Here is a 140,270-nt window from a genome sequence, read left to right on the forward strand (position 1 = left end):
CTTTACCAAGGGGGGGGGGGGGGGGCTAACGGAATCAACACGCTTAGGGCACGCGGCACGCTTTGTACAGAATCAATGCCTGGCGCGCTGGAATCCTCACACCATCCCTGCCTGGCAGGCTCCTCGCCTCCGTTTCTTCAAGAGGAAACTGAGTCTCGAGAGGCCCAGAGCCTCCCGAGGGCCAAGCACGAGGGAGGGCAGAGCACAAACTGGACCCCAGGGGGCCTGACCCCAGGCCACGCCCACCACACCAAGCACTGAAGACTGGAATTAAATAGATTAAACAAAAAGGGGGATTCAAAAATGCACTGTTTCCTGCTCACACGCGGAAAAGGCACCGTTAGTCCGGAAGCAGCTTCCGGGGAAGAGCGTGTGCGTGAGTCACAGGAAAAGCACTGAAGCCGCTGAGGACATGGCGGCTTTGCCGGCCGCGCTCCATCCCCGAGGAAGGCAGTCCCCCTCCTCAGCCTCAGCAGGAAACAGCATTGTTTCTGAGGCTTAAAACATCTCAAAAAAAACGTGTGGAGTCCTTTATTATTCAGTGCTTGTGAGATGGGGAAGCAGACAGCAGCATTTTTTATAGATTTACTAGGTTGGAGACGGCTGTGCCAAACGCAAGGTTTATTGTCAAATAAAACAGTTCTGCTTTTTGATTGCCGGCTTTAAAGTGTTGCTTGTGTTCTATAATTGCGTGCACAAAATTATTTAATTTGTTTTGTTTGGATCTTATTCTGGACACTTTCCCAGCCGGGAAGATGTAAAAATTAAAACATCTATTATGGCTTTTATATTCTGAGGTGGGTGATAAAGCGGAAAAAAGGAATTATTCAAAAGACTGGGAGATTTCCATTTTTAAAATGTCTCCTTGCTTTTCAGACCCTGCAGTGCCTGCGCCAGCCACACGCCCTCTTGACTTCCCCGCCACAGGAGCGCAGGCCTCCGCCTCCAACAGAGGCCACAATGTCTCGTTACTACTGCAAGGACGCCCTGGCCGGGCAGCTCAGTTGATTTGAGCTTCGTCCCCGTACACCAAGGTTTGGGGTTCAGTCCCCAGTTTGGGCACATACAAGAATCAAGCAATGAATGCATAAATAAGTGGGAAAACAAATCGGTCTCTCTCTCTCTGATTTTTTTAAAATTAAAAATACTGTGCAAGGAACCACAGCGAGCCACTTCCACAGCCACGTCAGTGTTGGGGTGAACCACTGAGCTTGGCACTCCCGTTGGTGGCCTGGAGGGTGTTGACAGAAGTGGGAAGGGGAGGAGCCGGAGAGCCTGGGGCTGAGCCCTCTATAAAGTTAAACATGGGCCCTCCTAGCGGCTTCCATTCAAAACTCAAGTGGCCACTGAAGCAAGCACCTGGCTGCCTCTACATGACGCGAGTTTCCTGGAGGCTCTGGGAGAGCTTCCAAAGGCGGAGCAGCTCAAGTTCAGCCCCTCGCTGTCCCCTGTGGAGCGCCCCGACCTGGCAGGAGCAGTCCTCCGAGACAATGAACTGATCAGGATGGAGAGCCAGTCGGGAGCGTCAGCTCGTGAACAAATGTGGACAGTTTCCTTCTCCTCCGAACCCCAGGCTGTGAGTGGCGTGCGCTGCCAGCACAGGGATGGAGGGCGTGGTGCCAGCCGGGAGGAGCCAGGCAGCTGGGGCTGGGTCACCTTCACGGAGGTGCAGGGAGTCCCAGGCCAGTGACTCCCACCCTGGGTGCTGAAGGAGCGAGAGCCGTCAGCTCTCCCTTCGGAGACTCCAGGAGAGCCGTGTGAACGTGGGAGGATGGCGAACAGGGCCCCTTTTAGGAGAGTGGAGACGGGGGTCGGGGGGGACGACAATGTGAGGATCTGAGGGACCGACAGGCCCCCTTTGGGAAATGTCCTGGGCGCCCCCTCACTCACTTCCTGTACTCCTCCTCCGTCATCCGCAGGCAGAAGGTCTCCAGGACCCGCCGAAGCTCCTTGGGCTGCATCCGGCCCGTCCTGTTCACGTCGATGAGGTGGAGGGCGCGGACCACGGCTTTAATGTTTGTATAAATCTGCGTATAAAAGCCAATTAGGAAACGTCAGAAGATCCAGTGCTGACAACCAAAATGGTAACGAGAAATGGGAACGCTGCTAAACGCTTCTTGTAAAAGAACACGTTTCAGAGACGCGCAGTGATTGGTGCTGCAGAACGACATGTGAACGGGAGGAAGAACACTTTGCATTTCTCGAATGTTTTAAGGCAATTTCCTCTGTAAATGGTCTCAGTAAGTGTTTTTTGTTTTTTTTTTAACCCTCTTTCTGATGTGAAGCAGTCAGTCTCATGCACAATCCACCCCCTTGTAGGCCACAGGAAGCAGCGTCTCTGGTGCCCGACACCGGTAGACACAGTTCTGCCGCGCCTCACATTACCGCTCTATTCCTCACAGCCACGTGCAAACTCTCTTACCAGGAGCGGAATGAAAACCAGGACTGAACTTCCACCCCTCTGGTTTTTCAAAGACACCACAGCAAGGCCTTACAGAGGCCTTGAGTTCAGCAAGTGCGTGCTTACGTCACACACGTGAAGGGCATCGCAGGCCCGCGGAGACGCGGAGGCCGAGCTGAGCACCTGCCCTTCAGCCACGTGTATTTAGAGGAAAGAGACACCCTTGGGCTCCGTGTGCCCAGCGCAGAGCCACGTGGCGGACTCGTGGGAGGTGAAGGACCGGTTTCCCTGTCAGGTAAGACAGGTTCAGGGAAGCCATGGGAGCCACCTGACAGCCCTGGCTAGTCGCTGACGATGCTGGGATTCGAACCCGTCGATGTAACCACCCGCCCCGCAGAGGAGAGAAGGCACATCAAGCTGCCAGGGGAACAAGAACCTGCCTCAAGGCGTCTGCAGGTTCTGTTCCTTGGCCTGGAACCTTCTGCCCAGGGAGCCTCCGGCTGCTCTCCACTGCACTTGGGTCTCGGCCCAAATGTCTTATCAAAATGGCCTCCCCTGGGCACGTGCATAAGATAGGAAGGACCCCACCCAACTTCCTCAAAGCACTTCTCGCCAACGAACACTGTGCTAGTCGCACTGTGTCTCCCCTGGAATGTCTGCTCCGAGAGCAGGCTCCGCTCATGGCTCCCGCCCCTGCTTGGCGACGGCCTCCCGGGAGCCTGGTCCCCTGCCTGCACCGCTCTGCAGGGCCCTCCCGCGTGCAACCGCGTCACTGCACCACCGTCACCGGAATGGCGGTTACGTGGCAAGTCCTGTGCGGGGTTCCACACACATCTCCGCTTCTAAGCACCAGAGAGACTGGCTGATAGGATCAAACACCCGAAACTGGGGACGCCAAGCCAGGAGGAGGGGGCCCATGGCTGGGGGGGTCCCCTCGGCTGCAGCACCTGGTCAGAAAGCACAGACCCAGCCCGGCCACATAAACGCTCCGCGCCTGGTCTGCGCCAGATCCCGCTCCCCTCTCCGGCGGAACGGAGGGCACGAGGAGATGTGCTTTTTAAAACCCAAAGCAACCCATATGGCTCTGCAGCGCGGAGCGCGGGGAGCAGCCAGGCTGGCACCGAGCCCCACCCACCCGGCGACGTCTCCAAGTCTCTTATCATTTGTCAGACGGGAGTTTGGCAGGATCTGCACTGAGCTGCAGATGGCGAGGCTTAGCAAAGGCGCCGGTGAGGCCACGCTGTCAAGATTGGTCCCGCGCAGGGTGGGAGGGAAGCAAGGGGTGGAGGGGGCCAGCATGGGGGGTCACAGTGGCCATGCCCCGGCCCCACTTCCCCACTGCCCCGGAGAGGGAGGAGGGCGGCGGGGGACGGTGAAGAGAGAATGAGGGTGGCGTGGGCAGCACTCCTTTCCAGGCCACTGGACATCAGCGTCCGGGTGTAACTGGGACAAGTCTGCAGCGAGAGCCAACTGTCTCGGAGCCTCCTGCATATATGCCCCCTCCGGGCCCCTCCCACCACAGCCCGGTTCTCTGTCTGCCGGCAGCCCCACGCGTTGATGGTGCAGAGCGACTGGGGCCGGAGCCAGCAGCGGGTGAGAGTGGGGCCGGTGCTGTCAGCGGGAGCGAGCACCAGCTGCTGCCCTGATCACCCCTCAGGAGCAGGGGGAGGTGGAGAAGCCCTCAGGGGTGATCAGGGGTGGCAGCCGCTGCTAGCACCCGCTGATGGAGCCGAGCGATTGGGCCCAGCGCCGGGCACCAGCAGTGGGTGCGAGCGGGGCTGGCGCCAGCTGCGGGTGCAAACACCAGGCAGGACTGCGGCACACAGGAGCAAAGAATTTTCAGTAACCGCCAGAGTCTCACCCCGATGACAGGTACCGGTGCCCTGCCTTGGTCTGGCACCCCTGTTCGCCTGCTCACCATCCCACAGCGGCCATCCCACCATGTTCTGCACACACCCCCTGGTGGTCAGTGTACGTCATAGCAACTGGTTGGTCTGGTTCTTTCATCATTCAGTCTATTTGCATATTAGCCTTTTATTATATGGGAAGGATTGCCTCTGGCTGCTTCCCCTGCACAGGCAAAGTTGAGTAAGTGGACAGAGCAGGCTGTCTGGTCTGTGAAATTAAAAATATTTACTATCTTTCCAAACAATATTCATGACCCATCCCATGCTCTCCCCTGCGCCCCCGCTCATATCTGAGCGGTGTCAGGGCTTTCTGTGCACAAACACAAGGAGAAGCGCTGAGGATTTACAAAGAAAACCAAACAACAGTTATGGGGACTTCAAAGACCCAGGAAATGGGCCCAAGGCTCTGCAGAAGCCGCCCAACTGGCCAGCAATTTCTCAACCAACCGCCTTCCCTCTGAGCCAGACCTGTCTCAGCCCATCCAGCAGCCGGGACCAGCCAGGAGCTGCTTCCCACTCCCGGGGCAGAACCAGCCCTGAAATGAGACTTGAATGCTCTGCACTGTTGCTCAGGTGACAATGGAACAGCGGCCTCGCCTTCCGTTTCCTCGTCTGTGAAGAGGGGCTGCACTGGGAGCTGTATCGCGTGGGGGGAGCAATGTGGGGGGAGCAATGAGCGCGGGTGCAGTGCCCCAGGGAACACGCTCAGTAAACGCGCTGATGGACCTGCTGATGGACCAGAGGCTGCGGGCAGGGCAGGCAGGTTGGCCAGCGCCTGCGGAGAACAGTGCGCAGCAGAAGCCTCACAGGTGCACCCACTGAGTGCAATGGCTTGACAAACTCCTCACGGTGGATGTGGTTATTACTCCATAGCTCTCTGTCTACAATTTATTTTACAGCACTTAGACCTCCAAGAAGGAAAGCTGTGAACCCAAGTTACTATGAGCACCCCGATATTAAAGGAGGTGAGAGGAGGCCTCACTAATGTGTCCGCCCTGAGGCCCGAAGGCCCACTCGGCTGCAGGCTCTCTGGCCGGCCCTTCCCCAGGGGGCACGGTTCTCCGTGTCAGACGGGACCCTGTGCTTAACTTCAACCTTCACAGCCGTGTCCTCCCTGCTCCTGCTCCGCTGACTTCTGTCCGGCTCCGCACCGCAGCCACCGCGTCCGCCCTGGTTTCGGCCGTGGGGGGAGGGAGGCATCCCACGCCGCCTGGCCTGAGCCAAGGGCCTCCCCGCAGAGCACCTCCCCGCAGAGCACCGTCTCGGCGTCCCCTGCTCACCGCGCACCTGGCACCGCGGCTACCTTCATTTTAAACTTAAGGAGACATTTTTTAAATGAAACCATGAAAAAGGAGTTCTCTCACAATAAACACATCAGTGCTCATTTTCCTTATTATTCTACTTTTGGCTATTTCGTATAAAATCTTTAATTAAAGTTTTTCTTTGAAATTGTCATTATCAACCAGAAGAAAGGACGGGGGATGAAGGAAGCACAGCTGTGCAGACAGGAAGCCCATTCGGGACTAAATGGACCGGAACGGGGCGAGCGGCCTGCCTGCTACGCTCTGAGTCTGGCTCCGTATTCTCCCAGCACCGTCTAACTTGTCACTTTATATCAGTTCCATCTGTTTACGCTCTGCAGAGTATTGGCTTCCTACCGTGAACATTTCCTATTTACCAGCTGGTAGCGATGAGCCAAACCAGATAGGAAAAAATTAGAGCACATTCAGAACCTCATCAACACAAGCTCTCCATGTGGGGGCCGGTGGGCGGAGCGGCCGGCGGCGCCACCTCCGCCTGGTGACACTGGCTCTCCCACCCTGGGGCTCCCTCACACACGCCCAGGACAGCACACACTCCCTGCACGCGAGCATCACTGCCTCGACCGAGGCTGCACACGCTCACAGAGACCTCACACGAGACCGGTGAACACGGAGAAAAGGGGGCCGACCACAAGGTCAAGGCAACCTCAACATCAGAGCTGCTATCACGGAGCAAAAACCCAAAACTCCGGAGTGGGGTTTCCTTGCAGCCACAGTGGAAAGATCAACTGCTGTTCTCTGAGCACAGGCCACGCAAACCTCCCGCACGTTTGATTCATTGTTAAAATGCGCCCCTGCCACGTGCAGCTTAAGGACTTCTAGGAGAATCCCACCCACCATGCACCCCGACAGCCAGGAAAACAAGCCGGAGGCTGCATACCAATAGCTGGGCTTTGGAGCAGCCAGATCTAGAAGGAAATTTCCCGTCCCTCTTATCTTGCTCAGCCAGCCCACACCCACAGGCCGGCCACCCCGTCACCCGCCTCCAGCTCACGCCAGGGCAGAGCTGCACGCAGGGAAGGGCAAGCCACACCCCTCCCAAGACTCCAGGTCTCCGCGCCCCAGCGGTGCTCAGATGTGGCTGATGATGAGGTCCCGTCTGCGTCTGGTCTGGGTGCCCTGCCTCCGCTGCCTTCCCATTGGATGTACCCGCTGCACTGCTGGCAGCACCTCCTAACACCTCCTGCCCATGCCACTCCCACCCGAAACCTTCAATGAACCACCCCACCCCACGCCTTGTCCGACATCAGGGTAAATGCCCGGCCTCGGATCCTTCCATCCTCCTCTTCAGCCTGTCTCTCCGGGGTGACCGGCCCGGCCTGCCTCTCCGGGGTGACCAGCCCGGCCTGCCTCTCCGGGGTGACCGGCCCGGCCTGCCTCTCCGGGGTGACCGGCCCGGCCTGCCTCTCCGGGGTGACCGGCCCGGCCTGCCTAAAGAGACAGAGCTCCCCACAGGGCAGACACAGGGCCCTGCCACACACGGCCACGGCCCCACTGCCAGGGTCCCCCTCTCCCCAGACTCAGTCCTGAAAGCTACCCCGCAGGCCCCTCACCGTCCTCCACACCGAAACGCCCTCTCCCCACAGCCCACCTGGAGCTCCCACCTCCGCTCTCCCGGAGTTTCCCGCTGCCCAGCCCGGCCCGGAGATCGGCCCTGCAGAGCTGGGCTTTCAACCAGGAAACAGCCCGAGCTCACATCGGGCACCAGGACCCGCCCACGGCACTGAAGCTCAGCTTGCGCCGGACAGAGAAGGTGCCCCTCCCAGGAAATCCCAGAATGGCCTGGGTGTTAAAGAAATGCACAACTATAGCTCGGGCGGTGCGGCTCAGTGGTTAAGTGTCGACCTATGAACCAAGAAGTGACAGTTCGAGTCCTGGTCAGGGCACATGCCCAGGCTGTGGGCTCAATCCCCAGTGGGGGGGGTGCAGGAGGCAGCTGATCAATGATTCTCTCATCGTTGATGTTTCTCTCTCTCTCTCTCCCTTCCTCTCTGAAATCGGGATATTAAGTATATAAACTACTTTATATCTATAAAGTAACACACAATTTAGTGAAGTCAGGAAACACCTCCCCGGGAACTCTTGGCGCCCGCTGTGAGCCCACACCCAACCACGTGGCGTCTCCCCAGGACCCGCTCAGAGCCCCAGAGACAGACTGAATGTGGGTGCCATCGGCATCCGGCCTCCTTACCCTCCCGCTCTGTGGCTTTAAACCATAAATGGCCACCATTTAACTGTCTGCATGAGAACTCGTGTCTCATCTCCTCCAAACGCAAATTCCTGTTTTTTTGAGTAACTTCCGGCGTTCTGGTGAGTTCATTTTATAGTGACTCACACAGAATCTCAGCAAGGCCTTGTGATGCTGTCCCCGCTCTCACAGCCCAGGAAACAGTGGCAGCGACGCATGTGCGCAGGCCGCTCAGGTGAGAGCCGCTCAGCCGCACACCCCGCGAGGCAGGTCCGAGGGTTCCCACCTGCTCCCCGGCCCCGCACCGCTTTAAACACTCACCCTATAAGTGTATCTGTGCATGGATTTGCCACACACAGGAAAACCTTATTTTTAAGAAAATAAAAAGATAAACTTAGTCTGAAATAATTCTGATATAACGGAATCCTTGCTTTCACCTCCCGGGGAGCCTTTGGTGAGTTAGGACTAGAGCAGCGGTTCTCAACCTGTGGGTCGCGACCCCTTTGGGGGTCGAACGACCCTTTCACAGGGGTCGCCTAAGACCATCGGAAAACACATATATAATTACATATTGTTTTTGTGATTAATCACTGCTTTAATGATGTTCAATTTGTCACAATGAAAATACATCCTGCATATCAGATATTTACATGATGATTCATAACAGTAGCAACATTACAGTTATGAAGTAGCAACGAGAATAATTTTATGGTTGGGGGTCCCCACAACATGAGGAACTGTATGAAAGGGCCGCGGCGTTAGGAAGGTTGAGAACCACTGTCCTAGAGCAGCCACAGAGGTCCTGGAGGAGGAGTGTTTGCGGCATAATTTTCACAGTGGGAGTGCCTGGGAGGTGACATTCTCTGGATCACACGTGAGCGCCGTCTCCATGCGGAGGGCGCAGGCGCACTTGGAGCTGTGACACTTGTGATTGACAGGCTTCTCCTCGGGAGGACAGCGCCGCTGAGCAATCTGTCCCAACAGCTCTGCGATATGCTAATTCCCTTCAGGTGAGCCAGGAGATGTGTTCAAATATCTGCCGCAGAGCAGCCCACACCGGCAGCGCCGGCCGAGCAGGCGGGGATCGGGATCGGGATCGGGATCGGGAGAGGCCGTGAGGCACCGGAGCCTGCGCCCGGCTAAGGCCTCGCTCGGGGCGGCCGGGCGGCACTCAGGCGATGCGCTGCGATCATGGCGAGGCACGTGTACAAAGTGGCTGTGATTCACTGTTTCTTTATTCCTCAAGCCGTAATTTTTAAATGTCTTTTTAGGAAAATACACCATTTTCAGAAAGTGAACCTACCATCACTTGTCTTTTCCTTCTGGGGAATCACGGACCAAGCAAGCAGCGCAGCGCCTCTGCTTCCCTCCTGACGCTTCTGAGACGCCTGAGGCGGCCAGGGTGCCCACGAACACGCGGCTAGACCACGGGCTGGAGCCCGACAGACACACTGGTCACGCGGCCGGTAGACCAGATGTTCGGACATCATGGCACCGGGCTAGGAACAGCTCTCTGATCAGGGGTTACGCGGCACAGAGCACAGAGCCTGGGCCTTTCTCTCCTATGTGTTAACTGAGTTCGACGCTCTTGAACTCTGGTCCTCGCTCCAGAACAGTTTTGCCTTTGTGTTTTTTTGGGGGGGGGTTTTTTTGGGGGGGAAGCGCTGGGCTCCTCTGCAGGCCTGGGAGCGCCGTCTCTGACGTGGTTACCACGAGCGCATCCAAGGAGCCGCCAGACGAGCTGCTCTTTCTTCGCCAGCCTCTCCTCGCTTCCACCTTCCCCTCAAGCGGGGGGTTGACCAAAGGTAAACAGAGAAAGACCAAAAGGTGGTTCGCCTGGCAACACACGGACGCTTGCCCTTCGTCCTTTCCGTCCTGAAGAAGGCAAAGCCCCGAGTCTGGGCCTCGGGCGGGGCCCCGCTCAGGGATGGAGCTGGGCCCCGGCAGGCGGGGGCCCGGGAGACTGAGGAGCTGGGAAGAGTGTGAGGGCTTGGTGCCCGGGCCCGAGAGGAAAGGAAGGAAGACTCCCGAAGGCCCACTCTGAGCTGGGGGCAAAAACCCCGCCCAGTGTGTGGACCACTCGCTGGACCGGCCTCAGCTCCAGGGGCGCTGCTCCCAGCGAAGGGCGAGGAGCAGGTTTGCGTTCTCTGCCCTTGGGGGTCGGGGCGGGGGCGCAGTGCTGCCCTAAAAACGGCAGCTGCGCGGTCCAAGCCCCCAGGTGCTCGCTGCGGGTACTCACGCCACGCCACACCACATGGCAGCACCTCAGGTGGGTGTGACTGTCCCACTGACAATGAGGAAATGATGACGAGGACTTGCCCAGGCCTCAGCTGAAGTGGCAGATACCTGCCTGGTCCCACGCCCCCTGCCTGCCCAGGGCTGGGATCAAGGAAGAATCTGGGCCAGCAGTTCGAGCTGCCAAAGGCATGACAGACCCCGAGCTGCCCGGATGCAGGCTGAGCTCCTCCCCGCTCCTCCCCTCTGAATGTCGCCTTTCTGTTCTCACCGCAAGAAGCTGATGAAAGCTGCAGGGGTTTAAACCGACTCAGCCCATGGGTGGGCCTCTCCCACTGCGGGGCACCGGGCAGGGCTGGGATTAGAACAGGACGGGGGCGAAGGACGGTCAGTGGGGAGTCCCCCTCAGCTCTCCATCATCCTCAGTAGCTTACACCCCTCACGCCCACACCCTCCATGCTAACGCCGCGGCGCGGTCCAGATCCACGGTGTCATTATGTTGATACGAGTGTCATAAACAGTCAACTTTCCTGGGAGAATTTCATGATTAACACTGTTTATAAAGACATGATTTAAAAAAGTAACCCACCAATAACATCGATCACATGACATGTTTCTTACAGAAGAACAAAGGGACCGCCACGGAGGAAGCCAATGCATATAGCAGGCGCCCGCCTCCCTGGAGCCCAGGGAGCTGGGTGTGAGGAGCAGACGATGTCCCACACGATCACGCGCAGATGCGCGGCCTGGCGCTCACGGCATCCGCCAGGAACATTCAGACACACATTTTGTGGATTTCTGGCTATTTTTGATATTCAAATGTATGAAAATCTCAGAAGACTTCAAAAAAGAAAGAAAATTTGTCACATTTCAAACCAACATATTGAATCAAATAAATTAAGCCATGATTCTCAAACTGCTCGTGCAACTGACAGGTTCAAATGCATTTTAAAAAGGGGTCCGATTCCAAGCCCCAAATGCCATGAACAGGCCCCCCTATCCCCGCCCCCCCACAAGCTGGGTGCCGTGACACCCACCGCAATCAGCAAACGGGGCAAAGCTACCGGCTCCTTCTCTAAGCGCAAGGCCGCTTCTGTGACTGACGCCCCCTTTGTGTATCTCCCTGAGTCCCCTGGTTGTTGGTAATGTGCACACATGATTGGCACTTACTGCTAAAAAGCGGTAGTTTTCTCTCTTTAAAGAAAACCCTGCTTCTGTCTGAGACAAAAACAGAAAGGGCGGCCCCACTAAAGGGCTTCTCGCGGGCGGGCGGGCCGCTGTAAGATCTGTTTAGCCAACGGCTTTGACCTGGGAACGCAGACAAGCCCGTGGCTCAGGCTGCACGTCTCCCGCTGCTCACAGTGGCTGCTCTTAGGGGGGGTGAGGGGTGGGGGGGAGCATCTGACAAGCTCTCCATTACCTTCTCTCCTACGAGGGTTTCCAGCTCTTTCAGGGTCCGGCCGCCACTCACTTCGCCTCCACTGCACCTGAGGGACAAAAAGAAAAGCTTGTTGTTAAAATGTAGCAAGTCAATGTTGACGTAGGGCATGCAGAGATCAAAATGAGAAGGGTTGCTTAACTATGCGTTTTAATTTTTTATATTTTTATTGATTTCAGAGAGGAAGGGAGAGGGAGAGAGAGAGAAGCATTGATCGGCTGCCTCCTGCATGCCCCACACTGAGGATCAAGCCCGTAACCCAGGCATGTGCCCTTGACCGAAATAGAACCTGGGCCTCTTCAGTCCACAGGCCGACATTCTATCCACTGAGCCACACCAGCCAGGGCTGCCCTGTGCACTTTTTTTTAAATATATTTTATTGATTTTTACAGAGAGGAAGGGAGAGCGAGAGAGAGAAGCATCAATGATGGGAGAGCAGCATCCATCGGCTGCCTCCTGCATGCCCCACACTGGGGATCAAGCCCACAGCCCAGGCCTGTGCCCTGACTGGAATCGAACTGTGACCTTCTGGTTCCTAGGTCCATGCGCAACCACTGAGCCACGCCGGCTGGGCATTAAATTCAATAGGGTCAAGTTCTACCAACACGTCTTCCAAATATATCTGTTGACATGATCAGTTCTAAGGACCCTGTCTTATCTCTTATCATTTTAAATTTCACATTTTCATATGAAGAACATTAAAAAAAACACCACTTACCGCTTTATAAGATTTACATTTAGGTCCATCCCGCCAAACCTGGACAGGAACTGGAGGTACGGAACAGCGCCCGTGCTGGTGAGGTGGATCTGCATTCAAACAGGAAGGAGGACAGCCTGTTAGAGGACTCGGACCCAAGCCGGGGCAGCGCCGGCGGAGGCGGGATGTGGGTGGGACACAGCTGCTCAGACCAGGGGCTGGGTGACCCTCCTGCTCAGCAAGCCAGGTGCAAACAACACGAATGCCAGTCTGCGCTAATTAAATGTCAGCACGCTGTCTACATCATCATCTAAATCTAGATCTACCTAGCAAAAATATATTCTATTATGTTTATAGACGTGTGCTAATAAACATTACATATGTGTAATTAGAAATATGAAGGACTTGGTTCCCAAGGGGCTGAGGATCAGCACAGTGTTACCCCCTGAGTGCCAGCTAAACGCTGTGTACATCATACGCTCGTAAGGTAGAAAACATCATTCTTTTTTATATATATATATCTTTTTATATATATTTTATTGATTTTTTTTACAGAGAGGAAGGGAGAGGAATAGAGAGCTAGAAACATCAATGAGAGAGAAACATCGATCAGCTGCCTCCTGCACATCTCCTACTGGGGATGTGCCCGCAACCCAGGTACATGCCCTTGGCCGGAATTGAACCTGGGACCTTTCAGTCTGCAGGCCAACGCTCTATCCACTGAGCCAAACCGGTTTCGGCAAAACGTCATTCTTAAATTCAAAATTCTAGCAAAGACATTACTGGGTCAAGTGTGTCAACACTGTATGTTAATTTATCCCTCCATGTTTAATTTACTGCTGTTGATAACTGTACTATGATTATGTAAGAGAATAGTTCTTTGTCTACACACTGAAGTATTTAGAAAGAAAAAACCAAAAACGTAAGCAACTTCTCAAATGGCTCAGAAAAAGAACATTATGTCTATTGTTGTGTGTGTCATGTACAGTACTGTTTACACACACACAAGGAAAGGTCACAGGAGAAGCAGGTGAGGTCACATGTTCACACTGGCACGTGGGGGGAGAGGGTACGGGCGCTGTTAGTGCCATAGGGGCCCACCCACCCTCTCCCTCTTCTGACAAACGCTCTGGAGTTTGAAAGTACTTCTAAGGAAAAAGGCCAATTTTTTAAAAAGTGAAAATAATTTTTCTCCCGGCCCCCAAAAGAATTATAAAACTAAAATGAAGATAAACACAATCATTATAAACGTTTTTATTCACGTACACACAGTACGCAGAGCACACTTGCCCAGCGGCGACAGCTGCGGGTCTGCTCATGTGGCTTCGCATCCCCTCAGCTCTCAGGCGCCGCTGGAGCCCTGCACGGCCTGCTGGTCTCCCCAGCGGACACCTCCCTCCATTTCAGCATGTGCCCCGAGAGGGCGTGGAGGGAGGGTCCCTTGTGCAGCTCTTCCCGGGAGGACCCGTGGCTTCTCACCTGATGGGCCTCTGAGTTGACCTAACTTGGGGTGGACACCTGTCGTACAGAAGGTGAGGACAGGGTCCCCACGCAGCTCCCCGGGGGCGCCTCGCGGCTGGTGGGGAGGGAGTGGATGAAGCGGGAAGGACGCCAGTGGAGCTCACACTCCCCAGCAGCTCGGGTGCCAGGCCCGGTGCCCATGGGAGTCCCCAGGCAGCCCGGGTGACCTCCTGCGGGGCTGACCTTGTGCAGCCTCCCCTCATGGCACTGCCATCAAGGGCCAGACAGCCCTGTGCTTCAGAGCCAGGCTCATCACACTAACCACCCGCCGGGGAAGCAGCCAGGCCATGGGTCTCTGAGGCTTCTGGCACATTCCACGCTGTTCTGGCAGCCTACGGCAGAGATGTCTGTGATGGCCAGCCCCGCGTCGAGACCTCAGACCCCACGGCACTGTCCACAGGAGAGGCTCCGCTCGGAACTCGCCTTCCAATATTCGTGATTCCGGCAAAAATGTTCATGGATGAAAACCGTCCACCGGCCAGGGGCTGAGAGCAGTCTTGGATGGGCCGGGGTCGGCGGCTGGGAAATCAGTATCCCTGCTGCCAAGGGCTTCAGAGGCACCGCTCCCACCTGGCGAGCTGCTTCCATTCTCTGGAATCCATTTCCCAAGCCAACTTCTTCCAAAACTGCTACATGAACACTCAGGGACCGAGGCTGTATTCTTCCATTCGTATTCCTGTCAACAGAACCTCAGGTGTGGGCCTGATCACAACACCCGAAATCAAACATGTTCAACATGGTTCTTAACATTAAAAATTGAATCTCAAGGCCTGGCTGCTGTGGCTCAGTGGATAGAGCATCGGCCTGCCGACTGAAGGGTCCCAGGTTCGAATCCAGTCAAGGGCACATGCCCAGGTTGTGGGCTCGATCCCCAGGAGGGGGTGTGCAGGAGGCAGCCGATCAATGATTCTCTCTCATCTTTGAAGATTCTATCTCTCCTCCCTTCCTCTCTGAAATCACTTTATTGATAAATATATATATTTATTAAAACATATATTTTAAATTGAAGCTCAAGTAAATTCACTCTAACTGGGAAGTTCTTTCCTCATTTGAAGGGGGACGTTCCCATGAAATGTTTTACCAGTTGCACGCGTTTCCCGTTAGGCTGGCATTAGGTGTAGGAGAACGGGTGTCCCACCACATGGACTCGTCAATAAAGATCGGGAAAAGCCTCACGCTCCCTGGACTGCGGGGCTGGGAAGAGAAGCCGCGCCCGTCACTCCGGTGACTCCAGCCGCCCCGATTCACACGCGTCACAGGAGCTCGTGGCTCTAGAAAAACACGCTTATCATTGAGGATAGACGGTTAGGACCTGTGTTGTTTGGGGTTTTTTTTTTTAATCTTTGAAATTCAACATTTCTCAGTAACTTCTTTTAAAGACAGACGTAGCTTTTAAAAACAGATACACATTTCACATCTTCTGTGCTTTTCCTCTTCCTGCATAGCTGATTCGCACGGGAAGGTTGTCAAAATTTTAAATTAACATCAGATCATGAATATAGGAAACATGAACAGGAAATAATGTTTTTATTCTCCATTTGGTATAAAGTGTCAGTTCAGTCAAGCCTATGAGAAAACAGATTTTCTGTTTGCAAGGACAAACGCTCTTTAAAAGTAAAAGAACATCATTAGCGTATGACACAGCAATTCCACTGCCAGGTGTGTCCCCAAGAGGAGGGAAGACCCGTGTCCACACAGACACCTGTACATGAGCCGTCACAGCAGCACTGTTCACACAGGCCAAAGAGTGGAAGCAACGCCAAGGCCCATCGGCTGAAGACAGAAGGTGGCCTGTTCCTACAGTGGAACATTATTCGGCCATAAAAACAGGAAGTACTGATTCATGCGACAACACGGAGGAACCCTGAAAACATGTGAAATGAAGGAAGCCAGACACAGAATATCATATAATGTCCCATTCCATTCATAGGGAATGTCCAGAATAAGCAAATCTGTTGTGACAGAGTAGGCTAATGGTTGCCAGGGAGCGGGGACGGGAGTGAGGAGAGGCTGCTAAGGAATACGGAGTTTCTCTCTGAGGTGGTGGGATGTCCAGGAATTAGGGAGTAGTTGCACAACTCTGTGGTTATATTAAAAACCACTAACTTGTATATTTTCAAATGGTGAATTTGATAATATGTAAATTCTATCTTAATAAAGCCTTTGTTTAACATGTAGGTACATATTAATTGACCATAAAGGTGTGGGTTCGTTTCTGGGCTCTCTCTTCTGTTCCACTGATCTCTATGCCTGTGTTTATGCCAGTGCCATGCTGTTTTGATTATTATGCCCTGGAAGTATAGTTTGACGTCAGGTAGCATAATTCCTTCAACTCTGTTGTTCTTTCTCAAGACTGCTGTGGCTCTTCAGGGTCTTTTGTGGCTCCATATAAATTTCTGTGGTATTTTCCCTAGTTCTGTGAAATATGCCAATGGCATCTTGCTAGGAATTGCATTGAATCGATAGATTGCTTTGGGCAGTATGACTATTTAAAGAGGTTAACTCTTCCTGTTCATGAACGAGGCACTAGTATATGCTCCCACTTACTTGTATCTTCTTTCATTTCTTCCTTCTGTGACTTAGAATTTTCTGAGTACAGGTCTTTTACATCCTTGGTTAAGTTTATTCTTAGATATTTTCCCTAAGAATTTAGGTATTCTTGGGTGTTTCCCCTCAAGTTAAATACCCCCTCCTCCTGAAAGCCCTCCTGGACTGCCACACCTCACTGTTAGGTAGTGTCCCCTCCTCTAACTCCCAACCACCCTGTAACTGCCTCCGTCTGGGGGCAACTATCAGCCCTTTCATAGCTCCCTCGCTGGACAGGGATCCCCTCAAGGGTGGCCCACGTCTGGCTGCTCTGCACTGGGCCTAGCATATAGTAGATACTCAGTAACCCTGGGATGCAGGAACAAATGCCGAAATACCGACAGCCCCGACTTACGATGGTTTGTTTGACTTATGACTTTAGAGCTGTATGATGGTGCGAAAGCAATACACATTGAGCAGAAGCTGTACTTTGAATTTTGCTCTTTTCCAGGGCCAGTGGCACTCTGGTGATGCTGGGCGGTGGCCGCAGCTCCCAGGCAGCCACGCGCTCACCAGGGTCAACAATCAACGCCGTTGGGTGTACTCACTGTGCCGGCTGTGAGTGCCCGGAGCACGCTGCGCGGGCGGCTAGGCTGCCATGCTCCTCGGCGAGGTGTGTTAAATGCATTTTCTCCGGACATTTCCCACTGACCACGGGTTTATCAGGAGGCACACCCCTCGTAAGTCAAGGAGCATCTGTACTAAGTTCCAAAATGCAAGTTGAGCCCGGCCGGCGTGGCTCAGTGGTTGAGCGTCAACCTATGAACCAGGAGACGGTGGTTCCATTCCTGGTCAGGGCACGTACCCATGTGTGGGCTCAATCCCCCGTGCAGGGCGTGCAGGAGGCAGCCGATCAATGATTCTCTCTCACCATTGATGTTTCTCTCTCTCTTTCCCTCTCCCTTCCTCTCTGAAATCAATAAAAATATATTCTTAAAAATGCAAGTTGACCAAATGCTTTATACATTGGAAGCTTTACAAAACAAGGCAAGACAAACAAAAAACTAAAAGAAATTACTGTAACAGTGCCACGTGCGACATACAACCAAAGTTCATCCCAACTCTGCCCCAACGTGAGGATGCGACGTGAAGAAAGAGCGCACGGCTCCCTCGGGCCGCCGCTGCCGCCATCGCCCTGGCCGCCGGGGTGACGCGACCCTACCTCGGCCAGCACGTCCTGGAACTGCTCCCGGGTGAGAGCCAGCAGGAAGGAGCTGATGACCCTCCGCAGCTCGCTCCGGGACACTGTCATGCTGCAGCTGGGGTCCAGCAGCAAGAAGGCTTTCACCAGCTCGTCTCCTTTATCAGTAATTTTTTTAAACAAAATCCGTTTAACATCTAAGAAGGACAGTATCGGATTTGCAACGGTTGTGGCTGTAAAAGAGAAACGGCTATTTATTAAACATGCTTAGAGCTAAGCGACCAAAACCCTCCCCGCTGTGGCCTGGGGCCAAGCCGCCTGAGACCTGTCTCTGTGGAATGACAGTGATAAGGACAAAAACGCCCTGCGAAGAGCGTGGGTCATTACAGGTGGAAACAGGGTGTGGGAATGAAGCTTAGGAGTCAATTCCTTTTAAATCAATTGCTAAACTACACTGAGTTTTCAACCTCTGGCTCATTTTCGAGGGTAAAACGTGTATTCTTACATCTAGATCACATCCCCGTCCGAGACAAGGAGGAACTGAGAACAGGCACACCGAGGGGGGAGAGGGCTGAGCTCGAACGTGCTTTGGGGCCTGGCCTGACGGAGGGGCGTCCTGGCTGCAGTGCGTCAGGTCCCTGGGTCCAGAGTCACAGAGGAGAGAGGATACCGCACGGCCCTGCCTTTCCTCTGCCTACGATGGAAACTGCTGTAGTAACTGGTTGAAGTGACAAGTAAATACACTAACTACAAATCAACTCACGGTGCCAACCAGCATCAGCTGGAAGATGTGACTATTCTATTTTCTAGTTTATGACCGACTGGGGAAGAGGAAGCTAAGAATCGCTGCAGTTTGCAAAACCTCTCTATTTACGAGGTTGCACAGGCTTGGTGACCGCAGTTAGTAACTGTGTCTTACGTGGTTAAACGTTTGTAGCATTGCCTGGTCACCCTCGTAAGATACCGCACCGGCTGCCATGCTGTGTGGAGTCACAAAGCCGCAGGTGGGTGCTCCGGGCATTTGCTCCCCTGGGAGGAGAGGACCGGCTGAGAGCCTGAGGGAGGGGAAGGGCTTAACCCTCCCACAGAGATGCTCACGGTGCAGTGTCGCCACGCGTGGACTTCCAGTCTCCACGGACTCACGTGGCACAGCTCGCAATTCCCTGTGGGCCCACACACACTGCTCTCCCTCGGCCCGCCCAGCCTGGAGTGCCAGCTGCACCCAGTGTCACAGAGGGACCCTCCTGGCCATTTACATCTCCGTCCTGAAATCTTTCTTTCAGACTTTCATGGACATTTTTAGTTGCTTTCTGAGAAACCCATCTTTTCTGTCTTTTCTTTTTTTAATTTATTATTTTTTAAAATCTTTATTATTGAAAGTACTACATATGCCCCTTTTTTTCTCCCATTGACCCCCTTCACCTGGGCCCCAGGTCTTCGCCGCCTTAGTGTCTGTGTTCGTGGGTTATGCATATATATATGCATACAAGTTCTTTGGTCGATCACTTCCCACCCGCACACCTTCCCTCCAAAATTCCACACTCTGTCCCATGCTTCCATGTCTCGGGATCCACTTCGTTCATCTTTTATTTTGTGAATCAGATTCCACATCTGAGTGAGATAATGTGATACCTGTCTTTCTTGGACTGGCTTATTTCACTCAGCATGATACTCTCCAGGTCCCTCCATGATGTCTCAAAGGGTAAGAGATCCTCCTTTTTTACTGCTGCATAGTATTCCATGGTGTAAATGTACCACAGCTTTTTTATCCACTTGTGTACTGATGGGCACTTGGGCTGTTTCCAGATCTTAGCTATTGTAAATTGTGTTGCTATGAACATAGGGGTGCATGCATGCTTTCTAATTGGTGTTTCTGGAAACCCATCTTTTCAATCAATAATTCTAATTTAAAATTATTAGGAAAAAATAATTACTAGAATTATCAGAAAATATTAATTTGAAACCATGTGAAATTACTTAAAGGGAAACCTTTCATTTCACGTGCCCCTGCAACTTCTGAGATTTAAAATGAAAGCACTAACCAAACTTTGCATGACCTGCTAGTGAGAATGCAAATTAATTTCACCTTTCTGCATGGCAATTTGACAGAATTGTTTACATCTATCCAGAATAAAGTCACAACAGACTGTCCCTCTTCCTTCTAACATTGAGGAAAAAATGAGATAAGCCAAAAAAGATGGCTTTAAAAGCCCATCAGAGAACGAAGGATGGAAAGAGATTAAATTCAGAAAGGATGGGCACTCGCAGAGACAGAAGACCCAGGACCCTCTCCCCCTGTGGAGCCCCAGGAAGAAAAGCCAAGCCGCGCTGAGCTGTGTGGTGCCCAGGGCACACAGGGCCTTCCGCTGGCGCAGGGCAGCGGCTGACCCCCACGGAGGACAGAGCAGAGAGCTGAGGCAGTCCCTCCAGAGCCAGCGGGCCTTCACTGAGTGGACCTCGCAGCCCATTGCAGACCTCGGGCAGGGTGGCCAGTGGCTGGGCCGGGGCAGAGAACACCCAGAACACTTCTGAAACTGGCAGCTGGGCTGAAAGCGCAGAGCTCCCCAGTGGGTCAAGCTGGCAGCTGGGCTGTGGGACAGGTCTCTGGAGTCTCCCCAGGGTTCAGATGTCAAGAGCTGTTGAAGGGGGACATCTGAAACCAGGGGTCCCCCAAATCTAACTGAAACCGCAACCAGTCCAGCTCGACTGAGAGATTACACAGAGCAGCCATCTCACCAAAAGCCAGGAGAGGAGGCGCATTCCTTTAGCTGGTGGTGAATATTAGTTACTTCCATATCTACTGTTTTTCACACAAATGTCTGGTCTTAAATCTTTTTTAAATTGCAAGACAAGTGAAATAAGGAAGGTGTCCTAATGAAGAGCAAAAACAGTCATGAGAAGACCCACATAGTGAACAGATATAGCCATGATCAGGTGTTTAAACTAAGAATGGTAAATGTGTTAGAGACTAGAGGCCCAGTGCATGAAATTTGTGCACTTGGGGGGGGGGGGTCCCTCAGCCCAGCTTGAGCCTTCTTGCAGTCCAGGAGCCCTCAGGGGCCTAAGCTGGCAGTCGGACATCCTTAGCGCTGCCATGGAGGCGGGAGAGGCTCCCGCCACCGCTGCTGCACTTGCCAACCATGAACCCAGCTTCGGGCTGAGCAGCGCTCCCCATGTGGGAGCACACTGACCACCAAGGGGGCAGCTCCTGCATTGAGCGTCTGGCCCCTGGTGGTCAGTGCGCATCATAGCGACCGGTTGTTCCACCGTTTGGTCAATTTGTGTATTAGCCTTTTTATTATATAGGATAACAGAAAAGTTGACACCATGTCTTCACAGTGGGGTTTCAGCAGAGAAATGGAAACTTTTTAAGAAGTATATGAAAAAGCTAGAAAATAAAAATACAACATCAGAAGTGCAGAACTCATTTGATTTGCCTAATAGCAAACTGTACGTAGTAGAAGAAAGGACTAGTGAATATAGAATCAGGTCAGTAGAAATTGTTCAAATTGAAACAAACAAAAGGCACAAAACATTCATGAAAGAACCAGGGTGTCTAGTATCTGTGGCTGCCAGGTTCACGTTTACCCCATGAATTCTGCTTATTTAATATACAAGTTAAACAAGTAATATCTACATATACATGTGCACACATGAAATCAAAGCCAGCCAAACAAGTAATAGTGACCACTCCTGGAGAGGAAAATGCTGTCAGGATGCACCAAATAATATCTATATGAACATACAAATATATATATAATTTTTATTTAAGAAAAAAAATTAAAAATGCCATCACTAAAAATTAAAGGCAAATGACCAATGAAAAAAGACACTGATGGCACATCAGGAGGATGAAGGATTAATATCTTCATTACAGAGACAGCTCATAAAAATCACTAAAACCACGTACTCATAGTGGGTAAGTGAGCAAAGGCATGGAAAGGCAGGTTACAAAGGAAAACACAAGCCAGATGAACTCGAGATCAAAGCTGACCTCTACTATTAGAGACATGCCAACCAAATCACCATGGAGCACCGCATCTGGACTTGCAAGGACAAGAGGTAAAGGGTGATATTCTGTCAGGATGCTTAGAATAAGCACCTTTAAACATTACCTGTGGGCGAACGGGTACAAGCGTCCTAAGGGCAATCCAGGAGCCTGAGCGCGGGAATGCCCTTTGACCCAGTGACCCCTTTGACCCAGTGACCCGCTCACTGCAGCCTTCCTGTACCATCAGCGCGTTAGGGAAACCAAGCCACACCCAAAGGGCATTGCAGGCCTGGCGCTATTGGACTGGAACAGGCTCATTACTGATGAGACATTTCTGTGCTGGAAATTGCTAGTCAACCCTCGCTTCCCACTCTGCCGGGAGCTGGTCCATCCTTGCTGTTTCAAGGGACCTGGCATATATGGCATACTGTTCTTAATATGTTTGCTCACCTTCTTGGCACTATGTGTTTTAACCAAGGTCTCCTCTCTGAGAAAGGTTGTTTCCCCAGGTAGGGATTTTCCCCTGAAGTTAGGGAGGGAATAAAACCCCTTAACTAAGTGCCAGGCGGGTAATTAATCACTTTAACTACGAACAATCATGCTTAAGCTACATAATCTTTACTCCCTGGAATGGAGATAACTCCTTTTCCCCTAGAAACAGGAACCCTGAGATGTGGGCAGGCACGTGGCTGTCTGGCATAAAGTCTGTATTTCCCAGGCTCCCTAGTGGATGCATGTGACCATGTGATTAAAGTCTCGCTAACTGTGAGCGCACACAGGTGCCCACTGTGACTTCTGACTGCCTTTCTCCCACTCATGAGGCAAAATCAATCCCCCCCATCATGTCCCCTCCGAGTCCTGCTCCTGGGCCGTGCGCTCACCGCTGCGTCCGTACGTCTGTCCCAGCACGTGTTCCTCACTACTGGAACGCCCCGTTTTCCTCCCTGGACTCCCTCCAGGCGGGTCCTCCCTAGACCCACCTCCTTCTCCTTAGAACCTGGGACGGTTCTTGTCACACAGTAGGGCTCATAAAGTGTGTGAGAAGGGAGGAAGGGAGGGCTCATGCCACCACCCTGCCACTTACAAACTGTGTAGCTGTGGGGAAGTGTCTCGGGTCCCCGTAAAGAGAAGAGGGACAATAACAGAACCCACTCCCTCGCTCTGCTGTGGGGACCCAGGCCCTGAAGCCCTCGGACAGAGTCCGGCACGCACCACACACAGTGACAGCGACTGTCAGTAGCATTTGCTCGCGAATACTCACTTGAGGAAGATCTGGACGTATTTTGGAAACCATTTCTTGAACAGACTCTAAATGATGACGTACAGGGTCTTACATTTTTGAATTTTTGAACGTGAGGACACAGAGTATGCCAAACTGGTATGGTAGCCATTTTGGACGTTAAATCCCTGTGACAGAAGAGAAAACAGAACATGTTACCTTCCAGCACACATTACAGATGCGCCAACCTCCCCTCTGGTCCTCTCCTGGCAGGACAGCGCAGGCTGTGAACACAGCCAGTCTGACCTTCGCGCCCACGTCGCGAAGACTATTCTTTTTTTTTTTTTTTAAATATATTTTATTGATTTTTACAGAGAGGAAGGGAGAGAGATAGAGAGCTAGAAACATCGACGAGAGAAACATCGACCAGCTGCCTCCTGCACATCTCCTACTGGGGATGTGCCCGCAACCCAGGCACATGCCCCCGACCGGAACCGAACCTGGGACCTCCCAGTCCACAGACCGACGCTCTATCCACTGAGCCAAACCGGCTTCGACACGAAGACTATTCTTAAAGTGAACACAAAACTGCGGTGTGGCTCTCCGTTTTTAGCAGATCCAATCATCTTCAAAAATGGAAAAAGCTGTTTGGACACGAACTCCCACCTGCATCCTGACTGGTGTGCGCCACCTTGTTCACGTAAAAAAGCACTCAGACCTGGAAGAGTTTTTGTGAGTTTATTTGAGCCAAACTGTCGACAATTGCCAAGAAGCAGAATCTCCACGATGGGCTAATGCTCGGGAAATGGCAGCTTCTCACTGTTTGACACGTGACAGTCAAAGGAGGAGACGTAGGTGGGTGACGTGAAATCCACTGGTCATGGATTGGGGGGGAGCCAAGCGGGGAAGCCTCTGAGATTGGATGACGAGTAAAACGTTAGACACACACTTCGTTCCCTAGTGGGTGCAGGACAGTTATCAGTCACCAATAACACGGTAATAACAATGAAGGAATTTGCGGTCTGTCCTGGCGCCCAGGGCATGTCAGGAAAGATACCCGCCTAGGACGTGACTACTCACCATAACTGCTTCTAATTAAAGTTTTAATGTCAGACCATCCTTTGTGGTTACCTGGTGTCTTTGAGTTTGCAAGATCGCCTTCCCTGAACTTGTCAGGTTAGCGTGTGGCTCCTTTTTCATCCACAACTGCTTTGGTGGCCATGAGGATGGAAAGTCTGGACTCTGAGCTTCTTTTTATTAAATGTATTGGTTGATATGATCACATAGGTTTCGGGTGTGGGTTCCTATGTTACCAGATCTGCATCTTGCCCTGTGTGCCACCGCCCTTGGACTGAGCTTCCTAAGCGCCTCACTGTGCACCCAGCACACAGTGAGGCAGAGCTGGCCTCTGAAAGCCTCCCCCCCCCCCCCCCCCCCCCCGTGAAACAGCGGGAAGCGGCCAAAACGCCACAGCGAACTGTTTCAAAACTCTGCAGTTAACCAAGGTTCGCAGCAATCTAGGGAGCATAGGTTCACGAAATCCGGCAGGATCTCTGTATGAACACAAGTTTGGGGCATTTTAACTTTCTCTGTTCCCATCTCCCGGCTCCCTTGAAATCAAGCGCCTGATCTCAGTGGAAACCCGGCAGCCAACAGCCACCGGCAGGAGCAGAGGGCTGGACCCCGTCAAGGCCCCATTACCAGAACATTCTCATTACCTGACACACTGTGGTTCCAGGAAGACTCCACTCACAGTGCTCTATGTTAACCAATTCAGAGTTCACCCAGGGAGAACAGGCTATTGTGAAAAGGTTTGTTGAAAAAAACCAAAGATAATTATGTTTAAAACCTAAGCTGCCTGAGTAGGTGGGTAACAGGTGGAGTAAACAATAGACTAAAAGCTTAAAGCAATGGTTCTCAACCTTGGCTGCACATTAGAATCACCTGGGAATCTTTTTAAAATCCTGATTTCTGGGCCTCATCCTCCAGAAATTCTGTTTCTTTGTTACTAATGTTGTGGCCCCACCCCATAACAAAGAAACAGAATTTCCGGAGGATGAGGCCCAGAAATCAGGATTTTAAAAAGATCCCCAGGTTGATAACCACTGGCTTAAAGGCAAGAGCTAGGGAATGGGATGGCGTAGGGGCTCTGAAAAGCATCCCCATATTCCTGGGAATCTAATGGCACTCTCTTATGTAGGGGTTGTGAGCCGGTCCAGGATAACGTGTTTACTCAGGGAAGACCGGGGAAGGCCCTAAACCAGGGGTGGGCAAACTTTTTGACTCGAGGACCACAATGGGTTCTTAAACTGGACAGGAGGGCCGGAACAAAAGCATGGATGGAGTGTTTGTGTGAACTAATATAAATTCAAAGTAAACATCATTACATAAAAGGGTACGGTCTTTTTTTTTTTAGTTTTATTCATTTCAAACGGGCCAGATCCGGCCCGCGGGCCGTAGTTTGCCCACGGCTGCCCTAAACTCTCACCTCTGGCTGACCTTGAGGCTCTAGCCAAGGTCACAAGCAGGAAGTGAGGCTCAGGCTGAAGGCATGCCCCAGCACACACACACGAGAGCCCCTTGCAAAGGTCGGAAGACTACTGTGTCCAGTTATTTGAAATAAAGACTTTATCATACAAACAAAAATTGAGGGAATTTGTCACCAGCAGACCTACTTGCAAGAAATCTTGTTAAAATAAAGTCTTCAAAAAGAAGGAAAAGTCCAAAGGGTCAGAAACTCAGATCTACAGAAAGAAAGGAAGAATATTAGAGAAAGAATAAATGAAGTAAAATAAACATCTATGCACCTAATAACAGAGCCGCACTACACGTGAAGTAAAAACTTATAACAGGGAAAGGAGAAATATACACTTTAACACTAATAGTGGAGACTTCAGCACCCACTTTTGATGATGGACAGGCCAACTAGAGAAGAGCAACAAGGAAACAGAAGACTTGAACAACGCGTCAACCAATTAGACGAAGAGACATGGAAAGAACAGTCACCCAACAGCAGCAGAACACGCATTCCTCCCGAGCACACATGGAGCACCCTCCGGGACAGGACGTAAAACAAGGCTCAATAAACTTAAAAGGATTGAAATAATCAATAGATGTTCTCCAACTACACTGAAATGAAAACAGAAATCAATAACAGAAAGAAATTAGATAACTAATAAACATGTAGAAATCAAATAATACACTCCTAATCAATGGGTCAAAAAAATAATCACAAGATAAATTAACAAATACTTTTACATGACTGATAATGAAGGCACAACATACAATATTTATGGGATGCAGATAAAGCAGTGCTTAGGGGTAAATTTACAGATATTAATGTCTACATTAAAGAAAAGAAAATCTCAATTGATGACCTAAACATCTTCCTTTAAAAGCTAGAAAAATAATATTAAATTAAACCCAAGTAGATTGAAGGGACTAATAAAGATTAGAGCAGAAATAAATAAAATTGAGAATAGAAAATAAAATAAAAAGCTGGTTCTTTGAAAAGATTGGCAAAACTCAAATTATTTAAATCATAAATGAAAGAGAGGGCATTACTACTGACCTTCCAAAAACAAAAAGGATTATAAGGAAATGTAAGTTGTATGCTAACAAAGTAGATAACGTCCATGAAATGGAAAAATTCTTAGAAAGACACAAACCACTGAAACTGACTAAAGAAATAAAATATCTGAATCGCTCTATAACAAGCAAAGAGACTGAATTAGTAATCAAAAAACTTATTGTGAAAATCCTAGGACCAGATAGGTTCACTGATAAATTCTATCAAACACTTAAAGAAGAATTAAAAACAATCCTTCACAAACTCTTCCAAAAAACGAAAGAGGAGGGAACACTTCCCAACACACTGTATGAGGTCAGTATTACCCTGATACCAAACCAAAGACATCAAGAGAAAAAAAGCTAAGGACCAATTTTCCTTAGGAATATAGGAAAAATCTTCATCCAACATACTAACAAACTAATCCAGCAATATACAAAAAGAATGAAACAGCATGACTAAGTGGGATTTATCAAAGGAATGCAAGGATGTTTGCTCCATTTGTTATAAAAATTAATCAATGCAACATTAATAGAATCAAGGGGGGAAAATCATCTCAATGGGTGCAGAAAAGGCATTTCACAAAATCCTACATCCTTTCATGATAAAAACACTAGGAACAAACTAGGAACAGAAGGGAACTTCTTTGACCTGACAAAAGGCATTAATAAAAAAAAGAAATAGCTAACATCATACTTAATGGTAAAAATATATACTTTTTTTTTTTACCCTAAGATCAGAAACAAAATGAGGATGTCTGCTCTCACCACTTTTATTCAACACTAGTGGCCCAGTGCACGGATTTGTGCACATTGAAAGGAAATTAATTAGAAGGTGGCTGATGGGGCAGGACTCGATGAGACAGGCCAGACACACCCTGGAGCCACGCCTGCAGACTCTCCCTGGCTGGCCACACCTGGGGTGGTGCTGCGGCTTGAACATGGCGTCTGCGGAGTGAGCGGGGTCCCTCCAGCAGGTGGGATCCCTCAGCCGGGCCTGCAGGGATCGAGCTGAAACTGGCTCTCCGACATCCCCCGAGGGGTCCTGGAGTGCGAGAGGGCGCTCTGCGAAGTTGCTGTTGTACAGGGTGTGGGATGCAAACGCAAGTGTGCAGTAACCAGATTCGGGGCTGACAGCGCCCCAGCAACAACATAACCCACGGCCGAACGTGGAATCGCACAGCTCCCTCCTCTCTGGTTCCAGGGTGCATCACCCGAGAACTGCTGCTGCCAAGTCACTGCAGCTCGGCAGCTCCTGCATTGAGCATCAGCTCCCTGCTGGTCAGTGCGCGTACCTACTGGCCGGTCGGACAGTCGCTTAGACTTTTATATATACAGATTGTGCTAAAGGTTCTAGCCAGAGCAATTAGGCAAGAAAATGAAATACAAAGGTACCAGGTTGGAGACTAATAAAAACTATCTCTATTTGCTAATAACATAATTTTGTACAATAAAAAACCCTACAGAAGACACACACGCCAAAAAAATACTATTAGAATAAACAACTTCAGTAAGGTTATAGGATATAGGATCAATATACAAAAATCTATTGATTTTCTATATACCTGCAATAAACAATCTGAAAATAAAGTTAAGAGTACAATTCCATGCCCTAACCGGTTTGGCTCAATGGATAGAGCATTGGCCTACGGACTCAAGGGTCCCAGGTTCGATTCCGGTCAAGGGCATGTACCTTGGTTGCGGGCACATCCCCAGTGGGGAGGATGCAGGAGGCAGGTGGTTGATGTTTCTCTCTCATCAATGTTTCTAATTCTCTATCCCTCTCCCTTCTTCTCTGTAAAAAATCAGTAAAATATATTTGTTTAAAAAAGAATACAATTCCATTTGAAGTAGGAAGCTGGGTCAGCAGCAGAAAGGATGGAGAGGTGGCTCAGGATTAACCCTTTCAGTGCCAACCAATATCCTAGGAACTATGCTAAAATTGCCAAGGCATTTTGAGTTAAGGTTTTTAAATTTTTTTTCCCACATAAAGAGTGAACTACTGCCGAAACCGGTTTGGCTCAGTGGATAGAGCGTCGGCCTGTGGACTGAAGGATCCCAGGTTCGATTCCGGTCAAGGGCATGTACCTGGGTTGCGGGCACATCCCTAGTGGGGGATGTGCAGGAGGCGGCTGATTGATGTTTCTCTCTCATCGATGTTTCTGACTATCTCTCTCCCTTCCTCTCTGTAAAAAATCAATAAAATGTATTTGAAAAAAAAAAAAAGAGTGAACTACTAGCATCTAATAGTGACACTGCAGGAGGAGCGCAATAGCGCTCCCGGCACTTTTGGCGAAAGACAGGAAGAACGCAATTGCACTCCCCAGCACTCTAGGGCAGGGGTCCTCAAACTTTTTAAACAGGGGGCCAGTTCACTGTCCCTCAGACCGTTGGAGGGCCGGACTATAGTTTAAAAAAAAACTATGAACAAATTCCTATGCACACTGCACATATCTTATTTTGAAGTAAAAAAACAAAACGGAAACAAATACAATATTTGTATTTGCATGTGGCCCGCGGGCCGTAGTTTGAGAACCCCTGCTGTAGGGGTTAAGGAAAGAGGATAGAGGACGAAATGGTTGTCTGGAGGAGCAGGCAAGCAGGAGAGTGGAGAGTGGGAGTTTGAAGAGCCCACCTGAGGTCTGTAGACATGAACCTCAGCCAGGACCAGTAGTGGAGAGTCGGGATAACCTGGGACAGGGTTCTGAAAGGCAAGTGTACTGCAGCAAGGTGGGCGTGTGCAGGGGAGGTGACAGCGTGGGCAGGTGCTGCTCAAGAAGGAACACCGAGAATGCTGGGAATAATGGGCGTCACTGAGACCTCTGGCCAAGACTGAAGAGGTTAAGAGACAAGAAACTCAAGCTTAGGAAGAATTTTGAGGAGGAAAAAAAGTTATTCGAATTCCATTAGCATTTACTGGGGACTTACTTTGAGCCAGGAAAGGTGCCTAAGGTTTGTGAAAAGCTGTCATTTAACCCTCCCCACGCCCAATCCCTTTTCACGCCTCCCATCTCAAGGTGAGGAAGCTGATGCTCGGAGCAGCACGCCATTCACCCAGGATTGCACGCCTGCTATGCCCAGAGCCGGGCGGACGAGCGCTTTCCCTGCACCAGGTGCGTGGTCGGCAGTGGCCAAGGCTTTCTTTCCTCTTGCTTTCTGCAACATTAATGAGCACCTCCTCGAAGGCGGCGAGAAGTCTGGCTGCCCACGCTGCACGCCCGGCCAGGAGCGCTCGCGGGGAGGACCTGCTGTAACTGCGTTCCTTATTGCACTTACTGCTCATGCAAATAACCGCTTTATTTTACCCATAAATTCACTGCCTAATAACAACAGGCGTGCCAGGGCTTTGGCCTCCTGCCTATTACACCACCTGAGGAGCGAGATAATCACCCAGAAACGTGCTGCCTGTTGTGCATTTTATTACTTGAATACAAAGTCACTCAATCCAAGAAACAGTTAGTGGAAGACAGCGTGGAAAAAATCATCACCATGCAAGAAGTCATTCCCCCGGGGCTGCTGAGCGCACTGCGGGCGGGGCCCCTTCCGGCGGGAGGACGGGCCGGGTGACCTGTGGGGTCCGTCCCATGAGAATCCTACCAACAGCAGGACCAGAGAAGCTGCCGCGGCTTCCGTTACAGCGCGAACCCCAGGAGCCAAGCCTGCGCAGCTGGGAAAATGGAGCCTGTGTCTGTGTCCGACCCAGACATCCTCGGTGCAGCACTTCCCGAACAACTAGGCTCCCAGGGGCTCGCTCTCCAGCAAACCCTGCAGGCCCCCGGGGAGCGTGGCGGTGCAGGAAGAGAGGCGTGGCCCTCCCGGCCCTCCACAGCTCAGCATCCGACTCAGGATTTGAAGAATGGCAGCGTTTTCAAAACCAAGGAGAAGGGATCCCACGCTCGCCAGTTCCACGGATGCCGGTGCAGCAGCTCAGCGCCCCGCCGCCCCAGAGCTGCGGAAAGCGAACCGAATCCCCCATCCGGGGGTCAGATTGAGGACCTTCCCAAGGGACGCCATCACCAGTGCCTCTCCCGGGGGCAGAGCTATCCACCTGTAGATTCCTCAAGCAGAAATAATGTGTTCTTATTGCTCTTACTACCATTATTTTTAAATGCGTTATTTTCCATTTTTACAAATTAGTTTTAAAAGGCTGTTGAGGCCGACAAGGAGCTTTAAAACAGTGGCTCTCAAATGTGGCCCCTGAACCAGCAGCATCAGAAATGCAAACCCTTAGGCCCCATCCAGACCAACCAGAGCCCCTGGGGTGGGCCCAGCCCTCCGGTTTTACAAGCTGAGCCACTGCAGAAGAGCCGGAAGCTGGTCTGTAGTACCGGCACGTAGTTTTTGATGGAGGCTCCTGTGTAAACTTCCCTGCTTACTATCGCAGTGACATAGACAGACCAGCAAGCCCAGCTGGCGCGGCTCAGTGGTTGAGCGCCAACCCATGCACCAAGAGGTCGCAGGTTCAATTCCCAGTCAGGGCACATGCACCGGGTGTGGGTTCCATGCCTGGTGGGGGCCGTGCAGGTGGCAGCCGATGACTGTTTGTCTCTCACTGATGTTTCTATCTCTCTTTCCCTCTCCCTTCCTCTCTCTCTAAAATCAATAAAAAAAACTTTAAAAAAAAAAATCCTAGCGAATGTTACATTTAAGTGAGCCTGCTAGAGTCACCTTGCAATTACGAGCACCTGCTCTGGGACAACCTTGAGTTGGGTACTGTAACCACATTTTCAGAAGCAGAGGAATTAAACTCCAGAGAGAAAAGGTAAATTTATGCATAAGGCCAAGACCAAAACTCTCCTAAATTGAATCCCAGGCTCTCTGCTCAGTTGTGCTAGGAGTGTCATGTGCGTGTGTGTGTGTCCACGTGATTTGTGTGCATTCTCATATAAACACATCACTAACAATGAAGTTCACATAGATTGGTAGAGTAATAAAATCTGTCTATCAATCCTCAAAAATGGACACCTTGCATTTGCCAGTCTAACAATTCTGCAACCTACTCAAAGGACACGTAGAAAATGAAAAGTCATCTACAGAGACATCTCACCCAGCACTAGGACGCCAGGGTTCGTGCCCCCAGCTGGAAGCCCAACCCAGCCTCCCCACCCAGCCTCATACTTCTCCATGTCTCCAGGTTGGCTGGCAACCTGGTCTACGTTCTAAACATAGGAGTTAGAAGCATGCAAGCTGATTTACAAAGATCTTTCAAATGACAGGGTATCATAAAAACACTATAGCCAGTCATCTGAATTCAACTGAGCAGAAAAACCCGTGGTTGTAAGCTGACCTTATGCGGCACGAGGCTTATAAACATGGCCATCCCACGAGTCTGCATCCCAGCCGTCCTCACCGAGGGCCTCCCCTGCATCAGGGCTCCTCTACTCCCCACCCAGGCTGTCATCTTGCTCCCAAAGGTCATCTTAACAAACACTTTATCTGGCAGAGTAAATTTCAAGCCTATGCACATACACTACAGGACACACACACACTGCGACACACACACACACACACACACACACACATACACTGCAAGACTCACACACACACACACACACTGCAAGACTCACACACACACACACACACACACTGCAAGACACACACACACACACACTGCAAGACTCACACACACACATACACTGCAACACACACACACACACACACACACTGCAAGCTCACACACACAGACTCAGAAATCAAACTCAGAACACAACGCGGACCTCAAAGTCAATACGCTTTCATGGAGTAACATCTCCTGTTGTAAGTGGTAACTACACAGGCTGTGCTGAAACACAAGAACATGTTTAGGACAATGTTGAAAGGAAGAGGACAGGAAACACTATGAATACAATAATATAAGAATGTCTTTTCACTGATGGACAGGGTCTAGAAGATGTGACAAGAACAGCCATGTTGGGATGGTGGGGGCATCGGTATTTTTTTTTAATCCTCACCCGAGGATATTTTTCCAATGATTTTTAGAGAGAGTGGAAGAGAGAGGGAAAGAGAGAGAGAAACATCGATGTGAGAGAAACACATCAATTGGTTGCCTCCTGCACGCGGCTCACCAGAGCCCGGAACAGGGTGGAGCCTGCAACTGAGGTATGTGCCCTTGACTGGAATTGAACCCAGGACTCTTGAGTCCGCAAGCTGACGCTCTATCCACTGCGCAACACTGGCCAGGGCAGTTTTTTTTATTTAAAATGCTCTTTAAGGAGTGTATCTCAGCGTGTTCACTGCAATATGCTCACAGGCAGCACCTGACTGAAGGGCTCCTGCCTCCTCTCCCTCCCCACCTGTCACTCTCCCACAGCCCCGGGCCCTCCGCCTGGGTCCTGCCCGCCCCCTCCCGACTCCTCTCCCCTTCGCTCCAGGTGTGAACTCACCTCCTTAGAAAGGCCTCCCTGGCCCCCTTGTCCCCACCCCCCTGTGGAGCTAGCACAGCCCGTCCTCCCCTGCCCTGCACGTGCCACACTGGAAACTATACTTCTCATCTGGGAAATCAGAGACTTGATCATAGGCTCCATGAAATAAAATGGTGTTTTTACACCCGGTCCCCCCGGCCGGGAGTACCCAGCTCATCACTGGCACTCCAAACGCATTCATCAAACTAATGAGTGAAGGATTTTCACAGCCCTGTCATTCAAACAGCGCTCCTCTCCCAACACGCACACGCACACACACACCCCCTAGATATTGTTCATGGCCATCACTCTCGCCATCTAAGGCAGAGTTTCAGTGTCACCCATGATTCTCTCTTGTCCCTACACTGAGCACACGTGGCCGGCGCCAGAAAGGGCCTCTTAGCACACATGACCTCAGGGTTGTTTGCTGGCGGCCTCCCTATCACACCACTGATGCTGCGAGAGCAGGGACCTCACCTGAGGATGATGGTCTACCAGGGGTCAGCAAACTGCGGCTCGGCAGACCGAAGCTCGAGAGCCACATGCGGCTCTTTGGCCCCATGGGCCGCAAAGTTTCAATCGCACTGTACATGCGTGCCCGCACGTGGTATTTTGTGGAAGAGCCACACTCAAGGGGCCAAAGAGCCGCATGTGGCTCGCGAGCCGCGGTTTGCCAACCACGGGAACGGATGGGATGCGAGTTTTGAGGGTTGAGTGTTGTGCTCATTTTCTCAGCCTGAATGCCTGCGGCCCCAGAATCCAGATCCTAAAGCAAAGCTTCCGTGGCTGTTTGTAATGTGCTCCCTCGCGTGCAGAAAGGGCCTCGGAAATCACTCCCACCTCCTGTGCTGACAGATACGGCATCGGGCCACGGGAAACTAGTCATGTCAGGGAACGGGCCGCGCTTGGCGGCTGGCAGTCCCTCGTGCCCGCCGCAGAAACAGTTTGACTGGCAGCCTTCTGCGATGGCAGGGCTGGAAACCATCCCCTTCTGCCAGCTCCGGAGCCACAGGAGCGACAGGAGCCGGTAGCACATCCTATTTATAGCTCGCCAGGTGGCAGTCGCTCGGGCGGGGGAGGGAGGCTGGGGTTGCAGCCCGCAGAGCGGGAGGCTGCTGCCCCCTAGAGCAGCCCCGACGTCCCGCGGAGGAACCACAGCTGCCCGAGGCCCGCAGCACGGCCACCGCAGCACTCTCTGAACTCCCCGTGGCTAATGTCTGCAGGCCTGTTGGGCACCAAATTAAGGAATTCAGTCTTCAAACCTATCAGCCGTTGCTTCCTGATACGATAAATACTAGTCTGTCAGTCCCCAGACAACCTTGGCACAAAAGCCAGCATTCAGCGCGCTGGCTGCGTGGCGGACTCGAGCCGGGAGTGACAACGGCATCTGATCACCGGCAGCACTTCCTTCCCGAGGCCCGACACCCGGCACAGCACACACATCGGCGGCGGCACGACCCTGAGCCGCCAGCGGACACAGGTGCAGGACAAGCGGGGTCTCACCTGGCCTTGGTACTGCCTGGCTTGGTGCTGTTGACGTTAGTTTTCATGCCATTTCGTTTCATTTCCTTCCAGATAAACTATTTCTGAACTTGTGTATCCTGAAAAATAAGAGAGCAACGGGGTTAGCACAGAATGGCAGACAGGTGTCCTTCAGCTTCTCGGGCCACAAGGCCAGAGCCTTTGGGTCTGCAAGGAAATGCAGTGATACCGCCGCCTACTAAAGGGGGTCGAGCCCCCAGGCAGATCCTCCACGTGCCCTTCACTCCAGATGTCAGCTTCCCCAGGCGGGGAGCTGATGTCAGAGCTCCTCTTCCCATATCGCCATCACACACACACACACACACACACACACACACACCACATACACACACACATGCCACATACACATACTACACACACACATGCCACGTACACAAACCCTGCATACACACCCCACGCACATCACACATACACAACCACACACACACCCCTACTGCGGTCCCCTCTATTTTCCTCACATCAGCCAGAATAATCATTTTAAAATGCTGATCTTGTGCCCAGCTGGCATGGCTCAGTGGTTGAGCATTGACCTATGACTCAAGAGGTCACAGTTCAATTCCTGGTCAGGGCACATGCCCAGGTTGTGGGCTCGATCCCCAGTGCGGGGCGTGCAGGAGGCAGCCAATCAATGATTCTCTCTGGTCATTGATGTTTCTCTCTCTCTCTCTCTCTCTCTCTCTCTCTCTCTCTCTCTCTCCCCCCCCCCCCTTTCTTTCTCTGAAATCAATAAAAACACATATTTTTAAAAAACACAAAACTTGGTTCAATGAATGGTGCATCTTGTGGAAGGTACTGAATTTAGAGGAAAAAAATGCTGATCTCGTGTTACTTCCTCGCTTTACAAATTCCAATTGCTTCCTGTGGCCCTTAGAATAAAGACCAGAGTCCTTCATGGTGTCACAAGGCCTATGGGCGGGCTGGGCCTGCCTCTCCGGCTCTGTCCCTCTCCTGGGTTCTCCGTGCGGCGACCGCACCGGTGCCTTGCAGTCCCTCCGATGAGGCCTCCCACGGGAAAGCTTTCTTCCTTTCCTATGCAGCAGCCCCCTGCCCAGACCACTCCTCCTCCTTCCCTCTGCCTCTGGGTCCTTCCTCCTCCCAGAGATCCGCAGGATCTCCTGGAGGGCTCGTTAGACACCCACGGCTGCCCCTCCACCAGGTCCTGGGTGGGGGTGGGGCCCGAGAATCTCCTCGCTGACAGCTCCCAGGTCATGCTGGTGCTGAGAACCCGGCCACGTGTCTGGGTGCAGTCACTTCCTCAGGAGCCGTGACACCCCCACGCTAGGTGGGCCCCACGACACCCCCACGAGGACCGCCCTGGTCCCTGGGAGCCCTCAGCCAGTTGCAGTGACGTGTCTACCTGTGAGTATTCAACCAATGCTTGTCTCTGGCGCGGGTCCCAGGCACGGCCTCGCGTTCAGAGGCATTCACCTCCCCCCCCCAGGGAAGGAACGCGTTTGCTTCCACCCCTGCCCCTGGGCCGGTTAGAGCAGCAGTTCCTGCCTCCGGCCTCCCGCCCTCTAAGCAATCAGCACGCAACGTCAATTTTACCAGGAAAACACCTCGCCAACGGACTCTCTGCCCCTCCACCCCATGTCACTGCTCTGAACCTCACTGGTCTGGATTAAGAAATAGCCCTTAAGTTCCTTCCAGGCCTCCACTCCCCCTCCCATCCTCCTCCGCTGCCAGGCTTCATCTCGCTAAAGCACAGACACAGTTACGTTACTCCTTGGCTTGAGGGCACGCAATGCAAAACACACGTGTTACATTTTCAGAGAACTATGCACAAAGGAGACCATGAGAGCCTGTCCACGCTGGGCTGCGGCTTTGACCCCGGTTGTGCTCACTGCACGTTGGCTGTTCTGTGAGATGGTACCACTGAGGGGAAGGGAGGACACACTGGGCCTCCCTGCACTAATTCTGCAACATTTTTGTGGGTCTATATTTTTTTAAGTTAAAAAAAAATACTCCACACTCTCCAGGGCAGAAGATCATCACATCATTAACAACCTGGCCCCAGGAGACCCCCCAGGCACCCCAGTGCCGCACACACCGCACTACTGCAGTCCTCCCAACGTGCCCCGTGGCCCCTCACCTCCCAACAAGCCCCGTGGCGCCTCACCTTCTCACCTCCCAACGTGCCCGTGGCCCCTCACCTTCTCACCCCCCAACACGCCCTGTGGCCCCTCACCTTCTCACCTCCCAACACGCCCCGTGGCCCCTCACCTTCTCACCTCCCAACACGCCCCGTGGCCCCTCACCTTCTCACCTCCCAACACGCCCCGTGGCCCCTCACCTTCTCACCTCCCAACACACTCTGTGGCCCCTCACCTTCTCACCTCCCAACACGCCCCGTGGCCCCTCACCTTCTCACCTCCCAACACACTCTGTGGCTCCTCACCTTCTCACCTCCCAACACGCCCCGTGGCCCCTCACCTTCTGACCTCCCAACACACTCTGTGGCCCCTCACCTTCTCACCTCCCAACACGCCCGTGGGCCCTCACCTTCTCACCTCCCAACACACCCGTGGCCCCTCACCTTCTCACCTCCCAACACGCCCGTGGCCCCTCACCTTCTCACCTCCCAACACGCCCGTGGCCCCTCACCTTCTCACCTCCCAACGCGCCTGGTGACCCCTCACCTTCTCACCTCCCAACGCGCCCGTAGGCCCCTCACCTTCTCACCTCCCAACACACCCGGTGGCTGCCGGGAACCGGTCCATCCTTGCTGTTTCAAGGGACCTGGCATATATGGCATACGGTTCTTAATATGTTTGCTCACCTTCTCGGCGCTGTGTTTTAACCAAGGTCTCCTCTCTGAGAAAGGTTGTTTCCCCAGGTAGGGATTCTCCCCTGAAGTTAGGGAGGGAATAAAACCTCTTAACTAAGTGCCAGGCGGGTAATTAATCACTTTAACTACGAACAATCATGCTTAAGCTACATAATCTTTCCTCCCTGGAATGGAGATAAGAAACGCCCTAACCTTTGGAATAGAGATTGATAGGATTGAATCAACTGGTATAAATACAGATGTAACAAGACAGAGAGAGACAGAAATTGGCACAGAACCTACACAGAACGTTCTCTAGAGACAGAAGAACTTCGCTGGAGAGAATATGGCAAAAGATCCTGGACAGAAACTGGCCTCAGAACCTAGAGACAGAACCTAGCGAGAGAACATGGCAAAAGATCCTGGACTGAACCTGACTACAGAAATTGGCAAGAGAACCTGACTAGAACCTGGTGATTGAACCTGGCTGGAGAACCTGGACAGAACCTGGCTGGAGAACCTAGCGAGGGAACATGGCTACAGAACCTGGCTGGAGAACCTGGAGAACCTGGCTGGAGAACCTAGCAAGAGAACATGGACACAGAACCTGGCTGGAGATCCTAAGCAGAACCTCTCTGGAGATCCAGACCAGAACTTGGCTGGAGATCCTGGCTAGGCTGCTGATCAACTGAACCTGGCTGGAGAACCTGGAGAACCTGGCTGGAGAACCTAGCAAGAGACCATGGACACAGAACCTGGCTGGAGATCCTAAACAGAACTTCGCTGGAGATCCAGACCAGAACTTGGCTGGAGATCCTGGCTAGGCTGCTGATCAACTGAACGCTGTCTCCTTGTCATTCCTTTTTCGCCAACTCCGTCCACACCTTTGGGAACCCCTGGACCTGCTGGGGTTGGACCCCGGCATCTGGCGCCCGAACAGGGACCCCTAGGTAAGCGCCCCACACTCGGGACGGATCGGACTCCACCGTAGGAAGAGGGTGGATAGTCTTTGCCGACTCCGTCCACACCTTTGGGAACCCCTGGAACAGGATTCCCATAGGTAAGCCCCCTCCATTGAGAACCCCCACACTCGGGATGGATAGGACTCCACCAGGGTGCTACAGACCCAACTATAGAAGATAAGTAGGGTAAGAAGGTGGATAGTACAGAACTTAGATTGAGAAGATGTGCCATACTGAGTCCAAAGAAAGAAGACTCTGTATTGATCCTTAGACTGAGAAGATGTGCCATACTGAGTCCAAAGAAAGAAGACTCTGTATTGATCTTTAGATTAAGAAGATGTGCCATACTGAGTCTAAAGAAAAAAGACTCTGTATTGATCTTTTAACATATATGCTTGCTAGCAGAGGAATTAAGGTTACTCCCAGTAGGACAGAACGTTTTATATAAGAATTATGTCCATGCTTTTCTGAGGAAGGAAAGGTAAATGTAAAGGCATGGGAGGAGGTAGGCCCAAGGAGCCTTATCCTTAACCCCACTGCAGCCTTTCCACCCCGGGAAAGTGCAGGATTGGCAAGCTCTCCCTGGGGTGATAGATCAGGACTCAGGTAATAGCGGAAAGCGCCAATCCTACTCTTAAAATGGATACAAGAGAGCATTTGGGGTTTTTCTTTTTAATGCCTGCTTTTAAAAAATAAAAAGGGGGAATTTGCCGGGAGCCGGTCCATCCTTGCTGTTTCAAGGGACCTGGCATATATGGCATACTGTTCTTGATATGTTTGCTCACCTTCTTGGCACTATGTGTTTTAACCAAGGTCTCCTCTCTGAGAAAGGTTGTTTCCCCAGGTAGGGATTTTCCCCTGAAGTTAGGGAGGGAATAAAACCTCTTAAGTAAGTGCCAGGCGGGTAATTAATCACTTTAACTACGAACAATCATGCTTAAGCTACATAATCTTTACTCCCTGGAATGGAGATAAGAAACGCCCTAACCTTTGGAATAGAGATTGATAGGATTGGAATCAACTGGTATAAATACAGATGTAACAACACAGAACTTAGAAGACAGAACCAAGGAAGACAGAACCTACACAGAACCTAGAGACAGAAGAACTTCGCTGGAGAGAACATGGCAAAAGATCCTGGACAGAAACTGGCCTCAGAACCTAGAGACAGAACCTAGCGAGAGAACATGGCAAAAGATCCTGGACTGAACCTGACTATAGAACATGGCAAGAGAACCTGACTAGAACCTGGTGACTGAACCTGGCTGGAGAACCTGGAGAGAACCTGGCTGGAGAACCTAGCGAGGGAACATGGCTACAGAACCTGGCTGGAGAATCTGGAGAACCTAGCAAGAGAACAGAACCTGGCTGGAGATCCTAAGCAGAACCTCTCTGGAGATCCAGACCAGAACTTGGCTGGAGATCCTGGCTGGAGGTCCTGGCTAGGCTGCTGATCAACTGAACACTCTCTCCGTGTCCTTCCTTCTTCGCCGACTCCGTCTACGCCTTTGGGAACCCCTGGACCCGCTGGGGTTGGACCCCGGCATCTGGCGCCCAAACAGGGACCCCTAGGTAAGCGCCCGCACTCGGGACGGATCGGACTCCACCGTAGGAAGAGGGTGGATAGTCTTCGCCGACTCCGTCCACACCTTTGGGAACCCCTGGAACAGGATTCCCATAGGTAAGCCCACCCCATTGAGAACCCCCACATTGAGGACGGATAGGACTCCACCAGGGTGCTGCAAACCTCCCTACAGAGGATAAGTAGGGTAAGAAGGTGGATAGTACAGAACTTAGATTGAGAAGATGTGCCATACTGAGTCCAAAGAAAGAAGACTCTGTATTGATCTTTGCATTAAGAAGATGTGCCATACTGAGTCTAAAGAAAAAAGACTCCGTATTGATCTTTTAACACATATGCTTGCTAGCAGAGGAGTTAAGGTTACTCGCAGTCAGATGGAACATTTTATACAAGAAATATGTCCATGCTTTTCTGAGGAAGGAAAGGTGCCGGAAAGGTAAATGTAGAGGCATGGGAGAAGGTAGGCCCAAGGAGCCTTATCCTTAACCCCACTGCAGCCTTTCCACCCCAGGAAAGTGCAGGATTGGCAAGCTCTCCCTGGGGTGATAGATCAGGACTCAGGTAATAGCGGAAAGCGCCAATCCTACTCTTAAAATGGATACAAGAGAGAATTTCGGGTTTTTCTTTTTAATGCCCGCTTTTAAAAAATAAAAAAGGGGGAATTTGCAGGGAGCCGGTCCATCCTTGCTGTTTCAAGGGACCTAGCATATATGGCATACGGTTCTTAATATGTTTGCTCACCTTCTTGGCGCTGTGTTTTAACCAAGGTCTCCTCTCTGAGAAAGGTTGTTTCCCCAGGTAGGGATTCTCCCCTGAAGTTAGGGAGGGAATAAAACCTCTTAACTAAGTGCCAGGCGGGTAATTAATCACTTTAACTACGAACAATCATGCTTAAGCTACATAATCTTTCCTCCCTGGAATGGAGATAAGAAACGCCCTAACCTTTGGAATAGAGATTGATAGGATTGAATCAACTGGTATAAATACAGATGTAACAAGACAGAGAGAGACAGAAATTGGCACAGAACCTACACAGAACATTCTCTAGAGACAGAAGAACTTCGCTGGAGAGAATATGGCAAAAGATCCTGGACAGAAACTGGCCTCAGAACCTAGAGACAGAACCTAGCGAGAGAACATGGCAAAAGATCCTGGACTGAACCTGACTACAGAAATTGGCAAGAGAACCTGACTAGAACCTGGTGATTGAACCTGGCTGGAGAACCTGGACAGAACCTGGCTGGAGAACCTAGCGAGGGAACATGGCTACAGAACCTGGCTGGAGAACCTGGAGAACCTGGCTGGAGAACCTAGCAAGAGAACATGGACACAGAACCTGGCTGGAGATCCTAAGCAGAACCTCTCTGGAGATCCAGACCAGAACTTGGCTGGAGATCCTGGCTAGGCTGCTGATCAACTGAACCTGGCTGGAGAACCTGGAGAACCTGGCTGGAGAACCTAGCAAGAGACCATGGACACAGAACCTGGCTGGAGATCCTAAACAGAACTTCGCTGGAGATCCAGACCAGAACTTGGCTGGAGAGATCCTGGCTAGAGATCCTGGCTAGGCTGCTGATCAACTGAACTCTGTCTCCTTGTCATTCCCTCTTCGCCGACTCCGTCCACACCTTTGGGGACCCCTGGACCTTCTGGGGTTGGACCCCGGCAGGTGGCCCCTCACCTTCTCACCTCCCAACACGCCCGTGGCCCCTCACCTTCTCACCTCCCAACACGCCCGGTGACCCCTCACCTTCTCACCTCCCAACGCGCCCGGTGACCCCTCACCTTCTCACCTCCCAACACGCCCGTGGCCCCTCACCTTCTCACCTCCCAACACGCCCGTGGCCCCTCACCTCCCAACGCGCCCCGTGGCCCCTCACCTTCTCACCTCCCAACGTGCCCCGTGGCCCCTCACCTCCCAACAAGCCCCGTGGCCCCTCACCTTCTCACCTCCCAACGTGCCCGTGGCCCCTCACCTTCTCACCTCCCAACGCGCCCCGTGGCCCCTCACCTTCTCACCTCCCAACACGCCCGGTGGCCCCTCACCTTCTCACCTCCCAACACGCTCCGTGGCCCCTCACCTTCTCACCTCCCAATGCGCCCCGTGGCCCCTCACCTTCTCACCTCCCAACACGCCCCGTGGCCCCTCACCTCCGCGTGTGGTTCACCCTTTTGCTGGAATTCCCTTCTCCTTTTCTGCCTGGCACACTCCCACTCATCTTTCGAGATGGAGAAGGTAGCCCTCCTGCGGAGGCCCTCCCACCCTTGCCTCCTTAAACGAACCAGCCAGGCCTTTCCAGAGAACGTGGCCTTACAGTTTCGTTCTGCACCCGTCACTCCATTACTTTGCTGTGGGGGCGCGGACATATGTGTACGGTATTAGCTCCTCCCAGTCCGTCCCCCAGTTCTGCCGCCATGTTCACTTCGATTCTCCGCTCCCATGCTCCCCACTCGGCTGTGTAGCAGCCCCCCCAGCGGAGAATCGGCAGCACCCAGCCTCCTGGACCAGCACCTGCTGCACAGCCTGGTGCGCAGTGAGCGCTCCATTAACCTCTTCTCGATGGACCGCTGCTCTCAATGCCAAGGACTGGGCGGGCAAGAAGCGTGGGCTACTCTGACCCTTACTTTGGCAGCTGAACAATGTCCTGACCGTGAGCAAGGCAGTGACGCGTCCTGTAGGTCAAGCCTGACTTCCAACCACCCTCAGCTGAGGCTGCCTAAACAGAGAGAATTCGAAGGCCTTAGCGCACTCAGGATTGCCACACAGCGTGGGAAAGTGGACGTCCGCCAGGATTCTAAGACCACTGCCCCCAAAGAAGCACCAAGTCACAGAGCATCACAGACACTCCTAACCACAGGCGGGAGCGCGGACAGGCGGCGATTTCACCTGTACATGTACTTGCCACGCACGTCCTGAGGTCCAGTTCCTAACAGATGCTATTTGTAGCAGAATCGTAACCAACGTGCCATCCATCTGCCTTGGCATCAAGAAAGCGTAATTCCACACCAGAGAGAAAAATGTGTGCGGCCCAGCAGAAGAGGCATCGGCAGCGGAAACTGTTGGAACTGTATCGCGGGGAAGTTATCGCCTGACTAAATTGGGAAACGGTGCAAGCAACACAGAAGATTCTGGCAGTTAAATCCAAATCCTTGAGAAAAATCTTCCCTGTGTCCATTCTGCCATCAAATGGATGGTCTGTTCGGTTCTGGGACACATCACCCTGGTAAGTTCCCTCCTTGGCCTTCCATGTCCTCACTCAGTCATTTGCTGAGCATCTCCGGGGGGGGGCGGGGGGGGAGGGCAAGGGGGGGGGAGCAGGGGGGATGACGAATTTGGAGTAAAAAAAATATGGAGTCAAACTGGCTCCACTACCTTCGGTGCAGTTGCCAGTGCATTAACCCCCGCGGACTGTCTCCTCATTTGCAACATGGAAATAATCTTTCTCTTTAGAGCAAGTATTCCAGCCTGGGACCTGGGGGCGGGTCCATGTGTGCTTCCATGGAACTTGCAAGTCTCAGAGACTGAATAGCAAGCGTGTGACATGATTTTTCTAAAAAGAGGATGCATTACTTCCACCAGCTTCTCCAGGGGCAAGTGACACCCCTCCCCCCAACACTCCAAAGGCTGTCAGAGGGTCACAGATACTGTCGCTAAAGCGCCTGACACACAGGGGCTGTGTTCAGTATTTGGTGGCTGTTATGAAGTTTAGGTCCTGGGAAGGGACAGAAAGATAAGTCAGACCCCAGGGCAGAAGGCAGGGAGACAGTTCCAGGGGAAGGTGTTGAGTGTCGTCTCAGGGATGTTTAGGCCAACACAGGAGGGCGAACCAAAGTCAGTGCCGAGAAGCCAGCAGGAGAGAGTGACCAGGTGGAGGCCCGGCTGCGCCAGGTCAGCGCCTGGCCACCACTGAGGTGTCCTCGACGCCTAGACAGGACCTGGCACACGGCCGGTGCCCAGCGAACAATCGTGAAATAAGCAGACGAGTAAGGGAGACCAACCCAGGGGACAGGATAACACGTGTCCCAATCCCTCGGGGAAAAACAAAATTCCGAAGGTGTTACTGACAAGTACTGACTTGATATTCAAAATCACGTTACGATTCCCATGCAAATGTGATGGCCCACGCTCTCCCCTGAAGAGTGAGGACCCCGGGCCCACGCCTCCGTCACTCAGCGGTCCCCAAGCCCTCCCGGGCGTTGTGATGAAACCCAAGAAGTCTGCCTTCCAGACCAGCGGTTGGAAAAGCTTCATTTTTTTTTCCCAGAGGAATTCAAATGCCTTATTTGCCTGGACAAAATTAATTCAATTTCTTTTTGTTTTAATTTTCTTTCTCCTTGAGTTCAAGAAGCTGAGAGCTGAATGTGTAGCCCAACGGTTTTACCCACTATGGATGGTCGGAGTGTTTTTGTTTCTCCGGACACTACTTTCCCATCCAGTCTGTACTGGGCATGACCCTGACTTCTGTGTTTTTATTTTCGGTATCGTATTGTTCTCACGGTCATCTCAAAGCCTCAGTGGGACGTACAGAGTATTGACGTGAACACGGGAACACTAGCACCGCGTCCTGGAGTACTAGGCACGGACACCGGGTCTGGGCCGCGGCCCAGTGGTTTAGAGCTCTTGCTCACACACCAAGGTTTCGAGGTTTGATCCCCGGTCAAGACACGTACAAGAATCAATCAGTGAATGAATAAATACGTGGAACAAATCAATGTCTGTCTGTCTCTCTCTCTCTCTTCCTCTCTCTCTCTAAAATCAATAAAACGTTTTTTAGGGGAGGCAGGCCTGGAGGAGAGGCTGCACCCTACCATTTGTCTGCTTTGTAGCCCCTTAACTGCCCTGCAAAATGGAAAGAGTAACCACTTTTTCATAAGCAGCTGATGAGGACTCAATTTTTTTAAAATGTATTTGAGCCTGGAATAGAGGAAGTGCTCCATGAGCATTGGCCCGGAATAGCAGTCGCAGCTGCAGGGCTCGCGGCAGCAGGAAAGCTGCAAACACATGGAGCGGAGACATAACGGTGCCCCTGAAGCCCGGCAAACAGAACCGGACAGCGGTCAAAGGTCAGAACCAATAGGAACGCGAGGGAAATAAACCCTCTCGTACTGGAAGGGCCTCCTGTTCCTGTGTTCTCTCTATCCACGCTGCCTCAGACCTGCCCCTCCCCTTCCCGCCCGCTCTTCTGCACGGTGTGGACATCCGGGGCCGCGCTGCACTGAACGTGAGTCCATCTTTAAGTAGCACCAGAGTCCAGTCGATGCGATGTTGCACGCCTCCATCTGGGCACTTTTACATAAACACACTTTATGGGAGGGAAGCAACGGTTACCTCCCTGTCCCAGCTGCAGCTCCTCGTCTGCATCACACAGCTTGTGCGCCCATCCTGGCGGGGGCAGGAGGCAGCCAGGAAAGCCTGCCGGGGCTCCCACCACCCACTAGCCCGGAACATTCACTCTCCGTTTTGTAAATATGTTTTTATTGATTTCAGAGAGAGGAAGGGAGAGAGGGACAGAAACATCCATGATGAGAGAGAATCATGGATGGGCTGCCTCCTGCACGCCCCACACTGGGGATCGAACCCGCAGCCCGGGCCTGTGCCCCGACCGGGAATCGGATCGTGGCCTCCCAGTGCATTAGGCCCACCCTCAACCCCGAGCCACGCCGGCCGGGCTGCCACAGTCACCCTCGATACACACCTGCAAAGCAGCTTCAGTGAAGCCATCGGCTTGTTACCAGCCAGCGGCCGCCTGGGAGATCCCTGCTGGGGGCCGGCACCCGCCTGCGCACCATCCTCCTGGCACTGGTTCTGGCTCCAGGTGCCCGTCAGCCCAGGGCGTCAGCATGGGGAGCAGCGGGCGGCTGGAAAGGGCAGACACAGGCAGAGGCCAGCGTAAAGTCTCCGGTAAGCACTTGTGTTTTCCTTTTCATTGTTGACACTACTGCCCGTGTCCCTGTCTCCCCCCACCCCCTCCACGCAGCTCCCACCCACTCGGATGAGCATTATTTGACAAACATCTGCAGCACCTGCTGTGAGCCAGCACTAAACTGGGTGCCTGCTTCACTTCCCAATTCCCGGGACATGACCGACCGGATGTATGTTGCACGGAAAACAGGGAATAAAAGAGATGAAGGAACTGCAGTGTGTGAAAGTCTAATTTTTTTTTTTTTACAGCATTTCTGTAAATCTACCCATGGTAGAGGCACCTTCTTAAGAAACATTAAAATACTCCTCTTGGAAGCGATGTCTCGATGGTCTTAAGTTTTGTGAAAGCCAATATTTCACAAAGCGCCTCCGGACAAAATTTCTGGGGAATAACTATGGCGGGGAGGGGGTGGTGTCTGAGGAGAAAGAATGTTCTAGAAAGACCTAAGATTTTTTTTTTTTTTTTTTGTGTGGACCCGGGACAGAGTGCCGAGTTTGAATTCTGGCTTTGCAACCTCCTGGCTGTATGGCTTTTGGACAACCGCCCTCACCCCACCAGGCGCAAGTCCTCACCCAGTAGGTGGCGGTAACCACGACACAGTCAAGGTGGGAACAGAAGAAACAAGGGGCGTGGAACGGTCTGTAAATGGGAGCAACTCGAGGCATTACCGCGCGTTTCCCACTTGACCTCACAGATCCACGGAGGGGCGGTCCCCCCTTCCACCTTGTTGATAACCCGTCTTCCCCAGATACCACGTCAGCTCCGCGGGGGCCGCGCCATCCTGTTCACCTACGCCGCCCACCCCGCGCTCGGCACCTGCAGGCGCGTCACCCACACGTGGGAAAGCCAGCACCGGCCCTTCACCGCGGACGGGAGGGGAACCCCCGTGTCCCCGGAGCGGGCAGCCGCCCTCCCGGAGCTGTGGGGCCTTCAGGTCTGCCCGCCGGCCCCCTGCTCGGCCCTCCGCCGCCCTTGCGGCTCGCGCGCGGGCTCCGGGGGCCGCGGCCACGCCGCCTTACCCGCGCCCGCGTCCAGTTCTCCTCCTCGCGGGGCCACTAGAGCGCGCAGCGAGCCGCCGGCGCGGAGGCCCAGCCCACTCCGGGACGCTGTTGCCGGGGCGACGACGACGCTCGCTGACTGGAGACTGTTTCTCCGCACTCGGGAATAAGCCGTGTTCCGATTGGCCAGGTCGACTACGGAGCGCGCTGGGACGGGGGCCCGGGCCGCACACTGGCTCCGCCCCCGACGGAAGGGACTTCCGCCGGAAGTCGTGTCCCCACGCGGCGGGAACGTGCCTGACGATGGGCCGCGAGAAAGCGGGTTTCTGTTAAGAGGGCTTCGCGCGGGGAGCGGGCGGTTGGACTGGTCGCGCGGAGCCGCCGGGAGCCGCGTGTCTGGTGGGAGGCAGCCGCCTCCTGGGAAGCCCTCCTCACCTGTGCACACCAAGCGCACCCACTCGGGGTCTGCCCTCGGCGGAGGGAGGGGTTTTCAGAGCCCGGCCGCGTGCTACACCTTCCCAAACGGCAGCACTTAATCTTAGAGCCATTGCGACTGTCGCACTGATGGGCATGGCTACTGTGCCCTGCGGCCTCCTCCGGGAGAGGACAGCCCTGCGGGGGGGACCAGCTGGCTTGGCCCGCAGCTTAGCCTCAGCCCCGCCAGCCTCACCAGGGCTGCCTTCAGGACCAGCCGCCAGGGGAGCGTGTGCTGTCCGCACCCACAGGCAGAGTGGGAACTCCGCAGGTCACGTGACCATCATCCTGGCAATGGCAGCAGCTGTCGCTGGCCTTACGGAGCGCTTCCCTTTGCCGGGTACCCATCCAGGGGCGTCACTTGCCGTGTAATCTGCACTGATCGGCACAGCAGCCCTATGAGGAAGGCGCCATGGTTATCCCCGTTTCACGTTTAGGAGACGGAGGCACCGGGAGGGTCTTCTGCGCAAGGACTCAGCTGCTCAGTGGCCGAAGCAGAGCGAGAACCCAGGCAGCCTCGGCCCGGGCGCGCTCCGAGGCCCCTGCCACGCCGCCCCTTGCGGAGCGAGGTTCTGCCGGCGGAGGAACGCCCTCCCCGCGGTTCTGTCCGCGGATAAATCGCAGGGCACCCTGCTCAGCCCTGGGACTGCACGGCTGGTGGCTAGTTCTCCTACTCGACCGAGAGTCATTTCCGACGCTTCTCTCCTGGGGTCGGCACGCTTCGGTGAACGGCCTCCCCTCCGTTCTCGCTGAAAACAAAAAGGGACCCGTAAGAATAGAACATGCACCTGCTGGGCCACGTTTCTGCTTTTGCTCAGGTTCCGAAAGATGAACGGGCACTAGTCACAGAGGCGGGTCCCCCCGCTGGCGCCCTGAATCCCACCCCCATTTGCCTCTGCCGGGACTTCCTCGCGCCGGTCGCCGGTTCGGTGTGATCTGGGAAGCCCTGGTGTCCGGATCCTTGCCGAGAGCCCAGAATCGTCAGGACTGTTTTCGTAGCAATGCCAAGGCGGCTCACTTCTGTTTGTGAGGCGCGTGCAGTAGGGTTTTCCGGAAGCTACGTGATGGGTGATGTGGCAACAGATTGGATGCAGGAGCAGGTAGGAGAATTCAGCAGTCTGCTGCTAAGCTGGCATTAAAGAGGCTTTTAATTAGGTCAGATTTGTTCATTGTGTTGTCGGGATTTTCCATTTCTCTACTAATTTTTGTTGTTGCTGTTTTTCCCTTCAGTTTCTGAGCGAGATGACACTATAAGTTGTATTTAGTGTGGGTCTGCTCACAATAAATTGATTCCGTCTTTATTTTAAAAAAAAAATATATTTCTGTGTTGATTTCAGAGAGGAAGGAAAGGGAGAGAGAAACATCAATGATGAGAGAGAATCATTGATCAGCTGCCTCCTGCACGCCCCCCACTGGGGATCAAGCCCGCAACCCAGGCATGTACCCTTGGCCAGAATCGAACCCGGGACCCTTCAGTCCGCAGGCTGACGCTCTACCCACTGAGCCAAGCCAGCTAGGGCAATTCCGTCTTTATTTATCTGAAAACCTTCGTTCACCTTTAGGATATTTTCCTGAGCATAGAACTCCAGGTCTGCAGATATTTTTGCTCAGCCTCTTTTTTTAAAAATATATTTTATTGATTTTTTACAGAGAGGAAGGGAGAGGGATAGAGAGTCAGAAACATCGATGAGAGAGAAATATCGATCAGCTGCCTTCTGCACACTCCTCACTGAGTATGTGCCCGCAACCAAGGTACATACCTTTAACCGGAATCAAACTTGGGACCCTTGAGTCCACAGGCCAACACTCTATCCACTGAGCCAAACTGGCTAGGGCTTTGCTCAGCCTCTTAACAATGCTATGTCCTGACTTCCATCATTTCTGTTGCAAAATCTGCTGTTCGTGTAACTGTTATTCTTTCGTAAGTAATGTGTCTTTCTTTTCTCTGGAAAATTTTAAGATGTGCCTAGCTGTGGTTTTGCTTTTTTCTTTTTTTTTAAAATATATTTTTGTTGATTTCAAAAGGAAGGGAGAGAGAGATCGAAACTTCAGTGTGAGAGAGAATCATTGATCAGCTGCCTCCTGCACACCCCCTGCTGGGGACTGAGCCCACAACCCAGGCATGTGCCCTAACAGGGAATAGAACCACAACTTCCTGGTTGATGGGTCGACACTCAACCACCGAGCCACACCGGCTGGCCTTGGTTTTGTCTTTACCCTGCTTGGGTTTGTAGGCTATCTTGAATCTGTGGCTTAGTGTCTTTCATCAGTTTTGGAAAATTCTCAGCCAGGATCACCTCAGATATTGCGGTGCCCATTTACTCTTCTCTTTCTGTGACTCTGAGCCACAAGGACTTGTTCACATCACACTAGGGCAGTTGTTTTAAAAAAACACATTCTGAGGCTATTTGTAATCTCCAGGATTATCTCATTGGGTTGGATTTTTGGGAGACCTATTTCAAATAACACCTGACACATCCAACACCAAAAAATGTAATGGCATGGCACTAGGGATTTCTAACTCTGTGTTTCAATTTCTCTGTCTCCAGTCCCATCAGGCGTCCTCTTGTTCAGAATCATCAATATTTGGGGTAATTGTTGTTCCAAGTGAGATAACAAGCTGCTCCGTGAGAATCTTTGCAAGGATTCTTGTTTTTAGCAACACTTCTCTCTGAGGGAACATTGTACGTGAAAAACCCTGACTTATAGTTGGCTGTGTGAGCAAATATGGGACTTAATAAACGTCTTTGAACCAACCTGAACTCAGTGAAACTTAAGTGATGTATGCTCGGGTCCAGAGTCCAGAACTGGGAAGCTAGAAATCTTCCCTTCCTTCCTTGCTCACGAGGATTTTTCCATGTACCTAGATGAATGATTAGATCAGCCTGTCATGAGAGTTTGAAGTGTAATTCTTTTTTCCCTAAGAGCATCTTCACTCTAGAGCAGCCGTGGGCAAACTACGGCCGCGGGCCGGATCCGGCCCGTTTGAAATGAATAAAACTATTGAAAAAAAAGACCGTACCCTTTTATGTAATGATGTTTACTTTGAATTTATATTAGTTCACACAAACACTCCATCCATGCTTTTGTTCCGGCCCTCCGGTCCAGTTTAAGAACCCATTGTGGCCCTCGAGTCAAAAGTTTGCCCACCCCTGCTCTAGAATGTTCTCCCTGACCCTGGAAATTCCCCACTTCCATGTGAAGAGTTAACTTAGATTTTTTTTTTTTATAAGAACCTGAAGTCGCCTCACTGTGTATTGTTCTGATCAGCCCGTAGTCTATTAGGTTAGGTTTTCTCTCTGTTCGAACAGACCAGAGCTCTGTGGTGCAAGCAAGTTTGACGTGCTTGCTGTCGTGTGACAGGGCCTGCGGAGAGGAGTTTGGAGGAAGGGGTTACTGTCTTCCTTGACCATACCTTCCAAAGACCACTGGTCACACCCTTGGTGCTCTGTCCTGAGTCTGCTTTCAACAGAGCCGAACCCGCTACTGTGTCCAAGGTACCACTCAGCACCACCCGGCACCACTGGCACCACTCAGCACCACTGCAACCAGGAAAACCCAACCACCCAAGAAACGCTGACAGTCTGTGCTGCTCACACCCAGTGAGGGACCCGCTGCGGAAACCTCTGTGGACGCCGACCAGGGGAAGCTGGGGGAATAGTGCTCCCCTTAGGACATCCAGCAGGCAGCTCATCCCCTCGGTGGTCAGGGGGAATCTCGGGGACTTGGGGGGCCGTGTCCCTCCCGCAGGTTCAGAGCTACAAGGCCTCCCCCATCTGAACACCTAGGAGACGGCTCCACAGCAAACGTGTGGCCTCAGGAATGGAGACCAGACTGAGCCGTACTTAGGGGGACGTCCCCTTTGTTATTGAGGTGTAAGTCGCTCTCTTGGAAGAGCTACTGGGGTGGCTTTTTACTTACTGAGGTGCTTTCTCTTCCTGGCAGTGCCCTTGACCAGTGACCCAGCTGCTTGTTTCTGTGCAGTCAGCCAGACACGAAATCGCACATTTTAACAGTATCGCTGCACATCATTGATCATCATTTGTAAACAGGGGGCCGTTCTGCTATTTTAGGATCTGCCTTGAGGGAGACTACATCCTGGCTCAGCGAGCAGCCCCAGGCTTCCACTCCCATTTATGTGCTAAGATGCTATTAAGCTCTTAATTTCCCTTAATAGTTACTGGTTGTCTCCTTCCACGGAAACAGGCATCAAAATCCACTTATCTAGCTCCTGAACAAGACTGCGTCGTTGTGTGGAATGCTGGAATTTAGAATGTTAATGAGTCCTGCCCGCCGAATATTATGCTGCAGCAATCTGAGGAGAACGGCCCCTCCCCGGAACACAGGAGCAGCTAGAAAACAACAACTTCGGCTTCATACACCTGGGCAACGAGCAAACCCCCGACAATCACCAGGAATTCTCTGTGCCGAGCGTCAGGATCTGCAGCAGCTTGCAATTAGTGCTGTTTAGCATTTAATTTGCCTTTAGTTAGGTAACAAGCATGTATTGATTACTTGATAGGGATGCAGCGCTGTGCTGAGCACGGTGTGGGGACAGAGTGATGGATGAGGCACAGCCCCTACTTAGAGTCTCCTTGGGGCTGGAAATGTTGACTTTGGAAAAGAAACTTGAAAAACAGCTACAAAATGTTTTCTTAACTGTACTGCCACAGGAAATTATTCCCCTTGCAGAATTCGGGGCTCTCACTCCTGGCACACGCCATTCTCAGGAGAAAGGTACTTGCTGCTTCTGTCTCATGCTATTTGTGGGGACGCACCAGTCACTCATCCTCTGGCCGAGGAAGGTTCCCGCCTTCTCCTAGGGAGGGCCCCAGTGTGGTAGGGACCCAGGGCAGAGGTCGCCACCGCCACTGAAAGTCGGTCTGTCGGCCACAAATGGCAACCCCCCCTAATGTCTTTGGTAAAAATGGAGTGCTAGGTACCTGCAGGCTGGCAGCATCAGTGAGCTGAGATTCATTCACAGTGGCCTCCTGGAGCCTGAGCTTTAAGGCCAGCTGGAGGCAGGTGGTGGACATGAATTGGCAGCACTTAGAAATAACAAGGACCCACAGCAATTTTGAGAAAGAAGAAAAAAGTTGGAGGTATCACGCTACCTGATAGCAAACTATACTACAAGGCTATAGTAATCAAAACAGCATGGTACTGGCATAAAAACAGGCACACAGATCAATGGAACAGGATAGAGAGCCCAGAAATAAGCCCTCACCTCTATGGTCAATCTATGACAAAGCAGACCGTCTATTCAATAAATGACGTTGGGAAAAATGGACAGCTACATACAAAAACACTGAAACAAGTCCACCTTCTTACAGCACGTACAAGAATAAACTCTAAAAGGATGAAAGACTTAAATGTAACACTCAAAACCATAAAACTCCTCTAAGGAAACATGGGCAATAAACTGGCGTCTCTTGTGGCGGTGTTTTTTTTCTGAGATATCTCCTCAGGCAAGGGAAACAAAAGAAGAGTGGGACTACATCAAACTAAAGTTTTTGCACAGCAAAGGAAACGATCAGCAAAACAAAAAGACAGCTAGCTGATTGGGATATTTACCAATGATACATCTGAAAAGGGCTCGAATCCAAAACTTACAAAGAACTCATACCACTTAACACCAAAAAAAGGCAATTAAAAATGGGCAGAGAACCTGAGAAGATGTGTCTCCAAAGAGGACATACAAATGGCCAATAGACATGAAAAAATGCTCAACATCACTAATCAGAGAGATGCAAATTAAAGCCACAATGAGATATCACCTCACACCTGTCAGAATGGCTACCATCAACAAGCAACACGTGCTGGAAAGGATGTGAGAAAAGGAACCCTCTTGCGTTGCTAATGGGAATAGAAATTAGCATGGCCACTGAGGAATACAGTATGGAGTTATCTCAAAAAATTAAAAAATAGAACTGCCTTATGACCCAGCAATTCCACTTCTGGGTATTTATCTGAAGAAATCCAGGACACTAATTTGAAAAGACATATGCACCTCTACGTTCATTGCAGCATTATGTACAATAGCCAAGATTTGGAGGCAGCCTGAGTGTCCATCAGTAGATGACTGGATAAAAAAAGTTGTGGCACATTTACGCAATGGAATACTACTCAAGTGTATAAAAGAGAAGGAACTCTTACCATTTGCCAACAACATGGATGAGCCTAGAGGATAATATGATGAGTGAAATAAGTCAGAGAAAGGCAATTTCACTTGTATGTGGAATCTAAAGAACAAAATAAACAACAAAATAGAAATAGACTCATAGGCACAGAGAACAGACTGATGGTTGCCAGAGGGAAGGGGTTGGGGGAGTGAATAGAAAAGGTGAAGGAATTGAGAAGTACAAATTGGTGGTCTCAGAATAGTCAAGGATGTCAAGTCCACCATAGGGTTTATAGTCAATATTGTCATAAGTATGTACGGTGCCAGCTGGGTCCTAGACTCACTGGGGGGACCACTCTGTAAATTACATAAATGTGTAACCACTGGATTGTATTCCTGAAACTAATGTAAAATAATATTGAATGTTAAATGTTATTGACCAAAAAAAATGTTTTTAAATAGCAGGGAAGGGCAAAATGTTCCCCCGAGTTGAGGAAGAGAGGTTAGGGCCCAGGGGTGGGCAAACTTTTTGACTCGAGGGCCACAATGGGTTCTTAAACTGGACCGGAGGGCCGGAACAAAAGCATGGATGGAGTGTTTGTGTGAACTAATATAAATTCAAAGTAAACATCATTACATAAAAGGGTACGGTCTTTTTTTTCAATAGTTTTATTCATTTCAAATGGGCCGGATCCGGCCCACGGGCCATAGTTTGCCCACGGCTGGGTTAGGCGTTCGGTCAGGCCGCGATGAGCAGTGTGGCCGGGCATGCATTTTGTGTTTGATTTTCATATTTCAGACACGTCGCATTCCCCAGTTTTAATGCTTTTAATAGAGCACAGACTTCCTTCCGTCCGTGGTGATGAGACAGGTTTAGGAAAAGCAGCTCAGGCATCTGGCGCCAACGAGCTTACAGGGATCCAAGCGTGAGGATGAAATTGTCATCTGACCTGCGGATCTGGCAAAGGCTCAGCACGCCTTGGAGACGGCTGTGCGGGCCCACGCTGTGTGGCAGGTGCTTCTGTGACTAATTCTTTGCTCTTGGTGCTAAAGTACGTCACTGGCTAAGTCCATCACTGGCTAATATTGCACAGTCTCCCTCCCCCCCCCCCAATTCATCAGATCCTCTTGGGTTCAGCCAATAGGCAGTTTGACCATTTGAGAGTCACAGGATGTTGAGCTGGGTGGGGTTAGAGGACACCTGCTCATTAGGAGCTGAAAAGGGGTGTCCCCCATGGTCCCACCAAGTGGCAGGCTGGAATGAGAAGCAGGCCCCTGGCCCACTCTGGTATGTCCTTCTTCCCACTTGGCACGCCCCTGGCCCTGCCCTGTCTACATCCCAGCTGTGCCCTATTCCTGACATTGAGTGGGTTTGATTCCTGGTAAAGGGCACGTATCAGGGTTTGACCCCTGCCTCAGTCGGGGTGGGTGGGGGAGACAACCAATCTCTCTCCCCCCACCCTTCCTCCCTTCCATTCTCTCTAAAAATCAGTGGAAAAAATATCCTCGCATGAGGATTAACAACAACAAAAAAATATGCCACTCAACAATCAGGTATTGATCACATGCCCACCTGCTGCCTGGGAAAAGATGGACACAGCATAGCCCTGCTCCCAGGATGTCACTGTCCCGGGCAGGAGGCAGAGCAATGAGGTGGGTGGGACCAGAGAGGAACTTGGGGAGCAGAGGGGGAGGTTCACCAGGTGAAGGCAGGGCTGGTGGGCCCAGGCCGTGGCCAGAGGACCGCCAGCAATGATGGCTGTCCCGGAGGGGCAAGCTTGTCAGGGGCTGGATGTCCAGCTGCCAGGATGTCAGAGGGCATTCCTCGCTGGGTAAGGCGGGGCCAGCTGCCCAACGTGCCAGCCAGTCTGAAAAGGCTGCTTCTATGAATGAAAGATAATGTCATGTAGGCAGGACCGGGCCATTCCTACAGAACGGGCCCGTATGGAGTGATGGGCACTGAGGTCTGCCCTCACCATTACAAACAGCGGTCACCCCGCTCAGAAGCCCTGCCTACCCACCCCCCACCCCCCCAATCCCAGGACAGAAACTGCAGGCCTCTGTATCCACAGTCCTGAGGGCTACCGCACCGGCCAGGACTTCTCGGCTGTGAACTGTGATGCCGCTGTCAGCTCTGGCGCGGCCACCAGGGGGCGCTCGCCAGCAGTGCTGGGTAGAGGCTAGCCTAGCGTATGGATTGCATTTGTTTTCCAAGCCACTTGGCTCTGGTTGTGCCCATGCGATGAAGTGAGCAGGATGGAGGTCATCTCCGCTGTGAAAATCAGGACCCGGGTTGGAGCTCTGGAGTGACTCACCTGCTCATGTGTGAGGGCCCCCTCCCGAGGAAGGCACTGGCGCTTGGAAGAAAACAAATGACAGGCCCCAAGAGGCATGGGTTGGGTCAGGGCCAGGGGAGCCCGAGACATCCCGCCTGGCAGGAGCGGGGGGGGGGGGGGGGGGGGGGGGAGTAAACCCCGTGCTAGCCCAGAGTCCTATGGGGATCTCGCTGGTCTGTGAAGTCAGGCCCCCGCACTGGCCCCTGCCATGGCCATCCTTGAGAATCCCGGGGAGGCTGACCTGTGGAATTTAGTCTGCCAGGGCCTCTCGCCCTCCTGGCCCGACTCACACCCCATCTGCACCCCACCCCCTCACGCCAGGCTCCAAACTGGCTTTACCTGTGGGCGCCCAGCACCTCCTGCCTTGATGGCTTTGTCTCAGCGTCGCGTGCCAGACAGGATGCACAGGGGGCAGCCCACACGCACTGCCCGCACTTGCTCAGCACCAGACTCAGGTCAGAAGGAGCCTAGAGATGATACAGCACAGCCCCACCCCCCCCCCCCATGTCCTGGACGCTGGCTCACACCCCGGGGGAGGCCCATCCCCCTCCCCCTGGAACCGACCCGCAAGCAGCCGGGGGAGCTTTGCAGCATGCACGCAGGTTGACTCCCTTGATGAAACCCTCGGAGGCTTCCTTTTTGTTGCCAGAAACCCAAACTCTCCTGACCTGTAAGCCCCCCAGGGCTAGTGCCGGCCCACCAGCCTCCACGCCCTGCCCGCCCACCCTGGCCTCTCCCCCAGCTCCAAGCTGGGGCCCTCGCTTCCTTCGCGCTCCCACCAGCATGTGGTCTACTGGGTCCCCCCAGTCTTCTGGGGGCTGCACGCCCCTCCCGTGGGTTTGGTGATGACTGGTCCGCCGCACCCCCTGCAGGTGCTCAGGTGTTTGCTGAGTGGACGGGCTCCTTCTGACCTGAGTCTGGTGCGGAGCACGTGCAGGCAGTGCGTGCGGGCTGCCCCCTGCGCTCCTGCGGGGCACAGGATGCTGAGACAAAGCCATCAAGGCAGGAGGTGCTGGGCGCCCACAGGTGAGGGATCAGCCAATCAGGGCGAGCGGAGGTGTTTCACCAACCAGCACCACCTCCCCTGCCTCCCACTGACCGGTGTCCCTGGACTTCCTGACTTTAGGTGTTTGTCTGTGGTTTGGGACACAGCAGACTGGATAGCCCACAAGCTAACTCGGGGCCTAGGATAATTCTAAAGGCCCAGTCAGTCTGGGTCTCACGTGAGACTCACAGGAACCAGTCCATCGGGAAGTAAAGGGTTTCCGAAAGCCCAGCTTTACCCGAAAAACCACGGCTCAGACTTCCTTCCACGGGGATGGGTGCTGGGGTCCAGCCCCAGTGGGTCCAGGGGTTCCCAAAGGTGTGGACGGAGTCGGCGAAGAATGTTTTACACGGAGACAGCGTTCAAAACTCTCTAGCTTTCCTTAGTCTCCGTGGATCTTCCCTGTGCCTGGCTGAGGCCACAGAGAGAGAGATCCCAAGGCAAGCTGAGCCTTTATTTTATAGCGGGAGGTAAACAAGGTAGTGGTTACCAAAGTTACACTTTTCTTGTGAGTTTCACTTGTTTACACTGTTCTTGTGAGTTTCACTTGTTTACAGTATGGTTATACTTCCTGCACTTCCTCAGCCCATTAGCTTCCCAGATAAGATCTAGGGAGCCTCATAAGGTCAAGCCTAATTATGCTAAGAGGACTGTGCCCTCTAAGCTGGGAATTGTTTGTGACTTTGCCCACAGGTCAGTCCGAGGCTTAACCCTATATCAGCTCCCCACAGATGGGGAGGCGGGCTGCGGACCCCGCAGTGCAGTGCTGTCTTGCCACCCCAGGAACGCCACCTTGACAACGGGACCTCCCGAGGCAGAAGGTGACGCCTGCGTCCCCCGGATCGCTCCCAGGCTTTCCCCTCCCCCCACCCTGCCTCTCATCTCCGCTTACAGAAGGTATCAAAGGTGGTGGGCAAAGAGCGAGGTGAATTCCACGCTTGGGACGCTGAGCCCGAGAGGAACAGCCAACCCCGACCCGGCCCGTGACCCTTTACGGTCAGCCCCAGGGACAGGGTGTCCGCGGGGCTCATGCTCCTGCCACCCCGAAGTGCCAAGGGGATCACGTGGGGGCCCCTCCCCGCAGCACACGCTCGACACCAGGCCTGGGACGTGTCTTTATTAAAGATGCAAGCAAGCACAGAAGTCTCATGTCCATACAGCACTGAAATAGAAAAATAGAAAAGAAACTTCACAGACAGCAGCCTCCCTCACGGATGCGCGGAAAAGGGGCCGCCGAGCCCAGGCACACCGCCACGCGCCACCTGCGGGTCCCAGCCGCTCGCCTTCACAGTAAAACACACCTTTCAGGGACGCAACACAGGACAGCTCCTCCAGCAGCAGCCCTGCCGCCTCTCAGGGCCCTTCCCAGCCACAGGCACCCAGCCTCTCCGCTCCTCCAGCCAGAGGTGGGCCAGGTGATGGGGAGACACAGGGAGGAACGGGGGTACAGGCTCCACCCCTCTTCCCCCAGGGACACGGAGGTGCGGGGACAGGGACAGGGTGAGAGCAGGGCGCTAACCCTGCCACACGGCACCCCGGGGCTGAGCGCCTCCGGGGGTGGAACCAGCTGCAGGCTCAGGGCCGGGAGCCCCAGGACCTCACTGCAAGCACCTGCTTCCCCAGCAGAGGCTCTGCGTCAGGAACAAGAGAAAGGCGGTGACAAGGACCCGGCCTCCCAGCGTCTCCGGGTGGACTGTCCCATCGCCGGCCTGGGGCCGGCTTCCCCCCTGTGTCCCGCGGGCTCCGCCCAGGAGTCTCTGGCCTCAGGCATCCCCTCCGAGAACGCCCGGGGGGCAGTTCCTGCTCATTTCCAGGGGACAGAGAACTGCGCGCCATCGGGACAGTCTCCCTTGGCCCCGCCTCACGGAGCCCTCACCTTCCTCCCAGACCAGGTGAGAACGAATGGCTGCCTCACAGGAGAAAACTACAAAAATAAACTGCAACCTGAGCTCTGTCTACCGTTCGGTGTGGCTCACCCCCGAGCGCCCTCGGGAGTGAACTTTGGTTTGGTGTGTACTGACACGTGTTCAGGTCTCCAGTGGGAAGCTCTACAAAACGCAGGCAGGAATGCGGGCGGTAAGAGGCTGGCGTCTGGCTGCATATGTTACAGGCTCTGTGTTCACGGTGCCACCGTGGGAACGGAACGGCGACCCTGACAATATTTGTATCAGACACGGACAGACTTCAGATCCGCAGGCGGGACAGCTGCTCCGGGCGGCAGGCCCCTCCCGCCCCCTGCGCGCCCCCCTCCCCGCGTGGCCACACCGCGGCCGGGGCTTGTCCAGCGAGTAGCGAGTGCGTGTACGGGACCGTAGCTAGTGGCGTCTGGGGGCCGCGAGCATGCAGGGCTGTTGCCGGGGCTGCGCTTATAAATAAAAGTCAAACGTGAGGTCGCACTTCCCCATCTTCTGCTTGTACGCCAGGTCGAACTTCTCGTTCATGGACACGGTGAAGATGTCCTTCCACAGCCCCACGCGCCCTGGAAGCAAACGAGAGAGCGTGCTGCACGTGTGCGCGCCGGGCAGCTACCCGAGCACAGGAAGCCTGCACCCTCGGACCTGGCCTGGGGGCCAGGCAGGCCCTCTGAACCGGACAGGCTGGACCCCGAGTCTGACATCCTGGGGTCCTTTCCCGCGGGGTGGCCCAGCGCCACGAATGCACGGAGCTGAGGCTGCAGGCTGCCCCGGCCACTGGGAGGGTTGGGGGGGCGGATATGACCCCGCACCCAGGCTCTGAGTGCGATTCTCAGCACAGGGAGTGTGGCCAGGTCTGTGGACCGTGGGGAAGTGGGGTTTCCGGATGTCCCCACTCACGGCTCAACAGCCCCACCAAGGGCCCCTGCTTCTGCGGACGGCGAGAAGGGAACACCATCCAAAGGCAGACCCCTGAGGCGAGCAGGCGGCCTCCAGGTCAAGGAGGGAGATTTTGAGAAGCCTGCGCGCAGCCCGGGAGGAATGGCAGTCACGGTGCCCGCCAGCTCTCCCGCCTGGATGCGGAGCGTGTGTGGCAGCCAGACTCCCGACTCCACACCAAGCGAGTCAGGGCCACCCCTGGCCGCCGGGGCTGCAGCGCAGCAGGCGGTCAAAAACTGTGACCCTGGCCACCAGGCAGGAGCACGGAGCCCCAGACTGATGAGCAGGCTTGGGAGACAGAGCCCAAAAAAACTCAAACTGCAGCTGTAGCCAGTTTTGCTCAGTGGATAGAGCATCAGCCTGTGGACTGAAGGGTCCCGGGTTCGATTCCAGTCAAGGGCATGTGCCTTGGTTGTGGGCACATCCCCAGTGGGACATGTGCAGGAGGCAGCTGATCGATATTTCTCTCTCATCGATGTTTCTGACTCTCTCTCCCTTCCTCTCTGTAAAAAATCAATAAAATATATTAAAAAAAAAAAAAAAACAACTCAAACTGCAGAACCCACCCACTTTCCCGTTAACTACAACAGCTGCAGTTGGTTGGACAAATATTGACCCCTTGAGTGCCGGGGAGTGCTCCTCCTGTCTTTCGCCAAAAGTGCCGGGAGCGCTATCAAAGCTTCGAAATGGCGTCCAGTTCTAAGTCTGCTTTTATTAGTGATGATGATATTGCTAAATATGTCAATGTAGTAAAGGTTTCCTTAAGTTTTTGAATATGTAACTTCATTTACTTGCGATTCATAATTTTTTTCCAAAACTGCTGTAAAATCAGCAAAAATGCCTTGGCAATTTTAGCATAGTTCCTAGGATATTGGTTGGCACTCAAAGGGTTAATGGTGCCCTGGCTGGTGTAGTTAAATGGTTAGTGTCGACATAGGCACTGAAGGGTCTCGGTTGGATTCCTGATCAAGGGCACATATCTGGGTTGTAGGTTCGACACCCAGCCTCAGTCTGGGCGCCAGCCAGCAGGAGGCAACCAGTTGATCTTTCTCTCTCTATCTCTCCCCGTCCCTCCCTTCCTTCCACTCTTCCTAAAAAAAATCAATGGAAAAAATGTCCTTGGATGAGGATTAACAAATAAAAATAAAACGTTAACAGTGACCGTGAAGATGCCAGAAGTGGGGTGCAGACCTCCCAGCTGGGGAGCCGTGACCCGCCAGCTGTCGCCGTGCTTTTCGGGGACTAAGATGTTTGCTCAGAACCCTTTCAGCATCTCCGAGATCAGAGCTCGAGGTCGGAGCAAACACCCTCCTTCGCCCCCAGCAGGACCTCGGGACCAACCCACCCCTGCAAGTGCGGAGCTCACCCCCCAACAGGACAGGGCTCCTCTTTGGCCATGAAGATTACGTCAGTGTGGGGAGGAGAAAAACAAGAGGAACTGTTCTGCTCCCCGTTAATGGTACCCAAGGGAGGAAATCAGGAGCCTGTAGACAAAGCCACCATAAGTAACTTTTCCAAGATTGTTTTTCTCAGCTGAGGCAGCTGAGCGTGCATCAGAGGAGTCACCCACCTGGTTTAGGGTTTGGAATCAAGACAGTGAATTTATGCTGAGACATGAATCAAATCTAAGCAATGCAGCTGGCTACTCAAGGCCCTGCATTCTCACCAGCGCAAGGAGGTCTTCCGAGCACAGAGGCAATGTGCTAAAAGAAAACAAAATCAAAGAACTGAAATAAAGCAAAACCAAGGCGACAAGACAAAGCAAATCCATGGAAGGAGCCCTGGGACACACACACACACACACACACACACACACACACACACGAACCACGGGGGACGCAGGGACGGTCACACCCACAGGCAACAGAGCAAATGCAAAACTAAAAAGGAGCAAAAAAAAAAATGTAAACCATAAACATGGTGAGGATGCAGCCAGGAAACAAACGCGAGGCGCTGTGGTTTGTTTCTTCCTGGAAAAGCAGGCCGCTCTGCCTCTACAGGGAGGCACTGTGCCCCTGACCTTCAGAGCAGCCACGGCCAGCCCTCTGCATCTGCAGACAAAGACAAGGCTGTCTAAGCTCAGAGCCCGGCCTGAGGCCCCTCCCAGGGCGTGGCCGCTGTGATGGAGCCCACCCTCTGCCACCACCCAGGGTCTCCTGTGGGTCTGATGGCACCTCTTCCCCTTCCCTCAAGCGCTGTCGTCTCCTGAGAAGGCTCCAGACTCACAACCCAGGAACCAGCGTCAGGTCACCACCACCAGGCTGTGCCCCTTTCCCTGCTCTCCCACGGCCACAGCAACCCCTTGGGGACCACGGGGCTCTCCTGCCCCAGCTCCCCAGTCAGTCCACCTCCGAGGGCATGGAGGGCCGCGGGGCCTGGAGAGGACTCCTGCCTGGAGCATCTCCTCCATCTCAAACTGCTGCCTGCCCCACAGCAGCTCCCGGAGCAGCCAGCCCGGGGCCTGCGCTTTCTGCTCTCACCCCCTGCCCGGCCGGGCACGCCTGACTGCCCCGGGCACTCATGGGGCGTGCAGGAACCGGCACTTCCTCACGTGGGCACTCACGCCCTCCCCGGCCCACAGGTTGGGGAATCCATCTGCACACGTGGGCTCTGCGATTTCACCGCCCGGGCCATCCGGGCTCTGCTGTGGGGAGACACCTGCTTGAGAACATCGTGCCCACAGAGCCTGGCACGTGCCCGGGGGGCCCTCCTGGGAACCCAGACACCGTTTGCTCCGTCACAACGCAAACAGCTGCACGGCCCAGCTTCCAGGCGGCTTCGCCCCACACACAGCAGAGGGCTCTGGAGAAGCAAGACACGGGCAGCGGGACGCTTAAGTGGGGCGGGGGTGGGGGGCCACGGGCCCTGGGCAGAGGCAGGGGCGGCAGGGGCGCGTACCCCGGCCCACTGGCAGGGCCTCGGCGTTGCAGCACTGGTCCACCAGCTGGTGGCAGTGCTCGATCAGCGACTCCAGCTGGGCCTTGTCACAGGACACCCCCAGGAACCTGGCCAGCTGCTCCACCATCGTCACCAGGTCCTGGAAGGTAAGAGCAGAGGTGGTGCCGTTACTGACCGCTGGCTGGGCCCCTCGAGGGGCGGTACTCGGTCCTGAGCCCCGTCTGGGATGGGCCTCACGCGGAAATAAAACCCCGGGTTGGGAAGTGGCCCAAGGGCCACTCTCAAGCGGCAGCTCCGGGATTCAAACCCAGGTCCTCGGGAATGTGAAGCAGACAGGAGCGGGATGTCGTGGTGGCCACTGTAAAACAGCAGCAAGAAGTAAGAGCCCACCGGCTCACTCTCTTCTTCTCCATCCTCGCCTCAGGCCCCGGCGGCCTGCCCTCAGCAGGAAGGAGCTGGCTGGGTCTGAGGCCAGATCCACTCACAGCTGGCCCAGCGCGCTGCTCCTGCCTGTGGAGCGGACTGACCCAGCGATGGGTCCCGGAGCTGCGTGCACACCTGCTCCCCACGCAGCCCTCCGCGGCTCCCCACGGCCGCCACTCGCTCCCAGGGATACAGCCGGTCCTTGCATAACAATACCCGTGTTCAGTTTTATTCCACTGTCACACTGATGAGATGTAGGAACTTAACTCTCCCTAATATCCATCAGCCTCCGGTAGTGATAATGGGCGTCATCATAAGTCGTTTCACTTGGCCACAGAGCCCATCCACACTGTTCAGGGAGGACTTCTTGTAAACGGGGCTTCCAGGGGCAAAGGGGGGCGAGTCTGGGCACACCTCAGGCCGGGGGGCTCTCGGACGCTCCAGTCAGTCCCACCACGGGGGGCAGAGCCCCCACCACCCAGGCTCTCCCGCTGGCTCCCGGCGCCGCACTCACCCGGTGCATGTCTTCATACTTGAGGAAGAGCACGTTGGAGTCCGTGCGGTGCTCCCAGAACTCCTGCACGTGCTCGAACCAGGAGCCGTAGCCCACTGCGGAGAAAGGACGGGGTCACTCCTCACCGGGGGAGGGGGGAGGGGGGGGAGGAGCGCGTGCCCACGGGTGGCTGTGATTCCGGATGGAAAAGCAAGCTCTTGGCTGGAGGGAGTCCCAGGGATTTGGGGGGGGCGGGTACAGGGTGGGAAGAGAGCCCCACAGACAAGGTCTTCTGAAGTCCCATGTCACCTGCTCTCTGCACAAGTCTCTCCAGGAAACAGCCCCCCCCCCCCATGCCCTGAAGACCCGACATGGGGGTGAAGGCCTCTGCTCGCCTGGCATGGACGGTCCCTGGCACATGGGTTTGTGTTTAACAATGGCCACCGGGAAGAAAACGATGCCAGGAAAAGGGACACGGCCCAGCCGGTTTGCAGGTGGGTGACGGGTGCAGAAGACAGATCCTAGCACAGGGCTGACGGGAGTGACCACTGCCGCCCCTCGGGGCTGCCTGCGCCGTCTGCCATCTCGCCGGCAGGTGGCAGCACAGCAGCGGGACCGGGTGTCCATCGGGTCGGGGTCACTGCCCCCAGGGATGGGCCTTAAGGAGCAGGTCACAGCACAAAGGCCCTCCCAGCCCTCGGGGCCTGAGGAACAGGAAGGGGCTCCACAAGGGAGGGCAGAGGGAATGGAAGGAAAAGAACGGATTCGGCCAAAAGTCTTGTTTGAGGGTAAATGCTGGCCCCTCTGCTGGTCCCCTGGGGTTCTAGCTGCTGGGCCCTGGAGCCGCGGCCAGCCCGCCGTCCCCGCACCCTCACACCAGGAGGAAACACACGACGGGCCTCAGACACAGACATGCCCAAACCTGCTGCTTGGGGACGAGGGAGAGGCCGGGGGGAGCAGCCACCTCACCGCAGGCCAATGGCCGCCGCCCGACGAGAGCCGAGGCTGGGCCCTGGGTGAGCAGGGCCTGAGCACACCCCTCTGGCCCAGGAGGAAACTCACAGCACACCACTGACCGCCCCTGGGGACGAGCTGGACGGGCGGGGCGGGGCGGGGCCGCTGCACCTGAGCCCGGCTGCAGCTGCAGAGGGGCGTGCGCCTCATGGGGGGCCCTCCTGGGAAGGGGCTCCCGCGGCAACTCCCGCTTCTCTCCAGGTCCCTCTGCCCTGAGAGGCCACGTGCTTATCCCAGCGAATTACTGGGATTAACAGCTCACCGGCCGCCCCCAGCAGGGAGCCTGCCCTCAGAGCGGCTCCATACAGGCTCCCGCCGCCTGGGCACGCCCCCAGAGTGCATGGGTACACCCGCAAAGCCAGTGCTGTCAGCGGGTCCTCTGGCCTGGCTCTCGTCATTTCTTATTCAAATTTTCAGGACCTTGGACAGAGAAGAGCCAGGCAGGGGCCCTTCTAGCCCCACGCGGGCACTGTCTGGGAAGAGGGAGTAAAGGGGAGACCTGCGGGGCACGGGGAGTGCCCATGGCCTTGGACGTCAGTGCCTGACGGTGCGGTGACCTTCAGACGCGGGCGGGCCTGCCTTGGAATCACTTCAAATGCTCTGCCCTACCCCACCGGCGACTGGAACTTGCTGAGTATCCACCACCCCCGGACCCTAATCTCGGCACCTGCTCCCCCTGCAGCAGCCCGGCTGGCACTGCTGGAGCTGGGGAATCGCACAGGAAGTGGACAGCAACCGGTGCCACTGCGGGGAGGGGCAGAACTGCTGAGGACCTGCTGCCCCGCTGCCCAGGGCGGCTCCCCCGCTCCCGCCGAGCGCGGCCTTCCCGCCCCTCCCTGGCCACACTGGCCTGGGCGGGGCGCCTGCCTGCCCCTCATCCCGCTGCCTTCCCCTGGGGCCTGCACTGGGCCTCCCTCACCGGTCACGGAGACGCCTGGGCCCCGTGTTCACTTCCGAATCCGGGCCGGCAGGGAGAGGCTTTGAACGGGGGAGCCTCTCAGAACCCAACACCGAGGCGAGAGAGGGGCTTCTGAGGGGGACGCCCGCTCTGCTGCGCATGAGCCATGGAGCCCGGCTTGCTCGCCCGTCCGCAGGAAAGCAGGCCCGACGGGCACAGGGATGGCCAGACCGGGGCTGCGGGCGGAGCACCGCACAGGCCGGTGTTGCATGCACAGCGAGCGCCCTGCGGCGACGTCCCGGGGCTGACGCACTTACGCTTGTCGTTCATGAACCGCCGGCAGAACTCCTGGAAGGTGCCGCGGTAGCTCATGGTGCGCAGGGAGCGGTGGAACTGGTAGTAGGACACCACCAGGTCCTTGGGGTTCCGCGCCATGTAGATGACCTGGGGGAGGGGGCAGGCGGGGGGGGGGGGTCAGACACCCTCTTCCCACCAGCAGGTCCACGGGCCACACCCGCTCCTGCACCCCGAACCCTCCAGCATCGAGGCCGCCCCACCCGCTGCCCCACGGCCGAATGCTTCCCGCTGCCTTTCAGCAGGGGTGCGACCTCGCCCACACAGGGCATCCTGCGGGGGCAGGTCCGCAGCGGAGCCATTTGTCATATCTCTGTCTCCAGCTCTACTTCACAGTCAGCGGGAGGAGACAGGAGAACAATGGTCCTGACACTGGTGGTGAGAACTGTGGGCTCAGAAACGTCACGCAGTTGAGAAGCGAAAAAAATCAGCCTGAAACGCTCGGCCTTCCACAGGCAGAGGCTGGACTAGGCTGTTCCAGCCCAAGTTCAACGGTGAGGGAAAACCCAGGTTAAAATGTGAATGAAACGCTAGAGACACTGGCTCTGCCAGGGTGGACGCTGGCACCAGGGTCTCACTCCCCGGGGCCTCGGGGGCCATGAGGGCACAGGCCAGCGGGAAGGGCAGGGCATTACCTTGGAGTCGCCGTTGTGGAGGTCGGAGGGCAGGAAGCGGTAGGGGAGGTGGCTTTTGATGAGACGGGGTGACGTCAGTTCCTGCGGGGGGGTCAGGGGAGAGGCGGTCAGTCCCACGGGCCTCAGGGCCTTTCCCATGGGGGCGGGCGGCAAGGGTCTCGGACGGTCGGGACCAGCGCTCCGCCTGACAAACTTCCCGCCCGAGGCAGGACCACCCTCCAGGCTGAACCTCGGGCCAGATGTGAGCAACATGCGGCCCGTCCTCGGGCACCCACAGCCCGAGTCGGCCTGTCCGTCACCAGGGTCTGCCCGGAGGACCAGGGCGGGCCTTGAAGGGCAGCAGAGGAGGCACGAGGCAGAGGGGAGGCTGGGCCCTCAACCATCTCAGCAGGATGCCTTCCTGCGGCTCCGGGAGCGTGCCAGGCCCTCTGCCCCGACTCGGCCATCCAGTGCTGCTGGCTCCCCATTGGGCACACTGGTCACCCCTTAACCGCCACTCCTCCTTGTTGGCTCCCGGTCCATCTCCCTCATGGCATGTCAGCTCTGAGCGCTGTACCCAGATGCCAAGGGCAGTGCCGGCCACAGGTGCCCAGCGCAGCACTACGCACGGGCTCAGCAGACGAGTCAACACAGAATACTCAACTAGTGGGACAAGGGACAGGCGGTCCACGCTGGAAATGCCACCTGAACTACGGTGGCAGAGGCGAGGGTGGAGAGAACATTCCAGATGCACCGGAGGGATGGAATGGGCAGGAAATTGGGGTGTTTATTTCATTCCTGACACCAAAAATTTGATGCAAATGCATCCTACCCAGCTCCCTGAACAGACGGGGTAAACCACAGGGCAGGGCAGATGACGCAAGGCCCCCACCCCCACTGCCTCCTGCCCCCACTCCCAGCACCTGCCTCCTTTCTACCTTGAAGTCACCCACGTCACCCAGCCATCGATTCCAGGTCACCGTCACGGGTTCAGGCCTGTCTCCTGGCTACCTGGGTGCCGGCAGCTCTCTGCTCTTCCCCCGCCCACAGGGCCCCCCCCACCCCCACCCCTCGGGAGGAGCTGTCACCTTGATGATGTCCAGGCCGGGCTGCGGGTACTCCAGGACCGGGAGCTGCTCGTCGATGTTCATCAGGCCGATCTCATCGGGGTCCGCGCCCTGGCTCACCAGGTAGACCACCTCCTGCAGCAAGCTTGTGCCTGAGGGAGGCCAGGGAGGCGCTCAGAGGCCAGGGCGGGCCCTCTCAGCTCAGCACTCGCCCAAGGAGGGGCTGAAGGGTCATGGGGTTGGGGGGGGGGGCGGGGGGGCGTGGCACCCAGGAGCGCCTGAGTCTAGCGGAGCACACTGGCCTGGGCCAGCACCTCGCCCGAGTCCCACCCTGCGATGACGGGGGAGCGCCTCTGAGGTTGTCAGAGGGATGAACAGGACGCACAGCGCCTGCCGCCGGGGCCCAAGGGCTGTCACCATGGATGGTGCTCAGTCCTGAGGCTTCCAGCTCAACTTGCCATTCACACAGCAGCCATGAGGCCCCAGCGGGAGGACTCGCCAGCCAGCGTCTGACACCGGCACTGTGTGCCCAGCACCCACAGCGACACACGCGCGCCCTGTGATCCCAGAGTCTCCCCGGTTACACGGAGACGCGCACCAGGGCGATCCTGGCCGCGACGCCCAGAACAGCGGGCCTGGGAAACCACGGTGCCGTGGGCAACCCCAGAAGGAGAGGAAGTGTGACTGATCCTCATCAACGGCAACGAGAGCCGCAGCCCTGAACTGCCGCTGCGCTCAGCGAGGCTGCGAGACTGCGAGGCTGCGAGGCTGCGAGGCTGCGAGGCTGCGCGCCACACACAGCGCTGGGCCAGAAGAGACGACCCTCGACCCTCGGGCCTGGTTCTTGGTGACTCCACCCACATCAGGCTCCGCAATGGGTGAGTGAGACAAGCTACGGTGCTGACGCGGACCCAGATGGCATTCCACCCACTGCAGACCCTCCCAGGACGGGCTTCTCCCGAGGAAAGCGAGGCCTCCCCCGGCCCCCGCGCCTGGCAGCCTCACCCCCCGGCCCCCACGCCTGGCAGCCTCGCCCCACAGCCCCCCCCGCGCCTGGCAGCCTCACCCCCCGGCTCCCACGCCTGGCAGCCTCGCCCCCCCAGCCCCCCCGCGCCTCATCCACTGAGCTCCTACGGCCTCCCTGCTGGTCCGGAGCATGCCATTTGCACAGGCTGGTTCCCTGCCTGAAGCCCTTTCCTCCTCCCTTCAGGTCCTTCAGAGGTGAAGGCTCCCTGACCAGCCACATAACTGACACTCTCGCCCTCGTCCCCCGTCCCTGCTGCGCCAACGGCCCAGGCATGACTTGCACATCCTTTATTCTGAATGCACAAGCAAACCCTGGGTGCTGAGCAATCAGAAAGAGGTGTGTTGATCAAGGAAGACTTCCTGGAGGAGGCAGCTTCGGAGCAAAGGCCCTAAGGGAAAAAGTGGTGCAGCAGCTCATCAATTCAAACAGAAAAGCTACTAACCCTGGGAGCTTCCCACCAACCTGAGAGGTGGGGCCATCACTCCCTCACAGACGAGACTCCTGAGGCCTAAGTGGGCCCAAGGTCACAGAGCCAGTGTGTGGCCCACCCTCCTCCTCCCGAGGCCCACCCATCGGCAAGCTCAGGGCAGCGGCACTGGGTGTCTGTGCCCTCAGGAACGACTGTGGGCAGAGTTCCCGAAATGGCTCTCCCGGGCCGTCCTCAGGGCCTATTTTTAGTGCTCCCACCCCCCCCACTCCTGCAGCCCCCGCAGGCAGGGACCCAAACCGATGTTCTCTGCACATTAACATCGATTTCCATCAATATCGACTCGTCAACTCCAAAGCCCCATTAGCTCTCTGTGCCGGAAGGCCAGCCTCGCGAGAGCCAGAGGGCGGCCTGTCCCCAGTGGCCCCTCCAGGTCCACTTCCTGGCTGAGCAACGCGCGCTCCCCTCCTCCAGCCTTCAGGGCCTCAACAGGAGGGCACTGCCCGGTGCCCGGCACCAAGGAGGGCGGGGAAGGGGCACCGGGACAAGTGCAGGGAGCAGCCCCAAGCCTCGACGGGCAAGATGTGACGAAATGATCGCAGAAAAAGCCCAACCAGAGGTGATGAGGACCACGGCACTGACGGTCACTGCGGGGTTCCTGCCACTCCGCTGGCTCTGCAGGCTCTTGGCCAGGCACCAGGGCGGCAGTCCTCCGGGCTCGCCGCTCCTCTCCATGCCACTGCCCCCCCCCCCCAAGGTCCCAGCACCAGGCACACCTGGGGGTTACCTGGAGCCCACTCAGCCCCCATCCACTCTCCTGGCTGCCAGGCCCCAGTGGCTCTCCCGTCCTGCTCCGCCTCGTCCCCCCTCCCCACGCGCTCCCACGTTCGATGCTGGGGCTGGGGCTGCTATGCCGAAGCTGTCCACAGGCTGCTGCCCACCGGGCCCACTTGGCCCTGACCTTTGGGCCATCGGTGCCTGTCCTGGCCCCGCAGGACCAGAACTTCTGTTCCAGCCCCCAGCGCACGGGCCTCAAGGGCAGCTCGTGAGGGCAGGGAGCACGTCTTAGCAGAGCCCGCCCCGGACTTCCCACGTCTCCTGCGAGGCAGGGCTACCACCCCTGTCCCGCAGGCACGGGGAGGGAAGGCGGGACCTGAACACGGCCGAGTCACGCCTGGGTTCCTTCGCTGAGCCTCGCCCTCCTGCCCGAGGGCCTCTCAGGATCTGGCGTCTGGCCACCTCCCACCCTCAGCTCACTGGACAGGGGCTGGCCCTGGAGCCCTGCCTCCCTCCTGGACCATGGAGGCGATGCCTGCCCTCCTTCACAGGCTGGTGGGGCCAAGGCCACAGGTGACCTGCGCGGGCCAGAGGGGCTCACCCACTCTGAGCTCCAGACACAGGAGCACCGCTGCCGGGACCACGCCCACAAGGACACACCACAGCCTCCAGCCAGCCAGGCAGCCTCCTCCCGACACGGGACACGCGGCCACAGGCGACACCTGGGGCCACCCGCACGGCCGGGCGCAGGGAGGGTTTATGAGCATCTCCGGTGCAGATGTGGAAATGGAGCTCAGTTTAGATTCCTAGTCAAGATCATGGGAGGGGAGAGCTACATCAGCAGTGGGACCCCAAGGAGGCAAGGCCCCGCTCCTGCACCGCCTCCCAGCATGCGGGGGAGCAGGAGGGTGTGGAGGGCAGAGAAGCGCGTGTGAGGCCCTGCGGGTGGGCTGCGGGCAGATGGGGGGGAGGGCCACAGCTGTGCTGGGTGCCCCTCCACTCCTGCAGCCCCCCGACCAGGGGTACAAAAGCAGGTGGGGCAGAGCGCGGCCACCACCCCAACCACTCCCTGGGGGAGGTGAGCAGAGGAGGGAGCAGGGCAGCAGGAAGGCTGAGGAGAGGGGAGGGGAGGCGGGGGTCCAGCTCTCACCCTGAAACTGGGGAGGCCGCAGGGCCGCCTCGGGAGGAACACGCCCCAGGCTTTTACTGAAGGCGACCTCCTGCCGAAGAGCTTCCGCGGACCCCGGGAAGTCACCCCGTGCGGCGGGCATGAACTCTGACCCTGGGTCTCGCGCTGAGGCCCACGGCGTCCTGGGGGGAGTCCTCGGGAATGGGGCCTGGCCGGTCACAGGCTGGAGGGAGCCCATCGCCATGTCCACCCGCCCCTGGGGAGAGAGTGACCAGCACTCTCGGGTCAGAACCCACGGAACTTGGCTCCCAACCCCCAGGATCCTGACCCTGGGATTAGAGTTCTCTTCTTCTCGTTTTATTTACCAAACTCTCGCGGGCACCTGGTTTAAGAAGCCAGAGGACTGAGGGCCCGTAACCGAACATCCAGGCCCTCCCCTCCCCACTCCCACGGCCAGACCAAGCTCCTGCTGACTGTCCTCCCACCTGAGTTCCGCGTTCCGCACGTGCTCAGGCAGGTGGTTGTGTCGCGAAACGTTTCCATGTTTCCACGGCACCGATTCCAACTCGGGAGGTGCGGACCTCGCCAAGCCCCCTCACCCCCGCCCCCTGCGCCTCAGAGCAGGACTTGGCCTGAGGATGCACAGCCCCTGAGTGTCTCGCTCAGCTCAGTCAAGGCCACACCTCCTTCCCGCACGGGGTTCTTTTCCTAGAGTCCACGGCTGCTCTGGTGCCAGCTCAGCTTTCTGTGCGGCTGTGAGTGAGCTTTTCCTGCTCCGTGACAAACCCCCCCACCCCACCCCACGCAGCCAAGCACACGGGTTCGCTCAGCTCTCTACGCCCCAGGTCGTGCCCCTCCTGCTCCTGCAGGAGGAGGCGTCAGGTCCGTCTGCTATCCAGGTGCCCCTCCTTGGTGGCAGGACCCGCCCTCCAGCTGCTTCCTGAGCTAGCGTGAGGCTGAGACCCTCTCTGCCAGGTGCCTGGCAGCTTGGCTGGGCACAGAATTCCTGGCTGGGAGCCTTTTCCCTCAGAACTCTGAAAGGGCGGTCCCGTCACCAGCAGCCAGGGCTGGGCTGAGACGCTCAGGTCGTAGCCTTTGAGCGTGGCCCGATTTTCTCGGGAAGCTTCGAGATCTTCTCTATCTCCATTTTTAACTTCACAGTAATTCAGATGCTTCAGTGTGGTCTTTTACCCATGGCCGTGCCAGACACAGGGGTTCTTTAACTCGTGTCCGTGAGTTCTGAAAATCCTGGTTTCAATCATTCCTCTTCCACACTCTCTTCCTTCTGGAATTCTGAGATCTTTTCATTTTCTTAGTTTGGGCTCCTATTTGCTCTCATTTTGTAAAAAATTTTGTTCTACTTACTGGGGTATTTCCTCCACTTGGCCAGCCAAACCTCACAAGTCAGATTTTAGAATCCCAGCTGCCATGCTGTTAACGATTTCTAGTTGATGAAAGAGAGAGAGAAGGAGAGAAACATCGATGTGAGAGACACACGGATCAGCCACCTCCCAGACACGCTCCCACAGGGTCCAAACCCGTGACCCAGGGATGTGCCCGCTGGGAACTGAACCTGCTGCCTTGGTGCGTGGGCATCGCTCCAACCAGCAAAGCCGCACAGTTGGGCCCCGTCACCACGCCCGTCTCATCCGCTGCTCTTCCGTGAGAGCGCAGCTGCCCTCCCTCTCCACGGACTCCTCACAGAGCGACAGTTCCGGGTGGTGTTTTTTGAGTTTTGATTTTTTTTTTTTTTAGTTTTTCTTCTGCTCTGTACAGTGTCGTTCATTCTTCCAAGCTCTCTTTTCTGACTTGTGTTTTGTTTTTGCAGTATCTGTCCTTGATGTCGGCGGCTTTAAGACCTGGTGACCTTGGGTCCACCCACAGGTAAAGCAATGCGGATCACCCGTCTGCGGAGGCGAGGCTTGCTGCCACGGGGCTGTGTGTCTGGGATGGCAGCCCAGCCCGTGAGGTGCTCTCGCGGCTCAGATGGGAGGTGCCATGTGCACATATTCTGACTTCTTTATTCCAGAGAACATGCCCCGCTCTTTGCCCTGCAGGACCACAAGCATCCCCGCAGCCAAGCAGGGGAGGGGCTGGGGGCCTCCCTCTCAGGGCGTAGCTTTCCCGGATCCCCATGTCCCATATGGCACCGTACCCCCGCCTGTCGCTGTGCTCACCATCCCCAGCCCACAGCCTCTGCATCTCCTCCCCCAGAGAAACCCGCCTTTGCAACAGCCTCCCTCCCGTCCTTAATCCCCATCCCACCACCACCCTCCGCTGCCAGGCACATCCAGCCCCGGGCCCTGCCCCTGGAACTGGTCCCCGCGCCCCGCTGCCCCCTCCGCTGGCACTCAGCTGCTCTGCCGCTCAGCCAGGGAAGCTCAGCCACACAGCCGACCTTCCAGAACCTGCTGGCACGGCCGACCCATCGCCACGCTCCTTCTCCACGGAGTTCAAGCTCCACTCCGTGACTGGCGTGTGGAGAGGTTTCTAGAGGCAGCAGAGATGCTCCTGCGTTCAACCTGCCCCACCCCCTCATGAGCCACGGCATCCCAGTCACAGGACCCCCGTCACTGCCAGGCCTGGCCGGCTCCCTCAGGGGCAGCAGCAGCTGAGCGTTGGAAGCTGCACCGCAGGGCTGGCCCAAGCCCGGGCTCCTGCACCCCACACTCCTACGGCCCCTCTCCTGCGGCCCCCCTCTCCTGCAGCCCACACTCCTGCGGCCCCTCTCTCCTGCAGCCTCTCTCCTACGGCCCGTCTCCTGCGGCCCCTCTCCTGCGGCCCCTCTCCCCTGCGGCCCCTCCCCTGCGGCCCGTCCCGTGCGGCCCCTCTCCTGCGGCCCCTCTCCCCTGCGGCCCCTCTCCCCTGCGGCCCCTCTCCCCTGCGGCCCCTCTCCCGGGGCCCCTCTCCCGCGGCCCCTCTCCCGCGGCCCCTCTCCCGGGGCCCCTCTCCCGCGGCCCCTCTCCCGGGGCCCCTCTCCCGCGGCCCCTCTCCCGCGGCCCCTCTCCCGGGGCCCCTCTCCCGCGGCCCCTCTCCCGCGGCCCCTCTCCCGGGGCCCCTCTCCCGGGGCCCCTCTCCCGCGGCCCCTCTCCCGCGGCCCCTCTCCCGCGGCCCCTCTCCCGCGGCCCCTCTCCTGCGGCCCCTCTCCCGCGGCCCCTCTCCTGCGGCCCTGCACCAGGTTGGGACTTGCTCTCCCAGACACCGAGGAGGCTCCGGGCCAGGGAGCAGCGAGGGCGGCCTATCTCTCATTCGGCAGCATCCCGTCCTAGGAGGTGCCTCATCACACCTCTCAGGATCGTCTCTTGATTGTCTCTCAGAATAATCTCCACGGCGCGCAGGGGGACACGGACCTCAGAGGACAGGCGTCGCTCAGGCACATGGCTGAGAACGGGTGGCGAGCCAAGGCAGGAAGCCCTAGGCGGCGCGCACATGGGTGCCCAGCTGTCACCCAGTGACAGCCAAGTGCAGCGCGCCGTGTCCCAGGGACTGGGAGCCACTTCCTCACGGGTCCTCACCTGCCCCAGGCGGCTCCTTCCACTGCGTCTCACACACGGAGAGCGGGCTCAGCGGGGGCTCAGCGGGGCGTTGCCCAAGGCCACAGTCTGCAGGCCGGGGACCAGGCACCCACCACTTTGACTCCAGAACTAGGGTGTTTTCACACACACCACATACTTATACACATACACACACCACATACTTATACACATACACACACCGCACATACCACCAAACACCCACACATGACACACACCACATGCACACACATACACATCACATACTTATACACATCCACATGTGCCACACGCCACACATATATACATATCATGTGCATGCATACATATACACATGCACACACCACAAATATACACATACACACCACACATATACACATACACACCACACGTGCATACCCACCACACACACACACCACACACACATACCACCATACACCCACACAACACACACACACCACATGCGCACACACACACCACACACACACACACACACGTACCACATGCGCACACACACCACACACCACATACACACACACACACACACACACACACACACGGCTCATAAAAGTGGGCAGCAAAACCAAGGCCAGGAGTGCTGCAGCGCTAACCCTAAACCCCACCAGATCGGGGATGGAGCGCGGGTGTGGCGACAAGCCCTCCTGAGGCTCAGACCAAAAGCGGGCGGTGGGGCAGGGGCACCGAGGAAAGACCCTCCAGAAACTCGGCCCTGAGCTCGGCACTCGGGGAAGCCGCAGGAGTGAAAGCTGGTGGTCAAGCAAGTGATCGGAGCAACAACAGAACCCACACGCAGCCCAGCGCCCACGTAAAGGCCTGGCCAGAGCAGACAGCCCGCATCCAAGCACAGATGCCACTGACGTCCGGCTCCACCGCCAGCACACCATGTCCCGCAAACAGGCAAAAAGCAGTACTCGTCCTAAAACAGCCGCTCTCGGCAGACAAAACAGTCAACAGAATCAGACTCCATTTAAATCAGTCTGCGTAACATGTTAAAGGATTTCACGGAAAAGGTGAACAACACGCGTGAACACATGGGGTATTTCAGCAGAGAGGTGGAAACTAGACCTCGAACTGCTAGAGGAAAAATAAAAACACGAACAGAAATGCAGAATGCTCCTGGGGGCTCCCAGGCCTGGCCGCATGGGCCTGACACAGTGGGAGAAAGAATCAGTTCACCGAAGACTGGGCCGCAGAAACTGTGATGATCACTGGAATCTCAAAAGAAGAGAAAGAACAGGACGGAAGGAATATTTGGAGAGAGAATGGCTGAGCGCTTTTCCAAACAGTGAAAGGTATCAAACCATAAATCTAAGATGTTCAGCACACCCCCCCCGCCCCCCCCTCCCCGCCAAATCAAGACAAGTATCCCCACCCTGAAAAAAAATACACCTGGCCTTAGATTAAGTGCTGAAAACCAAAGAGAAAGAGAAAATCTTGAATGCAGCCAGAGGGGAAAGAAGACCCATTCCACAGAGGACCAAAGAATTACAGCAACTTTCAACAGACGCCATGCGCTTGCTGTGCAGCTGACAGGAGGAGGGGCCTCGCTGCACTGAGCCTCAGGCCCATCGAGGCAGGGGGGTGGTCCTCCTGCCCCTGCAGAAACCACAGCTCACAGGGCCTGTCACCTGTCCAGGTCACCCAGGTGGCAAGCGGCAGAGCTACATTCAAACCCAGGGCTTCCAGCTCCCAAGCCAGGCTCTTAATCTCTACGCACTGGTGCCTCCTATAGACCCAACCGTGGTGGGGAGAGAGGGAAGCAAGGGAAAGGCAATGTGAACTGGGCCCCTGCAGAGGCCGCAGAGCAGTGGCAAAGCCTCGAGATCTGCCCCCCACCCCCACCCCCACCCCCACCTTAGACTCCCAGTAATAAAGGCGTGGAGAGAAGCTTGCTCCTCCCTCCAGCCCGGGTCCTGAGTCTGGCCGCCCTTGCGCCAGAGGCAGGAGAGTTAGTTCCTCATGAACAAGCATGGCAGAGCACCTGGCACACCCAACTCCTAAGCGGCCGATGACCATCCAAAGGCTCCGCAGGTCCCACTCCCAGCTGCGGCAGGTCTGTGTTCAGAGTGACAGCCCGCCGGCGAGGCTCAGTGCTTGAGCATCGACCGATGAACCAGGAGGTCGCTGTCGATTCCCAGTCAGGGTGCACGCCCGGATTGCAGGCTCCATCCCCAGGGGAGGTGGGGGGTGTGCAACCAATTGATGATTCTCTCTCATCATTGATGTTTCTATCTCTCTCCCTCTCCCTTCCTCTCTGAAATCGGTAAGAATATATATTTTTAAAGGATCAGGGAGCTGGGGCAGCCTCAGCCACTGTGCGGCTCAGGCTGCGGGGTTCTCAGCAGGGGAAACACAGCTCAGACTCACCCAAGGGCAACGCCGGGCGAGAACCCGGGCCCTGACCCCAGGCCAGCTGCCCCTGGAGACCCCTGCAGGCCCCTCCTCCTCCGAGAGGAAATCTTCAGGGCAGATTTTGGGGGTACCAACTATTCAGTCCCCTTGATCGTTTCACGTAATGAGCAGGGGTTGGTGGGGGGGGTGGGGGGGGGAGCTTCAGAAGCACCGCGTCAGAGCCAGTGCCGCCATCAGTCCCGAGAAAAGCTCCCACTTACCTGCCCCCATCCATGGGGTGGGTGAGAAGGATGGACTGCGATGAGGTTAAAGAAAGCAAAAAAGACCAGAAGCCCTGGCTGGCGGAGCTCAGTTTGGTACATCGTCCCAGGTACCAAAAGGTCGCCAGCTCCATTCCCTGGTTGCTGGCTCCATCCCTAGTAGGGAGTGTACAGGAGGCAGCCGATCGATGCTTCTCTCTCTCTCCCCCCGCTCTCTGGCCTCCACAGTACCCATGACTGATCCTTCACTCCCGGGGTCTCAGTCCCCTCCACTCAGCCTTGGTCCAGCCACATGAGGGTGGGCAAGTCGCTCCACCTCCTGGGCCTCCATTTGCCCATGTGGGAAGCAGGAGCCAGCTCCGTCCCGCCTCCCAGAGCTTCGGGGGAAGGTGCTGGGACACAGGCACGCGGGGCTGCATGAGCCACAGAGCTCCGAGCCTGGCAGCAGATTGATGCCGCATCTACTGATTGATGCCGCATCCACCGGGCTCACACCAGCTCTCACGGGCAGTCCCCAGGGTGCCCGACCTCAGGCATGGAAGGCAGCAGAGCCTGGAAAGGCCAGAGGCTGAGGGCAGCTCTGCCGTTTAAAGGGAAGCTCTCTGGGTGCTGTGGGCAGGGCCTCACACAAGGGTCCGAGGCCACAGCTGGCTCTCCCGTCACCAACGGAGAGCGTGTGTGTGCTCTTGTCTGCTTTGAAAGATTCAAGTTACAAACAAGAGGCCAGTTTTGTATCTGGAAAACTTCCTTCAACTAACACCTCACTCCCCATCCAGGCTCCCCCAGACGCCCCCAGGCAGGGCCCCTCAAGGCCTCCCCACCTAGCCCGGGGCTGCACACCTCCACCCCTTCCAGCCACGTCTCCCCTCCACCTCCTCCCGCAAATGGACCTGGGCAACCCCGAACCCTAGAGAACTGCCCACACCAAGTTCTTCCCAATTCCTCTGCAGGCAAACCCGGCCCTAAACTGACACGGGGCGATGTTTAGTCTTTACGGGCCCACTGAATGCGGGGTTCTCCCGCACGTCCACCCCCATGGCTCTAAAATCTGGACAGTTCCAATCCCTCCCCGTCAGGGCCGGGGGCGGGCTGTGGGCCACACCAATGGGGGTGCACACCTCCTTCCTCCCCCTCCCCAACCGCCCCCACCAACACGGCTCCCAACCCTCCACTGGCAGCCCCTCCCCAACCTTCCTCAGAGGAACTGGCCCAGCCCTTGGGCGGCGGGGACCCTGCAGGGCTATGCCGGCCACGCCACAGCTCTCCCCGCCTCCCGGCCACCTCCCTCCCTCCCTCCCTCCCGCCCTGTGGGTCCCACATGACCTCCAGCCCTCCTTCCCAGGGCCCGCAGACCCAGCACCCAGTGTGGGTACAGCCACCTCCTCCCCCCCACACAGGCGGAGGGAGACCTGAAGGGATGTTTAAAGAGCCAGACAGCCGCCTGCCTCCCTCCCTACGAACCACACAGACAGACAACCCCTTGCAGCAGGCCCTGCACGCAGACCTGCTTTAAGTTCCCGCCCCGACCTTGGGCAAGCACTGCTCCCCCTCGGCGCCTAGACTGTGGTGGATTGTCGGGAAGATGACATCCGTCAGTGCTGGGAGATGGGGCCCCGGGGTCCTGCCTGTTACCCGGGTGACGGAGGAGGCCCTGAAGCTAGGGAACACCGGGCACACGCTCCGGCCAAGGCGGGCCCTCCCCCACCGGGAGCCCACGCAGGGAAGGAGCACCGTCCACAGTCCCCACGCCCGCCCGATCCCCTTCCCAGACGATCCCCAGGACTCTGCGCGCATCCGAGGCTGCACTGGGTCCCGGAACAGAGAGGTTAAGTGACTGTCCAAGGTCACACAGCCCGCAGGGGGAGGGGAGGGGAAGCGGAGGAGGCGGCCCCGGGCCTGGCCTCCGGGCAGCTCCAGCCGACCTGGCTCCATCCTCCCCCACCCCCACGGGACGCTGTCCAGCCTCCAGCCGCGGACACCGGGCTTCACCTCCGGTCTCCGGCCTCAGTTCCCCCAGATGCGGGCCGCCCACCCCCATCCCGCCCTACAGGGGCCCGGGCGCTGGCGGGCGGTGGCGCCGGGCCCTCCCAGCCAGACTGACGCGGGCCGCGCGTCCCCGGGCGCCGCAGAGCCGGGGCGGGGCGGCGCGGGCTCACCGGACTTGGGGTAGGTGACGATCCACACGTCGCTCGGCCGCACCGGGAAGTTGGCGATCTCCTCCATCTTCCCGCGGCAGAAGGGCGGCAGCCGCACGCCGTGGAACTCGAAGTACTTGCTCTCGAACTCGCCCGGGGTGCTGGGGGTCTCGGCCTCGCTCTCCGCCATGCCGCCGCCGCCGCCGCCCCGCTGCCGCCGCCGCCCCGCGCCCACGCCCGCCCCCCGCCGCGCGGCGCTCCCTCCGCAGGCGTGACGTCACGGCGCCGCCTCGCCCACCGGCGCTGAGACGGCGCTCCGCCGGTATGACGTCATGGCCCCGCCCGCCGCGCCCGGCCCTCCGCAGCCGTGACGTCTGGAGGCCTCCGGGCCCGCCCCGCCCACCCCTGGCGGCTGGTCCCCACCCCCGGGAGGACCGCGGCCGCCCCCCGCCCGCCGCCTCCCAGCCTGCAGCCCGCATCCCTCCATCACGCCCTCATCCACCCACCGCAGGGCCCATCTTCCGCCAGCGCTCAACACAGGCTGGGAGCGCTGCAGCCAGAGGTGACCTCAGGGATTCCTTCACTCCTCCAGGCACGTTCAGGAAGCTTCTGACCGGTGCCAGGCGCGCTCCGGTTCCGGGCCCTCTGGGGCTTACATTTGTGCATAACCGGGAAAATCTCAGGGAGTGGCATGCGCCATGGAAGACAGGCCCCATAATCTCCTAGGGCAGAAGGTGGGGGGTGGGTAACTGCAGCTTTCCAGGACCCACGGCAGACCTACAAGGACGCTCTCCAGATAGCGCCCCCAAATCCGCACTGAATAAGGCACTTCTTAAGCAGACAGCAACTTGAGAGCAACAGAATTCTAAAGAGGTTTTAGTACAAACCCTCATCCAATCATTGACTAAGTATATATATATATCACGTGAATGAATGCTGAGGGGGAGGGGGAGGTTCTCACTGCGGAAGAAGGCAGGGAAGGGCGGTGTGGTTTTGAACTGGAACCTGAGGTACTGATATGAGTTTACTATTTTTAAAACTATTTCTTATCTTTGCTGACAAGGCCCTGAGGCACGGGGTTCCAGTAATACCAGGCACACCCAGTGCCCAGATCCTCTTGGTTTCTAAATACTTCCCCCAAGAAGGAAACACGGTTTCCTGAAGAAAAGGTCCATTCCAGGGCTGGGCAAAGAAAGTACAAGATGAGCCTAAAACATCTTGTTGGGCCCCCCAAAAAGTGTTTTTAAAAGTGATAGGGATCTGTGGGAAGGACACAGGAGCTAGCTTGAAAGGCCGAATTAGGAACAACTTGCACATGTTAGACGAAAACCAGAAACAACTCAAACGTCCATCGGCAATAGAATGACTAAACTGTGACATATTCGTACAATGGGATACTTACTACACAGTGTTTTTAAAAAATATGAAGAATTACTGGTGTATGCAACAGCACAGGTGAGCTTCCCAATCAAAATATGATGAAGAAGCCCGGTCAGCGTGGCTCAGTGGCTGAGCGTCCACCTGTGGACCCGGAGGTCACGGTTCTATTCCCGGTCAGGGCACATGTCCGGGTGCGGGCTCAATCCCCCAGGGTGGGGCATGCAGGAGGCAGCTGATCAATGATTCTCTCTCATCACTGATACTCCTATCTCTCTCTCCCTCTCCCTTCCTCTCTGAAATCTATAAAAATATATTTAAAAATGATGAATAAAAGGGCGATATGTCAAATGATCCCATTCACGTACCGTTCAGGGACAAACAAACCTCATCTATGGTGACAGAGGCCAGAACAGTGCTTAGCGTGGGCCCGAGGGAGAGGGTTGAATGGGAGAAGACACAGGAGTGCCCTCCAGCCTGTTGGGAATCTTGTGGATCTTGCTCCCAGTGATGGTTACGTGATGATTTAGACATAGTGTACATAGAGATAGATGTGCAGATAGATACGTATACTGCAGCTATGGAAAGAGAGAGAAATGGGTACATAGATGGACAGATAGGGCTGCAGGGCCTGCCTGAGGGTCATGCCACTAGAGCAGCCCCAGACGGCCCTGTGCCCAGAGGGCCCTGCACTTGGGGTTTAATGCTCTGTGGTCACCGTCTCGAAATCCGTGATCCTTTTATTTGAACCTGTGCTCGATCGTGCAGTCTGGCGGGGTAATGGAGTATGTGCTGAGAACCTGGAGCCTCGGAGCACGGGCAATTCCACCCACTGCCGCCTCCTCCGGACAAGTTCCTGATTGCCCGCTCCCCTGTCCTCCTGTGCCCCAGCCCTGCCCAGCCTCTCTCCTCGCCCCTCCCCACGGACCATGGGGCCTGAAAAGGACGCTCACCCCCCATGGCATCTCAGAGTGGGGCATGATTATGGCCGTCGTTGTCATCGTGGTCCTAGATTGGCCGCAGCCGGGGCATTTGGTGGGTGAATCAGCCAAAGTGAGCCTCTCTCCCACCCCCAATTCAGGTGCCCATTTGTCTAGTGTGGAGGTGGCAATACGCTGGGGCAGCAGGCCTGTGGGAAGGGGAGATCCCTGACTTGAGTTCCCCGCTCCCAGCCAGGGCGTGAAGTGTGGGTCCCACAGCCGACAGGAGGAAACGGGCAGCCAATGGGCAGTTCTCGAGGCCATGGGGCTTGTCCCCCAGGCTCTGTGAGGGTCTGCAGGTGCCCTATGAGGAATGCAGTGTTGAGAGGGTGACATAAACTACCTGTAGCAAACAATAACCACACTGACAGGTTGAGAACTTGTGGAGTTATTTTAGTACCTTGAGTAGCATTTTCCCTGCTTTTTGAAAAAGAAGGCCTACATTTCAATCTTGCATCAGGACGCAGTGCTAGGAGTTTCATTCTCCTCAAATTCCTCTGTAGAGTCTATGCCAGTGGTCGGCAAACTGCGGCTCAGCAAACCGTGGCTCGCGAGCCACATGCAGCTCTTTGGCCCCTTGAATGTGGCTCTTCCACAAAATACCAACTTCTGCACATGGGCCACGAAGTTTCAATCGCACTGTACATGCGCGCCCACACGTGGTATTTTGTGGAAGAGCCACACTCAAGGGGCCAAAGAGCCGCATGTGGCTCGCGAGCCGCGGTTTGCTGACCACGGGTCTATGCGATCTCAAGCAACATCACAATGGGCTCTGTTGTAGAGATTAACAAGCTGTGCCTGGCTGGTGTCCACCTATGAACCAGAAGGTCACTGCTCAATTCCTGGTCAGGGCACATGCCCCGTTGCAGGCTGGAACCCCAGTGTGGGGTGTGCAGGAGGCATCCGACCAATGATTCTCTCTCATCCTTGATGTTTCTCTCCTCTCTCTCTCTCTCTCTCTCTCTCTCTCTCTCTCTCCCCCTTTTCATCTCTGAAGTCAATAAAAATATATTTTTAACATTAACAAGCTGCTTCTAAAAGCTATATAGGAAAGCTATAAAATCAAGACACTGTGGGATGCGCATAAGCATAGGCATATATTTAAATGGAACAGAATAGAGACCCCAGAAATAGGCACACACATGTATGATGGCTTGTTTTTTGACTGATATCCTTACGGGCAGGGAACAGAAGCTTCTTAGGAAGCAAAGCTGCCCAGCAAGGCCTGGCCTGCCGGTGGTGTGGACGCTCCGTCTCTGGGTGTGGAAGGGGCTGGAGAGCTCTGTCCTGAAAAGCCTTTTCCTAAGTAAGGTGGGCCCGGAAGTGCTCTGCCCTCTGACGTCCCTGAGGCAGCTGAGCGGCTGGAAGGCCGGGCGGGCGGAAAGGCGGCCGCGGGTCGCTGTCCGCGGTGCTGAACCGGACAGCTCCCCAGGCCCTCCCGCCCTTTCCCATCGGTGACTCCGCGAAGCCATGGCTGCTGGTCGCCCTGCTTTTGCTTTGTTTTATGTGCTTTCTTGATGCAGTTTCCTATTTGTATGTACTCTCAAAGTTTTAAGGTAAGTACTCATTTATTACAGACATGTCAAACACGTAAAATTAGAGAGAATAGTGTAATGAACTTCTATGGGCTCGTCACCTAGTGCCAAGTGTTAGCAATTCACGTTTCATCAAACTCTCACCCACCTCCCCCCGCAGGACTATGTGAAGCAAATCTCATGCATTGTGCCATTTCATTCATTACTATTTCAGGATGATCTTTAAAGGATAAGAACCACGTGAAAACATATTCCCAGTACGTTAACACAACTCAAAAGTAATGGCTATCCCTTAACATCACCACACCTGCGGTCAGTGTACACAACCAGATGTGCGGGTGAGATGCAAAGCTCAGCGGGGTTGAGGTATCTGCCTGGGGACGCCTAAGGTCACCAGGACTTAGTGCTGGGACACAGGCTGCCCCACTCGCATCATGTGACCACGGCCACAGATTGGCACACACCATCCTGCTTGCCAGAGATAACGTCAAGCAAGTCTGAGGCGCAGGGCGCTGACCCAGGCAGGTGGTCACACCCACAGGGTGGTCCCTGAGGACACCAGGGCCCATGAACGACAGGCTCCAACACACCCCTGCTCCGACAGGTCCAGGTCAAGATCAGTGACGTCGGACTCTCTGCGGCAGAGGAGTCCTGAGCGGCATCCCCATGTGTCCCCGGTATCTAAAGTGCAGCCCGAGTGACAGCTCCGTCACCGACTGGCTGTGGAACCTGGGACAAGGCGCTTTGCCCCTCTGAGCCTTGGATTCCTCGTCAGTGGAACTCTCCGTGGGTCGCCCCCAGCCTGCTTTTGCCCCCACAGGCCCCTCTCCTGGAATGACTTTCTGCCAACCCACATTCTAGGCTTCCACGAAGACCCAGTCAGAAACCCATTCCGCTGTGGCTAGTCCCTCCTGGAGTCACCTCTCCTGCATCTGACCGCGTGGTACTGTTTATGTTCTGGGCTCAGAGTAGAGCTGGAGGCCCCGTGGAAACCAGCTAGTCCAACCCCTGGTTTTAAAGACAGGAAATGAGGAACTGGATGAGGAAGGAACTTGCCTGGTGTCGTAGGAGCCGCCGGTGGGCACCCCAAAGAGGCACGCACAGCTGGGATTCCAAAGAAATTTTAATCCCTTTAACCTCTCTCCTCTCCCCTCCCGTCTCTGGGCTCTCGCTGGGTGGACCCAGTAGGAAGGGAGAGATCGAGGTTGAGGAGTGAGCAGACCATGGGGGTCATGCCCGAGGGCTGGTGCCGGACAGAGAACTCAGAGAAAGGATGTGAGGGCAGGCACAGCACCCCATCCCCCCATCTGCTCCCGATCTCAGGGCTGAGCACCTTCCCCGCCTTCTAAAGTGCTCAGCTCACTCTGCCAGCAGCCCTGCCAGGCGCCCCACAGCCCTTGTCCTCAGCAGGGCCACCGCCAGGCCCCAGAGGGCAGTGCCAGAACCAGGATGTGATGTGCGTAGCTTCTGCTTCCTTTCTCCCTCTGATGAGACGGGGCGGGTGACCTGGGCGCACCAACAGGCTGGGCCTCTCCCCAGGAAGATGTGCTGGGCCCCGGGGAGCTGGCTGCAAGGAGCAGGGGCTGCAGGGGGGCTGGCGGGCCCCTTCTGGCTCCTGAGGGCCACCCACCCACACCATCCGGGACAAGAGCCTGAGAGGAAGAAGGGAGGCCGCCCCTGGGTCCTCCAGGGCCAGGGGCCAGGCTCTGAGCTCTGGAGGTTGAGTCAGAACCAGGCCTCGCTCAAGGCCTGGACGTGGGCACCCAGGACCCAGGACAAGGACCAAGACAGACCAGGAGAGGCCAGTCGCTGGGCCGGCCCAGCCTGGTGCCCCTCAGGCCCGATGGGAAGGGGGCACGCGCTTCTGGGCCGGGTGCGCAGGAGGAGCTGCCTCTGGTGGGAGCGGGCTGGAGACAGGTGGGCTGCAGAGGAAGCAGAAGCCAGTGAGAGCAGTGGTCAGAGCCGGGGTGGGGGAAGGGCAGGGGGAAGACATGAGGGACAGCCCGGCCCCAGTGAGCCCTGGTCACTCCTCCCCCAAGTCCCGCGATGAGGAAGGAAGGACCAAGCCCCTGTTCTGGCCGAGCTGGGAGTGATGGGAAGGCTCCAGGGGGCATGGTGAGTGCCCCCAGGGTCCTGCAGGCTGGCCGGGCCCAGGGCGGTGTGAGCTGCCTGCCCAGGGTCAGCGGAGCAGCTGGTGCCTCCCCCGAGGACGGCGCTGGGCTCTGCCCACCCGGCTGCGCCTCACCTGAGCCTCGGGAGGAGCTGGTCCCTCAGCCGGGAGCACACCCACAGGGCCCCTCGCCGCAGCTCGCCCTGCATCCACCGCAGGTCGGCCGGCAGGTCCGGCAGCCACAGGACCAGCCTGGAGGAGGGGGAGCAACAGCTTCACCAAGCGTCGGCCCAGCTGAGCCCACCCTCCACCCTCCCCACGGGGCCGGAGCAGAGTGGGGATCCCTGGTCCCCGAGGCACCAGGGCTACAGGAAAGGGCTGGGCGTGAGAAGCAGCCAGAGGCACGGGTTCCACCGGGGGCAGCTCAGCCTCACGGGGCACCTGCAGGGAGGGAGGGGCTGGGGATGGAAACAGAGTGGACTCTGAACTCAGTGGGTGGCCAGGCCCTGAGAGTGGACTCCACAGGCACGAGTAGAAAGGGCAGGGGTCGGGGGTCAGGCTGGCTTGGGGTGTAGCCCAGCCCCACGGCTTCTCAGCTGTGTGACCTGGGGCGGGGGGGGGGGGGGCGGGGGGGGGGGGCGGGGGGGGGGAGGACGCTGGGCACCTCTCTGGGCCTCAGCTTTCTCACCTGCCAAATAAGGACCGTCACCTCGCCTGTAGTTCCTAGCCTCCCCCATCTCCGTCCCCCTCTCACCTCTCCCCAGGCCAGTTCCCCACTCCGCACCCCTGCACGCACCCTCCCCAGGCCAGCTCCCCACTCCGCACCCCTGCACGCACTCTCCCCAGGCCAGCTCCCCACTCCGCACCCCTGCACGCACCCTCTGCCCAGCAGCCAGGGCCCGACCTGAAACACAGACCACCAGAGCCTCTCTTGCTTCCACGGGACCCTGCCAGGCAGAGGGCCGGCCATGCAGCTGTGGCAGAGAAAGTGCGTGGCCGGCACCTTCACTGGACTCCCCTCCCCACCGCAGGCTCTTAGGGAGCCTCTAAACCAGGCCTCGGACTGGGCAGACAGTCCCAGTGCCATGCGACAAGCAACACATCAGCCGGACTGTCACCTCCCTCGTTCTGGCCCTTCTGCCTCGATGATTACACCCACGTGTAGGGGACAGAAATACCCGCAGGACATTCCCCGTGGTCTCCCCAGCAGTGCGCATAAGGGGATTTTTGTTTTTAACTGAAAAGGCGAGAATCCGCCTTTATCCTTTTTTATTTCAACCTGTGGTTTGAGTCTCACAGCAGCACGAGGCGGAGCGGTCAGCGGAAGGCTCTCTCCCAGCTCTGCGTCGCCAGCCGTTTAAACGGCGGGACTGGCCGCGTCATCACCACGATGTGGAGCAGGACAGAGACCTTGGCCCCTGTCATAGGCCCTCTTCCGGGGAATAGAGAGTTTTTAAAATGCAGATCTCCCAGGACACCAGTGTCCCCTCGCTGCCTTCGACCACCGTCGGGTAAAGAGCACCCTCCTCGCACAGCTACAGAGCCCTGTGTGCCTAGCCCTTCCGCCTCCCCAGCCCCATCTTGGATAGCTCTCCACCTGTAGGTCCAGTCACACCGGCTTCCCTTTCTGCTCCTCAAACGAGCCTTACTCCCTTCTGCCCCAGGACCTTTGCATATGCTGTCCCATCCATCTGAAATGCTTTTCCCTTCCCTCTTTGCTTAGTGGATTCTTATTTGTCTTTCATCTTAGAGCTCAAAAGTTATTTCCTCTAGCCCGGCCGGTGTGGCTCAGTGGCTGAGCATCAACCTATGAACCAGGAGGTCACAGTTCGATTCCTGGTCAGGGCACATGCCCGGGTTTCGGGCTCGATCCCCAGTGTGGGATGTGCAGAAGGCAGCCGATCAATGTTTCTCTCTCCTCACCAATGCTTCTATTCCTCTCTCTCTCCCTTCCTCTCGACATCAATAATAAAAAAAATTTTTAAGTTATCTCTTCCAGGCAGCCTTCCATGACTAGGCAGTGCCTAGTGCAGTGGTTCTCAACCTGTGGGTCGCGACCCCTTCGGCGGTCGCACGACCCTTTCACAGGGGTCGCCTAAGACCATCCTGCATATCAGATATTTACATGACGATTCACGACAGTAGCAACATGATAGTTATGAAGTAGCAACGAAAATAATGTTATGGTTGGGTCACAACATGAGGAACTGTATTTAAAGGGCCAGAAGGTTGAGAACCACTGGCCTAGTGTAAGCCATCCGGGTTCACAGCCAGTGGAGACTCCCTAGGCATCTCTAGGCAGAGCGGTGGTTACACAAGCGAACGTGTGATGACCTGTGCCCCGCCAGGCTCCACAAGGCCAGGGACCGGGGCTGGGTCAGTGCTGCCTCCCAGCCTCCAGCCAGGGCGGGCCCCTGGTAAGCCCTCAAGGACTCTTACTGGAATAAATGAACAACACACTAGTCCGCAGAGTTAGAATGAGTAGAGAGGGCTTAGCCACAGCCAGCCTGCCATGGAAGAGCCTTGTTGTATAGAAAAGGAATCTGAGGCCCAGAGAGGGTAAGAGACCTGGCCGAGGCCGCACAGCAAACCTGAGCCAGCCCAGCCCCTAGAGTTATTTTCAAAAATAGCACATGGTCTCTGAGGCGCTGACTGATGGGCCCAAGGTCCTACAGACAGGAGGGACCGGGGCGCTGACCAGGAGGCCCCGGCTGGTCCACAGCAGCTACAGCCTCCGAACCAGCCCCCAAGGGCCCTCTGGGTCATTCAGCCAACACCGGCAGCGTGGAGAGACCAGCCAGGCTCTGCCCACTGGTGTGCCAGCCGCCCTTCCTGCCCTGGGCACTGGTCTCCACCACAGCCCCTGCCGGCCTCACCTTCTGCCCCGGAAGTAGATGTACTCGAAGGGCAGCGTGCAGGGCAGCAGCAGGTAGGTCAGCGCCTTCCCGGGTGTCGAGCGGCGGAAGCGGGCCCAGGGCCTGGGGTCCCTCCTACTTGTTTTCTCCAGGGCTGCAAGAGAAGGGGAGCGTGCCCACCAGCTCCTCTCCACCCTGCAGCCCTCAGAGGGTGCCCACCCCCACCCGCAGAGCAAGAAACACAGAGCAGGCCCCCACTGGGAGCCAGCAGCGGCCAGGCCCTCAGCTGTTCATCATCGTCCGAGAAATGGGCAGGGTGTGCCCCTTTCTCAGAAGAGGAGGCAGACGTTCAGAGTGGAGAAGGGACTTGCCAAAGGCCGTCGCTAGGAGGAGGCAGGGCCAGGATGGACCCCTCTCCCGCCCTCTCTCTGGAAAGTCTGCGGCGGCCGCCCAAGAAGAAACAGGTGCCCACACCACACCTCCCTCCATAACAGTAGCCCAGTGGTTACTAACCACAGCAGGGCTGCAGCTGCGGCCGGGGACACCCCTTCCACAGCCCTCTAGCCCCTTCATTGACCGGGTGGGAGGGGCCTGCGTCCTGGCTGGGGCAGAACCAGAGGCCAGATTCCTGCGCCAGACCATGGCACAGCCACCTGCCCCCAACCTGACTCTGGCCGGTGCTTTTAGGCACAGACACTGGGGGGGGGGGGCGGGGTGCACATACAGCAAGTCCGAGACAGCCCCCAGATGACCTGCCGTGGCCTGGACTGGACCATCTCTTCCCTTCCCCAGCCTAGGCTGCTTCCCCGTAATGGCAGGACCCACCTCCTGGCAGGTAGGTGAGGACTAAGGGATGCCAGTGAGGGCCAGGCCGGATGACAATTCCCTTCCCGGAAGGGGGCGCCCCTCCCCAACCCCAGGTGCAGGCTGCAGTGCCCCATCGAAGAGGCGGCTCTCTGTTGCCCCAGTGTGGCCGCGGGGATGGGGCCAGGTTTGCAGAACGGCAATCTCGTACCCAGGGCTCAGCACACATTGGAGCCCATTTCTGCGTGCCCTGTGTGGTCCCTCATCCCTCCACCCCCTCGCCCACCTCACTGACCCTGCTCTGGCCTCACCACCACCGTCTTTCCTCCCAGCCTCCTGCCTCTCAGCCTGTCCCCCCAAGCTAACAATAAAGGAGCCACGCAGAGCGATCCATTGGTCAGTCATGGACGGGCCTGGGCCTGCGGTTCGCTGGGCAGTAATCACTAGGGGCTGCCCTCAGTAAACCCCTCAGTGGCCCCATCTCTCTCCTCTAGGCCACATACCCAACCTGCCCAGACTCTCTAAGCTCGTCTCTGCTTCCTTGCCCCTCAACCCCTGTGTTACACACACGGGGGCCTCCAGCTCTTCTCCCCTCCACACAACCCCAGGACATTTGCACATGCTGTTGTCTTCCCCTCGCTTTGCCTGGCTAGCTCCTTGCATGTTTCACTTAGATGCTAACCCACCCCCACCAGCACCATTCCAGGTGGCTGTGGGACACCTGTGATTGCAGCTGTGGCATCTAGGTCACCACGCAGAATGCCTCGTTCTGCCATGTGCTGGCCATGTGACCTTGGGTAAGTCACTTAACCCCTCGGTGTTCTGGTTTCCACATTCGTACAGTGGGGACGACTCAGTGCCTCCCTCAGAGGATTATTGAGATGATGAAATGAGTCTAGATCCTCCGTATGTGCCCCCCTCCCCCGTGCCCCTTAGTACCTCCTGCCCACCCCCCACGCCCCCGGGCAGCGGGCAAAGGCTGGGCTTTCTCAGGCACAGACTTGGGTCCGAATCCCCCAGCTGCAGGCTCTGAGGCCTTGGTGAGTCCCTCCCCGCCCTGAGCTTGTAGCCTCATCGTGGAAATGGGGTGAGGAAACCCCTCAGGCCTGCAGCGTAGTGAGAAGTGAGTGGCACCGCATGTAAGAGCCCCTTGGCACCCCTGGCACTTAGCAGGAACTCAAAAAGAGTCCCGCCCTCCTCCAGGCCAGAGTGCCTCCAGGGCAGGGCCCACCCAAGCCCCTGGTGCCGTGCCCCGGAGTGCCAGCGCCTGCCGGTGAGCAAGTGCGGGAGGAGGGCAGTACCGGCCTCCAGCTCCGGCGACAGCTGCTTGAAGTTGGGCACGTCCTTGACCAGCACACTGGGCACCGCCCAGTTGAGCGACAGGCCGGCCTTCTGGCCTCCGTCTTGGCCAGTGTCCCGGGTCCCATGGGCTGGGGCCGGGGGCTCCTTTGACACCAGCGTCCACAGCACCGGCTCCTTGGTGAGTCCTGGGCGGCGAGAGGCGGGATGTGGCGGTCAGCACAGCCAGAGCCTCCTGGTGACAGCGACTCCCCGCCCCTCCCCTCCACGCTGCCACCCTGTGGGCAACTCTCAAGGCCAAACTCCGCTCTGAGGCGCTGTCACCCACCGCGTCTCTCCAGGAACCTCAGGGCGTCCAGGTAGCCTTGTCTGCAGTAGTCGACCAACATCTGCCAACACACAGGTCAGGGGGGATGGGGGGGCCCGGCCCCCCTAGGCTGACGGTCACAGGCCGAGACTTGTCTTCAACTGGGAGTGATTCCAGCCGCTCCCCAGGAGACCGTGCAAGGGCCCTGGGCCCAGCGCTGGGCCGGGAGGGACCTGGTTCCTCCCTCCACTCCCTAACTGTGACTCCCCCGCTGGGGCTCCCGCTCCAGCCCCTCCCCTCTCTGGCCTCAGTGCCCTCCTGGGGCCGAGGATGCCCGGGACGGTGCCTGGGACGGTGCCTGGTGCCCATAGGTCAGTGGAGGATGGACCTCTTCGGTCTCCGTTGCCAGGACCAGCCTGAGATGGCCGAGGAGCCCTGGGGCCCTGCCCAGCTGCTCGGTCAGAGCCCCCCAGTGGGGAAGAGGCCCCTGCGGGCCGGGAAGTGGCTCCGCCTCCCCTCGCCGTGTGACCTCGGACGGCCACGCGACCTTCCTGAGCGCCTCGCGGCCTTGTCTGTGAAACGGGCTGAGATGTCTGTCCACCCCCCTCTGGAGGTCCGAGAAAATGAGCCCGTGCCCCACGGCTTGTTCCTTATGTTATTAAACCCTACACACCCGGGAGAGTGTGGAGAACAGCGGGGAGCCCGGCTGGGGGCGGGAGGAGCACCTTCTGATGAAAACCTGTTGGTTGTCAAACTACCTATTTTCCAGAAATACTGAGGGGCAAAAAGCAGGAAAAGTGGGTCTGTTGTCCGCCTTTTCCTGAGCGTGCGCCTCGCCTCCACACAGCGGGTCATCTGGCCGAGTCTAGGGCAGCAGGAGGAAGCCCGGCGGCTGGCTGAGGCTGGGAAACCTGGCTTTGCAGCTTCTGGGCTGTGTGACTTCGAACAAGTCACTTAACCTCTCTGAGCTGCGGTGTCCTTTCCTGAGAAACGGAGATGATAACGGTGCCTTCTCACAGAGCCTGACCCAGGGGAGCACGGCGGGCCCAGCAGGGTTGGCGCTGCCCCGGCGGGCGCCAGTCTAACGCCACGCCCGCTCAGGGGGCGCTTCAGGCTGCGGGTTCGAGACCTGGGCTGTAAGACTCGGGATATGTGTCTCAACGGCCCTGAGGCTGCGGGGAGGGTTCAGGGGCACAGAGTCTGACACGGGGCCCTGGATCATGGCCGAGGCTCTCGCCCCTTCGAGGCTGGACGCCAGGGCCCGGCCTACCTCGGGGCTGGGCGCGACGACGCAGGTGAACCCCAGGTAGAAGTTCCTGGTGGAGAACTGGAAGCTGGCGTTGAAGGCGTTCAGCTCGAGCACGCTGGCCGAGGTGCTCGGGGGGCAGATGTCCACCGTCCCGGTGAAGGGCGACACGGTGATGGTGCTGGGACAGTCCGAGAAGGGCAGGTTGTTGCTCAGAGCCCCGTCGAAGTAGCGCTGCAATTGGGGCAGGAGTGCTGCCCTCAGGACGCCCGCCCTCCGGCCACACCGTGAGGAACACCCGGCCAGCGACGGGCCGCAGCCGGTGACCCTGTGGCTGTCCCAGTCACTAGGTCTGTCGAGCTCAGGGTACTCTAGAGTACCCTCTCTGAGCAGCCCAGGAGCAGGGGCGAGGCTGGCACACAGTAGGTGCTCAGGGTGTGCTGGGCCCTCCACCCACACCTCTCCCCAGCAGGTGCCTGGGGCTGAAAGCACAGGGCAGGGCCTTGGCCACTTACCTCCCCTCTGAATTCGGGGGGGATCACCCCACAGTAGAAAGGGATGTACAGGGTGCAGATCAAGGCCTGGGAAGACAAGAGGCCACGGGAACAGTTGTTCACGCTCCTGCTCAGAACTGCTCCGAGCACCGTCTAACCCCAGGAGAGCCCGCCACGTGGGTGTTATCGGTCCTGGGTCCCAGGAGAGGTCTGAGGCGCAGGGGCCATTGTCCCAGCCACATTCTCAGGGTTAAGGGGTTTGAACGCAGGCCCGTCTCAAGTTCCGCCCTTTTCCTGCTGAGCGGACCCTTGCGGACCGGGGTTGCTGCCGGAGCTCTTCCCGGGGACAGACAGGCACCGGGTCCCCCTCCTCCTTCTCCGCTCCGCCAGGAATGCTCGGGCGAGAGTCCAGGGACGTCGCCCAACGTGCGTTCCTTGGACACTATTCCAACCAGATGCACCTCCAACGAGAAACCTTGACTTCTCCACCCACCTGGAAAGCATGGCCTATTTTCCCAGAGAGGCTCTGACAAGTCCTGCGTAAGAGACCCTACCGTGGACTCTGATGCTAGTGGCATCAGTGGCACCAGGGCTGGACAGTCCGCCGCTGTGCAGTGTGGGGGCGCTGTCCTGCGCATTGAAGGCTGTGTAGCACGACCTCTCCCCCAGATGCGAGCAGTGTACACACGCACACACACGCACAGAGGCGCACACACACTCTCATCGTGTGACACCCAAAATGTCTCCAGCGCCGCCCACTGGCCAGAAGGGGGAAAGCAAACTCCTGCAGCGGAGAGCCTTGCCCCGCAGAACCCTGGGAGAATCCCTCCTGAGCTCTCTCGGGGATGCAGAACCTATCCCAGCTCTGAGCAACGGAGACCCAGGTGAGCTCCGCGTTCCCACAGAGTAACAATCAGAGTGACAGCAGCTAATGTTTACTGAGCCCCTGCTATGTGCCACACAGGCAGAGATGGTGGGATGCCCTTTGGGTCCCCTGTGGCCCCCTGGGGAAGCTGTGGACACAGCCCGCAGCCAGGGACTGGCCCCTCCCTGCACAGAGAATTCAGGTCAGCACAGACTCAGACACAGGCCCGTTCTGGGACTGGGGGCACCCGGGCGAAGCAGGGGCCCCAGGCTGCGTGGAAGGTGCAGACCCCGCTGGGGAGGGGTCAGAGCAGCGATGGGGGAAGCAGGGGTCTCCTGGCTGGCCTCCCCGGGTAGGACCTGTGCCCCTGCCTGAGCATCCGCCATCCCCGCCCGGCCGTCACACACTCCTGTTTCTTTCAGTCCTGGATTGTTTCTTCGTTCGGGCGGATGTGGTCCTTCCTTGCACCCCACACACGTTAGACTAGAAGCCCCAGGAGTCAGGCGACATGTCGGTCTGTCCTTCCCTGTTACTGTCACGGTGATGACACAGAACAGACCCTCAGGAAATGTTTGCCCACTGTGTCCGGAAATGCGTGGAGGACCGGGTGGGGTAGGGCTGGGCAGGCACCTCTCTGGAGAGCAGCCCCTTTGGGGGGGCTCTGATTTTTTAAAAAATGGGCCTTAGCTGGTTTGACTCAGTGGATAGAGCGACAGCCTGTGGACTGAAGGGTCCCAGGTTCGATTCCGGTCAAGGGCACATGCCCTGGTTGCAGGCTCGATCCCCTACTGGATTGGCGTGCAGGAGGCAGCCGATCAATGATTCTCTCTCATCACTGATATTTCTAGCTCTCCCTCTCGCTTCCTCTTTGAAATCAATTTTAAAAAACAACAGACTTTTGCCCCCTCCCCAGCCAAGCTGTGTGCAGCTGAGGGTCCCCCACCTCACCTGTCCATCCTCACCTGGCCACCGCCCCCCTGTTTTGTAAACAAGCTGAGGGCTGCGAGTTCACTGCCCCCACCCTCGACGCCTCCCTCACCCTGCAGATGCGCCTGCCCCCGGGGAGTGCCCGAAAGTCGCTCTGGTAGGAGCTGGCGTCCCCCCACCTGCCACAGGCCCGGAGGCCCCCAGCCCACGCACCTGGATGACCTCCTCGCGGCTGGCGAAGTCCGTGATGATGACGTTGCCGCCGTCGGGCCAGCGGGTCAGGGAGATGCCCAGCTGCTGGGAGGCCCGGACGTGGATGTCACTGGGCAGGTGGGCCCGCAGCTGCCGCTGGATGTGCTCGATGGGCGCGAAGGCGGGGTGGAACACGCCCAGGCTCAGCTGCTCCACCTGCTTGGCCAGCTCCAGCAGCCGGTCGCAGCAGAACTCTGCAGGGGGGGGGGGGGGGGGACAGCTCCTGAGCCACCAGGCGCCCTGCCCTGCGGGCTGGGAGGCTGGCCTTCCCTCCTGGGGGCCAGGGATTCCTGTGCCCCGCCCTGCGTTCAAATGCTCTCTCCCACCTTTTGCCCCCAGGTGACCCTCAGAGCATCTTCCTGGCTCCGAGCGTGGCACCCCTCTTCTGTGAAAAGGGGGGAACCCTAGCCCCAGTGCTCAGGTTCTCAGATGCATTACAGGGCACTGACCGCTGGGCAGGACGCACGGGCCCTGGGACACCCCTCCCTCCGCCCCCGCCCCCTCTGGTCCATCCAAATCAGCGTCCGAGGAGGCTGAGAGATCCGGGCTCCCCGCGCCCCCCTGGGCCCCGACGCACCGACGGGCTGTCCCATGAGGATGCAGATGGCGTTGAGCGCGCCGACCGAGGAGCCGTAGATGCGGCGGGCGCCCTGGAGGAGGCGCGGGGCGCGCTCCCGCAGGCAGTGGGCCACGCCCACGTGGTAGAGGCCGAGGAAGGCCGCGCCGCTGAAGGACAGGCTCCAGTCGCCCTCCACCTCGAAGCAGCTCATGGCGGTGGGGCCGGGACCAGGGCAGGTCCGAACAGGCGGGGACGGGGCGCTGGTGGCGGGCGCTGCGGGATGGGGCGCAGGACGTGGGGCGCAGGTCTGGCGTGGCGCGGGGCAGGGCAGCCCAGATGTGGAGCTCAGCGGGAGAGCCGGCCCCGCCCCTGGTGCCCGGCTGGCCCCTGGGCGGTGTCGCCCATCGCCCCAGCCAATGAAGCCCCGGGCTGCGACCACCCCCTCTCCTCCAGGTGCGCACCAGGTGTGTCCCAGAAGCGCCGCCCCCACAGCCTGCCCTGCATCGGGGTCACGGGGTACACGGCCCCAGGTACCCGGGGACGGGGCCCGGGAAAACGGGACCAACTCGCCGCCCGACCTCTGCCCCCAAACACTGCCCGGCCCGGGGCGGCCGAGGGCGGCGCAGAAGGCTCCACCCCGTGCCACGCGCTCTCCTCGGAGTCGCCTTCGCAACGCCGTGTGACTAGGGACCTCCGTGCCCGCGTCCGGCTGGTTGGCACCAACTTGCCCGCATCCTGCCACTGGGGGCAGCTCGCGGCATGAAGTGCTCGAGAGAAATTCCCTGTGTGTTCCCAAGGGTGACGGGGCGGGCCCAGGGGAGGGGCCCAGGCTGCGGGGGAGGGGGGTCTGACGGACTCCCTCCCTCCCGCCCCCGTGGATGAGCACCCGCCAGGGGCAGTCCGCTGGGGGATGGCGGAGGGCCGAGCCTTGGTGCTGATGGGCCAAAGACCGATGAGGGTTAGTGCTTGAGGCCTCGCATGTGTTTCTCTAAATAAACATGAACTGCCTGGAAGAGGGCTTGGGAGGCCACCGCCCCATATATGAGAGTCCGTCTATGGGGAGTGGAAGGCGAGGGGCACGGAGCTGGGGAGGAAAGGAGAATGAACGAAATAGCAAAGCAAAACGCAGGACATGCACCCCAGGAGCTCAAGGGAAGGGGCGGGGACAGGGCTGGGAAGCGGGGAGCAGAGCTGGACCCCAACCCCTGCCAGCCGGACTGGAACCCCTGCTCAGGCTGCCCTGTACCAGCCCCAGATGGAGCGGAGGCAGGCAGGAGGGCAGACCCTCCAGGACCACACAGCTCCCTGCAGGGTGCACAGCGCCTGGAGGCCTCTCTCCCGGGAGGCGGAGGCGGGCTGGTGCTCTGGAGCGGCTGTGGGGGAGGGGAGCACTGGCCTCCCTGGCACGGGGTAAGCATGTCTCCCAGGGCATTGTGCTGTAGCTCTGCAACAGTCCTGTGACATGAACCGCACCGCCAAGCCACTTTGCAGATGAAGAAACTGAGATAAAACCCGGGCCCCGAGAGAGCTCTGCCAGTAAGAGGCTGAGCGGGGTGGGGGCAGGACGCGGAGATGGGGGAGCCCAAGTTCAGGCCAGAGGCGCCCACAGGGACTGGGCCGCAGGCCGTGAGCTCCTGCCTGAGGGAGGGAGGCCTCTCTGCAGGAGTCAGGACGACAGGGCTTCTCCCAGGGCCTGAGTGTGGGAGGCTGGAGGCAGGGACCCGGCAGACGCGGTGACTGGGCCCCAGGACACAGTGAGTGGGTCAGAGAGGCGGCCCAGGCTGGTGGGAGGAGGGGCACATGGGGAGTGGGTGCCCCTGGGACTTCCAGGGGAGAGGAAGGTGAGCTGTGGGAAGACAGGGAGCTGCAGGTGGCACTGGGCAGGTGAGTTGGCATTCTGGGTCACAGACTCCCCGGGAGAGTGTGTGCTTTAAAAAAAAAAAAGTCCTCAATCTGGACGCATGCTCAGTGGTCAGAACGCTGGCTAACGCACCGAAGGGTCTCAGGTTCAATTCCAGGTCAGGGGCACATACCTGGGTTGCGGTTGGCTCCCTACCCCGGTTCGGGGTGCTATCAGGGTGCGTGCTGGAGGCAGCCAGTAGATGTGTCTCTCTCACATCGATGTTTCTCTTTCTCCCTTCCTCCCTCCCTCCCTCTCTCTGAAAAGCAGTGGAAAGGGTATCTTCAGGAGAGGCTAGAAATAAAAGGTCCTAGAATGAGGTGGAACTCCATGAACTGTTCCGGTGTGTTTGCCAGATTTACAGTTAAGTGACAAATGCAAAGTGCAGAACAGCGTATGTCGGACGCTGCCTTTTGCAGAAGAAATAAGAGGAAAAAAGAAAATATTGATGCATCTCCTTTTATTCCCTTTTCTTTTTGAGAAAGAGAGAGAGAAGCACGGATAGGATATTGGTATTTACAAGGGGTGGGTGGGGAAGAGCGAAGAGTGGAGAGCAATACCGCTTTGAGTTTATCTTTTTATATAAATTTGATTTTGGAACCACTCTAGTCTATTATACACTAAAAAAATTTTATCAGCCCTAACTGGTTTGGCTCAGTGGATAGAGCGTCGGCCTGCAGACTCAAGGGTCCCAGGTTCGATTCCGGTCAAGGGCATGTACCTTGGTTGCGGGCATATCCCCAGTAGGGGGTGTGCAGGAGGCAGCTGATCGATGTTTCTATCGCATCGATGTTTCTAACTCTCTATCCCTTCCCCTTTCTCTCTGTAAAAATTCAATAAAGTATATTTTTAAAAAATTTATATATTAGAGGGAAAAAACTGAAAATGAAATACAAGCAGAAACAAATGAACTGTATTCCCAATGAATCATGGAACCACACCAAATAGGGGCTTTTGAACACAGGACTTAGGCTATACTGGGTGGGGCCAAGATAGGTTTACAGTTGTTCAGATGGAAAATAATACAATCATCCTATATAATAAAAGGGTAATAAGCAAATAGACCAAACGATGGAATGACGGGTCGCTATGATGCGCACTGACCACCAGGGGGCAGATGCTCAATGCAGGAGCTGCCCCCTGGTGGTCAGTGTACTCCCACAGGGGGAGCACTGCTCAGCCATAAGCCGGGCTGATGGTTGGCGGGCACAGCAGCCTGCCTCTGCGGCAGCACTAGGATGTCCGACTGGCGGCTTAGGCCCGCTCCCCTAAGCCGCCAGTTGGGCATCCCCTGAGGGCTCCCGGACTGTGAAAGGGCACAGGCTAGGTTGAGGGGATTCCCCCCCCCCACACACACACACACCAGTGAATGAATGTCGTGCATTGGGCCTCTAGTTCATAAATAATAAGGCAAGAATAAACTGTTCGGTATACTCACAACTATAAACCTCCTCAGCCCTCCCTGTATATCCTCAGTCTATAAACAAAAGGACGGCAAATATTAACCTCTACTTTTTGCGGTGGCATAGGATAGCAGCCTGACCATCTTTTTTTGTGATTTATAGGAATGAGCCATAGGAAATATACTGACGATAACTGAAGTTAGGGTCTCACCATCAGAGAAACGCGTTATGAATGTGGAAAGACAGGAGGCTAGAATGAACCCTGAATTGGAAGAGATCAGCCTGAACTCACGGGTGTAGATAGACAAAGAGAGAAACAGATGTAGCTGTGTGTTGATTATTCTTACATGGTTTTATTTAGAAGCTCTGTCCTCTGACAGGGCCTAGAAGCCCAAAAGAAATGAGCACACTCAGCACCAAGACCTTGGTTTCTAAACACCATTCCCCGCAAACAGGGGAAAACTCTGGGGGAATGACTGATTGCGGGGCCGAGCAGGACAAGCACAAGGTGAGCCTGGAACATCGGACCGCAGAAAGCAAGTGTTGAAGGAAAGACGAGACTCGTCCAAAGGATTCAGGAGCCAGCTTGGCTAAATCTGGGACAGAGTGAACACCCACACAAATCATTTTAAGAACAGAATGTTCATGGAATAAGATAAGAGTCGATGAGGCCATAAATGAGATAAAGGAATAAATAAACGGAGGAGAGGCCAAAGCTCTCCCTTATGTTAAGTGCTAAGTGATCACTGTAGAGAATGGACAATCCTTTGCAAAATTCTCAGTAAAAACTGATTTACCCAATAATCATCAATAGAGGCCAAATCTGGTGGGAACCAGGAACAGTTTATAGTTTCAGAGTATCACCCTGACATTGACTATTAATTACAAAAGTGAAGAATAGGTTACAGTGGGTTAACCTTGCAAATACAACCATAACCAGGTACCCAAGTCATATTATCCCCAATAATCACATGCCTCCAGATATGATCCCCTAAGGAGGACATGCATGTGAAAGACCAAATGACCCTCCAAAGATGTCTCCATCCTAACCCTCAGAATCTGGGAATACGTTATCTCACGTGTCAAAGATCTTTGCAGATGTGATTAAATCAAGGATCTTTTTAAAAAATGAATGTATTGGGATGACACTGGTTAACAAAATTATACAGGTTCAGGTGCACAATTCTACAGCACATCATCTGTACACGGTACTGTGTGTTCACTGCCCCAAGTCAGGCCTCCATCCATCACCACTTATCTCCCCAATACTCTCCTCCAGGTCACCCCTGCCCTGGCGACCACTGCACTGTTGTTTGTGTTAAAGATCTTAAAACAGGGAGGTTATTCTGGCTTATCTGGGTGTGCCCCATGTAATTGTACTTCTACGTTATAAGAAGAGAGGGAGGCAAAAGAATCAGAGAGAGATTTAAAGAAGGAAGGTGGCCCTGCGGACACTGCGACTGTGACCCAGTGAGACCCACTGCAGACTGCGACCGCCCACACTGCGACCCAGGAAACCTGTGATCGTTTGTTCCAACGGCAACAGGAAACCAATGCACATCACTTTGGTAGAATTCTTGACAAAGATGCATAACTTGAGTGAAATGATGAGGAAACGTGATTCAAGGGATTAAATTAGACTAAGGGGCATTCTAATTAATAATTTGCCGGTACTCTTGAAAAAAAGATCATGAAAGACAAAGGCAGTTTGAAGGAGACTAAAGAGATATGACAACTAAGAATGTGTGTGGCCCTGGCCTTGAACCTGGCTTGAAGGGACGATGGGCAAAATGGAAATGTGAGCTGCGAATTGAACCATAGCCCTGAGCTGATGACCCAGTGACTGATTTTGAAAATTGCACTGTGATTACATCATAAAAGTCCTGGTTCTTATAAAGGCACTATCTCAGTAGGAGCACAGGGCATGGTGTTGTAACCTAGCCTCCAGGAGTCCCCAGATGAAGTCTCCTTCTCTGCCTCCGTCTCTGTCTGTCTATCACCTAGCTGCCCATCTAGCTACCCACCTAGCTACTCACCTAGCTACCCACCTAGCTACCCACCTAGCTACTCACCTAGCTACCCACCTAGCTACCCACCTAGCTACTCACCTAGCTACCCACCTAGCTACCCACCTAGCTACTCACCTAGCTACCCACCTAGCTACCCACCTAGCTACTCACCTAGCTACCCACCTAGCTACCCACCTAGCTACCCACCTAGCTACTCACCTAGCTACCCACCTAGCTACCCACCTAGCTACCCACCTAGCTACCCACCTAGCTACTCACCTAGCTACCCACCTAGCAACCCACCTAGCTACTCACCTAGCTACCCACCTAGCTACCCACCTAGCTACTCACCTAGCTACCCACCTAGCTACCCACCTAGCTACTCACCTAGCTACCCACCTAGCTACCCACCTAGCTACTCACCTAGCTACCCACCTAGCTACTCACCTAGCTACCCACCTAGCTACCCACCTAGCTACTCACCTAGCTACCCACCTAGCTACCCAGCTAGCTACCCAGCTAGCTACCCACCTAGCTACCCACCTAGCTACCCATCTAGCTACCTACCTAGCTACTCACCTAGCTACCCATCTATCTCTCTATCTAGAAGGAAGTGTATGCGGCAAATGTCACTGATGGGAGATTCTGGGTGAAGGGGATGTGAGTGTTCCATTTTTGCATAATTCTTGCAACCTCTCTAAAAATGTGAGCTCAGATCAATATAACAAGAAGAAAGACAGCAGGTAGTTATGCCTTCCTGGTTGGCTCAGGGCGCGAGAGGCGGTCGGTCTGTGGCCATAAGTGGGGAGTTCTGCCCCTGTTGGTGTTTCCATGGTGGCTTTAGATTTGCCAGGGATCACGGATTAACCGAGGGGGCAGCCAGGCCTCCGTGGAGAACGGGTCGGAGACTTTGACAGTTGCCAGATCCCTTCTGTCAGGCAGTCCGCAGGGGAGGCGGTCATGGGAGCAGAGCAGACACAAGGGACAGGAGGGACATGAGCCTAGAGCAAACACAAGCAAGCGAGTGAGGGTGAACCTGAGGCCACCTCTCCAGGGGCCCCTGGTTGAGCATGAAGGACAAGAAGCCCAGAGCTGCCTGGAGAGTGGGGGTGACCAGGGAGGTGGGGACAGGGAACCTCCCAAAAAGAAGAAGACATGGTAGCAAGTGGTTTCTGAGCCGTGACAACCCCTTTAGGCCTGGGGTTTACACTTGTGGTCAGTGAGCCACAGGCCCAGGCGCCTGGGAAACAGGAGGAGAAGGAGCGGCTGGCGGCCCCCAGTGAAGCAGGGGTTCCCTCGGGGGTGAGGACGACGGAGCCCCAACACGCTAGGGCGTCTGCATGCACGACTCCGGAGACCAGGTTCAGTGACGCAGATCCGTTTTATTGTGGAACTACAGGGGTATATATAGCATGAGGGGACCAATCAGAGGGAGACACGTTGCTACAGGCGACCAATCAGAGGGAGACACGTTGCTACAGGCGACCAATCAGAGGGAGACACGTTGCTACAGGCGACCAATCAGAGGGAGACACGTTGCTACAGGCGACCAATGGCTGAAAGGCTGGGGCACTGTGCACGTGGCTCTAGGAGTTTGTTCAGGCGGGCGTTGCTACTTCCTGGTGTGCCGAGGAAGCATGTCACGGTGGAGGTGCTCACACCATTGCATCAGCCGCAGCACTGAGACATACTTCCCGAGCTCTACGTACACCGGACACGGCAGCAGACAGAACCGGCCCCTCCCTGCCCCCAGCTCCGGCTCCATCCGGCCTGCCTCACGGGCTCCTAGTGGGTCAGCATCTCCCCAGAGCGGTTCCCCCAGAACCCCAGACCCAGACTGGAGAGCCGGACTCGCGGCTCCCTGGGGCCCACAGAGGCCTCTGCTTGAGAGAAGTCACTGCCCCCCTGGGCCTCAGTCCCCCAGTGCAAGTCTGGAAATTGACCTGCAGCCTTTGTAAGAATGAGGTCGGACTTAACACACACACAGGCCCTGGGCGTCCTGTGGATGGCTGTCCATCCGTCGATGGAGAAAAGGCGGAGTGGCCATGAGCTGCTGGGGCTCCGGTCACTGTGGAAAAGGGGGAGCAGTTTGTGGGCACAGCAGGCACTAGGAAGCGTGTGTCCTGTGGGTGCCCAGCGTCCTGTCCACCTGTAGCGCAGGCTGGCGTGGCCGGGCGGCCCCTCCCCACGGCCCAGGCCCAGCATGGAGCCCGATGCACAGGAGGTGCTTGTGCCAGGAACACGCTGTCCCAGGAGGTGGACAGAAACAGGCAGCCTGGGGCAGGGAGGCCGCCTGTGGGCCCAGCTCCAGGGGAGGGGGGCAGGGGGCAGGGGGCAGACCAGGTCCCACTCTGAGGAGCCGAGGAGAAACCGCCCACAGACACTGATCGAAGTCCTCAGGCCACCGGCTCAGAGGCTTTGCCACGAGACACCTGGACCGGAGCTGCTCTGGACACACGGATGCACGGCCAGCAGAGCTGCTGGTGTGCTCAGGGCAGAGAGCGGCCAGACCCAGACAGAGAGCCCAGAAGGGGGGAGGGGGTGCCCCCAGGGCTCCCTCAGCTCCAACTCCTCCTGGTCCCAGGGCGGAGGCGAGGGTGGCAAGTGCGTGTCAGGGGCCTTTCCAGGCCGGGCACCGAGCACAGGGCTTCCCAGCCGCCCTCCCAGTCCCGTGAAGCCGGGCCTTATGCCCACCTCCCAGCTGAAGGGAGTGGAGCCCAGAGCTGCCAAGTGTCTTGCCTGAGTCTCCTCGCTGGTTAGGGTCAAGCCAGGACTGGGTGCTGGGCCACCAGAATCATGCTGAGCCCCAACACTGGCTCAGTCTCGCAAGGACAGAGGGGACCAGCTCTTCCCCAGTCACCAAGACAGCCTGGGGGTGACCCTGTTAACGCCCACTGAGCAGCCCGGTGTAACAGGTGCCCCGGGGGCCTGGGAGCCATCCAGGTAGGTCTGCATGTGAAAGCTCTGAGATGGGGAGGCCTTCTGAGTGTGATGACTCAGAGCCACGCCCCCACCCACACGCGCACCCCCACCCCACCTCCGCTCACCCCTTCCCCATCAGGCGCACCTGTGTTCTCCCTTCACACAGCTGGGCGCTGACCTGGTTCTGACCCAGCCAGTCCCAGGAGGACACATCCAGGGTGACTCCACTTCTCTGCGGCCCCTGCAGGCGAGGAATTCACAGACAGACAGTAAATGCTGGCCGCGGGGGCTGGGCCGCGGGGGCTGGGCAGGCGGGAGGGGACTCAGTGTTTCATGGCGGTAGAGTTTCTGTTCTGCAAGATGAAACCAATTTGCAAATTCGCAATGGTGATGTGTGCACAGCCTTCTGAACACACTTAAGGCCACTGAACTGTGCCTTTAAAAATAGGTAGGACAGCCCTAGCCGATTTAGCACAGTGGTTAGAGTGGCAGACTGAAGGGCTGCTGGTCTGAATCTGGTCAAAGGCACATAACTGGGTTGCAGGCTCCATCCCTGGCTCCAGTTGGGGCCCATGTGGGAGGCAACCAATGGATGTGTTTCTCTCACATTGATGTTTCTCACTCTATTTCTTCCCCGCCCCCATCCACTTTCTCTTAAAAAAATCTATGGAAAAAGATATCCTCAGGTAAGGATTAAATTTTTAAAAAGGCTGACATGGTAAACTTTTGTGAATTCCAGCCGGGGCTGGGAGGCTGGGCTGAGGGTGGGGGCTGCAGGGGGGAGGTGAGGCTGTCCCTGGGGTGGGGAAGGCTGGGCCAGGTGCCTGGCTGTGGGAGGTCAGAAGCCAGCCCGGGGCACTGAGGGAGGACCAGGCAGGTGACGGAGAAGCCCAGGCCTCCCACAGGCGTGGGGTTTGGCAACTGGGGGAAGGGTGCCTGCCCTCATTTTGCGGGACTGCAGGGAGGCGGTGAGTGGGCCCCGGAGCCTCTGGGTCCGCGCTGAGCCAGCACAGTCTGAGCGGGCGCCTGTCTGCATGCACGTCCCACCCCGGGAACCAGGCCCAGTCCACGCACCGCCTGCTGCCCTCTGAGAAGGTGCGGAGTCTCGTGGGCGGTTCTGGAAGTCACCGCCTTCGCTTCATTATGAGTTGTGAGTGGGCATCCCTTGGGGAAACACAGGGTTGGGGCCCTGCAAGCATCGGGATGCCACAGTTCGGTCAACCCGCCACCACATAAACTTACATGTGTTTTCAGTTTAAAGACAGCTTCTTTGGTAGCCATTGATGATTCATTCGCATGGAACCTACAGCCCCAGCAGTGTAAGTTGTGTCTGAATGAAGCTCAACCAACACGTGTATGTCCCCGAGGCACGTTGCAGCCCGTGCCCTTGGGAACTGCCCACAGCCCAGCACACTTACTTGGGGGCCACTCCAAACAGCAGTCAGAAATTAAAGCACAGACATGTGAGCTAAGGGACCGGCTGACACAGGAGGGAGCCTTAAACAAGAGGCAGCTGAGGCCGCAGCTGCGGACCCGGTGTTGGAAAAGACACCACGTGACCGGTATCCGCGGTGGGTGAGGGGAACGCCGACCCCACAGCCTGGGGCGATGACGCCCAGCCCCGTGCCCAGGCGCTGCCCAGGGGACGTGCTGAGTCCCGGCAGCAACTCCACGGCTCATTTTGCAGATGAGGACACACAGGCACAGAGGGGGAGGCCTGATTCTAAGCCGGTGTTCTGCGCGCGCGCTGGCTTGGCGGAGAGGGCGGGGCGTCTCGGGCTGGGGGCGGGAGGCCCGGAGGCTGATAGCCGGCTCAGCCACGCTCGGCCTCGGCCCCCCTCCCTGCACCTGGAGGCGCTCCTTGCAGCCGGGACACACGTCTCTACGGGCAGCTGAGCCACTTCCCAGGGGCAGCGGGACGCGTCTCGGCCCGACGTTCCTCCACTGCTCCCAACACCTGTCACTCACCCTCTTCACTTAGAAGCGAAACTTTGAAATGGAAACTTGGCGCCACTGTCCTGAAATGAGAATCGCCACCACTTGCCAGGCACTGAGACATCACACGCACAGACTGCAGGAAACAGAGCAAAGCCATCACACGCGTGTCGTGTGGATGCCGGTGCCGCCTAAGGCCTGGGAAAAGGGGAACGACCACGTGTAGGGAAGAAACTAAAGACCTCAGTGGCCACTGCTGCTTCCTCCCTGACTCAGGGATGAAGAGGAACTGCAGGGGGCGCTGTCTCTTTCAGGACATCCTGTCATTTGGAGAAGGGAGAGCTCCCCCACCCTCCCTCAGGCACAGGTGGGCCCCTCCCAACCCCGCCCCACAGCCCCTCTGCCCTCCCAGGCCCCGCCCACAGCCTGTTTGCCGCTAAGCCCCGCCCCACAGTCCCTCTGCCCCGGCTAGGCCCCGCCCCTCCGCCCGACGTCTCCTCCTAAGCCCCGCCCCAAATCCAGTTTGCCCCCGCTAGGCCCCGCCCCACAGCCCCTCTGCCCTCCCAGGCCCCGCCCCACAGCCCGTCTGCCCCTCCCAGGCCCCGCCCCACGGCCCGTCCGCTTCTCCCAGGCCCCGCCCCAGAGCCCGTCTGCCCCTCCCAGGCCCCGCCCCACAGCCCATATACCCCTCCTAAGCCCCGCCCCACAGCCCGTCTGCCCCTCCCGGGCCCCGCCCCACAGCCCATCGGCTCCCGCTAGGCCCCGCCCCACAGCGCCTCCAGCCCGCGAGGTGAAGGAGCAAGGAGTGGGCGACGAGCCCCTGATTGGCCCACCCGCCCGCAGAGCATTTGCTGGCCGAAGGGGCGGGCCCAGAGGCGCTGACGTCACGAAGGGAACACCTGGGGAGCAGCTGCCAGGCCGCGCAGAGCGCACCAGTGGGCACTGGGTTAAGATGCCAGGAAGTTCAGACCTTGGACCTCAGACCCCGCCTCCCGGACCCCGACCCGCCACCGCTCTGGGCGACTCCGAGCGTGGCTGGAGCGTGTCCTTCGTGGGCTGCGGCTTCCTGGTCTTCTACCACCTCGGGGTGACCCGCTGCCTGAGCGAGCGCGCCCCGCACCTCCTCCGCGACGCGCGCATGATCTTCGGTGCCTCTGCTGGGGCGCTGCACGGCGTCACCTTCCTCGCAGGTGTCCCTCTTGGTACGTCCAGGGCCGCCCCGGGCTCCTTGCCAGGAGGGGGCGCCCCCAGGCCTGGGCTGCGGACGACTCCTAAGGTTGCGGGGTGCCCGGTGGATCCCAGTTCCGACACGGAAACTGCAGGTGCATCCAGGGGACCCTGCAGACAGATGCCCCCTCCCTCCACTGCGTCCTCTCGCCTTGTGCGCGTGGGCTCTGTCGCCCAGTCTGGGAGGGGGCGCCTTGGGAGCGGCTCCTCTGGGCGTGGGAATCCCGAGCATCTCCTCACCCCACCCCCTTCTGGAGCCGGGGCTTGAAGGACGCCCCCATTCCCCATCACCTAGAGCTGCAGGCGGAAGGGAGCTTGTCGGAGGAGGCTGGAGGTGGAGCTGATCCTTGAGGTCCCCTGGGGAGGCTCTGGGCCAGCTGAGCTGCCAACAGGAAGAGTTGATTCTCCCTGGGTCCCACCGACCCGGATGAGGGCTGTGGCCTGTGTCCCGGGTGGGCACCTTCTTCCCTTCGGGGACTTAAGAGACTGGAGACAGCCCCACAGCTCCTCCCTGCTCCTGGCACCACTGGTGCAGCCCCGCCCTCCTGGGCGCAGACATCTCAGGCAGAAAGAGGGCAGGGCTCCTGGAGACCAGCTGGTTAGGCTGGAGGAGGTTGGGGGGCCATGATGGGTAGGGTGTGTGCAGGAGGTTAGGAGAACTATCTCCGCTCCTTCCCAGTGTTTCAGGCCCTTCCTCGGGGCTGGAGTGGCCCCTGGACCCCCGCACCATGCTCACCCTCCACACCCACTCAGGGCCGCAGGAAATGACAGCCCTCTAAGTTTTGTCAGGATTAACGTCTGTGCATGTGGAAGCCAGTGGGAGGGAGGGGTGTGGGCTGGAGCCCAGCTGGCCTAAAGGACTGGGGTGCAGCCTCCTCGGCTTAGGGTTCCCCATCAGGGGGCAGAGCTGGGAGCAAGGGGCAGTGTGGAGCTGTTGGCACCCAAAGGCCCAGAAGGAAGAGGATGCCCCTCATCAGCCCGTTTCCCTGGGCTCCTCAGGGACTTCCTCTTGGCTGCACCCAGGGCTGCTGGCAGGGACGCAGCCAGCAGGGCTGCCTCTGCTCTGGGGACAGGAGTCTCCTGCCAGGAGGGCAGCCCTGCCATTGGAGGGACCTCCTGCCATTGGAGGGACCTCCTGCCATTGGAGGGACCTGGGCTGAGTGGGAGGTGGGGATAGGGGGCCACCCTGGCTGCCTTCTCCCTGCAGGGGGAGGGGAGCAAAGGGCAGGATGTGACCTCCAGGGCAGCCAGTCCACCCCCCTCACCCCCCACCCCCAGGGCTATAGCAGTGCTAAAGCCAGTCCTTGTCCCCAAGGTGACCTGGAGCCACCCACGCGGTTGAACATTTAACTGGGGCTGTGACCCCAGGACCCCAATGAGGTGCAGAGCAGTGCAGGGGTTCCTATAGCAAGGGACAGGCCGAGCCTGGGGCTGTGCCCGCAGCACAGGGTGAGGCAGGTGAGAGGTGGAGGCAGGTGGGAGGTGGAGGCAGGTGAGAGGGGAGGCAGGTGGAAGGTGGAGGCAGGTGGAAGGTGGAGGCAGGTGAGAGGGGAGGCAGGTGGGAGGGGGAGGCAGGTGGGAGGTGGAGGCAGGTGGGAGGGGAGGCAGGTGAGAGGGGAGGCAGGTGGGAGGTGGAGGCAGGTGAGAGGGGAGGCAGGTGGGAGGGGGAGGCAGGTGGGAGGTGGAGGCAGGTGAGAGGGGAGGCAGGTGGGAGGGGGAGGCAGGTGGGAGGGGGAGGCAGGTGAGAGGGGAGGCAGGTGAGAGGGGAGGCAGGTGGGAGGTGGAGGCAGGTGAGAGGGGAGGCAGGTGGGAGGGGGAGGCAGGTGGGAGGGGGAGGCAGGTGGGAGGTGGAGGCAGGTGAGAGGGAGGCAGGTGGGAGGGGAGGCAGGTGGGAGGGGGAGGCAGGTGGGAGGGGGAGGCAGGTGAGAGGGGAGGCAGGTGGGAGGGGGAGGCAGGTGGGAGGGGGAGGCAGGTGGGAGGGGGAGGCAGGTGAGAGGGGAGGCAGGTGGAAGGGGGAGGCAGGTGAGAGGGGAGGCAGGTGAGAGGGGAGGCAGGTGAGAGGGGAGGCAGGTGGGAGGTGGAGGCAGGTGAGAGGGGAGGCAGGTGGGAGGGGGAGGCAGGTGAGAGGGGAGGCAGGTGGGAGGTGGAGGCAGGTGGGAGGGGAGGCAGGTGAGAGGGGAGGCAGGTGGGAGGGGGAGGCAGGTGGGAGGGGGATGCAGGTGGGAGGGGGAGGCAGGTGGGAGGGGGAGGCAGGTGGGAGGTGGAGGCAGGTGAGAGGGGAGGCAGGTGGGAGGGGGAGGCAGGTGGGAGGGGAGGCAGGTGGGAGGGGGAGGCAGGTGGGAGGGGGAGGCAGGTGGGAGGGGGAGGCAGGTGAGAGGGGAGGCAGGTGGGAGGGGGAGGCAGGTGGGAGGGGGAGGCAGGTGGGAGGGGGAGGCAGGTGGGAGGGGGAGGCAGGTGTGAGGGGAGGCAGGTGTGAGGGGGAGGCAGGTGGGAGGGGGAGGCAGGTGGGAGGGGGAGGCAGGTGGGAGGGGGAGGCAGGTGGGAGGGGAGGCAGGTGGGAGGTGCAGACAGGCTTCCCGCCCTGGTGTTGGCCCTGTGCTCTCTGGCCCCTGGAGTCAGGCCTCCCTGGCTCTGGCTCTGAGGGGGGAGGGGCAAGGAGAGCGCACCTGGGCCTCTGGAGGCCTTTCCCAAGGCCAGGCCGGGAGCGCGCTGTGCAACAGGAGCAGTGCAGGCCGCGCTGTCTGTCATTTTACGTTTCCCAGAGACAGGAAGCAAAAAGTAAGACACAGTGAAGTTAGCCTTGTTCATCCCAATATCACCAAGCGGTACCCTGCTCCCATTTAGTCAGTATAAGGGTGTGTTGAGATATTTTACATTCTATTTTCATTAAGTTTTGAGATCCTCTAACATCTCAGTTTGGACGATCCCCATTGTAAGGGCTCTGCAGCCATGTGAGAAGACAGCTCCCTCCGCCCGGTTTCTGGTCTTGCCACAGTTGCCCCTCTCCCAGGCGGCACATCCATCCCTCTGTGGGCTTGTCTCCCCACAGACATTACTCTGAAGTTCCTCACAGACCTTGTCGAGTCCGCCAGAAGCCGGACCATGAGCATCCTCCATCCGTCCTTCAACATAGTCAGGTCCCTCCGAGAAGCCCTCCACAGACACCTCCCGGACAACGTCCACCAGCTCATCTCAGGCAAAATGTGCATCTCGCTCACCCGAGTGTCCGACTGGGAAAACGTCCTGGTGTCCGAGTTTCAGTCCAAAGACGACGTTGTGGACGTAAGCGGTGGGCCTGTCTGTTGCTGGCAGTGAGGGGCGGTTTCATTCTGGGAGTCACACGGAGAGGCTGGCACAGGCCACCTGCCCCCTTTCTTACACGGACAAGCACCTGGCCGGCCGGGACGCTGCCTGCTGCCTGAACCCTGTGATGTACACGCTGTGCCCCCCGTGGTCTGGGCCACAGCCTGAGAAACCCTGGGCGCCCAGCACAGGTTCCATGTTAAAGGATGGCTCCGCATCCTGCAGGCTTGGCTTTGTCCACCTCCTCAGGGCCCTGTCCCTCGGTGTCCCTCCTGCACGGGATGCGTGTTCCTGCAGGAGAACAGCATGAGAGAAGCCGCGAGAGGCGGAACCTCTTCCTCGGGGCCCAGCCCAGAGGACGTTGTTTGCAAGGTCACAATCCAGTGCATTTGCCCGATGCCTTCATGGGGGATCAATAGACTCTTCACTTCACACAGGTCTGCAGTGCAGAGTGGCCTGGCCCGTAGAACCAGCTGCATCTCAGCAGCCCCAACCATCTGTCATTGAACCTTGTTTCTGGAAGTTTCTTCTCTTCAGCCAGCACCTGTCCCTCCCACAGGAGTCCTTTCTCTCTGTGAGTCAGTGTTGTGTGCTGCTTAATGCTCTCCAGCCGGTGCTACTCCATTGTGGTCCCTGGACCCGTGTGGGCATCACCTGGGAGCCTGTGAGACTTGCAGTCTGAGGCCCCTCCCCCAAGCTGCTGCCCCGGAATCCCGGGCCAGGGTCCAGGGCCAGCGGGTCGAGCAGCTTGAGTCTGATCCAGTCCTTCCCAGTCAGTCATCGCGTCCACAGCTCCAGGTCCGGTCTGCGATGGCCACTGGGACTCTCGTGGGCAGCAGGGACAGGAAGTTGATGTCCGCAGACTGTGGTGATAAGGCGCTTATACTTGGGGCTGAAATGCTATTGTGTGGTTGGTTCAAAGTTCATTCAACCCATTAATTAAAGTGCCTACTGTGTGCAAAGAGCACTTTCAGACCAGCTGCTCTTCTCACTCACAGAGAGAAGGCTCAGGGAGGCCCAGGGGAATGAAGGGCCTACTGCTTTGCCTGTGGTTTCACTCCCTTTTGTCTTCACAGGCCTTGATCTGTTCCTCCTTCATCCCTTTCTTCTTTGGCTTAATCCCTCCGACCTTCAGAGGCGTGGTAAGTCTGCTCTTAAACTGTGTTCGCAGGGTGCTGGGCGCAGGCATCCCAGGTCCCCAAAAGCAGAGCCCTGTGTCTCTCAGCCTTGAACCAGAGATTCCATCGCTGCCCCTCCATTCCCACCCACCCCCAGCCCAACCACCTTCACCAAGAATCCACTATCTGGCTTTCTGTTGGACAGGCTGCTTCACTTAATTTTTGTTGTTAAGCCTCAGCAGAAGGTATTTTTTCCATTGATTGTTAGATAGAGCGGAAGGGATGAGGGAGGGGAGAGATAGATAGATAGATGGATGGATGGATGGATGGATGGATAGATAGATAGATAGATAGATAGATAGATAGATAGATGGATAGAGAAACATCGGTGTGAGAGAGACTCATCAATTGGGTGCATCCAGCACTCAGAGCGAGGCCGGGGATCTATCCTGCAGCCCCGGTAGGTGCCGATGACCAGGAATGGAGCCCGAGACCTGTGGTGCTCGGGCTGACACTCTAACCACCGACACACACCGGCCAGGGCAGGGTCACTTCATCTTCCCCTGCGCGCCGGGGACAGGTGCCCGGGGGCCTAAGACTCAGCCGCTCCCTTAAGCTGAGCTTCGCTCTCAGGGTGGAGTGATTCAGTTCCCTCTGGGACTGACTGTCCTTCCAGCCCGTGGCTTGGGGCAGAGCTGCCGACAGAGCTACGGTTCAGTTCCATCGGCAAGCACTCTCTGTAGACACATGCGGCTGATGGCGAGCCCTGCCCGGCAGAGTCCGAGTGGAGCGTGTGCTCTGCGGGCTCTGGGCTGCGTGCTGGGCTGTGCAGCACCAGGGCAGCTCCTTCCTGGGCAGCCGTCACCCACTGAGATGATTGCCTGCCACCCCCCCCCACCCGGACATCTGTCCTGTCTGCGGACAGTTGAGGATGTCACAATAAGGGACACTGGTTTGACAGGTGCAGACTCTCCACATTGTACTGGCCCCGCCTGCCCAGCCGCAGGTGTTGACAGAGGCTCCCCAAGCCCGTCCTCCCCCATAGCCTCTGCCCATAATCTGAGCACCAGGGACCCTGCCAGAGCCTCTGACTGGACGTGTTTCTCTCTCCCTCACAAGCGGTATGTGGATGGAGGGTTTACTGATATTAGATCCTGCTTTGATGACAAGACGACCATCACCGTGTCGCCCTTCCTTGGGGAGCATGACATCTGTCCTAAGGTCAAGTCCACGAACTTCCTGCATATGGACGTGTGCAGCCTCAGTCTCCGCTTCTGCTTGGAGAACGTCCACCTGATCAACCAAGTCCTATTCCCCCCGGATGTGAAGGTGAGTGGGGCTGTTTGTTCTGGGGGCTGCAGCTCCGTGCTCTTGTTCGCTTGGGGACCCAGCAGTGTCTCTACGCAAACCAACCAAACAGACCCCTCAATGAATAGGGACCGGAGAAGAGTCACTTGTCCCTGAAGGTCAGTGGTGCCCCAGGAGGGCTTCCAGGAGGAGGTGTCCCCGAATCAACTGGGGACATTTAAACTCTGTTGCCTCTCAGGACTGTGGTTCTAGTGCAGTCGACCTTCCTGCTCCACAGGTTTCCCACCTGTGGATTCAACCAACCACACATCAAAAATATTCTAGCCCTAATTGGTTTGGCTCAGTGGATAGAGCATCGGCCTGTGGACCGAAGGGTCCTGGGTTCAATTCATGTCAAGGGCACATACCTCGGTTGCAGGCTCCTCCCCACCCTGGATCTGGCCATGCTTGTGCAGGCAGAAACTAATCGATGTGTTTCTCTCTGCACTCTCTCTTCCATTCTCTGTGAAATTCAATGGAAAAATATCCTTGGGTGAGGATTTAAATATATATATATATACACTAGAGGCCTGGTGCACAAAAATTTGTGCACTCAGTGGGGGAGAGGGGTCCCTCAGCCCCGCCTGTGCCCTCTCGCAGTCTGGGACCCCTCAGGAGATAACAACCTGCTGGCTTAGTCCTGCTCCCGGGTGGCAGAGGGCAGGCCCAATCCCTAGGTGCAGCCCCTGGTCAGGCTCAGAGCAGGGCCAATTGGGGAGTTGAGGCGCTGCCCCCTGTCATGCACAGAGCAGGGTGGATCGGGAGGTTGCGATGCCACCCTCAGTCACGCTCAGGGTAGGGCTGATTTGGGGGTGGGACACCGCCCCCTGTCACACTCAAGGCAGGGTCAATGGGAAGGTTGCGGCGCCACCCCCTGTCATGCACAGAGCAGGGCCCATCAGGGGGTTGGGGCACTGCCCCCTGTCACGCACAGAGCAGGGCCCATCAGGGGGTTTGGGGCTCCGTACCCTGTCACGCACAGAGCAGGGCCGATTAGGGGGTTGAGGAGCTCCCCCCGTCACTCACAGAGTAGGGCCGATAGGGGAGTTGGGGCACCGCCCCCTGTCACACACAGAGCAGGGCGGATCAGGGGGTTGGGGCGCCGCCCTCTATCACCCACAGAGCAGGGCCGATCAGAGGGTTGGGGCGCCGCCACTGTCACACTCAGGGCAGGGCCGATGGGGAGGTTATGGCTCTACCCCATCACACACAGAGCAGGGTCCGTGGGGGCGGGGGGTGTCGCACCCTGTCACACACAGAGCAGGGCCGATCAGGGGGTTGGGACACCACAGCCTGTCACACACAGAGCCACAGGGCCATCAGGGCTTTGGGGAGCTCCCCCCGATCAGGTACAGAGCAGGGCTGATCTGGGGGTTGGGGCGCCTTCCCCTGTCATGAACAGAGCAGGGCGGATAGGGAGGTTGTGGCCCTGCCCCCTGTCACACACACAGCCACAGGGCAGTCAGGGGGTTTGGGCGCTGCCCCCTGTCACGCTGATCCCGGTGCCAGGAGGCCTCGTGGCTTCGCTGATCCCGGTGTTGGGAGGCATATTACCCTTTTACTATATAGGATAGAGGCCTGGTGCACGGGTGGGTGCCAGCAGGTTTGCCCTGAAGGGTGTCCTGGATCAGGGTGGGGGTCCCCACTGGGGTGCCTGGCCAGCCTGGGTGAGGAGATGATGGCTGTTTGCAGCTGGTCACACACCCTTCAGGGTGGGGGTCCCCACTGCGGTGCCTGGCCAGTCTGGGTGAGGGGCTTAGGGCTGTTTTCAGGCTGGCGGGTGACTAAAGCTCCCAACCACTCCTTTTTTTTTTTTTTTTTTTTTTTTATTCTGGGCCAGCTTTAGCTCTGAGGCTTGGCTCCAGCTCTTAGGCATCTGCTGCTGAAAGCAGGTATCTGGTTTGTTTGGGTTCTATAATTGAAACACTGTTTCAACTCCAGCTCTGAGATCCCGGGCTCGCTGAAAGCAGGTTTCTGGGGTTTTGTTTAGCTTCTAAATTTGTAACAATGTTTCAAACTGCAAGCTCAGAGGCTGGCAGCGGCAGGCGGGGAGCGTTGGAGTCCTCCGTCACTGAAGCAAGCAAGCCTCATGTTCACTTCAAGCTTCCTGGCTGCCGGCCGCCATCTTGGCTGGCAGTTAATTTGCATGTTGCCCTGATTAGCCAATGGGAAGGGTAGCGGAGGTACGGCTAATTACCATGTTTCTCTTTTATTAGATAGGATACACACACACACACACACACTAGTATATATATATTAGAGGCCTGGTGCATACATTCGTGCACTGTGGGGACGGGGAGGGTGCCCTCAGCCCAGCCTTCACCATCTCACAGTCTGGGACCCCTCAGGAGATGTCATCGGACCTAAGCCAGCAGTCGGAAATTCCCCGAGGGGTCCTTAGCACAGCAGCGGAGGCAGGAGAGGCTACCACCACTACTGCTGTGCTGGCCAGCTGTGAACCCAGCTTCTGGCCATGAGCCCACAGGGGGAGCACACTGACCACCAGGGGGCAGCTTGTGCATTGAGCGTCTGCCCCCAGGTGTTCAGTGCACGTCATAGTGACCCGTCGTTCCGCCGTTTGGTCAATTTGCATATTAGGGTTTTATTATATAGGACTAGAGGCCCAGTGCACAAATTCGTGCACAGGTGGGGTCCCTCGGGGTGGCCTGCGGGTTTCGGGCCAAAACCAGCAGTTCAACACCGCCTGCCGCTCCTGCCTGCCACGCCTGCTCATCCCAGCCCTACTGCACCTGCCACAGGCTCACACCCTGTCAGTCACAATCGGGAGAGGCTCACACCGCCCAGCAGTGCTCACTAACTGTGAGCCCTGCACCCAAGGGGGGGCGGCCTGGGATGTGATCAGCCCTCCAGGCAGGAGGTGGTGCTTGCCAGCCGGGGATCAGGATCCATCCCGCTGACGTTCATACCATTTGTTGGGAGCCACCTGGTGGCCGCTTTTATATGGTTTCATCTTTGCTGAGCGTCTAGGGAGGGGAAGCGGCCATGGCGCCTGAGGCCGACTTCCAGGAGGCCGGTGGTGCTGTTGGGGATCTTGCCAGCGGAGTGGTCTGTCAGTGCCTGGCCCGTTCTCCGGAGATTGGACCTGCAGAACTACTGAGGGAGTGTGGTGGGCCACCGGGACGGGTTGGTCAGCTGAGGGCACTCCTGCTGTGGGAGTGCACTGACCACCAGGGGGCAGCTCCCGCATTAAGCGTCTGCCCCTTGGTGGTCAGTGTGCATCATAGCGACCGGTCATTTGGTTACTTAAGCGTGTGTGTCTGTGTGTGTGTGTGTGTATTCCAGAAAGTCTCAAAATGCAAAACTTGAATTTGCCCCTCGCCGCGCCCTACCCTGAATCCACAGAGTGACGTGGAGTCGGGTGCCTGCTGTAGCCTGTGTGCAAACCCTGCACCATTTACGTGAGGGACTAGAGCGTCCATGAATGCCGGTGCCTGAGAGGAGCCCTGGACCAGTCCCAGATCCTGGGGAGACTGTTTGTGGGTGCAGCCTGGGCGGTAGGATGTGTCGCGTTACCCACGTGATCTTATTTGTGGCCACGGTCACGAACCATGCAGCACTGTGGTGGCTGTAGTATGCCTTCCCACCCCAACAGTAAGGGGGTGTGTGGACATGGGCCCTAACGGGGCTTGGGGGCCCAGGAGGCTGCAGGGAAGTGGGCAGGACAGTGAGCAGCCCGCAAGGGCTCCCCCTGGAGGCAAGGCCGGGCACCAGCTGGCTGGTGTGGGTGGTTTGTGCACAGAGCAGGGGATGCAGCTGTAACTGTCCCCCAAGGACCAGGACAAGCCTGTCATGCTGGGTGACAGCAAAGGCCCCATGGAGGGGTGTCGTTCCTGCCCAGTCCCTTGTCCGGCCATGCCCGGCCCATGGAGGCGCTCAGAGTTTGAAGGCGTCTTCAGTTTAAGTGAGCGAGGCTGAGCCCGTCGGCCGGGAGTTCACTTGCTTGCTGGCTTCCAGGTGCTGGGGGAGATCTGCCTGCGAGGGTACTTGGATGCGGGCAGGTTCCTGGAAGAAAAAGGTACGTATGAGCTGGGGAGCAGACGAGCCCTTTTCTCTAAAAAAAAAATTAAAAAAGAAAAGAAAATATATGGTTTTATTGGTTTCAGAGAGAGGAAGGGAGGAGGGAGAATCCGCAGCGCGGGCAGTGCGCTGGCCGGGAACAGAACCGTGCCCTCCGGGTTCATGGGTTGAGGCTCGTCCACTGAGCCACACTGGCCGGGCCAGATGAGCCTTTGCCTCCGCTGTTGGTCAGCAGCCTCAGAAAGCCCCAGCGCCTGTGCCCTCACTCGGTGAGGAGTCGGGCTCCTGACACGTTCGCGTGGAACCCACCGTAAGATGTGTTCAGGGCTGCTTTTCTTCGATGCTACACGTTGGCTCCTGTACTGACCGCGTCCATTAGCCTGAGGACGAGACCAAGGAGCCCGTCTGGTCACCAGGACCTGCACGTGTTACCCACTCAGGAAGTGTACATTGTGGCCCTTCCAGGTGCCACGCACGTGGCTGAGTGCGGGGGCCCTGCCACCAGGAGCTCACTCTGGGGATGGATGACGTGTGGAGGGATGACATGCAGAGGGCGGGACAGGATGTGGGCTGCTACAGGGCCACACAGGAGGGAGCTGCAAGGCCTGGGGGAAAGGAGGGCTTCCAGGAGGAGGTGACTCCACTTTGGAGATGGATAGGAGGGGAAAAGGCCTGTGTAACTGCAGTGGCTGAGAGATGGACAGAGGAGAGCCGCCAGCTGGGGCCCGTGCGCGTGGTGAAGCCTGCACTGCGGCAGTAGGGAGCCACGGAGGGCTGCTGAAGCAGGAGGGAGGGAGGCCAGAGGGGAGCGTGGGAAGGCCCCTCTGGATGTCTGGTGGCCGCTGGCCTCCTGTCATGGGTGGGTGGGTGTGTGAGTCATGCCCCCTGTCTCCGTGCCCCGCGTAGGCATCTGTGACAGGCCCCGTCTGAGCCCGAGTGTGCCCTTGGCAGCGCCCGAGTTCCTTCTGTTCTCCTGGGAAACCGCGAGCCCAGAGGCTTCCCTGGGGGCGGCTACCTGGCAGGGGAGGCCCGAGGTGGCCGAGCTGCTGGCCCACCTGAGTGTCAGCCTCCGGCCCTGGGACGAGAGCATCCTGGAGACCCTGTCGCCCAAGCTCATCGCGGGTGAGATGCCTCTGGCGGGACGGCAGGGTGCTGCTCTCTGTTGCTGAGGCTCAGAGGGCTTCTCTCCGGGTTGGGGAGGAGGTGATGCTGCCACGGGGAGGAGAGGCCCCACCTCCTGGCACCATCTCCCCACCCGGGTGCCTTGCTCAGCCTCCCTTCCCCGTGTGCACGGCCAGAGAAAGCCACACTCCCGGTGAGCCTGTTGTGAGTTAAGCAGGCATGCGCCCAGTTCCTGGGTCTGGGCGCACCCAGACCACCATTCTTCCAGAACACCATTCTCTGCCTGGGCCCCGTCTCCATGCCTTCTTTCTGGAGGAGCCTGTCTGCCTCCCCTTCCCCAAACCCTCAGCTTTGAACTTGTCCTTGAACGACGATAGTGCATTTGATCATGTCGTCAGACACCAGATGGGCCAGGAGTGCAAACCAGGCACTGGGAGAAATTCAAAGATAAACGCGACGCTGGTGCCCAGGTTGCTACGATTTGAGGGTCCTGAGGCCACGATGAAGGGGAAACAGAAGCCAGGGCTCCAGGCAGAAGAGGGCGTGTTGGGAAAGCCCATAAGGCGGGTGGGGTTGGGGGTTTGAGGATTCGTGTCTCCTCCAGGGAGAGCTGCCAGTGGGACAGTTGATCCAGGGCCCGTGGCTGTCCCAGGGCTGTTCTGGCCGCACTCCCTGCTCCATGGCATGGGCCCGGCTTCTGATTCTTTGGCAGCAGGATCTGTGTGTTTCACTGGAATTGCAGGCAGCACCTGGGTGAGGTTACACTGGGGGGAACGCCCCTCCCCCCATGGTATCTTTCAGGCCTGAGTGAGGCATGTAGACCCCGAGGTGGCTGCTGGAGCAAGATCTGCAGCTTCCTACCGGTGAAGGTCATGTCTTACGTGATGCTGCCCTGTACGCTGCCCGTGGAGTCCGCGCTCGCGGTGGCCCAGAGGTGAGCAGTGTGGGCGGCTTTGTGTCTCGGCGGTTGAGTGAGGGTTAAGGGAGAGCTCGCCTAAGGCCCCACGCCTGGCCTGGCTCCGTGCAGGGCAGTAGGGGTCACAGTCTATAGGGTCTGTCCCTGAGACGTGCCTCGTGCTGAGGCCTGGCCCAACCCACGTCTTTCTTTTTATTCATTTTTTATTGATTGATTTTAGAGAGTGGAAGGGGGAGAGAGAGAGAGAGAGAGAGAGAGAGAGAGAGAGAGAGAGAGATCATTTTGTTGTTCCACCCATTTATGCATTCATTGGTTGATTCCTGTGTGTGCCCTGGCCAGTGATTGGACCCACAACCTTGTCCTACCCAGATGATGCTCTCAGCCAACTGACCTACCTGGTCAGGGCTGTCACCTCCTTTGCCGTTGCTGATGGAGGCTTGTCACTTCTTGCAGCTCCGCCCTTTTATTTGGGGACTGTATCCCGGGGAAGGAGGGACTTGAGGCAAACAGGTGTGCACCCAGAGTCCTGGGCATTCATTTTACTCAGCTTTCTTACAGTTGACTTGGGTGTTTACTTCCTTTTTAGTGGGTTAATCTAGGGTGTCCATCTTACTGGTATATTTGACTAGAGGCCCAATGCACGAATATTCGTGCAAGAGTAGGCTGTCCTTGCCCCAGCTGCCAGCACCGGCTTCCTCCGGAAGGACATCCGGAATGATGTCCGGTCTAATTAGCATATTAACCTTTTATTATTATAGATTTTATTATTTAAATTTATCTCTATTGTTGAAAGTATTACAGATGTCCCCCTTTTCCCCCCAGTGGCCCCCCCCACCCTGCTCCCACCTCCTCCCCCCACTTTTGTCTGTCCATGGGCTGTGCATACATGGATTAGCCTCTCCCCCTTCCCTCTAAATACGTCAGTTTGTGGCCTGCTTTGCTGTCTAGATCTTTTTTGTTCATCAGTTCAGTTTATTTTATTCATTAGCTTCCACATAGGAGTGAGATCATGGAAACTTGTTTTCTCTGACTGGCTTATTTCACTTAGCGTAGCACCTCTATGCTGTTCAAAGGGAATGAGATCCTTACTTATTACTGCTGTGTAGTATTCCATGGTATAAATATTCCACAGCGTTTTTATGACTCATCTGCTGATGGGCACTTGGGCTGTTTCCAAATCTTAGCTATTGTGAATAATACTGCTATGAATGTAAGGGAGCATACATTCTTTCTGATTGGTGTTTCTGGTTTCTTAGGGTATATTTCTAGAAGTGGGACCACTGGGTCAAATGGGAGTTCCATTTTTAATTTTTCCACAGTGGCTGCACCAGTCTGCATTCCCACCAGCAGTGCACGAGGGTTCCCTCTTCTCCACATCCTTGCCAGCACTTGTCGTTTGTTGATTTGTTGATGGTAGCCATCCTGGCAGGTGTGAGGTGATACCTCATTATCATTTGGATTTGCATTTTTCTAATTATTAGTGACGCTGGGCATTTTTTCATGTGTCTCTTGGCCATTTGTATGCCCTCTTTGGAGAAGTGTCTATTCAGGTCTTCTACCCATTTTTTAATTGGACTGTTTGTCTACCACTTGTTGCGTTAGATGAGTATTTTATACATTTTTGGAAAACCCCTTAGCAGATGTATCAGTGGCAAATATGTTCTCCCATGCAGTGGGCTCCCTTTTCATTTTGATGCTGGTGTCTTTGGCTGTGCAGAAGCTTTTTATTTTGGTATATTCCCTCTTGTTTAGTTTTTCTGTTGTTTCTCTTGCCCTAGGTGATGCATTTTGAAGTCTTTTTCGTCAGATATGAGTATTGCTACCCCAGGTTTTTTTCTTTCATTTCCATTGGCAGGGAAAATGCTTCCATCCCTTCACTTTCACCCTGTGGGAGTCTTTTGTTCTGAGGTGGGACTTTGTAGACAGCCTACATATGGGTTACATTTTCCACCCATTCAGCCACCCTATGGGTTTGATTGGAGCATCTGAGCCATTTACATTTAAGGTTATTATGGATAGGTACTTATTTGTTCCTATTTTTATTCTTTATGCCTGTATCCCCCCCCTCCCCATTTCTTCTTACAACAGTCCCTGTAGCATTTCTTGCGGTTTTGGTTTGGCGGTGATAAACTATCTTAGCCATTTTTTGTCGGTGAAGCTATTTATTTCACTTTCAATTTGGAATGATAGCCTTGCTGGTTAGAGTAGTCTTGGATTCGGTCCCTTGCTTTTCATTACTTTGTATACGTCATGCCAGTCCCTTCTGGCCTGAAGTGTTTCTATTGAGAAATCAGCTGACGGTCTAATGGGAGCTCCCTTGTAGGTAACTTTCTGTCTCTCTTGGTGCCTGTAAGATTCTTCGTCTTTAACGTTTGCCATTTTAATTTTGATGTGCCCAGCTGTGAGTCTTTTTGGGTTCATCTTGATTGGGACTGTCTGTGTTTCCTGAACTTGAGTGCTTCAGTCCATCTTTTAAAGTCCAACCCATCCTTCAAAATCCAGCTCCATTCGTCCACCCATGGACCTTCCCAGGTCCCTTCCCGCCCCAACAAATTAGCATCCTGTTCCCACACCATCTTTCCCTGCGCAGAAGTTCAGGCACTTATCAAAGCCCAGGCATGGGCCCTAGCCCGTTTTGCTCAGTGGATAGAGCATCGGCCTGCGGACTGAAGGGTCCTGGGTTTGATTCCGGTCAAGGCACATGCCTGGGTTGTGGGCTCAATCCCTAGTAGGGAGCACACAGGAGGCAGCCAATCAATGATTCTCTCTCATCATTGATGTTTCTATCTCTCTCCGTCTCCCTTCCTCTCTGAGATCTATTTTAAAAATTAAAAAGAGTTCTGTGCCTTCACTCAGCTTAAAAAAAAAAAAGATAAAAGGCCAGGCGTGGGGTCCTTTGGGGCCAGGGGCACGAAGTCTGTGGAGGCCGTGGTCAGGCTTCCTCTGCTGGACTTCCATGCGGACACGTGCAGTCGGGCTGGTGGAGGGGGTGGTGTCTCCACTCCAAGCTTCAGGCATCTTGCCTCAGACAAGCAGAATCCGGGAAATCCAGCCTTCTCCTGTGATTGCCATGGAAACCCCTCCAGCTTTCCTGACTAAAGAGCGGCCGAAGTTTGGGGCTTTTAGGTTGGCTTGTCCGAACCCACCTTCTGAGGATTTATCCAACTGGGATTAGACGTGAGCCCCGTAGTTTAGTGGCACAAGGGGCCTGTTGTTAAGCTGGCTGCCTTTCGTTCAGCTTTTGTTTGGTTCACTTCGTTTGGCTCATCTTCCTGCTGACAGTGTGTGTGTGTGTGTGTGTGTGTGTGTGTGTGTGTCTGTCTGTCTGCTTTTATCCTGCAGGCTGGTGCTGTGGGTTCCCGACATCCCTGCCGACGTCCGGTGGCTGTTGTCCATCACCTCCCATGTTTGTTCTCGAGGGATGACGCATCTGCTCTCCACGTCCTCGCGGGTGTAGATGGACAAAGAGAGCAACAGCTGTTGCTGTGTGTCAGTTACTCTTATTGAGTTTTATTGATATCCCGAAGCTCTGTCCTCTGACAGGGCCTAGAAGCCCAAAAGGAATGAGCACACCCAGCACCAAGACCTTGGTTTCTAAACACCATTCCCCGCAAACAGGGGAAAACTCTGGGGGAATGACTGATTGCGGGGCCGAGCAGGACAAGCACAAGGTGAGCCTGGAACATCGGACCGCAGAGAGCAAGTGTTGAAGGAAAGACGGAGACTCGTCCAAAGGATTCAGGAGCCAGCTTGGCTAACTCTGGGACAGTGTGGACACCAAAACACATCATTTGAATAACAGGTTGTTTGTGGAATCAGAGTCTAGCCCGGCCGGCGAGGCTCAGTGGATTGAGCGTCCCCCATGCACCAGAGGAGCCTGTGAGTCAATAAATGAGATGAAGGAATAAATACAAGGAGGAGAAGGCAAAGCTCTCCCCTATGTTAAGTGCTAAATGATCACCGTAGAGAATGGACAATCCCTTTGCAAGATTCTCGATAATAAAGGCGTTAGCCAATAATCATCAATAGAGGCCAGGTACAAGATATTGACTTGGTTTCAGAGTATCGCCCTCACATTGACTATTAATTACAAAAGTAAAACATAGGTTACAGGGGGCTAACCTTGCAAATACAACCATAACCAAGTATCACATTTATATAGTCACAATAATGGCACAGACTGACATCACATGCCTCCAGATTTGATCCCCTAAGGAGGACACGCATGTGAAAGACCCTCCAAGATGTCCCATCCTAACACTCAGAATCTGGGAACATGTTATCTTACGTGTCAAAGATCTTTTTGACAAAGATGTGATTAAATTAAGGATCTTAAAAATAGCGAGGTTATTCTCGATTACCTGGGTGGAGGCATGTAATTGTACTTCTACCTCTGCTGGGGTCCAACCCCAGCAGGTCCAGGGGTCCCCAAAGGTGTGGACGGAGTCGGCGAAGAGGGAAAGACTCAGAGACAGCGGTCAGTTGATCAGCAGCCTAGCCAGGATCTCTAGCCAAGTTCTGGTCAGGATCTCCAGCGAAGTTCTGGTTAGGATCTCCAGCCAGGTTCTGTGTCCATGTTCTCTTGCTAGGTTCTCCAGCCAGGTTCTGTAGCCATGTTCCCTCACTAGGTTCTCCAGCCAGGTTCTGTAGCCATGTTCCCTCGCTAGGTTCTCCAGCCAGGTTCAGTCACCAGGTTCTAGTCAGGTTCTCTTGCCATGTTCTATCCAGGTTCTGTAGCCAGGTTCTGTCTCTAGGTTCTGTGGCCAGTTTCTGTCCAGGATCTTTTGCCATGTTCTCTTGCTAGGTTCTGTCTCTAGGTTCTGTCTAGGTTCTGTGTCTAGGTTCTGTGTGTAGGTTCTGTGTGTAGGTTCTGTGTCCTGTTGTCTTGTTACATCTGTATTTATACCAGTTGATTCCAATCCTATCAATCTCTACTCCAAAGGTTAGGGCGTTTCTTATCTCCATTCCAGGGAGTAAAGATTATGTAGCTCAAGCATGATTGTTTATAGTTAAAGTGATTAACTACCCGCCTGGCACTTAGTTAAGAGGTTTTATTCCCTCCCTAACTTCAGGGGGAAATCCCTACCTGGGGAAACAACCTTTCTCAGAGAGGTGACCTTGGTTAAAACACATAGTGCCAAGAAGGTGAGCAAACATATTAAGAACAGTATGCCATATATGCCAGGTCCCTTGAAACAGCAAGGATGGACCAGCTCCCGGCATACCTCACACGTAGAGAGGGAGGCAAAGGCGTCTAAAGATCCTGCAGAGCTGACTTTGAAGATGAGGAAGGGGCAACAAGCCAAGATCTGTGGGCGCCTCTAAAAGGCAGGGAGGGGGGTCCTCCCTAAGGGCTCCAGAAGGAGGTAGCCCCACAGACACTGTGACTGTGACCCAGTGAGACCCACTGCAGACTGTGACCGCCCACACTGCAACCCAGGAAACCTGTGGTTTCCTTAGCCACTTAGTGTGTGGTCATTTGTTCCAATGGCAACAGGAAACCAATGCACATCACTTGTGTAGAATTCTGGGCGAAGATGCATAACTTGAGTGAAAATATGAGGAAACATAATTTAAGGGATTAAATATGGTTAAGGGACATTCTACTAGATAACCTGCCTGAACCCTTTTCTTTTCGTTCTTTTCTTTTTTCTCTTTTGGTTAATCCTTGCCCAAGGATATTTTTTCCATTAATTTTAAGAAAGAGGTGAAGGGAGAGGGGGAGAGAGGAAGAGAGAGAGCAAGAACGGGAGAGAAACATCAATGTGAGAGAGACACATGGATTGGTTGCCTCCTGCAAGTGCCCTGACGGGGCCAGGGATCGAACCCGCAATCCACCTACCTGCCCTTGACCGGGAATCTAATCCACGACCCTTCAGTGTGAGGGCCAGCGCTCTAACCACTTGCCACCTGGGCCAGGGCACTTGAAAAAAGTTAAGATCATGAAAGACAAAGGCAGTTTAGCCCTAGCCGGTTTAGCTCAGTGGATAGAGTGTTGGCCTGCAGACTGAAGGGTCCTGGGTTCAATTCCGGTCAAGGGCACATGCCCAGGTTGCAGGCTCGATCCCCAGTAGGGGGCGTGCAAGAGGTAGCCAATCAGTGATTCTCTCTCATCATTGATATTTCTATCTCTTTCTCCCTTCCTCTCTGAAATCAATAAAAGTATACATTAAAAAAAAGAAAGAAAGACAAGGGCAGTTTAAAGGAGACCAAAGGAACATGGAACTGAGTGCAGTCCCTGGTCCTTGACCTGAACCTGGCCTGAAGGAACAAGTGACAGAATTTCCGTGTGAGCTGAGAATTAAATAGCGCTGTGCTGGTGATACACTTTCCAAGTTTGCAAAGTCCTTGTTCTTAGGAAAAACACCGAGATATTTAGGAGTAAAGAGGCATAAACAGGTGTCCCAACCTAATTATTGCTCCAGAAAATCAGTCTCTAACGCCATCACTCCTTCCCTCTACCTGCGTGACTATCGAGCAAAGGTTTCTGTGGCAAAGGTCGCTGGTTGGAGAATCTGAGCCAAGGGGACATGGGCCTGGGGTTTACACATGTGGTCAGTGAGCCACGGGCCCAGGCGCCTGGGAAACAGGAGGAGAAGGAGCGGCTGGCGGCCCCAGACCCGGCAGCAGACAGAACCTGCCCCTCCCTGCCCCCAGCTCCGGCTCCATCCGGCTGCCTCACGGGCTCCTAGTGGGTCAGCATCTCCCCAGAGCGGTTCCCCCAGAACCCAAGACCCAGACTGGAGAGCCGGACTCGCGGCTCCCTGGGGTCCGCAGAGGCCTCTGCTTAAGAGAAGTCAGTGCCCCCCAGGCCTCAGTCCCCCAATGCAAGTCGGGAAATTGACCTGCAGCCTTTGTAAGAATGAGGTCCGACTTAACACACACACAGGCCCTGGGCGTCCTGTGGATGGCTGTCCATCTGTCGATGGAGGAAGGAGGAGTGGCCATGAGCTGCTGGGGCTCCGGTCACTGTGGAAAAGGGGGAGCAGTTTGTGGGGCACAGCAGGCACTAGGAAGCGCGTGTCCTGTGGGTGCCCAGCGTCCTGTCCACCTGCAGCGCAGGCTGGCGTGGCCGGGCGGCCCCTCCCCACGGCCCAGGCCCAGCATGGAGCCCGGTGCACAGGAGGTGCTTGTGCCAGGAACACGCTGTCCCAGGAGGTGGACAGAAACAGGCAGCCTGGGGCAGGGAGGCCGCCTGTGGGCCCAGCTCCAGGGGAGGGGGGCAGGGGGCAGCGGGCAGACCAGGTCCCACTCTGAGGAGCCGAGGAGAAGCCGCCCACAGACACTGATCGAAGCCCTCAGGCCACCGGCTCAGAGGCTTTGCCACGAGACACCTGGACCGGAGCTGCTCTGGACACACGGTCGCGCGGCCAGCAGAGCTGCTGGTGTGCTCAGGGCAGAGAGCGGCCAGACCCAGACAGAGGCCAGGAGTGGGGAGGGGGTGCCCCCAGGGCTCCCTCAGCTCCAACTCCTCCTGGTCCCAGGGAGGAGGCGAGGGTGGCAAGGGCGTGTCAGGGGCCTTTCCAGGCCGGGCACCGAGCACAGGGCTTCCCAGCCGCCCTCCCAGTCCCGTGAAGCCGGGCCTTATGCCCATCTCCCAGCTGAAGGGACTGGAGCCCAGAGCTGCCAAGTGTCTTGACCCGATGCTCCCTGTCCTGCCGGCAGGATTGGAATAGACACTCCTGTGCGACTCAGCCCCGTCTCTGCTTAAGTGGCTCCTGGAGTGACAGGCGGCCTGGACCCATTTGTGTCCGGTTTCAGGGGAGGGCAGCCTCCTGGCCCTCAGCTGCCCAGCGTCTGGACGGCTGGGCTCGGCGGCCAGCATCCATGGCCGCTCTGTGAGCCCAGTCCCTGCCTCCAATGAGGAGCACTGCGCATGTGTGCGTGTGTGAGAGGGATGGGGTTACCCTCCCGGCGCCCCTCTCCCAGCGTAGGGGTGCACCGTGCTGTGAGGAGCCCGGCTGAGGAGGGTTGGGGGGCAGGAGGAGGTCGGGCCAGGACAGCACTGCACTCACCAGCTCGTACGGACTCCGCGTGGCTGAGCAGGGCCACCTTTGTGAGCTGGGGTGGGGGCAGCAGGGGGCAGGGAGGGCAGAGCCGGCGGGTGGGTAGCATGGACCCCGGGAAAGCCCAGGCGACCGAGGCCCTGTCTCCGTCCCTCCTGCACTGACTCACCTGCAGGCAGGTCCCTGGGGCCGCGTGCAGGGGGCCCAGCCGGGCGCAGTCAGAGGCTGTAATGCTCTGAACCCTGGGAGGGACCCGACCGCAGCGGAGGAAGCCCAGGCCCCTCACCGGCTGAGCCGCCTCGGGGGGCTCCGCCTGAGACCCCGCGGGCCCTGGGGCCGCTAAGGACCCAGTTCATCCTCAAGGCCCCTTCCCATCCCCCCGTCCTCGGCCAGCCTTGCTGGTGAGGAGCCCTCCTTCCCACAGGCGGGGCTGACTGCTAGAATGTGCCTCCCTGTCCCCTCGACCGCTGGTTCCAGCCCAGCCTTCTGAGAGCCCGGAGCTGACTCGCGCCCTCTGCCTGGGGCAGCCTTGCAGAGACGGGTACCCGGGACCCCAAACAGGACCTCCTGCCACGGTGTGTCAGCCCGGGTCCCAGGTCCTCTGACCCTGGTCCCGGGGGTCGGTGGCACTCTAGATGCAAGACCCAGCACAGAAAACGCCCTCCTGGCTGGCGGCAGCTGACCGTCCCCTCCTGCCTGTGGACCCTGCTCCTGGTCATGTGGCCTCGGGTGTGGGCCTTGCGGACGCCTGGTCGGGCTGAGAGCTGGCAGCCTGGTTCCAGCCCCTGAAATGCCCGCCCCCTTCACGAAGGCTGCCTAGCCCCCCAGCCTGCTCCACGTCTACCAGGCAACTCCCCCTTCAAACGGAGAACCGCACGGTCCGATAGGAAATAAAGCCAGCCTCTCCGTTACTTTTAAATTTCTAGCCAGAAAATGAGACTGTCTTCAATAATGGATTTTATCTAACTGAGTAAATCAAAAATATTACCATTATGACTTGTCATGAATACAGAAAAGTATTATAAGAGAATGTATTCATTTTTCCCTCCGTCTTCGAAACCTTTTGCTCTGAAAACCCATCTCAATCCAGATAGTAATTCTCAACGGCTGAAGTGAAATGTAATCCTACCAAAACAGTACACCGTGTTTACTGGGAAAGCATGGCACGTGGTTTCAGTTCGTAAATTTAGGTTTTAAAAGCGGAAAATAAAATAAATCCAGTCCTTGGGTGCATCAGCCACACGTGAAGAGCTCCGTGGCGAGCCTGCTGGACCGGGTGTGGCTAGACCTCAAGGAGGAGAAACTGGCGCCTCCGGTACCTCCTGCCTCCCAGGCCCCAGTGTCTCTGAGACCAGAGAGCAGGAGGCCGCCTCCAGGGAGACCGCCGTCCAGTGGGGAGACACACAGGCTGGAGCAGGCTGTGATGCAGTGAGAGTTCCTGGGGGGGAGAGGCGGGGGACGCAGGTGTTCAGTGGGGACAAGACCGAGAGCCTTCGGAGACAGCCCCACCTTGCAGCTGGGTCTTGGAGGTTAAGTGAGAATTTGCGAGGTGGAAAGAGGAGGGGGAGCAGAGGGAAGAGTCTGAGCAAAGGCCCCGAGGCAGAGAGGGGCAGGAAGGGGGAGAGTCCTCTGGGGCAGGCCTGGAGGAGGGTGAAGGCCTGGGGCTGTCGGGTTCCTGTGTATTTTGTGCATCAGGAATTGGGATTTGCAAGTTTGGGGATGGCTGAGATCTACGGAGATGGTTACCCCGAGGCCAGTCTTGCAGAGAAACATCCTATGGAACGTGGGTTCACCCCCACAGGGCACTGGAGGGCCCTCAGACTCCGTGAGGGGGCGGAGAAACGGCCCCTGCACCACAGGTGACGGCCAAGCCTGTCCAAGGCCCCGAGGACACTCTGCTCCACCCCTGGGTCCATCCTGCGCCCCACTCAGTGTCTGTCCATCTAGGAGGCGGCGACTGGGAGATGAATGGGGCTTCCCGGGGCTGGAAACCGCCAGTTTGATATGATTACATCAGTAGGTTCACTTCTAAAACGCTCGCCCGGTTGTTCATTCAAAACCAGTGCACTTGGCCCTGTGTACGTGCATGTTAGCCCTGGAAGGGGTGGCTCAGTAGGTTGGGCATCACCCAGTGCCTGAAAGGTTGCCGGTTCCATGCCAGTTCAGGACACATGCTCCACTAGGGGGCGTGCATGAGGCAAATGCTCAGTGTTTCACTCTCACATCCATGTTTCTGTCTCTCTCCCCTTCTTCCTTCCTCTCTCTAGAAATCAATAAAAACTATTTTTAAAAAATAACAAAAACACAAAAACAAGACCTCACTTTAAAAAGTTAAAATATAAGCCTCTCCTTCCAGCCACCAGCCTCTCTAACGAGTCGCCTCCAAGCACCTCCTCTGCCTCCTGAACCCCACCTTTTCTTCCCTGGGAGCCACTGTCCCCTCCCTTCTCTTGGGGAGAGCACCTACTGAGGGCCCCAGACCCTCAGCACCTCAGAGATGTGCTCGGTCCACGGTGCGAATGTCATTTCTGAAGCCTGGGTTCGCATCCGGCCTTGTCCGCTGCTCACCTCTTGACCCCGGCTCCGCTGATGGGCAGTCAGCACCTTGGTTTCCTCCATCGGTGAATGGGGTGGGCCGTCCCTCCCAGGGTTGTCACGGGGAGTGAAAAGGGTGACGCTTGTGCAGCACCTGGCAGAGGCATCTGGTCATTAAACCCCCGGGGGCGTGCCGGCTATCACTGAACCTCTGGCATTCCTGTCGCACCAAGCAGACAGGTGTGACACCTGCCCCAGCCAGAGTCCGGGAGATTTCAGATCCAGCCCGGAGACAGGTGCAATACCCAGTGTGACCAGTCCGACGGCAGACGCAGACAGAGGCCAAGGCCCCGGAAGCACACAGGTGAGTCAGGTCAGGGTGGCCATCTGCCTCAGCTGGGACCTCCAGGAGGCCCTCAGGCTGGCACATGGCCGCTTCACCAGAGCAGGGTGGATGGAGAGAGGCCAGCGATGGGATGGGCGAAGGCAGCTCTGGGGTCTGTGAGGCTGAGGCGGAGAGCACTCCTGGGGCCCAGCGAGAAGAGCAGCCATGGGGGGCCAGGACAGCGTGGCCACTGCCACAAGCATGGGGGAGCCCTGAGTGCACGGGGCACTGGAGCTGGGGCCTGGAGTCAACCCAATAGGGCAGTGGTTCTCAGCCTTCTGGCCCTTTAAAACAGTTCCTCATGTTGTGACCCAACCATAAAATTATTTTCATTGCTACTTCATAACTGCACTTGCTCGGTCTGAGTCACAGGCCCCATCCCACTCACTCTGGAACCTGGGCACCTTCCCCTAGGCCCATTGAACTTTACGTGTTAAATGTGAGTGGGAGAACAAGAAAAAAAGACTTTCTTTTTCTTTGCTGTGGCCTTCCACAAATTTATAAGATGTATCTGGTAATTAAACTCCAAGATTGTTAGCTCCGCTGAGTCAAACAGCCCCTCCGTTCAAATTGTAAGACGAGAGAAGTTACTCTCAAGGCTACATTCTTGCATACCCCTCCTCCCTGCTGGATTACAACTCAGGGATAATAAGTAGAAAGTTTCCTTCCCCTCTCCTCTTCAAACCAGGCCCTTTTGAACTCTTCATAACTTTTACTCTGAGCATGTTTTACAGGCCTGGGTGAAGATGCTGATAAAGACACCTTGCTCAGACCAAAAAAAAAAGCAAAGTTTTCAAAGATAACCCACCTGATGTCTGCTCAACTCCAGGCCCAAATCCCTCTCCCTTGTCATCTAGCAACAGCAGCCAAGGCTTTAAAAGGGGGAGCAGCTCTTTGTTCTTTGCCCTTGTGTTGATTACCAATACACCTGCCCTTTCCCCTCAGAGAAAATAAAATAAATATCCTCTCTGCATTCCTTCTTTAGTTGTGGATTCTTTCACAACCCGAGTCACTGCCCAGAAGCCATAACATTAAAGATTTGGGGGTGGGGGGCATTGAGGAGAGTATCCTGGTCAATCCAAACTTTCACTTCTGTGTTTAGGGGGTAAAAATTTTTTTTTTCCAACTACAGTCCGGCCTTGACTTACGAGTTTCATTCATTCCGTGACGGAGCTCGTAACTCAAATTACTCGTATGTCAAATCATAAAGTGAACGAGTGAGACACGTGATGCTGGGTTGTGGTGTTCACTGTGACGTTCGCTGCACCAACTAGCAGTGGGGTATCTGAAGCTGGCTCGTAACCCGAATTTTAGCTTGAAACTCAAAGCAAAAAATCGGCCGAGAGATGGCTCGTATCTCAAAAAACTCGTTAGTCGAGACACTCGTAAGTCAAGGCCGCACTGTATAAGAGAACATTTATTTGGTAAACCACAGAGGTGGTTTAAAAAAGTAACTCCTAGAAGATATGGGCTGTGAACCAAGTTATAGAGGTAAAGGAAGGGCCCTTGGAGCCTGGGGGTGGGGGTGGGGGGGAATGGTAAGGGTCCTGGGGTGAGGAGGAAAGGGAGGAGGATGATGCGTTCGTGCTCCCAGGAGAGAAAGCGGCAAAGGAGTTTTTTAAATCCATTGACATGGAGGCTCATTCACAAAGTTCTCCAGAGCCCACAAGTGCCTCCAATGAGGCGTGATCTTAAATGCAGGCCTTGTGGGCCGGCAGGTATGGCTCTCAGGTGCGCCTTTCCTCATCCTGAAGACACCACATCAGCCCTGACCTCCCGGACTTGGAGTTTGAGACTCGGGGCACCTGCCTGCTGGTCCTTCAGAAGGCGGGGAAGCTGGGCACCGCCTTGGCCTCCAGCTGGGCTCTGAGGGCTCCAGGTGGCTTTCTCTCCTCTCTTCCTTTGTAACCAGACGTGAGCTCCAAAGAGGAAACATTGCAAAAGAGAGGATTACAAAAGTCCTCTGGCACGACACCCATGGTTGCCCTTCCCTGTCCTCAAAATGCGTTTCCTCCCTTTGTCCACCTGCTCACTGAACTCTGCCTTTCTTTTTTTCATGAACTTTTTTTTTTCATCGTCACTCAAGGATATGTTCGTGTGTTTGTTTTTTATTGATTCTAGAGTGAAAAGGAGAGGGAGAGAGGGAGAAACATCAATGTGAGAGAAACATCAATTGGTTGCCTCCCAAATGCGCCCCAACCAGGGATCGAGCCCGCAACCCAGAGGTCAAACCCACAACCCAGAATGTGCCCTGACCAGGAATCCACCCCGAGACCCTTTGGTGCACAGGATGACTCTCCAGCCAACTAACTGAGCCACACAGGCCAGGGCCGAACAGCTCATTTTGGAATAATTTCAGATTTGGTGAAAAGTTGCAAAGGTAGTTTTCATAGACCCTTCCCCCAGTTCCCCTGATGTTCATGTCTTACAGAATCCTGTTACCTGCATCCCGACTGGGGATGGAACCTACAACCCTTTGGGGTCCAGGAGCAATGCTCCAGCCAACTGAGCCACCAGGCCAGGCCTCCCCATCAACATCTTTACTGACCAATCAGAGTGGCTCCATTCTGACCAATCAGGATAGTGTCCTTTGGATCAATCAAACTGCGAGGATTTGTATGAGGACGGACCCATCGGGTACTGAAGGCAGGGCCACCTGCCAACCAGCTGCCCTCTGGCTCTAGGGGCGCATTTGCCCTTTCCTCCCCAGCTGGCATCTCCCCAGCTGGAGCTGAAGCACTGACGCTGTCCCCCTGGCACAGAGCGGAGCAGAGGAAGCAGCTGGCACAGGGCAAGGCAACCAGCACGGAGCAGAGCGGAGCGGAGCAGCAGGGCGCAGAGGGAGCCCACAGCCTTGGTGGGCCCGGGCCCACAGCAGGGCTGTATCCCAGCTGAGCTGTTTTGCACGGACCCAAGGTGCCTTCTTTACCCTAAACTGGAGATTCCTGTTGGCCTGGAATTGGCGCCAATGATCGTTGGTTGACAGGGGTCTGTCCCTAAAGGCGGAGACTAGACAGAAGTTCACCCCAGGGGCCTGGCTCCCCACTGTCCTCACAGGAGGGCAGCGATCTGTCCTGGCGTCTGGGTCTCCTAGCCCCTCCCAGCTGGGCCCACCGCCTGGGCAGTCTGGTTTCCAGCGCAGCCCTTTCTTTCAGGACTCGGGCGGGGGTCCTCTCAGTGAGCCCCCCGGAAGCTGCCCCGCGGGCCTCCCCCTCGGAGGTGCGCTCGGTCCCGGCCCTGGGAGCAGCGCTAGGAGTTGCTCTGTTGCCGGGAGCCGGTCCATGCTTGCTGTTTCAAGGGACCTGGTATATATGGCATACTGTTCTTAATATGTTTGCTCACCTTCTTGGCATTATGTGTTTTAACCAAGGTCACCTCTCTGAGAAAGGTTGTTTCCCCAGGTAGGGATTTTCCCTTGAAGTTAGGGAGGGAATAAAACCTCTTAACTAAGTGCCAGGCGGGTAATTAATCACTTTAACTACCAACAATCATGCTTAAGCTACATAATCTTTACTCCCTGGAATGGAGATAAGAAACGCCCTAACCTTTGGAATAGAGATTGATAGGATTGGAATCAACTGGTATAAATACAGATGTAACAAGACAGAACTTAGAAGACAGAACCTACACAGAACCTAGAGACAGAAGAACTTCGCTGGAGAGAACATGGCAAAAGATCCTGGACAGAAACTGGCAACAGAACCTAGAGACAGAACCTAGCGAGAGAACCTGGCTGAAGAACCTAGAGACGGAACCTGGCTACAGAACCTGGATAGAACATGGCAAGAGAACCTGACTAGAACCTGGTGACTGAACCTGGCTGGAGAACCTAGCGAGGGAACATGGCTACAGAACCTGGCTGGAGAACCTAGTGAGGGAACATGGCTACAGAACCTGGCTGGAGAACCTAGCAAGAGAACATGGACACAGAACCTGGCTGGAGATCCTGACCAGAACTTCGCTGGAGATCCTGACCAGAACTTGGCTAGAGATCCTGGCTAGAGATCCTGGCTAGGCTGCTGATCAACTGAACGCTGTCTCCGTGTCATTCCTTCTTCGCCGACTCCATCCACACCTTTGGGAACCCCTGGACCTGCTGGGGTTGGACCCCAGCACTCTGTTGGCAGCTGGCGTGTGTTCTTAACGCTGGTCTTACCTCCTCCTTACTCTCTCTTCAAGGAGAACCTGCTTCTGGGATTACAAGTGCCTCCAGGTCACTTCAAATAGATATAAGAATTTTTTCAAGTAAAATTATGTGTATCTATGTGCTGACCCACAATATTGAGACACAAATCCCCGTCCTTTCAGTACAGCTTACACTATCCCTTCAGAGAGGGAAGGAGAGGGAGAGAGAAACGTCAATGATGAGGGACAATCGTTGATCGCCTGCCTCCTGCCCACCCCTACTGGGGATCGAGCCTGCAACCCCAGTATGTGTCCTGACCAGGAATGGAACTGGGACCTCCTGGTTCATAGGTCGGTGCCCAACCACTGAGCCACACTGGCCAGGCCTACACTGTTCAATATGTTAAAGTGGATTCCCAGGTGGGGGCATCAGAAGCACTTGGGGTGCCTTCCCCAAACCACGTGGCTGCCTGGTGGGCCCCTCTGCTCCAGGGCGTCCCCAGACACCGCGCTGACCTCCCCACCCCACCCCGTCCATGTGCGAGTCCTGTCCTCCCTCCTCCTGTGCCCCCAGGCTCGCCCACTGTTGGGGCCCGTCCATGCCCCGTGGCCCTCCCTGCCCAAGGACATCTGTCTCCTCATGCTCCTGCGCCAGGCTCAACCTGCCCCACGCAGTGTGAGCGGCCCCGGCACCACTGGAGATGATACTCAGAGAGCTACCACCCCAGGTCCCTTCCCCCATCCCCACCGTGTTGTTTTTCCTCGAGAACCCGCTGGCCTGAGCCCCACTCCCCCACAGTGCCACCTCCCCTCAGACACCTCTCCCCTCCTCCTTTCCCCACCCCCTCTGATGCCTCCTGTGGTCACCTTGCACTTGAGTCCTGGTCCCTGGGTCCGTCGGCTTCCTGAGGGACCCACCTGGGACAGCACCTGAGCTACTGAGGAAGAGCTGAACGGATGAGCTAAGAAATGTGTAGGTCTGTGACGGTGGCTGAAGTTGAAGGAACCTCCATGTTAGCCAGATCTGGGGAGAGGGTATCAGTCCAGCATTCACTCACTCACTCACTCACTCACTCACTCAGTCATTCAATAAACACCGTTAGGGCCTCACTGCGGGGATGCAGTCGGAGCAGGAGGGAGAGCCCACCATCTCGGGCAGGCGGGACGATGGTCACTAGGAACAGGGCCTCTGCATGTGGCCAGGAATGTCCGTCTGACTTCTCCGTGGCCTGTCTATCTGACCTTCAAGGTTACGCAAGGGCGTGCTCTCCCAGCACTGCCAACGGGAGCAATTCTGTTTCCCAGGATGGCTGGAGGGAGCGCATGCGTGACAAAGGACTCCCTGGGTCCTGTTTTGGGGACAGGACAAACCTGGGAGGGGCCTCATCTCTGAGGACCAGTGCCCAAGGGTGGGTTTCTGAGACCCGGATGGAGGAGGGGAGGTGTTTATCTGGAGATGCAAGAGTGAGTCACATGAATGGATGGGCCTGTGGTATATGCTGAAGGTGAAGAGAAAGATCTTCTCCCTGTACTCTTTTTGTTGTTGTTGATCCTCACCTGAGGATAATTTTTTCTATTGATTTTCAGAAAAAGTAGAAGGGGGGGGGGCGGAGAGAGAGAGACAGAGAAAGAGAGAGAGAAATATCTGTGTGAGAGAGACACATCAACTGGTAGCTTCCTGGAGGTACCCCCTGGGGCAGGGAGAGAACCCACAACCGAGGTACGTGCCCTTCACCAGGAATGGAACCCGGGACCCTATGGAGCATGGGATTATACTCTAACCCAGGGGTCCTCAAACTTTTTAAACAGGGGCCCAGTTCACTGTCCCTCAGACCGTTGGAGGGCCGGACTATAGTTTAAAAAAAAAATGAACAAATTCCTATGCACACTGCACATATCTTATTTTAAAATAAAAAAACAAAATGGGAACAAATAAAATATTTGTATTTGCATGTGGCCCGCGGGCCGTAGTTTGAGGACCCCTGCTCTAACCAGAGTCACACTGGCCAGGGCCCCTCTATGCCTTTATTTTTTAGTTTTTAAATCTTTATTGTTGAAAGTATTACATGTCTCCCTTTTCCCCCCATTGACCCCTCTAGCTCTCCCTCATCCTCCATCCCTCTACTTTTTAAAATTCTTGACTAAATGACCCCTTGAAGTTCTTGACCCCTGAAGCAAAAGACAGATTTCTGAAAAAAGCATAGAAATTATTCTATCTAATAAAAGAGAAACATGGTAATTGGCATACAACTGCTACCCTTCCCATTGGCTAATCAGCAAGATATGCAAATTAACTGCCAGCCAAGATGGTGGCCAACAGCCAGGCAGCTTGAAACTAACATGAGGCTTGCTTGCTTCAGTGACGGAGGAAACCAACGTTCCCCGCCTGCCTTGCCGGCCTCTGAGCCTGCAGTTTAAAAAACATTGTAACAAAGATAGAAGCTAAACAAAACCCCAGAAACCTGCTTTCAGTGAGCCCAGGATCTCAGAGCTGGAATTGATACAGAGTTTCGATTATAGAACCTAAACAAACCAGATACCAGCTTTCAGCAGCAGATGCCTAAGAGCTGGAGCCTCAGAGCTAAAGCTGGCCCAGAATAAAAAAAGAAAGAGAAAAAAAGGAGCAGTTGGGAGCTTCAGTCACCTGCCAGCCTGAAAACAGCCCTCAACCCCTCACCGAAACTGGCCAGGCACCCCAGTGGGAACCCCCACCCTGAAGGGTGTGTGACCAGCTGCAAACAGCCATCATCCCCTCACCCAGGATGGCCAGGCACCCCAGTGGGGACCCCCACCCTGATCCAGGACACCTTCAGGGCAAACCAGCCGGCCCCCACACGTGCACCAGGCCTCTATCCTATATAGTAAAAGGGTAATATGCCTCCCAGCACTGGGATCAGCGGAGCCACGAGGCCTCCTGGCACCGGGATCAGCATGACAGGGGCAGCTACCAAACCCCCTGATCACCTTGCAGCTCTGTGTGTGACAGGGTGCGGGGCCACAACCTCCCTATCTGTCCTGCTTTGTTCCTGACAGGGAAAGGCACCCCAACCCCCTGATCGGCCCTGCTCTGTGCCTGATAGGGGGGAGCTCCCCAACCCCCTGATCGCCCTGCGGCTCTGTGTGTGACAGGGTGTGGCGCCCCAACCCCCCCACCCCACGGGCCCTGCTCTGTGTGTGACGGGGTAGAGCCATAACCTCCCCATCAACCCTGCCCTGAGTATGAAAGTGGCGGCACCCCAACCCCTTGATCGGCCCTGCTCTGTGGGTGACAGAGGGCGGCGCCCCAACCCCCCCCCCACACAGGCCCTGCTCTGTGTGTGACGGGGTAGAGCCATAACCTCCCCATCGGCCCTGCCCTGAGTGTGACAGTGGCGGCACCCCAACCCTCTGATTGGCCCTGCTCTGTGGGTGATAGAGGGCGGCGCCCCAACCCCCTGATCCGCCCTGCTCTGTGTGTGACAGGGGGCAATGCCCCAACTCCCCTATCGGCCCTACTCTGTGAGTGACAGGGGGCAGCGCCCCAACCCCCTGATTGGCCCTGCTCTGTGCGTGACAGGGGGTGGCGCCGCAACCTCCCCATCGACCCTGCCTTGAGTGTGACAGGGGGCGGTGCCCCAACCCCCCAATCGGCCCTACCCTGAGCGTGACTGAGGGTGGCATAGCAACCTCCCAATCCGCCCTGCTCTGTGCATGACAGGGGGTGGTGCCCCAACTCCCCAATCGGCCCTGCTCTGAGCCCGACCAGGGGCTGCACCTAGGGATTAGGCCTGCCCTCTGCCACCCGGGAGAAGGCCTAAGCCAGCAGGTCATTATCTCCCGAGGAGTCCCAGACTGCGAGAGGGCACAGGCCGGGCTGAGGCCCCCCCCCTCCCCCCCCCGAGTGCACAAATTTTTGTGCACCGGGCCTCTAGTCTATAATAATAAAAGCATAATATGCTAATTAGACCAGATGTCCTTCCAAACAACCTTCTGGGGGAAGCCAGGGCTGCAAGGTAAGCCCGAGTCCTGGGTACCGGAGGGAACCTGGTGCTGGCAGCAGGGGGAAGGAAGGCCTATTTTTGCACAATCTTCGTGCATTGGACCTCTAGGTTGGTATAAGTCTGACCAGACACAGGAGCCTGCATAAGGAAATGACTCAGTGGGTGCTCTTATGCTGGTTGGGTGAAGAGTGGAAAGTTCTAGAAAGATGTAATGGGACAGAGGCAATGAGGTCAGTGTGGGGACCTGGGGGAATATGACAAAACCTGTCCACTCATAAGCCTCTCTGTGGCTCTGCGTCTGGAGACAAGTATGGCCTCGGGCCTGCAGAGGGCAGCACCTCTCACATCAGGGCCCATGACCTGTCCAGGGACTTGGCAGTGAGTCCTGCCTGCCCTGCCCTTTCTCAAGTCCTTCAGCTTCAAATACCCAAAGGCCACGGGGCGTCTTTGGGGGAGTGTGTCCTGAACCCCGTCAGTACATACAGTAGACTGTGAGGCAGCTGAACCAGGAAGGAGATTCCCACACAGGTACCACCCGGTGACCTTGAGGACATTATGCTCAGTGACATCAGCCAGTCCCAGGAGGACACATCCCCTGTGATTCCACTTCTCTGCGGCCCCTGCAGGCGAGGAATTCACAGACAGACAGTAAATGCTGGCCGCCGGGGCTGGGCAGGCGTGAGGGGACTCAGTGTTTCACGGAGGTAGAGTTTCTGTTCTGCAAGATGAAACCAATTTGCAAATTTGCAATGGTGATGTGTGCACACCTTGGGAACGCACTTAAGACCACTGAACTGTGCCTTTAAAAAAAGGCTACCAGGGTAAACTTTGTGTGAATTACAGCTGGGGCTGGGAGGCTGGGCTGAGGGTGGGGGGTGCAGGGGTGAGGTGAGGCTGACACAGGGCTGCTCCCTTGCCTGCCCGAGGCTGTCCCTGGGGTGGGGAAGGCTGGGCCAGGTGCGTGGCTGTGGGAGGTCAGAAGCCAGCCTGGGGCACTGAGGGAGGACCAGGCAGGTGACGGAGAAGCCCAGGCCTCCCACAGGCGTGGGGTGTGGCAACTGGGGGAAGGGTGCCTGCCCTCATTTTGCGGGACTGCAGGGAGGCGGTGAGTGGGCCCCGGGGCCCCAGGGTCCGCGCTGAGCCAGCACAGTCCGAGCGGGCGCCTGTCTGCATGCACGTCCCACCCCGGGAACCAGGCCCAGTCCACGCACCGCCTGCTGCCCTCTGAGAAGGTGCGGAGTCTCGTGGGCGGTTCTGGAAGTCACCGCCTTCGCTTCATTATGGACTGAGTCGTCACCCCTTGGGGAAATCCAGGGTTCGGGTCCTGCAAGCTTCGGGCTACAACAGTTTGGTCAACCCGTCACTACATCAACTTAGAAGCGAAACTTTGAAATGGAAACTTGGCGCCACTGACCTGAAAAGAGAATCGCCACCACTTGCCAGGCACTGAGACATCACACGCACAGACTGCAGGAAACAGAGCAAAGCCATCACACGCGTGTCGTGTAGATGCCGGTGCCGCCTAAGGCCTGGGAACAGGGGAACGACCACGTGTCGGGAAGAAACTAAAGACCTCAGTGGCCACTGCTGCTTCCTCCTGACTCAGGGATGAAGAGGAACTGCAGGGGGCGCTGTTTCTTTCAGGACATCCTGTCATTTGGAGAAGGGAGAGCTCCCCCACCCTCCCTCAGGCACAGGTCGGCCTCTCCCAGACCCCGCCCCCCCGCCCATTAGCTCCTCCCAGGCCCCGCCCACAGCCTGTTTGCCGCTAAGCCCCGCCCCACAGTCCCTCTGCCCCGGCTAGGCCCCGCCCCTCCGCTCGACCTCTCCTCCTAAGCCCCGCCCCAAATCCAGTTTGCCCCCGCTAGGCCCCGCCCCACAGCCCGTTTGCCCCTCCTAGGCCCCGCCCCACAGCCCATCTGCCAGTGCTAGGCCCCGCCCCACAGCCCGTCCACTCCTCCCAGGCCCCGCCCCAGAATTCTACCCGTCCAGCAGGTGCAATGACTGACAGGTGGGCACCTGTCCGGGATTGGACCACCGGGCCGCCCGCCGGCTCCTCCACTCCGCCCTGGAGGGCGGGGCCAGGCGCGCTGACGTCACGCAGGGAACACCTGGGCGGCGGCTGGGAGTCCTCTCTCAGAGCGAGAGTTGGTGAGGTTAAGGCGGGGAGGATGGCGGACCCTGCACCGCAGACCCCGCCTCCCGGACCCCGGCCCGCCACCGCTCTGGGCGACCCCGAGCGTGGCTGGAGCGTGTCCTTCGTGGGCTGCGGCTTCCTGGGCTTCTACCACCTCGGGGCGACCCGCTGCCTGAGCGAGCGCGCCCCGCACCTCCTCCGCGACGCGCGCATGATCTTCGGTGCCTCTGCTGGGGCGCTGCACGGCGTCACCTTCCTCGCCCGCATTCCCGTGGGTACGTCCGGGGCTGCACGGGCTCCTTGCCAGGAGGGGGCGCCCCCAGGCCTGGGCTGCGGGCGACTCCTAAGGTTGCGGGGTGCCCGGTGGATCCGAGTTTGGACTCGGAAACTTCAGGTACATCCGGGGGACCCTGCAGACAGATGCCCCCTCCACTGCGTCCTCTCGCCTCGTGCGGGGGGCTCTGTGGCCCAGTCTGGGAGGGGGCGCCTTGGGAGCGGCTCCTCTGGGCGTGGGAATCCCGAGCGCCTCCCTCCTCACCCCTTCTGGAGCCGGGGCTTGAACGAAGCCTGTTCCCGGGACCGAGCGGCGTCTTCCAGGGAAGGCGACCCGGGAGGCAGAGGGTGGAGCTGGTCCCCGTGGTCCCCGCCCTCTGCCGGCTCCTGCTGAGCTGCGTGCCCGCGGGAGGGTCCATGTGCCCTGGGTCTCACCAACCAGATGTGGGCTGTGGCCTGGGCCCCAAGGTGGGCGCCTACTTTAGTTTGGAAACTGAGGGGCTGGAGACACCACCAACTCCCATCTCTCCTCCCTCCTCCTGCGCCCTTTGTGCGCCCGCCCTGGGGAGCGGCGGGGTGGGGGCGGGCTTGGATGGGGCTCAGGCTGAGGGCAGCTCCTTGGACTCCTGGGCAGAGCAGCTCATTTGGAGTTGAGGAGGTTGGAGGGGGGAGGGGGGATGTCGTGTGTGTGCAGGAGGGTAGGAGAGCTATCTCCGCTCCTTCCCAGTGTTCCAGGGCCTTCCTCGGGGCTGGAGTGGCCCCTGGACCCCCGCACCATGCTCACCCTCCACACCCACTCAGGGCCACAGGAAATGACAGCCCTTTAAGTTTTGTCGGGATTTACATCTGTGCTTGTGGAAGCCAGTGGGAGGGAGGGGTGTGGACTGGTGCCCAGCTGGCCTAAAGGACTGGGGTGCAGCCTCCTCGGCTTGGGGTTCCCCATCAGGGGAAAGAGCTGGGAGCAAGGGGAGCTGTTGGCACCCAAAGGCCCAGAAGGAAGAGGATGCCCCTCATCAGCCCGTTTCCCTGGGCTCCTCAGGGACTTCCTCTTGGCTGCACCCAGGGCTGCTGGGGGGGGACCCAGCCAGCTTGGCTGCCTTTGCTCTGGTGACAATAGTCTCCTGCCAGGAGGGCAGCCCTGCCATTGGAGGGACCTGGGCTGAGTGGGAGGTGGGGTTAGGGGGCCACCCTGGCTGCCTTCTCCCTGCAGGGGGAGGGTGGGGACCTGGAGCCACCCACGAGGTTGAACGTTTAACTGGGGCTGTGACCCCAGGACCCCAATGAGGTGCAGAGCACTGAGGGGTTCCCATAGCAGGGGACAGGCCCAGCCCTGAGCTGTGCCCGCAGACAGGGTGAGGCAG

General features: G+C 56.6%; 5 protein-coding genes across 5 annotated transcripts in view; 2 read left to right on the forward strand and 3 right to left on the reverse strand.

Moving 5' to 3' along the window:
- Positions 1–10,595: 10,595 nt before the first annotated feature.
- On the reverse strand, positions 10,596–46,491 carry LOC308513141 (EF-hand calcium-binding domain-containing protein 6-like). Its single transcript, XM_081082972.1, has 7 exons — positions 46,411–46,491; positions 45,164–45,326; positions 34,118–34,215; positions 22,689–22,834; positions 17,458–17,669; positions 12,210–12,298; positions 10,596–11,540 (listed from the first exon to the last, which is right to left on the reverse strand). The coding sequence occupies exons 3-7, from the start codon at positions 34,177–34,179 to the stop codon at positions 11,387–11,389; spliced, it is 663 nt and encodes a 220-aa protein (XP_080939098.1). The 5' UTR covers positions 34,180–34,215; positions 45,164–45,326; positions 46,411–46,491; the 3' UTR covers positions 10,596–11,386.
- Positions 46,492–57,467: 10,976 nt separating this feature from the next.
- On the reverse strand, positions 57,468–78,849 carry SULT4A1 (sulfotransferase family 4A member 1). Its single transcript, XM_081083370.1, has 7 exons — positions 78,640–78,849; positions 67,000–67,130; positions 65,933–66,013; positions 65,261–65,387; positions 63,053–63,147; positions 62,116–62,254; positions 57,468–58,844 (listed from the first exon to the last, which is right to left on the reverse strand). Exons 1-7 carry the CDS (start codon positions 78,806–78,808, stop codon positions 58,732–58,734), a joined length of 855 nt encoding a protein of 284 aa, XP_080939496.1. The 5' UTR covers positions 78,809–78,849; the 3' UTR covers positions 57,468–58,731.
- Positions 78,850–83,616: 4,767 nt separating this feature from the next.
- On the reverse strand, positions 83,617–94,439 carry PNPLA5 (patatin like domain 5, triacylglycerol lipase; the record flags this gene model as incomplete). Its single annotated transcript, XM_081082476.1, has 9 exons — positions 83,617–84,432; positions 84,756–84,872; positions 87,497–87,629; positions 89,581–89,766; positions 89,907–89,967; positions 91,156–91,365; positions 91,647–91,712; positions 93,631–93,863; positions 94,247–94,439. The coding sequence occupies 9 exons, from the start codon at positions 94,437–94,439 to the stop codon at positions 84,345–84,347; spliced, it is 1,287 nt and encodes a 428-aa protein (XP_080938602.1). The 3' UTR covers positions 83,617–84,344.
- A 10,910-nt stretch (positions 94,440–105,349) lies between these two features.
- Positions 105,350–120,925, forward strand: LOC308514033 (1-acylglycerol-3-phosphate O-acyltransferase PNPLA3-like; the record flags this gene model as incomplete). Its single annotated transcript, XM_081084061.1, has 8 exons — positions 105,350–105,599; positions 108,674–108,906; positions 110,004–110,069; positions 111,165–111,374; positions 115,368–115,428; positions 116,337–116,552; positions 117,354–117,486; positions 120,811–120,925. 8 exons carry the CDS (start codon positions 105,350–105,352, stop codon positions 120,923–120,925), a joined length of 1,284 nt encoding a protein of 427 aa, XP_080940187.1.
- A 17,745-nt stretch (positions 120,926–138,670) lies between these two features.
- LOC308514034 (1-acylglycerol-3-phosphate O-acyltransferase Pnpla3-like) overlaps positions 138,671–140,270 on the forward strand; it is a gene marked incomplete at both ends in the record, with an annotated part of 14,842 nt that continues 13,242 nt past the window's right edge. The window contains one exon of the mRNA XM_081084062.1: positions 138,671–138,911. Coding sequence (XP_080940188.1) covers positions 138,671–138,911 — 241 coding nt within the window. The remainder of the gene's footprint in view (positions 138,912–140,270) is intronic.

This window comes from Myotis nattereri, assembly GCF_964212035.1.
Source record: "Myotis nattereri genome assembly, chromosome: 2".
NCBI classification, from domain to species: Eukaryota; Metazoa; Chordata; class Mammalia; order Chiroptera; family Vespertilionidae; genus Myotis; species Myotis nattereri.

Coding starts and splice junctions, on each gene's coding strand:
- LOC308513141 (XM_081082972.1), bottom strand. CDS start 34,179: ATGAAACGAAATGGCATGAAAACTAACGTCAACAGCACCAAGCCAGGC. Junction 17,670..22,688: donor TACGTCCAGATCTTCCTCAA/GTGAGTATTCGC, acceptor TCTCTTTTACAG/CCACAACCGTTGCAAATCCG. Junction 12,299..17,457: donor TCCAGGACGTGCTGGCCGAG/GTAGGGTCGCGT, acceptor GTTTGAATGCAG/ATCCACCTCACCAGCACGGG.
- SULT4A1 (XM_081083370.1), bottom strand. CDS start 78,808: ATGGCGGAGAGCGAGGCCGAGACCCCCAGCACCCCGGGCGAGTTCGAG. Junction 66,014..66,999: donor CCGGCCTGGACATCATCAAG/GTGACAGCTCCT, acceptor ACCCCCCCGCAG/GAACTGACGTCACCCCGTCT. Junction 63,148..65,260: donor GCGGTTCATGAACGACAAGC/GTAAGTGCGTCA, acceptor CTTTCTCCGCAG/TGGGCTACGGCTCCTGGTTC.